Source organism: Pezoporus wallicus, unplaced genomic scaffold, assembly GCF_028554395.1.
Source record: "Pezoporus wallicus isolate ANWC-B61680 ecotype Strahan unplaced genomic scaffold, APGP_CSIRO_Pwel_v1 contig_11395, whole genome shotgun sequence".
In the NCBI taxonomy this organism is placed as follows: domain Eukaryota; kingdom Metazoa; phylum Chordata; class Aves; order Psittaciformes; family Psittacidae; genus Pezoporus; species Pezoporus wallicus.
The window spans coordinates 71,349-172,790 of NW_026636241.1; the positions used below are offsets into that span (position 1 = coordinate 71,349).

A 101,442-nucleotide genomic window follows, 5' to 3' on the forward strand; every position below is an offset into this window, starting at 1 on the left:
CTGAGGCCAACAGCCACGTCCCCGCTGAGTTTAACACCCGATAGATGGGAGATTGAGTAAACTTTCATTTTTTTTTTTTGGTCTAATACCCTCTTAGCATTTAAAAATAGAGCTGTTACTAAGCGATGGCAGTAAGTAGAAAGCAAAGCTATTGAGGATCGCTTCTGTGAACAGGTATTTTTCCCAGCCTAAGTACTGGAAACGTTGTGGGTTGCCAAACTATGAATCAGAGCCTCCCTCCCCAGCCTGCTTCCCTCCTGTATCCCCAGAACAATAGCAGCAGCCATCAGGAGCTGTTTGGTTCCACTCTGGCTTTGAGCATCTTGATTTGCAGGTCAGGTTTGCAGCCTTTCCACACGCCTTAACCTCTTGAAACAAAAAGGGGAAAAAGAAGCAGGATGATATCACCATGTAGTGATGTAACCGTGGTGGGACAGGAGCTGGAGAGACACCCATGGTCCTCAGGTTTGAAAGTGAGGTGCAAGCCTGAGCAGCCACCTCAGTGCAGCTACCGGCTGCTGCCCCAAGCATGTCCTGGCAGCCCCACCACATCACCTGGGACGGGATGGTGGCAGTTCGGAGCAGGGACATGATGCCAGCTTGGTGTTGGCAGTGCTGCAGGAATTTTACAGTCTGCACAGAAGCTATGGGTGGAGCAGAAGAGAATCCCAGTTGCCCAGGATGAGCTCACTGGGATGCAGGATGAGCTCATTGGGATGCAGGCTGAGTGTGCATGGGCAGGAGGACATGGATTGGTGTCAAGGCCAGTGACCAGTAGCAGGGAAGGGAGAGAAATCATGTCATGAGGTGCTTCTCACTCGCTGCCCTTTTTGTTCCTGCTTTAAGGAGATGAGAAGAGTGGGAACTTCCACCCAGAACAGGACATGACAAGAGGTGATCCAAGCACCCTTGCAGCATTTACTGTCCCACACAGGCCCCAAGCTAACTTCAGAATGAAAATGGCACTATTGTGTCCTTAAGAATGCTCATCACCTTGGGGTCACTTGCTCAAGGGATCATATTTGTTTCAGAACCATCTCTCTGAGAAGCTCAGCAGGCCTGGGTCCACCTTCTACCATGGCAGCTCCAGCCCTAGTAAGAACTGTGCTGCATCCAAAAGCAGTCGCTGTGATGCTTCACTTTGACTGGACATGGTCGGAGATGTGCTTCCTGAGGATAGATTCTGCTCTCAGCTTAAATCATGGACACCAATATTATCTTTACTGATCTCAGCAGGGCTCCTGCAGCTGAAAGCTCTAATTCAGGACACTACTTATGGGCTTATCTTCCCAATGTGGTGGAGATTACTCACTGCTGGCAGGCATTTGTGTTGGGCTCGGGTGGAGGGAAGCTCGAGATGCCCGTGGTCCCAGTCACCATTGCACCCACCCACCTCTGCCTGAGGTGTATGAAAACCACGTATGAAATCAGCCTAGATTTCCATCACTCAAATGGTGCCATTGAATAAGAAAAATAAGGATGAAAGGGAAAGATCTCCATAAGACAAGAGCTGGGGGAAAGGCCACAGGTGCTTGTGATGGAGGGAGCTTTGGGAACTCTGCCCCATCCCTGGCAGTGCTCAAGGCCAGGTTGGACACAGGGGCTTGGAGCAAGCTGCTCTAGTGGAAGGGGTCCCTGCCCGTGGCAGGGGTTGGAGCTGGAGGAGCTTTGAGGTCCCTTCCAACCACAGCGGGTACCTGCTCTGGAGAGGGATTATGAGCAAAGTGGCTGTGCCATGGGCTGGGACAGGCTCCTCCAGCCCCTGCTGCTGGGTGCCTGGTGTGTCCCTGTTCCCACTGCAGAGGAGCAGCGCCAGCGCCATTAAAAGCGTGTTGAAATGGACAAGTGTTAACAATTTATTTACAGTTATTTGATTTCTTACAGTGGGGGAAACTGTAAGATTCATTATTGCACACACTAATTGCTGTGGTTAAGTGTCAAACCTGCACCATGTAACGCTGTGTTTTCACATATTAAAGACATTAATTGCCAGGAAGCAGTTTGCCATGACTAATAAATTTGTTTTTTACAAAAAGAAGAAATCAATATTGAGTATTTTGAGGGAGGCTTAGGAGCTGAAGCAGCACAAAATATCTGAAGTCAATGTTTCCACACTGAGCTGTACTGGTTAAAGACCAAGGCTTAGCAATTGCATTATGGTTATCAAAAGCTGTTACTGGTCCTGCAATCGTGTTACTGTCTGGTTGCCACATCCAAATGAATACCATCGTAATGCCCAGTGCCCAGGAACACGGAGCTGGAGCTGCAGTGGGATGGATGCGGAACGTGGGATGCAGGATGCGGGATGGATGTGGGATGTGGGAGGGGCTGAGACCTGAACCCCTGCCCAGGCTCCGGTGCTGCAGCGCAGGGAGACAGGGACAGAGGCAGGCACAGAGCAGTGAGCTGGAGCGATGCCTTTGGCTCCTCTTTACTTCCCCTTTGCTTCTCTTTGCCTTTCAGCACGTAAAACAATTTAAATCAATGACTGTTAAACACAAAGCAAGAGGCAAGTGTGATTGCAGTGACAGAGAGTGAGGGAAAAGGCAAAAGCAGTTACTTCATAGAATCACAGAATCCCAGCCTGGTTTGGGTTGGAAGGGACCTTAAAGCTCCTCCTGTTCCATCCCCTGCCACGGGCAGGGACACCTTCCACTAGAGCAGCTTGTTCCAAGCCCCTGTGTCCAACCTGGCCTTGAACACTGCCAGGGATGGGGCAGCCACAGCTTCTCTGGGCACCCTGTGCCAGTGCCTCAGCACCCTCACAGGGAAGAGCTTCTGCCTAAGAGCTCAGCTCAGTCTCCCCTCTGGCAGGTTACTTACTTTGCTCCTTCATACAACCTACAGGTTCCCCTAGCTCTTGTCTCTTCATACTTTTCTTAGCAATGCATTCAAATAGCTTTGTTCTCGTATGGTGACCTGTCCGCTTTGGAATCTAATCACCTATTTCAAGCATCACTGTGGATTTCTAATGGCTCAAGTAAGAGTGGGCACACATGAGGATGCTTTTCCTCTCCAGCAACACAGAGGAGTGGGAGCTCTTTGCTTCTGACTGCTTTTCCAGCATTCCCTCTCCATGGGTCCAGAGCCAGCTGGGTATCCCAATGAAGCAGTCTGCAGCATCAAGCTCCCGGCCTAGGGGACATGCTCAGTTATGACCCAACCTTCTTGTGCAAATAGATGCTTAATGATCACCTCCACTGAAGGCTGCAGGATGTAAGCAGCGTTTCATACCCCATAAAATCAAAGTCTCCATTCATTTGATTGTATCATTTCTTATAAGCCATAAAGCCCTGCACTTGCTGCAGCCTCCTGCCTCGCTGCAGCCATACAGCCCATCCTCGGCCAGCCCTGCCACCTCCTGCTCTGAATGGGAGAACCCCAGTTCTACAACGGGTGGCATTTTAGGGCACTACAAACACATACATTTCCTGGGAAGTGACTGGGTTGAAGTCACTGAAGCACTGTTGGAAACTCAGGGCTGTAGATGGTAAAGAGGAGCATCAGCTAACAAAGGGATGTCAGCTGAGAATGTCTATTAAATATCACACACAGATCAGCACCAAAAGATGCTCAGGCTTGAAGGATTCTCATTGCACAACCAAAGAGGAATAACAATTTCTGTCTGAGGGCAGAGTTGCTCTCCCCATGCTCATTTCCCCTCCTTATTCATTTTTCTTTTCTAGACCCACTCTTTGCTAGTCAGATGGTGAAGGGCAGTCAGATAAATGTGAGAAAAAGAGCGTATTTGAAGTTAATCTTGTGCCTTGTCAACCTCTTTCATGATGATTAGGAAGGAGGTTTGGACGAGACGCAGAGTGAGCTGTGTCTGCAGCAGGAGAATGAAAATGATATTGTGGGTAGACTTCCCTTTCGATGCTGAGGAGAGGGTCGTTGGTCCTCCGGGAACAAGGTACTCACAGGTCCCTGCTCAAATTCAATCACACAGTTTCCTCTGCTTTATTTTCTGCTACTGATAAAGCTTTTATTCCAGATAAAAGTCTGGAATAGCAGAGTCCCGCACTTCCAGGTAACTCCCTCATCTTCCCTATGATATTCTTCCCTGTGAGAGTGCTGAGGCGCTGGCACAGGGTGCCCAGAGAAGCTGTGGCTGCCCCATCCCTGGCAGTGTTCAAGGCCAGGTTGGACACAGGGGCTTGGAGCAAGCTGCTCTAGTGGAAGGGGTCCCTGCCCGTGGCAGGGGTTGGAGCTGGAGGAGCTTTGAGGTCCCTTCAACCCAAAGCAATCTGTGATTCTATGCTTCTGTGATCCACAGCACCTGATGCTCTAATGCAGCTGCTGCAAGCTTTCATCAGACTTCTTTAATTTCATGGTTCTCAATATGTCTGTAAGAAGCCAAGAGCCAAGAGCAGGACTGGTAGAGATGTAGAATAAATGAAACTAAAAACAAGAATAAGAGAAATTGGAAATATATCTGTACTTTTCCTACCTGTATTCGATACAGGAGAAGCGGGGTTTAAATCCTTGTTAGCTGAGGTAGCTCTCCTGAATCCCTCATTGATTTATGGCAGCTGAGGCTTTTGCGCTGGTTCTTTATGACTAGTTTTAGGATAAAGTCTCTTCTCACAACAATCACTATCACAGCCAGAGTTAGAATAGGGGAGAAAATATCATCCAATACAATAACTGACATTTTCAATTAACTAAGACTTTGCAGAGGAAGAAAGCAGCTTAGAATTGATAGGTCTGCTAGAGAAAATGGGAAAACCACACAGCTTATGCTAGTGAAAAACTGAAATGCAGCTGCCGAAGCCCAGATATTCAAAGGACAAGTCATACATTAAAATTGTCCACAGGAATGATAGACTTCTCCAAACTCTGTGCTCTATTGTGTCAAAATAATCACGCACAGAAGTGGAACAGCAGTTTCCCCACCACATACAGCTCGTGGTAGGAAATGGTGCAGCTCAGCTGACCTTCATAGGTCTTTGGAAGCGAAGAACACCTCGATCTGCTCTCATTTGCAGCAGGCCTCAGTTCAACTGAGGTATTTGGATTTGCGACTGTAATGAGGTGACTTCAGGCACACATTGGGTGAGGCCGTGTGGCAGCCAATTGGAATGGCTTTACTGCTCTGGAAGAGCAGCCTGTGGCTTGCATTAGGTTACTGGACTATTAAATACAGTATAGGGAGCCAGGGAGTGGAGGTAAAGGGGTAAAGAAACATGGAGGGATGAGCAAATCATTCACCAATCAGATTCTTCCATCTCCTTTTTTTTTGCAAATCAGGGGATTTTGGGACATATAAGAAACCCCTGAATTCAACTTACGGGCTCCAAAAGTTGGACAGGATGAATTAACACTTTTCTGCCTCATTATGAAGTTCATCATTTGAGAAAAGGAAAGGGGCTGCAGACATGGCAGGGGGCATGGGGGTGACCTCTGTGAAAACCACATTGACGCTTGAGATGTGGTTGAGGGATGGATGCGAAGCCTTTGCCATCTCCAGCCCGAGGGCAGCACAGGAGTAGCTGACCAGGCACGGGAAGGGTCCGCTGCCTCACAGGGAGCCCCATGGGCCACCATCAGAAGCAGCATTCCCGGCTGGAGCCTGCCTGCCACGGCCTGTGTAAAGAGCAGGGTTGAAAGGAGGGGTGCCTTTAAAGCAGACCTATTTTCTGGAATAGCTGCGCTGTGATCTGCTCCCCGAGCAGCCCCTGTTTGATGAATTGCTCTTCAAGTAGAAAACGGAGCAATAAGAGAATTCAGAACTTCCATTAAAGTTTGCTGCCGGATACATAATTTAGCACAGGGGCTCGCAGGGCGCACACGTGCCCAGGGAGGATTTAAGGTGCCCCTGCAAAGCAGAGCTTCTTCCTCAAAGCAGGTTAAATTCAGCATAAAGCTGGCCCCAAAGTGCTGGGAGACCACGGAGTGTCCATCGGTCCCAGGGACCACTGATGTCCGCTGGCGACCACGCGTCCTCCTTTCATCCCAGCCCCATGAGGAGTTCACGCTTGTTCAGGCTTATGGATTTGATGTGAAACAGCTGAAAGGCAGCAAACCTACCACTGCTTTCTGAAGGCAGTTTAACAGCAGACAGCCTCTACACTGCCTGGGATAGGGAAGAGGAAACCTTGCTGCTTCAATAGAAATATCAAATAAATCTTCAAAACCAGTTGGATTTTTCCCAATGTTGTCTGATACGAGGCTAAAAAGTCAGCTGTATACAAGAAACCACATGCTGAAGAAATCATTAGTTGTTAGGAGACAAACACAGTTTAGTCTCTCTAAAGGGAATAGTAATGTTGGGATGTTGCCATGAAGGACAAGCCAGGGAAGTTCAATGCCCTGGTGCTAGGAGGTGCATCAGGCAAAGATATCAGACATTTAACTTAAAAGTAAGCAGAGTGCAATGCACTTCTTCTGTTGAAGAGCATCGTGCATCGTCACAAGAACCAAACCACCAGCAGCATGTTGTGACTGTGTTTATCTGTATGATAGAACCCCAACCTGGTTTGTGCTGGAAGGGACTCTAAGGCTCATCCAGCTCCAACCCCTGCCACAGGCAGGGACCCCTTCCACCAGAGCAGCTTGCTCCAAGCCCCTGTGTCCAACCTGGCCTTGAACACTGCCAGGGATGGGGCAGCCACAGCTTCTCTGGGCACCCTGTGCCAGTGCCTCAGCACCCTCACAGGGAAGAATTCCCCTTATTTTTCTGTGCAGGTCCATTGTTTCCCTTTGGGCCAAAGCAAAAGCTTCCTAATTTCCCACACAAATGACTAAAATAGGTCTTTCTCTCTGAATGCTCACAACTCCTTTATGTACAAAATAAACTGGCTTTTCATGGGAGGTCATTACTCCCTTAATGTTGCAAAATAAAGTGGTCAGTCTTAACAGTTGTTCACCTCCACCAAGTGCTCAGTTGTCCCCCTCCCCAGAGTGAGGGCATTGTATGTGCGGGCTGTCCTGAGGTGGGTTATGGCTTATCCCTGGGCAGAGCTTCTCCCGCTGTGTTAGCGCAGGCTGAGCACACAGGCAGCACATGGATGCAGTGGGGACCAGGGGCTGACGCATCACCAGCTCTCTGCCACACACGGAAGCTTGGCTGAATTGATTAAAAGCTGGGTGGACGCTGACTCCTTCCTCTCTGGCCTCCTCTTCCAGCAGTTTCCAGAGCGCAGCCCAATTAAGTGCTCCTGTGCTCAGATGCTGCTTTGATCCAAGTGCCTTTGCTGCATTTTTCATTGCCCTGACAAGCCTCCGGAGCTGCTCTCAGGGCTGGCTTGTGCAGACCTGCCTGCTCCCTGCCTGGATGAAGGCCCACGGGCAGCTCTCCCCATGGGCAGGAGGAGCGCTTTGGTGGCCTGGTGGGATCCCCACCTCCCTCGGCTCATCCCCATCCATCAAGGGTGCTGCTGCTGTTTCTCTTTATGAGGCTCCTGGTGCTTTGCTTCCCCTCAAAGGGGAGGCAGCTCTACATTATTCATAACTAACCTTTCTTGTCCATGCTCTAGGACAGACACAGCGAAAAGCTGAACTTAAAAATTTATTTTCTTCAGGAAAAAAATAGCAAGTGGATCTGAAAAGAGCCCATCTCCCGCATTAGCTGCTCCGTGTTCCCAACCCGGCACGGGGGATGCACTGCGCGCACATCCTAGCCAAGGGGGAGGACAAGGCCGGGGGTACAAAGAGTGTGAAGCCTCATTTTTCATCTCCTTTTGCATTTATGCAGTATTTTGGAGCACTGCAGCCTCTATAGGTAAGGGACAGAATCCCCCAGTGGTCCAGCAAAGCTGTCCCCATCCTGCCTTGGGAAGGAGGGAGACTCAAGCGTGGTCCCTTGGGGTGATGCTTCCATCAGGAGATGGTGCTTTCAGGAGGGTTGATCTGTGCTCACCTGTGGTGCCCATCTGTGGGACTCAGGGTTCACAGAGGAGGTCCTGGTGGCTCACAGCACATCCAAACACCAGGCTCTGGGTACATCCACCCATCAGGACACGTGGCTGATCTCTGAAGACCAAGCTCCTGCCAGGAGGTTGCGGGTACAAAGCTGCCTACACCTGCAGCAGAGGTTCTGCTTGCTGCCAATAGTTTTTAGTTGAATGGCACCGAGTTTTCCATCTCCTTCCTACCTCTCAGCTTTGCCTGTGCTCTCCCACCCTCCCCCTCCGTCAGCTGGGACTCTGTGCACAGAATAACCTTCCCCAGCAGTGAGGATGGGCTCCTAAACTGTCATTCCCCACCCCAGCCGTGACAGGTATCTCCAGCACAGTGCTGAGCACGGCAGGTACTGCTCACTCCTACGGCTTTCTCCAACACAGCTCATTCCACAAGACAAGTACAGGCTCGTACCCCCAGGCCAGGCAGCTGACGGGAGCCTTTGGACGCCTGAGATCATGCGTGTCCCATGGGGAGCTGCTGGTGCAGTCAGACACTTGTCTTGCCTGGAGGAGGTTGGCACTGTCGCTGTTGCAAGCAGATGTAAGATCTGGTGTCACCTGCAGCGAGAAGGCACAAGTCCTGTTAGCGCAGCGTGTTGTGTGAGCGGCCCTTACTGTCCTCGTCCTGCGAGCATCCCTACGGACAACACCTTCCCCTCAGGTGGGGGAACATCAAACGGCTGCTTGGAGAGGTGCAGCTCTAGGACCTCTCCTGATTGCACTGACTTTGGTGATTGTGTTTCTGGTCAGCCTTGGCAAGAGAAATGTCACCTGTAGCTCCAGAGCCATTCATGGATGCCTTCCAATGCATTTTTCCCCCTTAAGTTTCGACACGAAACACTTGTTCTTCACCTGCAAGTGACCAAGGGAGGGTCTCTCTCTCCCTCTCCACCCCTATGAGAAAAGGTCAAGAGGTTCCCCTGTTATAAATCTCAGCTTTCTTACACAAAGGGTAACCTAAAATCCAACTGCTGCCTGTAGAGGGAAAGAATGCCACCAGCACATACACAAGACACTAATTCTAGTGGCTCAGAATTTCTACTTGCCCCCTACTTTCCCATATGTGAGCACCTTTGGAAGAGCCCTGGTGCTCCTCAGCGTGGCTTCAGTCAGCTGGGGCGGATATAACCCCAGTGTTGGAAGCAGTGAAATAACATTCTCAGGAGGTGCTGGGAAGTGCCTTCTAGGCCTCGGACATGTAAGGAGCTGCTCTCTTTAAAAGCAAAAGCACGCAAATGATGAAGAAATAAAACTACTGTGAGAGTACAAGGAACAACACTGGGGTCTTGTTTGGCAGAGAAGCAGCCTGGAGGACCCTCCATGCACGCCCGACCAGAGTCATGCTCCTCTCCCCACTGAGGGAGCTCAGAGGTTTCTCTCTCAGTGACGAGTTTCCTGAAGCACCTTGTGAAATCCTGTTTGTTTTCAAGCTGGGCTCACACCAACTTCTTGTATTTCTGATCAAGGAAAAAAGAGCTTGACGATACCCAGCTTAGGCGTACCGGGACCCCAGTCTGTCCCAGCTCTGTGTTAGAGGTTCACAAGCTCTGAGTCTTTAAGCGAAAGCAGCCAAACCCAATTTCAAGGGAGTGGATGCAGTTCCTCTCCCCACTTCCTCAGCTCCTGTTGTGCCGCTTCCAGGCTCCCAACGGCCTCAGATCACCTGAAAATCAAAATGCTCCATCAAAACAGGGCAATCCCAAAACCCAGCCCCAAAACCTTGCACAGCAAAGGCCTTACATCAGTTTCTGCCTCTTGCACCCCACAGGTGGGGCTGGTCCCATCAGCAGAGCATCAGGGCGCAGCATTTGCAGACTGAATTCCTGCCAGCACCTCTCATGACTTGCTGGCCCCTTTGGGACAATTCTAGGGGGACAGAAAGGATCCAGCCCCTACCACCCTGCTCCTGCTCTCACGGTACCAAACCAGGGTGAGCAGTTGCTCCCTCACCCCATCCCTCAGAGCTGGTGCCCACTGATCACACCTCCATCCCCTCACATGCCCTGGCAAGAGCTGCAGCAAAACTAGGGGCTCCCCAAACCTTCTGCACCCTTCAAGGCAGCCCAGCACCAGGGTAGGCAGAAAGCACATCTCTTCCCTCTCAAGGAGAAGCACCATCCACATCCTCTTTTAACAGCAACTACCCGATGCCGGGCAGTGGAGCATCCTTTGGGCAGCAGCTCTCCCAGCACAGGGTCCAGCAATAGTGAGCAGCCTGGGTCTTGGGGAGCAGACACAGCCCCTGTTGCTGGCTGAAGCAGCCCCAGCCACAGGCCAACTCTTGCAGCCATCCAGAAGCGAGAGCAGCTTGAAAAGCTGCCTGGAAGTGCTTGTGGTTTCACTAAGGGCTGTGGAAGCCTGGCGCCGCATCTCCTGCCCTCCCTGGGGAGTGCATGACAGATTTTAACAGAAGCCAGCGTACAAAAAATAAGCAGACAACACCACTCCAGAGATCTCCAGTCTCCCTTCATTACAGTTATAAAGGTAAAACCAAGTAGACATCAAGCTCATGCTTGATTTACACAGAACATCAGAAGTGGAGAACAAAGGAAAATGCTCTCTTAGTTTCCTGTGTTTAGCCATTTATTGAGAGCTTTAGCACGTTCCTGTATTTGCTTTGCCTTTGTGCCAGTGGTGACACATTCCCTCTCCTCCAGGATTGCTGTTGCCCTATGGATATAAACACAAGGCTTTCAAGGAGTGTTTTGCCCCTCCCTGCAGCCCCTGGCTTTGGGCACAGTCTGGGACAAATGCAGGGCAACAGAAAGGACCCAGTTCCTGCACCCGTGGTACCAAATGAAGGTGAGGAGCTGCTCCACACCTCCACCAGTGCCCCATGCCCGGGTGCCCATCCCTCACCCCAAGGCACCCCTTGGGATACATTTGCCAAGGCTCAAGGAGGGATATCCCAGGGGCCATTGTGCCCATGTCCCAGCAGGATGGGGCTGGGGGTGTCCCAGTGCCACAGACTGGGATGCGCTGGGTTGCACTGTCCCAGTTGCGCTGTGAAATGCAGTAGCCATGGGAACGTGGTAGGTTTAGATGCTGGGTTTGCTTTATTACCACCCTGGTCCTGTGCTGCTGCTCCAGGAGCTGCTCTTCCCTGCTTCAAGCATCATGTCAGGGAGGGAGGATGCTGTAGCCCTGCAGGATGGACACATGGATGCAACAGGGTGGACAGCGAGACACGATGGAACGGACACACAAAGCCCAAATCCTCTGTCAGTGCACCCATTGTGTCTGCTGCCTGTAGCAACTTCAGCAACTCTTGGCATCCTACAACCTCCCAGCCTTTTCCAACAGGGAGGCAACGTCCTGAGGTCCCTCAGCTCTGGCAAAGGGAGGGATCCTGAGGGAATGGGAAGGACTGGCAGAGAGGAAAGCAGATAGACATGCACAAGACAAGGCTGAAAACAGCACCCATCAGCATCCCCTAGCAGAGCCTGAACCTCCGGGACATGCTGCTTTAATGGGGTTTGGGGTTTTAAAGGGGTCCAACGGCAGAAGTGTTAGCATGAAGACACAGTGAGAGTTGGGAAAAGCCACAGGGGGGGAAATGAAAAGCACAGGGAAAGCGAAAAAAGAGAAGTAGCTATGGAGATGTTGTGCAGCCTGGATGCCTTAGGGAATACAGGAGCTGATAACTGAGGTCTATATGGAAACTCTCTCAGGAGCTGGTTTATGATTTCTGGACTGTATCGCTCAATACAAGATGTCCTGGAGCTTTACCACTCCTAAACTCAGCCAAGCACAGATGAACTCTGCAAAGGGATCGGTTCTGAGCAGCCCCCAGTGTTCCATGGGCTGTGGCCTCGAAGGGACAGGGCTTTGGTCTTCCCAGAGACGCAGAAAAGCTCTTAGATAGGATGAGTCCTGCTGAGTCAAACCAAGCTGCACATGTCCTTAATTTGCTATTGTGATGAGCAAACTGGGTGCTGTTTCCCCCAGGACCATCTACCAGCTGGTGAATGCTTGTGCTCCACATTCAGAAAGCTCTGGGTGCAGAATTCATGTCCTGTGGAGAGAAGGCAACTTATGCACACCAAATGTGGATACTGCCTCAAAATCCAGCCCTTGACCTTGGCAGTGCTGAGAAATGAGAGGTGTGAGCTTAGCTACAAGGTGTAGCAAATGTATTCCTTAGAAACCTCACAACTGGAGAGATGACAGTGTCCTAAACTTGATTCCTTCCACGTTTCTGTGTAAGGAAACCATAGGAACTGATATCTAATTGCGTTTGAACCCCTTTGTTTTTTTCCTTTAAATCTTACTTGGTTCCCTCCTAGGTTGCAGAATGCAGCCACTGCCTTCTGGAGCAGAGTCAGACCTTCAGTGTTCCCAAAGAACAAAAAAGCCCTAAAGCAGAAGGATCCAGGACACATTTGCATGGAAGGGGAAGTGTTTCCAAAAGCACAGAAGTGCTTTTTACTCTCCTTTTTACATTGAGAGAGCAGGAGCTGTCCAATGGTCTGACCTGCAGATGATCTCTTTGGGTAGCTGAGGATCAGGAGGTCCACAACAGCAGCAGCACCGACTGCATGGAGCAGGGTGCGATTTCTGTTCTGGCTCTTTGAAACCCCCCCGTGTGTTTTGTGCCGCTGGTACTGAAGGAGCTGGCAGCAAAGCAGGTTGGTTAAAATGCAGCTCAGACCATCCTGCCTGACAACCGAGGGAGAAAAGTTAGGCTGGAAAACCTCCACAGCACTGAATCATTCGCCTCCCTGCGTCACAGAAGGGGCTCTCCTGCAGGAGACGTCTTTCCCTTAAATGAGCAGAGAACAAGCAGAAAAACCAGAGCTATCCCCTGTAATAAATATACCAACAGGAGAAAAGCACAAACTCCTCATTCTCCCCTTTACAGGTCCCTTAAAAGCCAGCAGCCACACAGGTTTCCTCCCATTTCAGAACGTGCTCAATGCTGAGAGAGGCCAAGGGCATGGGCTTGGATCCAAAGCCCTCAGAATGAATTGCAGCACCCATTTCCTTCAATAGGCCACGGGTGAGGTGCAGGGGAAGGTCAGTGGTGGGAAGAATCATGGAATCGTGGAGTACCAGCTTGGAAGGGACCTCAGGGATCATCTGGTCCAACCTTTTTAAAGCATGACCTAGACTGGGTATTCCAGTACCCTGTCCAGCCCAGTCTTAACAGTGCCCAGCACTGGGGAGTCATCACTTCCCTAGGGAGATTATTCCAGTGGGTGGTTTTTGCCATTGGGAAACATTTTTCTCTTGTGTCAAACTGGCATCTCCCCAGCAGTAACTTGTGCCCGTCACCCCTCATGTTTTCCATGTGACTCCTTGTCAAAAGGGAGTCTCCATCTTCGTTGTAGCCACCCTTTAGATACGGTGATAAAGGACACGGTGCGCACACAACTAGGGGTAAGAATGTGTCCCTTCCCTTGGTTATGTGGGTCTGCTCCAGCACAGGGGCCTCCTACTCCATCTCCCAGCAGTGAGCGCTCCCCACCAGTGGGCACCAGCCCTCCTTGGATCTCCTGCTGCTTCCTCGCCTTGCCTTTGCACCAGCCACTTGGCAGGCTCTGGCTGCCCTCAGTTTGCTGCTCACCACACTTAGTCTCTTGCATTACTATCATTATTATTATTACTATTACTGTTGTTGTTGCACTTTCACTCTAAGCCCTTTTTCCAGTCACTTACAGCTTCCCAACGTAATTATTTGGGGTCTGGAATGTCCACCTTTTCAGAGCTGAATATGTGACGGGTTTTGTGATTTCAGTTGGGTTGGTTTGTGTGCGAGCACTTAAAGAAAAGCCACGGATTGCCAACCAAACATACACAAACAAGGCTTTGGAGATGCTTTTCATGTTAAATTATATTTACCACTTTTACTTTACAGCCTGTCTGGTTTCATTCCAAATTCAACAGCGGTGCTGATGAAGCAGAAAGCCTTGAGAAAGGAGCAGTGGAAAATATACAAACTCTTGTTGTCTCTTCCTGTAATGAAGGAAGAATGAGGCCCCAGGGAATGTGGCCCAAGGACCCATCCACTACGATGTGCACCAGGGCTGCTTTGTAAGCCGAAGCCATTAAGGGCTGGGAATAGGATTAAGTACCTGGCCCTTGGCTCCATCACAATGTGAAGGGCTCAGTGTAAATCAATTATCTCATGCTGGCCTAAAAATAAGCATTCTAAATTATTCGGAGCACTGAAGAGGATTCTGCTTCCTCCTCACACTTAGTCATAAAATTCTTTAATCAATATTAATGTTATAAAAACCCCAGGCACGTTCCTGCCTTGTGCCGAGAAGCAGAGAGCATGGACCCATTCTGTAGGAGGATCGTGGCTCTTGGTACCTGCGGTGGCGAGGAGGACCTGCAGTGGTTTTCACTGCATTAGTTGCCATGGCAAGAGCTCCTTAGTTCTACTTCAGTTGCAGAGCAAGTTGTTTCTAAAGTTCTAAGCCCACATTAACTGTGGCCATACACTGCACGGTGCTGAGTCGTCCTCTTGACACGGAGCTGCTCTGCCTGCTGGCTCCTGAACTCCTGAGAGAGGAGAGAGAAGGCAGAGTGTTTGCTCCCAGGTTACCCCAGTTTGTGGAGAGTTTGTTGAGAGCCCTGGCAAAGTTTGGGGCTCCTTTCTGCAGCGCACGATGTGGTGGCTGGATGGTGCTGTGGAGGTGTTCAGTGCTGGAGCCCTCACTGCAAGAGAGACATTGAGGTGCTGGAGCGGGGCCAGAGAAGGGCAGCGGAGCTGGAGCAGGGCCTGGAGCCCAAGTGTGATGGGGAAGGGCTGAGGGAGCTGGGGGGCTCAGTGTGGAGAAGAGAAGGCTCAGGGGGGACCTGATGGCTCCCTACAAGTGCCTGAGAGGAGGATGGAGCCAGGAGGGGCTGGGCTCTGCTCCCAAGGAACAAGGGATGGGACAAGAGGAACCGGCCTCAAGCTGCCCCAGGGCAGGTTTAGATGGAGCTGAGGAACAATTCCTGCCCCAGAGGGTGCTCAGGCATTGGAACAGGCTGCCCAGGGCAGGCCTGCAGGCACTATCCCATCGAGTGCTCACACAGCGTGGAGGGGAGGCCTCAGTGCCATGGGGCAGTGGTGGCCTTGGCAGGGCTGGGAATGGTTGGACTGGGTGAGCTTGAAGGGCTTTTCCAACCTGGTTGGTTCTATGATTCCATGGATCTATGATTTTTAATGCATGCACGATATGCATGATAACCCGTCTGTATGTATATATATATATATATATATGTATACATAAATTCTTAATTTTGATTGTTTTCCAACTCTAAATAAAAAATTTTTACCAGCTCTACAATACTGATACATGAGTAATGCTTGAATACCCCCATAAATCAGTATTAATTATTCATTGAGAGGCTGTGCACTAAAAATCCCCATAATGGCCCAGGACTGAGCAGTGGTGCTGGATTTATGGTGTGATATCTGCCAATTAATTGGAAGATGCTTTCAATGCAGAAAAGCAAAGACTGTAGCACATTAATTTTTGATGGGGAAAAATTCCAGAGATCAATTTTACATTAATATTAAACTTGCTGTGAATAAACATTTCATTAAGATGAGACTTGATTTTTCACGTTAGCACATCTATTTACTTTTCTGCCACTCTATTATGACAAAAACATGAAAATCCATTCAGCAGAGAAGAGCACTTGACTTAGGACTTGTGACAAATGTATTTATTTCATATTCACAGTGCTAGATGTGGTGAGCACACAGATTCATAGAATCCCAGCCTGGGACCTTAAAGCTCCTCCAGCTCCAACCCCTGCCACGGGCAGGGACCCCTTCCACTAGAGCAGCTTGCTCCAAGCCCCTGTGTCCAACCTGGCCTTGAGCACTGCCAGGGATGGGGCAGCCAGAGCTTCTCTGGGCACCCTGTGCCAGCGCCTCAGCACCCTCACAGGGGGGAATTCTCGAATCCTACCTGTTATCCATCACCCCTCACATCCCAGAGCACATGGAAGCAGGCAGAGGAAAGGATGGAGGTCTCATCCCCACCAGGGCAGTGAGGCTGCCAGCTGCATGTGGCTTAGCCCTGGGCTCCCTTCTGCACCCCAAAAATCATTTGGGTTTCCAAAGGCAACATCCATGTGGCATGGACTTCTGCTGGACTGGGCAGGCTGATGCCAAGTGCTTGCTCTTGGGCTTCAGCTTGTATAGATTTTGACTGGGAAGCATTAATGGGAGAAAGGAAGCCGCAGCAGACAGCACATGTAGAAGTGCAGGCTCAGCATCAGCCCGTCTCGACTCCGAAATGCAAAAAAGAATCAAAACCACAACTTATTAGATGAGAGCAGCTTTGACTGGGGAAAAACGAGGACACTGGGAGCACATTCCCCATACCTATGTGTATTCCTCCTGTCTGGATATCCGCCACCCGGGGCCGCTGGGGATGGAGGTTCTCCCACCCCCTGTGATCTCTCAGAGATGCTTTTAGGCATCAGCCACGTAGAGGAAATATTCCTGCAGAAATCCACTTGGGCTGTTCATAACATTAGGTATGTATTCTCAGTTTTGCAACATCAAAGCCTCAGCCTCATGTTTTCACCTCTAGTTTCTGTATAAATATAGAAGCTGTTTTCCTCCACATTCTTTTCAGCTTAATTTAACTTTTATTGAATTGAGTGAGGAACCAGCTTTATTCCATCTAATAGGCAATGAAGATCATGGAATGAGTTCCAAGGGGCTTTCCAGATGGAGAGGGGGAAAATATACGTATTATAAAAAACTCCAGTTATGTGGTTTCCACAGTTTTAAAAATAAAGCCTGGCAAATATATTTAGTGCAAAGAAAAAAAGGAGGAAATTCAGATTATGTCAGAAAAATTATCACTAAAAGGAAAGACTAAAGGGTGAGATCCTGTATTTTTGCAGTGCCTGCATCCAAGAATCTGGGAATGATGTTCCGTTTCCCTATGCCAGGGCAAGGCAGGAAAACTGAGCTGTGGGCAGAGGATGGGCTGCTGGATGCCTTGGGGGCCCTTCCCTTTGAGAGCCCCTGAGATCACCTCAACTCCCCAGGGGTCCATCACCCCCCATTGAGATACACAGAGAAATACTTTCCTTTCATGGAATCATGCAGTCCTGGCCTGGTTTGGGTTGGAAGGGACCTTAAAGCTCCTCCAGTTCCAACCCCTGCCCCGGGCAGGGACCCCTTCCACTAGAGCAGCTTGCTCCAAGCCCCTGTGTCCAGCCTGGCCTTGAACACTGCCAGGGATGGGGCAGCCACAGCTCCTCTGGGCACCCTGTGCCAGCGCCTCAGCACCCTCACAGGGAAGAGCTTCTGCCTAAGAGCTCATCTCAGTCTCCCCTCTGGCAGCTTAAAGCCATTCCCCTTGGCCTGTCCCTACATCCCTTGTCCCAAGCCCCTCTCCAGCTTTCCTGCAGCCCCTTCAGGCACTGGAGCTGCTCTCAGGTCTCCCCTTCAGGAGCCTTCTCTTCTCCAGGCTGCCCCAGCCCAGCTCTCTCAGCCTGGCTCCAGAGCAGAGCTGCTCCAGCCCTCACAGCATCTCCATGGCCTCCTCTGGCCTCGCTCCAACAGCTCCACGTCCCTCTTGTGCTGCTGCCCCAGAGCTGGATCAGGGCTGCAGGGGGGTCTCCCCAGAGCGCAGCAGAGGGGCAGGATCCCCTCCCTGAGCTGCTGCTCACGCTCTGGGGGTGCAGCCCCGCACACGGGTGGCATTTTTCCCAGCTCATGTTTTGAAAGGATCCTGGGGAATCACTTCCCTGCGTTGCCAGCACTATTGTCATTATTTCCAGCTCATCTGCCGCTGGAAATCTGGAAACCTCGCTATTCCAGTCAACTTTGTGGGGGTAGAAAGCGCCTGCAAGGCGCTCTGAAAGCTATGAAGGTGCCGAGTGACATATTCCTTATGCCTAACGAAACCCTCGATAGCTCCGTTTTATGCAGCTTTCTGCATTTGAGCTGATTTGAGATTATTTAGCGGGATTTCCTTGGTTCCCTGTGCCTTTGTTTCAGAAGCAGGGTGTTAGGGGGCCCGGGGAGCCCGTGGCTCTGTGGGCAGCTCGCACCTCCTCACCTGGGCTTTTGATTAAGTGATGTCTTAACCCGCTTTGAAGAACTTCTACACATCAGAAGTTCAGCCAAACCTTCTGAACCACTCCACGGTCTCTCCATCCCTCTGCCCCCCTTGGTAGCACCTTGGTCACAGCAGACACTGCAGAAACACCCTGCCCTCAGCCCTGGGGCAGTGGCTCAGTGGCCTTTGCCCTGCTCCCTCATTCACGTGTTTCTATAGCTATACATAGCTCTGGAAAAGTATTCTTGAGCTCTAGAGTCTCCCACAGCAGTTTCTCTATTTCTGTCTGGAACATCACGGTTTGATCCAGGTCTCTGCTTTCTAGTTATTGCCATGAAGAGGTATTTTTCAACCCCTGCCATCACTGCTGCTCTTCCAAAGGATGGATTTTGTTCACTGGGTTCTTGTGCACTGTGGGTAAATAAGTATTGCTTATTTTGAACGTTTGATGTTATCTTTACATTCATTTTCAAGGCCAGATTGGACACAGGGGCTTGGAGCAAGCTCCTCTAGTGGAAGGTGTCCCTGCCTATGGCAGGGGTTGGAGCTGGAGGAGCTTTAAGGTCCCTTCCAACCCAACCGGCCCTATCCTATCCCATCCCACCCCATCTTATCCCTTCCCATCCTATCCTATCCTATCCCATCCCACCCCATCTTATCCTATCCTATCCTATCCTATCCTATCCTATCCTATCCTATCCTATCCCATCCCACCCCATCTTATCCTATCCTATCCTATCCTATCCTATCCCATCCCACCTCATCTTATCCCTTCCCATCCTATCCCATCCCACCCCATCTTATCCCATCCTATCCTATCCTATCCCATCCTATCCTACCCTATCCCATCTCACCCCACCCCATCTTATCCCATCCCATCCTATCCTATTCTATCCTATCCCATCCCACCCCACCCCATCTTATCCCATCCCATCCTATCCTATCCCATCCCACCCCATCTTATCCCATCCCACCCCATCTTATCCCATCCCATCCCATCCTATCCCATCCCACCCCACCCCATTTTATCCCATCCCATCCCATCCCATCCCATCCCATCCTATCCTATCCTACCCTACCCTACCTTATCCTATCCATTCCCATTTTGCACAAAGCAACTTGCTGTAGCAGGATATGATAGAATTGGGCTTGTTCAGCCTGGAGAAGAGAAGGCTCCAAGGAGATCTTGTTGCAGCCTTTCAGTGCTTAAAAGGGGCCTATGGGAAATATGGGGAGAAACCCTTTCAGCAGGGCCTGTTGTGACAGGACAAGGGGTGATGGGTTTAAGCTAAAAGAGGAAGATTCAGGCTGGATGTGAGGGAGAAATGCTTTACAATGAGGGTGGTAACACCCTGGCACAGGTTGCCTAGAGAGGTGCTGGATGCCTTGTCCTGAAGACATCCAAGACCAGGCTGGATGTGATTCTGAGCAACCTGGTCCAGTAGAAGGTGTCCCTGCTCATTACAGGGTTCCTTCCAGTCCTATTCCATGAATCTATGCAAGGCTAGTGATGGTTTCCCACTTTCGGGGTGTGCCCCAGCCACAGGCACTCCAGTTGGGCTGCAGAGGGAGGGATGCTGTGGATGTGACCACCCCACTTAGTGCCTGGCACCTGTAACCCCCAGTTTTGACAGGCCCCTGGCCATCAGCCCATGGGCTGCTGCTCCCTCTAAGTTTGTTTTATCTGTTGGAGGGGTGTGTGTGTTATCATTAGACGGGTCCTCCTACCTGCTAAAGCTGGTATTTAAGGCTATTTAGGCTTCACAAGTAATATTATTGCTCATCCATATTGTACCGACTCCTCCCACCTCGTGGAGTGTCTCCTTTATGGGCTTCAGCCCAGCAATTCAGTGTCTCACCCATCATCATGATTTAGACAAATTTCAGCTGCTGGGTGATCCATCTCCGCACTCTGACATGCTGCTGCTTATCTGGCCTGCCCTGGCAAAGGAGGGCAGCGGGAGCTCCGTTATCTTGTTATTTGGCTTTTCTATGCTAACAGATTCTCCCCTTCATTCCCGCCTCCCTCCCACCTTCTCATTCATCATTCTTGGTCAGCCTTCACCTGCAGCAACCTTCTGATTATCTATCAGCATCTCCTGCCCCCTCCTGCGCTTCTCTTTATTGCTTCATTATTTTGGAGATGTTTAATGGTGGTAGCCCTCGTCTCTAATTTTCCTATTACTATGCACAACAGCAGATACAGTTCATCCAAGAAATGCCAGGGGACAGAGTGGACACTAATTGCATCGTTTTGCTTGTGCTCCTGATTGCATCAGTTCAGTAAATCACAGCACTGGCTCCCCAGATGTTATAAAATGGGGGTGAGGAAGCCAGAGAAGAATAGGACTGAGGCTCAGTGGTGGCACTGACACCCATCTGTACCCCAGGCCACACATGGGTGCCCATTCCTGGTGTCCCCATCCCCATGTGCTTCAGACTACCCCAGGTTCCTGCCTGGCCGCAAGGCAGCAATGGCAATGGCAGGGCCAGGTGACCATGAGAGAAAGTATTCTGCTAAAGAGGGAATAAAAATGACCCCAAAATCACAACATTCAAGTGGCAGCCTGGATCCGTGTTACACGGGTGTGCTGTGGCCCTGCTGACACAGCTCCCAGCTGAGCTGACCTGCAGGTGGCTGTGCATAGAATCATAGACTAGTTAGGGATGGAAAGGACCTTAAGATCATCCAGTTCCAAACCCCCTGCCATGGGCAGGGACACCTCACACTAAACCAGGTCACCCAAGGCTCTGTGCAACCCAGCCTTGAACACCCCAAGGGATGGAGCATTCACAACCTCCCTGGGCAACCCATTCCAGTGCCTCACCACCCTTACAGTAAAGAACTTCTTCCTTAGATCCAATCTAAACTTCCCCGGTTTCAGTTTGAACCCGTTACCCCTTGTCCTGTCACTACAGTCCCTAATGAAGAGTCCCTCCCCAGCATCCCTATAGCCCCCCTTCAGATACAGGAATAATCATCTCCTTATCTCCAAAAGTGGTTTCTATGCCACGTTTCTACACCACCACCCCTGAAACATCTCCTCTTGTCCAGACAGAAGCTCGGTGGCTCTGGGCAGGGCCCTCAGGTCAGGTTACCCGTCTGCTTGAAAATCCTTTGGAAGAACAGGGTGCCCAGGGAAGCTGTGGCTGCCCCATCCCTGGCAGTGCTCAAGGCCAGGTTGGACACAGGGGCTTGGAGCAAGCTGCTCTAGTGGAAGGGGTCCCTGCCCGTGGCAGGGGCTGGAACTGGGTGAGCTTTAAGGTCCCTTCCAACCCAAACCAGTCTGGGATTCTGGGATCCCACGCTGAGTGCATCAACAGCTCTTTTCCCTAAGTGCAATCCACAACATGGCTCCTGGAGTCCCAAATATCACTGGACGTCTCCTACATCTCCCTCCATTATTCAAACTGCTGTAGCTGCAGTCATTTGGGTCCCACTGGTGGCTTTGGTCTGCTATGGCCGGATCTGGAAGGAGACACTGGTTGCCTCTGCCTGCCTCCTCCTGCCTTCACCAAGGCCCATGTGCCCTCCTGCCCAGGTACCTTTGGAGATGTCCCTTGGTGCCATCAGCCCTTCCCCTCCCCAGTGGCTAAATGCTGCAAACAGGGAGTTCCACCTGCCCTCACCCACCCCACAGCAGCAAGAGTGGTGCAGGGGGAGAAGGGAGAGGAGCTGCTGTAAAAAGCATCCATGGGGAAACTAAACAGTTTTGCTTATCTGCAGGATAAGGCTTTTTGCCATTGAAATTTCTTATCAGAACATGTTTTGCTGTAGCACACAAGTACCTCTCACACCAAGGATAAATATGGTGTTAAATGGGATGCTATGACCTACATTTTATGTATATTATGTCCCTTATGCTGATAATGAGCAGAGAAACCTTGATATGTTATCACTTACTGGGCAATATTTTTCCCTGCTTCCCTCCTTAGGATGTTATATAGCAGGTCTGGAGCAAGATGTATTTTCTTTAATTTATGAGAAATATTGAACTTCCTGCAAACTGCACTGTTTCAGGAACTACCAGGGAACACTCTCTGATATGAATCTTCCCCTTTTTGAGTTTGAAAGTGCTTATAAATTGGCAGGCAAAAACACAGATTGCAGAAAGAAGAGCAGCAGCCACATTGTCCTTCTTCAGCAGGTTTCTGTCCCAGCCCCAGGCAGCCCCAGGACTGAATGATTATTGATAGATTGTGATATATATTGTGCTTCTGGTCTCCTTCCAGCACTTGAATCGTTGTCCCTGGTACACAGATGAATGTGCCTGACACCAAGAGCTGCGCGGTGCCCCAGATGTTGGTGTCCATCTGCTTTCTAAGGGGTGGCAGTAGGACACTTGTCCTGTGTGTCCCCACACATGATCTTGGCCAGCCCAGCTGGTCACACACACCTTGATGCTCATGACTGCAAAGAAGGGGTGAGTGGGAGTGAGGGAGATCGGCTTTCCCTGCTCCGAGGTCTCACACTGCGTGTTGCCAGTCCAGGTGCAGCTTTAATCTGGCTTTTACTGAGTTGTGCTTTGTTACCTGCAGGCACCGGGGCTCCAGCTCCTCCTCAGACTGGAAAGAAGGTTCAACCTGCTCAGCTGCTCTGATTCCCAGGCCAAACCTTCATCGTGCAGAGCTCAACACCTTCTACAGCATCAAATACATCATGCTTCTTTCCTGGAAGCATGCAAGACGGATGAAGGGGACATGTGATGAATACATACAGCCCGTGAAAGAAGCTCCCACGAATGCAGCCCATGGAGCAATCGTGTATGCTTCAAGCTGCCGAAGCTTTACAAAGGAAGCCATGGTCAGTCCTCAAAAGCAGCAATCACTTATGATCCCACATCCAGATGAGGCCATGGAGATGCTGCGAGCATGGGGCTGGAGCAGCTCTGCTCTGAAGCCAGGCTGAGAGAGCTGGGCTGGATCAGCCTGGAGAAGAGAAGGCTCCCACAAGTGGGAGATCCTTATCAGATGCAATGGGCAGTGATGGTGGAGTACAGGCTTGGGAACAGAGGCTGGCTGGTGCCTGAGCATCCATCCTGCCAGTGGGAAAGGAGAAGAGCAGTGAGTCCTTCTGCACAGACAGCCTGCAGACAGCAAGAGGAACATGGCTGTGTCCCTTATTGTGTGCAAAGCGAGCTGTGTTAAAAGGAACCTCTTCAGAGTGTCTCTCCATAGACAACATGTATTTGGTCAAGATGGAGAGAGAAATTACCTGTGGACAGAGTTTTGTTGTGCAATAAACATTCCTGATGAACAACCTGTTTCCTATTGCTCTCTTACTGCTCCACCTCTGTTCCTTTCCTCAGACCTTACAAACTTGCCAAGCATACTCTTCATGGGCATTATTACAGACTCTGCTATGTCATTTTCCCTCTTTCATACAGAGAAATCACCATGACTGGCACTGAGTTTTCCCATTTTATCACCCATGGACCTTCCTTGCTTTTGTCTTGGGGCCATTCACTGTGGCGCATCCCAGGAAGGTTTTCACACTGGTACCCAGACTGGGCTTAGGAAACAACAATGCACTTCCCGGTCAACAGTCCATTATCCCCTGAGATTATGCCCACATTTCCCTGAGTAATGACCTGAACCCTTGGTGCTGCCCGGTTTCATTCCAGCTTAGCATTTAAACTAGTTCTATGTGACATAATCCATCACTGTTCTTGTGTCTCTTCAAACCCTGGGCACTTCTCTGTTTGACAGGCTCCTTGCAGCATGTGGCTCTTCTCGATGCAACTCCCCTTCCTTTTCTGCCTGCCTGTTTTAATATTTCTTATTCCTAGCTATGTCCACAGCACCATGTGCCTCCCAGAACTCCACCTGCTGCATGGTAGTTGCCATCAAGGTTGTTCTTTTGGATCCTGCCATGGTCTGTCCCCAGTGTTGCTGTCACAGCATGTGACAGGAGCTACCTGGGGCTCCATCAGCCCTCCAGGACATCAGAGATGCTCTTGGCTGGGGTTGTGACAGGTTCATTTTCCTCTCAGATCCTCAGGTCTCCTAGCCAGCTGGAGTGCAAAGCCTCTCAAATTCCCCTGGTGCCCTTGCACAGTTTGTTGCACCTGCAGGAATGAGTAGAAAACTCTACTCAACATCTCCCCTAAACCACCAAAGGTAAAACCTGGGACCTTTCTAGGTATTTCTGGGACAAGTTCCAGCATCAGATGATCGAGTGCAGCAGAAGTGGGTTTGTACAGTGCATATGGCTGTACCTGTCCATTCTCACTCCTGCACACTCAGTGCATAATTAATACCACTGGTGCCCCAAACATCAACTCCTTATTCATGTCTAGACAGACCAAACCTGACAGCTCAGCATGAAGATGTGACTGTCCTCACAAAATGCTCCTTTCTCTGCTGATCACTTGCCAGAGTCCCACAGATGTTGTCAGTGGAGAAGTTTTAAACCTACCACGTTACTGAAAGAGCAGCTCTGCTAAAGCAAAGCAATCTATTCCTCAGGGATAAGAAGCTCCTACATCTGGTGGAGCCCAACACTGCAGGCACGTTCTGTTCTAAGTATTCAGTGCCACGAAGAGCCTTTGCATTTGAATCAGAAACAACTGCAATCTGACCATCCTTCTTCCTCTTTCCCACTCTGCTCTTGATGAGGGAGCAGGGGAATATTGTCAATGGTTAAACCAGTATTCACATGCTGGAATGATGATATCTTTTCCCCACAAGACTGATTACATGAAGCCTATTATTCTCCCCACCACACCTCAGCCTGCTCAGATGAATGTTAATTAATGCGATGGGTTACGTAAAATGAGCAGTACACCTCAGAACAGCACCTTGGTGAGTACATTTATTTCCCTGACAAAAGGAAAAGAGAAAATACTTTGAAGAGTCAGAGCTGAGCCTAAGCAGGCAATTCACAGGAGCAGAATCTAGAGGTCCCTCCTGAAATGCCGGTGATTGCTACCCTGTCTCTAGCTCTTTGCATAAATGGCTCCACCATGAGATACCACATCATCTTCCACACTAAAAATAAAGATGTATGAACATGAGCTCCCTGAAGAGCCTGGAAAAGCCCAACAAGACTAGAACAGACACATAACCAAGCCCTGCAGTGACCAGTATTTACATGGGAGCTCTGAATCAGTGCAGGGCTGGTAGGGTAGACATGGACACCAAGGACAACAAAAAGCAGTGCTGTAGAAGGGGGATGGCTGGGTGCAGAGAGGTCACTAATGAAGCTCCTCAGAGACCTCAGTGTTTGGCTTCCATTTAACTCAGCATTGCATGTATGGCCCTGTCCCAGAAAGGAGAGCTTGCAATGGTTGAATGCTGGCAAACTGCATCCAATGCAAAGATGAACTGGGATGCCCTTAAGGACTGGGTAAAGCACACACTTCGGGATTGAAAGAGAAAACCACCAAAAGAAGTAGTTGTGCTGTAAGAGCTGGGTTTGGCATGTGGAAGGCAGGAGGGATGCCTCCCAGCTCCAAGATTCCCTGTGCTCTGGGACCAGAAGCAGCCACGTCCAGCCCACCCTCACCAGGGCCGGGCAGCAAGGACAAGGGTAATCCTTGCTCGTACATGCAGTACCAGGAGCAACCTTTTAAACTCATCATTGATAATATCACAATATCATTTATAACTGATCAGATCTTTGAGGACAAGAAGACGAAAGCTGGCTGCAATTGCTGGCTCCCCACTATGGATGGAGTGAGAAAACATCCCCTGCTCAGGGCAGGCTGTCACCCCAAGCCATCAAAGCTGCTTCCTTCTCCCCCTGCCCTTCTGCAGTGAGGCTGCTCTCGAAATACCCAAGGGTTTTTTTCTTAATTACAAGTAAGTTTTCTCTTTTTTAAATAAATAATTTACTACAATTTATAAAGAATAATTTCTTTAAAATCTTTTCAAGTCTCACATCTCTAATTATCTGTGGCCTGCTTAAACTCATCACTCCTTTGGGGTGTCGTGTGCCCTGGTTTGAGGACACTGAGCAGTCTCAACAGAACCCTTTGCTTATTACCTACCGAATGTATTCAGAATGCAGCATAGGTATAGGGTTGACTTTAATGTGTGGGGTTGTTGCTAGGGGTTTCTCTTCCTTTATGGAAGGACGTTTGAGTCACGATGAGGCTGGTTGTCCTCTGCAGCCCCTCTTTCCTGAGCTCACCCACGTTCTCATTGTACAGCAAGGCAGGCCCCGTCACAGCAGGCTCATTCTCAATAAAGCTCAGATGCTTCAAATGACTCTGAAGTGATGCAAAAACTGTTCAATGTTTATTAAAATTCCCCATCTCTTCCTGTCTCCTCCTCTTCTTGAACGTCTTCAGCATCTCTGACAAGGGTTTTTTCAAGCCTCGTCTCGATCATGGGCTTAATCCAAGAGCAAGAGATGAAAAGGAGATTTGGGTCAAGCCCTGCAAGTATTATGCTTATTCAATCAAAGCACAGAAATCAGCGTCGTGACACAGTTCAGCTAATTTGTCCCTAACCAAAGCAGGGGAGGTTTGCTGAAAATTAAGTATCAGATATATAAACCATATACAATCAATGCATAAAATAAACCTGAGATTCAAAGCCTCACTCAGCTTAATTGAACAAAGTCAAACAACAAATACAGCTGAAGTAATCTTTTCCATTTTACAGACAAGTCTCGAGTAGCAAAAGAAACTACATTTTCTGCATAAATTATTGGTCGTGAATTATTCACTCACTCTCATCTTGGATCCATTCCAGGGATTCGATTTAATTCTCCCTGATGTCAAAGAGCCTTTCCTTCCCCTGCCATGACAGCGGGATACGGCTCCCCCCATTAAAAAGCCTTGGGCAGAGCATTCAGGCCCACCTGGGTCAGGGCAGTCCCAAACACAAATACAGGGAGCCTGGATGGGGCAGCCCTGAGGAGAAGGACCTGGGGGTGCTGGGTGAGGAGCAGCTCCCCATGACCCGGCTTCAGTGTGAGCTTGAGCCCAGAACCCCCCCGTGTGCGGGGCTGCACCCCCAGAGCGTGAGCAGCAGCTCAGGGAGGGGATCCTGCCCCTCTGCTGTGCTCTGGGGAGACCCCCCTGCAGCCCTGATCCAGCTCTGGGGCAGCAGCACAAGAGGGACGTGGAGCTGTTGGAGCGAGGCCAGAGGAGGCCATGGAGATGCTGCGAGGGCTGGAGCAGCTCTGCTCTGGAGCCAGGCTGAGAGAGCTGGGCTGGGGCAGCCTGGAGAAGAGAAGGCTCCTGAAGGGGAGACCTGAGAGCAGCTCCAGTGCCTGAAGGGGCTGCAGGAAAGCTGGAGAGGGGCTTGGGACAAGGGATGTAGGGACAGGCCAAGGGGAATGGCTTTAACCTGCCAGAGGTTGAGAAGACTGAGCTGAGCTCTTAGGCAGAAGCTCTTCCTGTGAGGGTGCTGAGGCGCTGGCACAGGGTGCCCAGAGAAGCTGTGGCTGCCCCATCCCTGGCAGTGTTCAGGGCCTGAGCACCTCTGCAGTGGGCAGCTTCTTTCCATCCAGCTCCACTTGCCAATGTCACTGGTGTCTGACTCCGTAGCTGTGGTATCTCCAGAGCACAAGTGAGAAAGACAAGAGCATGAGGGACGGCTTTGCACTTAACTTATCATTCCCCGGTGGACATTTGACCCCATGACTGTGAGGACATGACTCTTGGCACTAGCTTTTGGGGCTGGTGGAAAGCAGATGAGACTCTGTTGTGGCTCACAGCTTACCAAGGGGTTGCATGTGCTGTCCTCAACGACAGAGTCTGTAAAGCCCCAGGGGAGGCTGGGGGTGGGAAGGTGGAAAGATGCAGCTTGCAGCTCCTCTGCCTCTGCACTTGTCATGGTGCATGAGTCACATCAGCCTCTTCTAGGGAGTAAGCTGAGTTTCTACTCAACTAGCTAGAAATAAATGACTTTTTAACTGCTGAGCTAAACAAATGCATGTGCAGTTATTTGGGGCAGATGTGGACCTGCAGGATTGCCCTGCAGATCTTGCTCTGGACCTAATGTACATCAAGAAATGACTCCAGAAACCAGAATTCTGACTTTCTGTCATTGTTTCCCGTTATGAAGAATTCAAACCACTTTAAAACTACTGGCAAGGAACTACTGAGACCCAGAACTCACCAGCAGCCACTCCGTGGTCAGACTGTTTGTTGAGAAGCTGCTCAAGTCCCTTGTGCACTGAGAGCTTCAGCATCCAGCCTGGAGAAGCACCGTGCCCATCAGACACCAGGTCAATCCATCCACTGGACATCAGCCTCACACACCACAGCCACCATCCCAACATGGGCTGACCTGCCAGTCCAATCCATCCACTGGACATCAGCCTCTCACACGCCACAGCCACCATCCCAACATGGGCTGACCTGCCAGTCCAGATCCAGCCGAGCCCAAGGTGATGGAGCTGGAGCTGCAGCTCGCCTTAAGTGGGTCCCAAAGATGCCCTTCATTCCCAGCCCAGGGCAGAGGAAGAACAGCCAGGCTGCCCATTCCCAAGCGCTGGTCCAGCCTTCACTGTGGTTTATTTTAAGGCACAGTTTCAACGTGAACCCTGCTGCTGGATTTGCACATTAAAATATAAACATCTTGCTGTGGAGGCCTCAAATAATTAAATAGATCTTAATGCGTGTTATTTATTAGCTAAGAGAGGGAGCACAGAGTCTTCCTCTTGCAACCCACCAGGTCAAATTCCATCTTTACATAGAAAGAAAAGGTTCCTTTAGTCCATTTTCCTGAGTAACAATCAATAACTCTATTATTATCTGGCCAAGGGGAAAGCAGACAAGAAGTCAGGCTTAGAAACATTGATGCCCTTGCTTCAAAATCAGGCAACTGCCAATTTAACCCCATGGAAATATTGATGCTTGCAAAAAAAAAAAAAAAAAAAAAAAAGCACATATTCATTCCATCTCATTTTGAGAAAATGTAATTACAGTGAGATGCTAATGGCAGGCTGCAGAGGGGAAAGCAGGCAGATGCTGTGCGCCGACCCACACAGCAGCCTCCAAAACAACAGCAAACGCCCAGAGTCGGGTGTTCAGGCTGCCCCGGGGAAGACAATTAAGTGCTGTCGTGTAGTGGCTGCGGCTTCTGCCTTAGCCTAATGCCTTAATCTGCTTTCCTGGAGCCCAGCTCCTAATTTTTAATTATGTCTCTGTTCTTTGCCCTGATTTTCTCTGCCCCATGGTCTCGCCCAAGAGCCTCTCCATTGGGATTGCCTGAGCTGGGCTTTCGGCAGGGCTGAGGCTCAGCAGGAGGGTCACAGAGGGCAGCAGCTCTCCTGCCATGGCAGACCCTTTAGCCGTGCTGTTCCTTGGCCTCCGTGGCTCAAACTCTCCTCCTCTTTACTGGTGGTGCAAATAAAAGCTGCTTCTCACATAAAACACTCAGGTCTCTCATACATGCTGCTTTCCATGGTTGTTCATGGCACCTCGACCACCTCAGCTGCGTGTCCACGCCTCAATATTGCTGCCTCCTCCATTCAGAACTGAATCTGCAATAAGAAAGAGCCACCTTAGCGCTCAAGCATTATATTGGCTCCAGTCCATTCCCAATACTGCTGTTCACAAGAGTAAAAGACAAATCCAAGCAAACAGATAAAGGAAGAAACCCAAAGAAGCAGCTCTCTGGACAGAAGGAATGATGCTCCAGTTCACCTGGGCTGATCCCACACAAAATGAGCTGCAGCCCCTGGACCCTGGGGCAATAGGGGACCTTCCACAGCTTCTCTATCAAGAACCTCATAAAACCAAAATACTCTGTGTGTTCCCTGATACGTTTGTTCAGGTAAGAAAGAGAAAATCAGAAAGACTCCCAGGCAGCAGGGCAAAAGGGCACTGCATCATGTATAACCATGTATTATATATAACAACCAGCATCACAGCATCATAGAATCATGGAATGGTTTGGGTTGGAAGGGAGCTTAAAGCTCCTCCAGCTCCAACACCTTCCACTGGAGCAGCTTGCTCCAAGCCCCTGTGTCCAACCTGGCCTTGAACACTGCCAGGGATGGGGCAGCCACAGCTTCTCTGGGCACCCTGTGCCAGCGCCTCAGCACCCTCATAGGAAAGAACTTCTTCCTTACATCCAACCTAAATCTCTCCTGTTTCAATTTGAACCCATGACCCCTTGTCCTGTCACTACAGTCCCTAATGAAGAGTCCCCCTCCAGCATCCTTGTAGCCCCCTTCAGACACTGGAAGCTGCTCTGAGGTCTCCACGCAGCTTCTCTTCTCCAGGCTGAACAGCTCCAACTTTCTCAGCCTGTCTTCATGTCATGCACAGCCCCACAGGCTCATGGCACAACACTCACAGCCCTGTGAGACATGGACTCACTGCTTACACAGGGTCATTTCAGCCCCAGCATGGTGCTGGCCACAGGGACTGACACTGCCAGCATCCCATGGGATACTTATCGACTATCTTCTCTATGGGGTTTTTGGGCTGCACACAGTTCCTGTTTTGATTTTTATTAATGACCAGAGACCAACACATGGACTATTTTTAGTGTACAGAATATACAGCATGTTTCCATCCCTCCACAGAGCAAATTTGATGATAAATTCACCAATTAAGTGGGAGCAACTCAATTGCCTTCGGTGGAGTTCCACTGACTTACCCCTGCTAAATCCATTAAGCAGGATTTGGATGACATTTACATAGACAGACTTTGGCCTCCCTCCCTTAATCTGAATATACAAGTAGTCCCAAGAAGCCAGTGGATCATTTTGGGTGGAAAATACTACTGGCTTTCTCTCGTGAGCAGGCACCTTACAAAGACCACTGCCATGGGGGAAGGTTGGAGTGGATCAGCCAGGTCTACAGATTGTTTAATAATATATACTTTGAGCTAATCTTGTTTTTTAAATACAAAAGAGAAGACTGGCTTGTTCAGCCTGGAGAAGAGAAGGCTCCTGAAGGGGAGACCTGAGAGCAGCTCCAGTGCCTGAAGGGGCTGCAGGAAAGCTGGAGAGGGGCTTGGGACAAGGGATGTAGGGACAGGCCAAGGGGAATGGCTTTAAGCTGCCAGAGGGGAGACTGAGATGAGCTCTTAGGCAGAAGCTCTTCCCTGTGAGGGTGCTGAGGCGCTGGCACAGGGTGCCCAGAGAAGCTGTGGCTGCCCCATCCCTGGCAGTGTTCAAGGCCAGGTTGGACACAGGGGCTTGGAGCAAGCTGCTCCAGTGGAAGGGGTCCCTGCCCGGGGCAGGGGTTGGGGCTGGAGGAGTTTTGAGGTCCCTTCCAACACAAACCAGGCTGGGATTCTGTGATTCCATGAGAAGCAGCAAACCCCACTGACCACGGGGATCTGCCGGTGCCCGAGCATCAGAAATCAGCACAATTCCAAGCAGGAGCAGGCACAGGTTTCCATAGGCTCCCTGCAGACACTGGCAGAGCCTAGAACTGCCCCAGCAGCGTGCCCCACAGCCCTGCTAGCTACTGACAACTTCACTGGTCTCTAACAGCATCTCGGATTTAGGGCAAGCAAACTACCTGAGCAATTAGCTGTGAACCCAGCACCCTTCCAGTGAAAACTCACATGGAAGAAATTCCGGTGTTATTAATAACTTTTTTAGCATATTGAAGTGGCAACCGTGGAGACGTGCTGTTACCACAGAAACTGGAGGCACTGGCAGGGGCTGGAGGTGGGATTCTCCCAGGCACAGGCACGACCTCAGGCAGCTCTGCTGAGAGACCTGAGATGAAGCGCTGGCCTAGCAGCAGCTTACCTTGACCTTTTGTATTTAGAAACACAAATAAACGATTGCCAGTCAGAATGGGGAGCTGAAGGAGGCAGAATTCAGTGCTACCTACAATGAAAAAAGCCTAAATGTTCTTAACTGTGTGTTTAAATACAGAGATTACAGCTTCCAGCATCCCTAGGCTGATAGCTGCGGGCTGCAGCTGGTGTCAGCAACAGCTACGGAGCTGCACAGAAATGTGCTGCTGGGGAAGCAAACCCAGGCCTGGCCTTGTGGTCAGAGGGATGAGAAGGATGGGGTGCAGGACCCCCATTCCTGGGGAGCCAAAGGGGCATGATCCAGCCCCTTCCATGTCTCTTACTGCCATTTCTATACATATCAAGCAGTCCTTCAGATCTATGACATGAAGCATAACAAAGTTGTCCCGTTTCTTCTGTAGCATTGAGTCTCATTCTGCTTTTCCTCATGCAGCTGCACAGTTCCCAGTGGACTGGATTCAAGCAGCCCTCAGTCTCTGCAGTCTGCAAGTACTCCAGAAGGAAGGGCAAGGCTGTCACCTCCAGCTTGAACCATGACACATGCCGATGGAGTGAACATGCAGTGTACCAGGCAGAATCAGCAGGTACCTTTGTCTGCTTGCGAGCAGAAGCATCTCGCTAATTCCATTTTTCATGCATGAGCGTTTCTGTGCTTCACGCTTACTTCTCTGTGTATGTATAAACCCTGTGAAGATGAGGAGCAGCAGCTCCTGGGGGTGGGAAGGGGCAGATGGAGATCTGCAACTCTAAGGGAATGCCTGGCTGACATCCTTCCTCCAGACACCTCCCTCCCAGCAGCACTGGAGTTTGGGGAACTGCACAAACCTGCACGGAGGAGCTCTCCTCCCCAGAAGAAGATGCTGCTGGGGTCCCCAAAGTGAGAGGACGATGTCCCCACAGGAGCCTGGCACTGCTGGGCTGGGGCCTGTCCTCACCCAGCAGTGAGACAGCGACGGCCACTGCAGGGGAAAGATACAATCATAAAAGCACAGAATGGTTTGGGGTGGAAAGGACCTTAAAGATCATCTAAATTCTTCCCTGTGTGGCTGCCCCATCCCTGGCAGAGTTCAAGGCCAGGTTGGACACAGGGGCTTGGAGCAAGCTGCTCTAGTGGAAGGGGTCCCTGCCCATGGCAGGGGTTGGAGCTGGAGGAGCTTTAAGGTTCCTTCCAACCCAAAACACTCTGGGATTCTACGATCTAGTTCCAACCCCCTGCCATGGCCAGGGACACCACCAATGGGAGTGAAACCCTTACAAAGACAGAAGAATCAGCCCTTGGGCACCGATTTATTCTAGAGGTGCACTTCTGGAGCCTCCTGACACACTGAAACAGAGCCCAGGAAATCATCAGCAATATTGCTAATCACTTCCCCTGGGTGCTCACTTGTGTTTAGAGCAAAGACAATCTCATTTTCAGTGCTCAGCCCTGGCCACGCTTGTCACCATTTTTGGTTTCTACATGGTTCTCATCTCTGCTGTTTCCAGACTGCACATGGGAGGATGGACAGAGGGAGCTGCTGCTCTCCCCAGATTCTGCTGGGGGAGCCTCGCTGCTGCAGCGGGACACAGAGAGAGAGAGGCAGTGGCAGGACCAGGCTGCTGCCCTCCATCCCCTCCCAAACAGCATCATTCACTCAGCACGTGTATACGGAGGGAAGAACATGAAATATTGATTTCCAGTCACAGATCTTCCACGCTCCTGGAATACTAAGTTTTATTCACAGCTTTGGAACCTACAAGCCTCTGGTTTATAACCTACAGTCCAAGGGGCTTATTCTATAGTAATTGCAGGCTAAGAGACAACAGAAGATGAATTTAAGACCCAACGATGGCTGAAGCACTTCAGGACAAGAGTCAGTTGAATCCTGCAGGTCCTGGGAAACAGTGGCTTCCAAGGGAAGATGCTGATGCATTCCCAATGCATCCCTGAAGCAATGCAGGCGTCACCTGTGCACCCACCACCCGCCTCAGCTGGGGTAGGGGGGTTCAGACTGACCCCATCCAAGCCAGGGACCTCATCCTGTACCATTGCTTCCCGCAGCACCCACACCAGCACCGACCTCAGGCACCACTGCCACGTGAGCCATAGAGAGCTGCTGACACGATAACTGCTCCTCAGCAATGTAATTGCACAAAGTAAGTTTCATCAGGGCACTGGGGTGAGAAGTGGATTTTTAGATGCATAGATTTTGATAACAGGGACTGCTGAGCTTAACCAAAGCTCCAAACCCTGCCCAGCACCATCGGTACATGTTCACGTGTTCAACTTGTAGAACCCCAGCCTGGTTTGTGCTGGAAGGGACCTTAAAGCCCATCCAGCTCCAACCCCTGCCACAGGCAGGGACCCCTTCCCCTAGAGCAGCTTGCTCCAAACCCCTGTGTCCAACCTGGCCTTGAGCACTGCCAGGGATGGGGCAGCCACAGCTTCTCTGGGCACCCTGTGCCAGCGCCTCAGCACCCTCACAGGGAAGAGCTTCTGCCTAAGTTCTAAGTCTCTCCTGTGTTTCTACCTCCATTGCTGGCCACAGGACTGCAGGGGGAAGGGGGAGGGGGTGTCTCCCCATAGCATAGTAACAAGGGAGAATTCCCTTGGTTGATGCAATATTTGGAACCTCACGTACTCCTGGTTTGCATCACATGAATTTAACCCCTCATGAAAAGAGGCAGAGAAGAGGAAAGGCAGCTCAGGAGCTGACTATTCAAATAGCAAGAGATGCAAGAACTATGACTAGTAAAGCCCAAGGAATGATAATTCACTTTCTAAAAGGGATTCCAGTCATCACTCATGTTGAGAAGAGAGAGGACAAATGATCCTGATCCACATCTACAGAGCAAAACTCTTCCCACATGCTGCTGCACCAGCACTGAGGTGTAAATGAGCATCCTCCCAGCCTGACTCTGCAATCCCTCCTCCCTCCCACGTTTCCCACCGCATCCCTGAGCCAGGCTCCCAGTGCTTTCTGTGGCAATAATGACTTCCTTAGCAGAGGGGTGTCATCCCTGTGATTGTTGGAGTCAATTCCAAGCAGAATTTCTTCAATGGAGGAGGAAGCTTCTGCAATGCGGGTAAGGCACGCCAAGCACGGGCAGCCCACTGGGACGCAGCCTGTTGTGCAGCAGCATATGCTCCTCTGCCTGTATTATATTAGTAAAATTAACAAAGTCAAATTCATTTAAGAGAACTATTCAAACTACTGGTGCTTTGAAGCAAGGCTCTGGCTGCACTCAGCTTCTCTCATCACAGCAGTAACACACAAAGCCTCTCTGCTCGCAGCACCGCGGCACTGGGGCATCTGGTGGAGCAAAAGTACCCTCAGCCCGGGAATACTCCCAGGGAAAAATAGTTTTGGGCAATAAAATGCTGGTAAATCTGTATTGGGCTCCCCAGGGTGGCTGTGATGGACAGGGCAGGACTGCAATGGGCCAACCTCTCCATCCCAGTTTCCCACTGGAAAAGGTGGCTTTGCTGCTGTCACTGACTGGTTCTGTGGGGTAGCTTTTAAAGCTTTTGAAATCTTGTATTTCAAATCCAGACAGAAATACTCAGCAGCTCCTATATGCCAGGTGTAAAGGATGTTTGTTGTACATTTCTCACCTGTATGAAGGCCAGAACCTCTATGACATGCTTTTAAGAGTAGATAATAAGCCACCCTGGGGGAGGGAAGGACTCCAAACAAATCCCTGCAAATTCTCCAAGAGGCTGAACTGGGGAGGGAAGCTCCAGTGCTCAGGACAGTGGTAAGAGTTTGCATTTTAAGCTCGTCTCCAACATAGACCAGCACAAGAGCAGGACCAGATCACATCATCTCTCCATGACTGTCAAACAGGGGATTCATGCCCTCATGCTGACCACAGCACCACAGGGACAGGCTTCTCTCCATATAGGTATTTATGCTTTAAACTCATTCTCATTCATGTTTTCAGGGCAAGACATCAGGAAGAAGCTCTTCCCTGTGAGGGTGCTGAGGCGCTGGCACAGGGTGCCCAGAGGAGCTGTGGCTGCCCCATCCCTGGCAGTGTTCAAGGCCAGGTTGGACACAGGGGCTTGGAGCAAGCTGCTCTGGTGGAAGGTGTCCCTGCCCATGGCAGGGGTTGGAGCTGGATGGGCTTTAAGGTCCCTTCCAACCCAAACCAGTCTGGGATTCTCTGAATGTGATGCTTTGCTCATACTGAACAACTTACCTGGGCTGGTCTGTGAGCCTGGGGCAGCTCACACACCCCCAGCCCTGTGCTGCTGCCCTGGCAAACCATTCCTGATGCGAAGGGAAAAGCTGGTGCAAAAGCAGCTCTGGGAACTGCTGGGGAGCATCCTCAGCAGCTCTCTGCCAGCCCAGGCCCCCGCAGAGGTACGAGTTAATATTTCATGTATCTTTTTCTTACAGCAGGATGAACCTTTCTTTGCAAAGTTGGCGCCAATCACGTTAATTAAACTTGAGGAGTTCATTAGGTAAATGGTGATTGCACTAACATACTTTAATGAAGTGATGAAACGCAAAAACTGACTTCAGGAAAAACACATCTCCCCTTCCCAGCTCACCTTCACGCAGCTGTGTCAGGACTAATGGGAGAAAGCTGCAGTTCTGCAATGCCACCTTCCCAGAGCAACTGCTCATGACTACACCGTGGTCTCTTTCCTTCCCAAGTCGTGTGCTTTACTTGCATGCTCTCTTTGAGGGGCTGCTCTCCAGATTGCTCTCTGCCCGGCACTGCCAGCACCAGGGGCTGGGCACGCAGCAGATGCACTTACCCACGTTGACCAGTACCTGCTACCTGCAATGGGCAGATGCTCACTCAGCAATAACAAGCCCCAGCCCTCCTCCTGGCAGCACCACTGTTGTGCTGGCACCAGAACAGCTTTGGTTTTACACTGCTTCTTTAAAAGAGAGCAGTAAATGAGCAGTGGAAAAGGATACCTGGTTCCAGACACGGCCGCAGCAGGAATCACCTGCCGGTGCACAAGCTCTGCCATGGTTTCCTTCGGAGACAAGCACGTTTTCCTCCTGGAAGCCCCACAGCTGTGGTGAAGATGTTTATTTGTGCTGCAGTGGCACTACAAACCTCAGCCATGTACTGGGATCCAATTATGTCAAGTACTTGCTGATTTAAGGACGCGTTATGGAGTGGGAGAGAGCAGATGGCTGCGGAACTGCTGTGCTCTTCGCTGAAGATCATGTTCTTGGGATTGATGCTGGGTTGAGTTGGGGAATGAAAGGGTTTTGATTCCTCCTGCACGTCAGGCAGGTGCCTCCCTCCTGCCTCCCCTAGGGAACGGCCTGGAAAGCCTCTTGGTGCTGGCTCTTAGTTAGCAAACGGGGATGTAGCCAGCAGCTAACAGACTTCCTTCTTTCTTTACAGCCATCTCATGCAGTTGGAAATGGAAGGACAGTGGCTGGAAAAGTCCATAGAGACTTAAAGAGAATTGACTCCTAAGGGGGTGTTTCAGGAAAGGAACTTTGAAAAGAACTGAGCAAAATCTCAGCTTGTGGCTGGTTCTAAGCTTGCTTTTGTTTGCTTGCTTCTGAGAAAGCTGCACTCCTGGCATGTTCTGCATTGCGTGTCCTAGTGAACACCCACAGCTCCTGCCTTCAGAGAGAAATGCATTGTCAGTGCAAAGACATTGACAGCTGAACTAAGGACAACAGGCTTCCCCACAGCTCTGCTGCTGCTGCCTCCAGGTACCCCTGTGCTCGGCAGCTCAAGCTGGCATGGTTCATGTTGCAGCTGCCCAGAGTGGGCAATGCCCCACTGGCCAGGATGGAGCAGCTCTCCTATGAGGAAAGGCTGAGAGAGCTGGGCTGGGGCAGCCTGGAGAAGAGAAGGCTCCTGAAGGGGAGACCTGAGAGCAGCTCCAGTGCCTGAAGGGGCTGCAGGAAAGCTGGAGAGGGGCTTGGGACAAGGGATGTAGGGACAGGCCAAGGGGAATGGCTTTAAGCTGCCAGAGGGGAGACTGAGATGAGCTCTTAGGCAGAAGCTCTTCCCTGGGAGGGTGCTGAGGCGCTGGCACAGGGTGCCCAGAGAAGCTGTGGCTGCCCCATCCCTGGCAGTGTTCTGGATGAGCTTTAAGGTCCCTTCCAACCCAAACCAGGCTGGAATTTGCTGATTCTATGTTCAGACCTCAGAAAGCATTAGGAAGATCCACCTTGCTTTCAGCAATTATTTGCCAGTTCAGCACTGAGGCTCTCCACTGTGAGCACATCTCTCCTTCAGCATTTAATGAGAATTCAAAGCTCTAAAAGCTGCTGGAAAATAAGTATTAATGACTGTCTCCTTTTTGGTTCACACATCCTCACGAAGGCATAAACCCGGGGTTTATAGCTGACCTATGTAATTTTTCCCATTGTAAGCCACTCTACACTCAGGGTTAATTAACTTACAAACGGTGGCATCCCATAACCAGTGCTCTGCTACCAAGTGCAGGTAAGGCTGCAAGCACTTACCTGCTCAGGTTGTCATCCATGAAGATGATTTCTTGGTGAGTTCAGTCAAAATCTAGTTCTGGCAAAAAACCCTATTGGATTATTTTAACCTCTCATGCATAGCTGTCACTTGCTGCCGCCACACCTGTGCAGAACTTTTCATCCAATCCATGTAATAGTTGTGTCGAGGATGAGCTGAATTTCCTGTGATGCAATGGATGCTTTTCCAATCTAAGTGAAACGCGTGGGGTGGAAGCACTCGTGATTGTGGTGAAGTCCTCACGAGGAGCTATGAGGAGCCTGCGCTTCATCCTAGTGCAGATCTCTTTGCATAGCGAAGGGTTGAGTAGAAATAAAAGGATAAGCAAAAGCAATTTCCAAGTCAGTCTCAGTTACCTGGCCCTGTGTAACTGTGACTGAGCAACTCACTGAATTCAAAACCCCTCATAAGGTGAAGCACAGTGATTCCTGGTCAGAGGCATCACCTGGACCGCACCACTATGGAGACAGCTTCCCAGCAGAGCTGGTGGGCACAGTCCTGTTTGAAAGGCACTTGGAGTCACTGGATGAGATAGAAACCACTGTGTACTATACATACCACATAAAACATATGTGTTGCCTCTTCAGAACAAACACTGCCACGGTAGCACCATTGTCACCAGCTTTGAACAGAGTCATGGCAAACACATGGAAGCTGATGTTCCTGACTGGAGTGCCACTCTCCACAAGCCCATGCCCACCACTGGTGTCACCAGACATGGTGGTGCCCCAGCTGCTCCTTCCAGGAGCTGGCACAGAGCTGTGGGACCCAGGGGTGGCCAAAGCAGTTTGCTTGGTCAGGACACCTCAGTGGGGATCAGAGATAGAATCACAGAATCATGGAATGGGCTGGGCTGGAAAGGACCTTAAAATCATCCACTGCTAACCTGCTGCCATGGGCAGGGACCCCTTCCACTAGAGCAGCTTGCTCCAAGCCCCTGTGTCCAACCTGGCCTTGGACACTGCGAGGGATGGGGCAGCCACATCTACCACTATTCCTCAATACAACGCCTGCTTCATACAGTGTTGGAGCCTGCAGCCAGCCCCAGCCCCAGCCCCATGGGGAACAGGGCCTCACCGAGGGATAGGGACACACTGCCCTGCTGCTCCCAAGGGAGAGAAGGAAAGAGGGAAAGCTCCTCTGGGCACAGCACCTACCAGCTCCTGCATTAAAAGTCAAGCAGGTTGGTACAACCTATCTGTGCGTCAGTTACAGGAAGCTTTGGGTTTCGCCTCAGTTCTCCCCCTAAGTGCAGCTGGAGCCCACAGGGGATGGGGGAGCAGGCGGGAGCAGTCATGGTCAGTAAAGACAGCACAAAGACAACTTGCAGGAGGTGATTCTCCCCTTCACCCTCCTCAAAGCCGGCTCCTGTGAAGCCCCAGGAAGCACATGTCTCAGCCTGCTCCTGGGGGACTTGTGGCTATTCTTAGCTGAGCGGAAGGAACAGCACTGTCACAGTGAGGAATAAAGGAGCTATAAAGGGATCTGTGCCTGACTTCACTCACAGCTTCACTAACAAGTCCATAGCAACCTTACTGAAGTATTTGTTTTCCTTCTCTGATGGTTGGTGTCTGACTTGCAAAAGCAGCAGGTCAATAATAAAAAGAATCAAAGCAAATTAAACTTAATCAAATCTCTGGAATCCACACCAGGGGTATTTCAGTGAAGGGGGATGAAATCCCTACCTTATGGATTCTGAAGATTTGACATCCTATAGCAAATCTGGACTTGCAAAGTCATTTCTTTGCTTCCCAGAGAAGCAGCATCACACACATGAGGACAGGGGACCACTGGGGCCACCGGCTGCATCCCTCTGCCTTCACACAGGATGCACACCTCTGCCCTGATGCACTGGCCCAAAGCTTTTTGTTTATACATCCCAGGCTGATGCTTCCTGGTGTTTGCAACCAAACACAGAGCAAAGACCCCTTGGTGTTCCCAAGAGCCATGTCCTGCACCCCAGCACTCCCTGCCTTGTACCAAAGCTGGACATAAAGCTCCTCAAAGCTTTGCAGGAGCAGGATGCCTCCCACCATGGGCAGATGCTTGCAGCCAGCCTGGGATAGTGGATGTGTAGGAAGCCATAAGTAAACACGTGTTGTTCCATCACCAATAGCTGTTACATCCCACCAGCATCTCCAAGCAGAACAGCAGAAGGTGCTTGGGGTGTCAGTTTTCATCCATTTATCAGTGCTACAGCCCGGTCAATAGCTGCTATAGCTCAAGCCATCCTTCCACAGGAGATCATTAAACGTGTCTATTGATTTCCTCAACGTTTTCAGCAATATTTAACTCTTTCTCTAACCAGGGGATGGATGTCTCTGGCCACCAGCACCTCACACAATGCATTGCAGAAGCACACTGCAGGCTTGGAGCAGGGGAGAGCAGGAGCAGCCTGGGGAAGCAGCAGCACTAACCTGGGCAGCTGCCTGCCTGTGCTGAGCACCACTAACAGAGATGGGCCAGAGGGAGCTGCTCTTAATGGCAACAAGCACTGACTCCACCAACACTGAACCGCAGGCATGTCCCAACCCTCCCTGGGGCAGCCTTAGTTGATCCCCTCCAAAGCACAAGCCCCATCTCTGCTCCAGGTCCTGCTCCCAAATTTCCATCAGTTTCATTTTCCAGTCCCAAACGACGGTGCCAACATGTGCACTTGTCCTCCTGGACACACTTTTGGTGCATAAAGCTGCCAAACCAGCAGCTCATACAGACATCCCTGCATTAACCCAAGCCATCCGCCACCTCTCAGAAAGGGACACTCAATTCTGCAGTGTGTGGCTTCCATAGCCCATCCGTGAGGGGCCATGGGTCACAGATCAGGCCCAATGCAGCGCTCAGAAGGGTGGGTCAAGGAAACCTCTAAGGTTTACAAGGGGAATTTTGGGTCAGATTCTGCTCGAATGAATCACAGAATCCCAGACTGGTTTAGGGTGGAAGGGACCTTAAAGCTCCTCCAGTTCCAACCCCCTGCCATGGGCAGGGACACCTTCCACTAGAGCAGCTTGCTGCAAGCAGTTGGATGACCTGGTAGAGTAACAACTCTTTATCTTTCAAAAGACAGTGATATATTTGATATGTTCCAAGTCAAACACATCCCAAACCCATGGAGCTGCACGGGGATTTGTCTTCAATAAGCACCATCACAACTGAGTTCCTGCAATCCTGCAAAATGACCTCAGCTGGGGCTCATGTGAGCCTACTTGGGATAGTGTGTGGTGGCAGCACACAGATGGATGTGGTCCTACCAGCAGTGGTTCAGGGGGGCTGTGGCAGCACACACAGCAGCACACAGGGCAGAGCTCGCAGCAGTGCAGCTCCAGAGAACTGTACATGCAGGTCACAAGCACACCCCTGTCACAGGGAGATGATGGCAGGTTCAGTCATTAAACACTGCTGCCTGCATGCCTGTGACACCTTGAGCTGAAGGATCAATGATGGGTGCGCGTGGGAGGAACCTGCTCCAGCAACCTGCTTTAGATGAGCTCTTAGGCAGAAGCTCTTCCCTGTGAGGGTGCTGAGGCGCTGGCACAGGGTGCCCAGAGAAGCTGTGGCTGCCCCATCCCTGGCAGTGTTCAAGGCCAGGTTGGACACAGGGGCTTGGAGCAAGCTGCTCTAGTGGAAGGGGTCCCTGCCTGTGGCAGGGGTTGGAGCTGGAGGAGCTTTGAGGTCCCTTCAACCCAAACCAGGCTGGGGTTCTGTGACTCTGTGACATCCACCAGCTGTCCAGGCCTGCCCAAGCACACCGCAGCCATCCCCAACATGAGGAAACGCCTTGGCACCAAAACCTGCCCGAAGCACAAAGCATCCTGCGGTGGGACAGCCTCATCTCCTGCCAGCTCACCCTGCAAGTCGGAGTCCTGACTGAATGAAGAGCAGCGGCTGCTCCTCTACACCCATAGCGTTGTGTGAACTTTAAAACCACGGAAATTCGGTGACTGGGCTGAACTTTAACTGGCAGAAACACAACAGTGCATGGGGCTGGGTGAGCCCGGCAGCAGAGCTCTCAGAGCTGTGTGCGAGACCAGGAGCAGCGTGCTGGACCAGCCCCTGCTCCCGTTGCAGATGTCAAGGGGCACTGTGCAGACACAGTCCTGACCTGCAGACCCACGAGGTCACGCAGCTCCACAGCCCTGACAGCCCCACCGGCTGGTGCCGTTATCCAGCCCTTCCCAGCGTCTCCTGGAAGTTCATAGGATGCTGCCACTCAATAGCAGCCTTCCAGTATCTGAAGGGGGCCTATAGGGATGCTGGGGAGGGACTCTTCATTAGGGACTGCAGTGACAGGATGAGGGGTAACGGGTTCAAACTGAAACAGGGGAAGTTTAGATTGGATCTAAGGAAGAAGTTCTTTCCTGTGAGGGTGGTGAGGCACTGGAATGGGTTGCCCAGGGAGGTTGTGAATGCTCCATCCCTGGCAGTGTTCAAGGCCAGGTTGGACAGAGCCTTGGGTGACCTGGTTTAGTGTGAGGTGTCCCTGCCCATGGCAGGGGGGTTGGAACTGGATGATCTTAAGGTCCTTTCCAACCCAACTATTCTATGATTCTATGATCCATCACCTCCAAAACCTCACCTGAGCTGCCTCCCCATGCAGCTGCACCACCCCAGGCCTCTTCCTGATCCCGTGGGGTTTGCACCAAGGATATTTTTGGCTTATTGGCTTTTCCCTGCTTCCTCCCACAAAGCCCTCACCATTCACAGCTCGGCTGTGAGCAAATCACAGTCTCCATTTAAGCACTTGAAGCCATCAGCTGCCTCATCCCCCTAAACCACAACATCCTCTTGGTTTAGCTTTCATTTTCCTATCTTGTTACCTCCACAGGCTCCTGCCTCCTCCTGAGGAGGAGATCACCCAAATCTTCCCCACTGCTCATCCAGCACCAGCAGCCTGCTCCAGAGCAGAGGAACACAAAATCCAGTCCAACTATTAATAAACTCACAAAACCATCACCATGAGCAGCAGCTAAAAATACTGCTTAAACAGAGCTGGATAGAGTGAGATTAATTAATGCCCACGGATCCATTCTTAACTCATTTTCACCCTGATTTTGAAACAGAGGAACTGAAGGGCTGGAGCAGCTCTGCTCTGGAGCCAGGCTGAGAGAGCTGGGCTGGGGCAGCCTGGAGAAGAGAAGGCTCCTGAAGGGGAGACCTGAGAGCAGCTCCAGTGCCTGAAGGGGCTGCAGGAAAGCTGGAGAGGGGCTTGGGACAAGGGATGTAGGGACAGGCCAAGGGGAATGGCTTTAACCTGCCAGAGGAGAGACTGAGATGAGCTCTTAGGCAGAAGCTCTTCCCTGTGAGGGTGCTGAGGCGCTGGCACAGGGTGCCCAGAGAAGCTGTGGCTGCCCCATCCCTGGCAGTGTTCAAGGCCAGGTTGGACACAGGGCTTGGAGCAAGCTGCTCTAGTGGAAGGGGTCCCTGCCTGTGGCAGGGGTTGGAACTGGATGGGCTTTAAGGTCCCTTCAACACAAACCAGGCTGGGATTCCCTGATTCTATGAAACAGGGATATTTAACGTGCAATGGAGCAGAGCCAGGATTCCCTGTGGATTGTTCTGCAGGACACGTGCAGTGCTTCATGGTGGCAGAGCCCGTGGATGGGGCCAGGACAGCTTTAGCCCCTTGATGGGATGAGTTTGTTCAGTTTATCCGAGCAGTGAAGCAATGCATGGGACCTGCAATCCTTCATCCTCTGACAGCTCTCACTTACTGTTAAGATAACTGAATGGGGTTTTATCTTTTACCTGATGAGGTCAAATTGAGCTCCCGAACTCTTCACTGCTGATTAAGGTGATTCTCTTTCCAGATTTCCCATCTTTATTTTCGACAGCAAAACTAAGTCCTTGGCCACCTCCTCAGCACAGTGTTCACTGCAAACACAGACAGGATGAGACACTGGAGACAAAATCACACCTGTGGCAGCACCAGCCTGATTCCCCAGCACTGGGGCAGCGCTGCTCGCCCTGCCTGTACTTTCCACTGTCTGCAGGAATGGCCTTGATGTGCTCCAACACGTGGGACCACGCTGTCATCTGGAGGCTCTTTGCCCTCTGATTTCTGACTCAGGAGCTCCTCCTTGGAACTCACATTGCCTCAGCAGGTTGTGGATAATGTGCTCCGAGGGCAGCAGCTGCCCCGGGTCCTCACTGTCCATCTTAGTCATAGACATCATTTGTTAGTCTAATGTGCGTAATTAATATGCAGGAAATGACTGGAAAAATAATTCTCATGAATAACAACAGAAAAAAGGCAAAATGACAAAGTATCAGCTTATACATCAAGTAGTTATTTAAACGCTGCACTTGCTGTGTCAGCTGAGATGATGGTGCTTTCCACCCAGCAGGTAAGCGGTAACCATAACTTGTATCAGGAGGTAAAACTAGGGGCTGAGCTCAGTTTGTGATTAAATAACGAACACTTGAGCCTAGTAAAGGCTGGGTTTAGGCAGAACATCGCTCCTAACTCACACCACAGAGCCCATCTCAACCCAATGCTATGAGGCAGCAACACAAGCCCCCAGCAGCCAGCAGGTCCTCAGCTCCCAAACCCTTAAACATCCACGAGAAGGCCTAGATCAGCAAAGGCTCTTGGCTAGATATACTCTGCGAAGGTTGCTTATGAGCTTTTCATTTCCCACAGGGCTTTTGAGCTCTTAGTGGAGTCCACAACAATACAAAGGGAACCCGAGCGTGCTAGGGTCAGCCCAGGGCACCAGTGGGTCCCTCAGGGGCAGCTTCCAGCCCAAGCTGAGTGCAATGACGAGGCTGAGCATCTGGAATGCATTCAGACAGTGAATGGATGGGAAAAGAGGTTTAGGAATTCCCACCTAGCAGAATTTGCAGCAAAACAATACAAAAGCTTCTCCTGAAAGCAGAGCTGCGGATGGAGGACAGAGAGATGAACACCACAGACTTCCAGGCACAAGTGCTCGGTGAGATGTGTCCGTGATGCACCTACCAAGGAACCCCCTGCTCCCCAACCTCCTCACCCCTTGCTTTCAGGGCCAGGTTGGACACAGGGGCTTGGAGCAAGCTGCTCTAGTGGAAGGTGTCCCTGCCCATGGCAGGGGTTGGAACCGGATGAGCTTTAAGCTCCCTTCAACCCAAACCATTCCATGATTCTGTGATTCTTTAAGGGAGGCACAAAGTGGTTCCGGTAAAATGAGCCATAGGAATCTGCAGCCGTAAGTTGAAATAAAGCCAAACCAAATACTGGGGATAATGAACAAGCTGCCTTTATCATTTCCTACCTCTCACATTTCATTCATACCCTCTCATGTTGGTGACAGCTCAGCTGATAACAGCCACTTCTAAAGGAGGAAAAATAGGGCACACTTGAAAACGTGTTAGTTAATAGCAATTTCAACGCGGTTTTGCTCCTAGTGCAAATGTAATTTAATACTTTCAAAACTGTGTTAACTGGTCATGAGTGACTCTGGGGAAGAGCTCGCACTTTAAATGTAACCTCTTTTCCCAGTCTAGACACGCCAGCTGTGTCCTGCCTTTGGTTCTTTGTGCAGTTGTTTTATGCCATTCACACAACGTAATGATGCAGTCCAGCACTTGTGACAGGCTGCAATGTGTGAGATCAGTGACGTTTTGGGGCTCTTCACATGATTTAGAGGTATTAGCAAGGGCCTGTTCAGTGATTTACTCTCAGCCAACCTGCTGCTACAAGGCTGGGCTCTGCAGCCCCAGAGATCTGGTTTTCAGGGAAAAGGCCGATTTCCCCACTGCCAGCTGTGGGGCGGCCCCACAGCAGCCCCCAGTACAAAGGGAATCAAACCAAAAGTCATGTTCTCGGTATGCAAAACCCTTGAACTTCTTCGTGCAGAAACGTGAAGGAGAAGAGGAACCATTCTCAAACACGGAGCTGGTTTTGAATACTCCAAATGGCTTTTCCCAGACTCCAGTGATAGACCAGAGCTGCCATGAAGCTGCATTGAGTTCGATAAAATCCCAAAACACCCAGAATAGAAGAAATGAAGACAGCCTAAAAGTTATGGTATGGAAAACAAGGATATTTCCATGTTCCCAGTGCCAGGTTTCCGTGCTTTCCTAACATTTTATTAAGGCAGGTCAAACTTATAATGGAAACCCATTGTTTTCTAGAAAAAATAAATCTTTCAATATATTGCTGTTGTATAGGGCTTATCCCAGAGCCTGACCTTATCTGGGGAGCTCAGTGACTTCCCTGGTGTGCCTCCAGCCCCACTGCAGCATTCAGGGATGCTTTTGCTGCACCTCACACGGTTGTGAAGTTACGCAGACACCAGAAAGGATAAAACACTTTAAGACCACTTCAGGTTTATCTGCTAAAAGCACACGGCCATATTTCAGTGCAGTATAAGCAGGCAGACACATTCTGCCCAAATAAAACTCATATTTAATTACAGATGCTGAAGATCGTAAAGGAACCAGGATCCAGCTCAAGCCCTTAACACGCCTCTCCCGCTTTGCAGTGCAGCAGGTTGGGACCTCATTTTCCTCTGTCTGTGATTACAAATAAATCCCCTTTTAAAAGACTGCCAGATCTGGTTTTGTTCTTATTTTTTAATCATCCTTCTAATCTCCCCAAGTACCTTGGAGCCTCTTTGGTGCAGAGCTGTGAGCCAGGAAGGGAGGAGGAGACCACAAAAGCCATGGATGGGCACAGCACAGCGCGTGATACAGCAGCTTAGTGCACAAAGGAGAAGCGCAGCCCCAGCTGCAATCTGGGTGCTGGTGTAAAGAGCAGATTTGCAGCACTGCATCTGGATAGTTGTGTAAAGGGCAGATCCCATGGATACAGATAACAGCAGCCCTGAGGAGAAGGACTTGGGTGTTGGGTGAGGAGAAGCTCCCCATGACCTGGCTTCAGTGGGCGCTTGAGCCCAGAACCCCCCCGTGTGCTGGGCTGCACCCCCAGAGCGTGAGCAGCAGCTCAGGGAGGGGATCCTGCCCCTCTGCTGCGCTCTGGGGAGACCTGAGAGCAGCTCCAGTGCCTGAAGGGGCTGCAGGAAAGCTGGAGAGGGGCTTGGGACAAGGGATGTAGGGACAGGCCAAGGGGAATGGCTTTAACCTGCCAGAGGGGAGACTGAGATGAGCTCTTAGGCAGAAGCTCTTCCCTGTGAGGGTGCTGAGGCGCTGGCACAGGGTGCCCAGAGAAGCTGTGGCTGCCCCATCCCTGGCAGTGTTCAAGGCCAGGTTGGACACAGGGGCTTGGAGCAAGCTGCTCTAATGGAAGGGGTCCCTGCCCATGGCAGGGGTTGGAGCTGGAGGAGCTTTAAGGTCCCTTCAACACAAACCCTTCCAGGATTCTATGATTCTGTGAAATGATATTTAGTGACAGACCAAGAAATTGATGTAGTTGAACATCTGAGATGAGACCAAACCAGTCTTATCTGTACAACCTCCCTTCTGCTTCTCAAAGCTCTGGGATGGCTCCATGAGAGAAAGGGGAGAACGCCTTAGGAAAGCAGAGGTGATATTTCTCTTATGCAGGCAGGCTCAGGCCCAGCAATTGAACTCCTACTAAATATAAGCACTTACTAAGTTTAAGCGCAGAAGGACTCTCAGCAGCAAGTCTCTCACCCCGCACTGAGCTGTATTTTTGCAGATTCATGGATAAAAAGCTTAACTGCTGACAAATGAATAACCCCCCTCACGCAGAATCCCAAACCAAACCCTAGGGTGACTTTTCTTCTTACTCCAGTAAGAAATGACAACGACAAGCACCACTTCCTCCTGCCGGGTGCCAAGCAGGGCGTCTTCTGAGCAGAGCCAAGCGGGAGAGCTGCAAAACACAACCAGGGGCAGGGACTGAGAGCCCTCGACCCGCTGGGACAAACATCTCATCCCGCTGCAGTCACTTGCAGCGGCACCGGGCCATGCACAGCTCTGCGTTCAGGTCCCCACTGCTGCGAGGCAGATGTTACAGGGGCTGCTCAAGGAAGGAAACCAAATTGACCAGCAAACCCCATAGCAGGAGGGACATGTCGGCTGGGATTCCCAGCGCTGCCCGTGGAAGAGCAGTGAGCTTGTCCTCTGTATTCCTGCAGCATTAATATTTCAGGAGTACATGGATCCGGTACAGTGGCTCCCAGGATGCTGTCAGATTCTCTTTACTTGGAGTTTCTGAGAATAAAATCCTGTTTGCTTATAAATTTGTGATGTGATGGAATTCTCACTGTGCTGAGAAGAGGCAGAGAGCACAGCACAGCACTGTGCCTTGATGGAGCAGCGGGTCCAAGCGCAGCATCCCGGGAAAGCCACGTCAGACTTCATCATCCGCACTGCTCCTGGTTTTATTTCCCTTAGTGGTGAAGTACAGATGGATTATATATGTATTTCCTCATAAACCAGAACTGCTGAACACCAAGAACATGCGAAAGTCAGCAAATACAACAGCTTATGCTTCTCTAAGGGCTGCATTTTCTAAGAGGTCAGAGCCAGATCCTAAATCTGCGCTAGGAATTACCCCAACTTGAAGTATTAAAAGTAAACAGGGACAACAGAATGTGCACGCTCAGGTGAAACCAGGCTGTGCATTGAAAACGTGCTCTGCATCCATCAGTGTCAGCTACTGGAAGGGAAAACAACCCCTCCTGCACAGACCTGCTGCAGAATAAAGCCCAGGCGTGGATAATTGCTGCAGGGAGACAGGAGCCCACGTACTGTTATTTTTATGAAGCTGCAGGGGAAATGAAAGCCTTTGTGCAGCTGGAAGGAGTCTAAAATACAGGTGACACTTCTCTTTGGTCTAAAGCTGCAATCAAAATGCTCTCCATCAGCATGGAACGCCACTGGCTGGTGCTTCCAGGGACTCCTCCATGCAGGCAGCTTGGAGATGCTCTGCAGAGTGAGCCTCATCTCTGAAAGGGGGTAACCTAAAAATTGCTGGACTTATTATGTGCATCCTTTTCAACACCCTTTGCAAAAGCCAGATGTCAGAGCATAGCTAGGACACAAGAACTATTACGTTGACATTAGACAGAGAATAGGGGGCAATCCGGGTATCCAAAAAGCACGTGAATGGAGCACACTGTGAGAGCCATCTTCTCCAGCTGCCATGTGCAGATGGGACATGTGGTTTGTAGCAGCACTGGTAACGCTAGAAGGATGATGGGCTCAGCAGCTTGCAGGCAAAGGAACGCTTTTCACCACGGAGATGTGAGTGTGAGCAGGGCTGAGGCTGCTGGGCTGCAGTTGGGCTGGAAAAGCCTTCAAGGAGCAGGCTGGAAAGCACTGAAGGAAGAGGGGACGAGGAATAACACACTCACAGAGCAGAGGCTGTGTGCAGAAGACCAAGATGGTCAGGTTTTTCATACCCTAAGATAAGACCCTGAAAGAGCTGGGAAAGCACCTTGCAATTAGGAACTGCATCTTACACACATCTCAATCACAGTCTCTTGTTTCCAGGCTGTTAATAACAAAACAGGTGAAATTAGATGAAATTCAGTCCTGTCAGTGTAAAATAACACATGTGGAAGAAAGCTCCTGAAGAGGAGCTGAAGATGATGATCGGTGCTACCACATGCAGGAAGAATAGGACTAGGGACTGAAGGAGCAGTTCTACAAAGGGGGAAACAACACAGTGAAACCCATGCCACAACTGGGGATGTGGCTGATGAAGCTGTGGCTGCCCCATCCCTGGCAATGCTCAAGGCCAGGTTGGACACAGGGGCTTGGAGCAAGCTGCTCCAGTGGAAGGGGTCCCTGCCTGTGGCAGAGGTTGGAACTGGAGGAGCTTTAAGGTCCCTTCAACACAAAGCAGCCTGGGATTCTGTGACAAACTGGGATAACCACTTCACCTGCTTCCTCCTGAGCCAGTCATGAGGTGTTTCAAAGGAAACATGAGCCAATCTCCTACATCCTGAGCCTTAGCAAGAGGTAAAAGCTTCAAGCTGTGTACCTCGGAGTTCCAAATCAGGGATGGAATTGTGCCCCACAGCAGATCTGCAGCACACTCAGAGGGCAAAAAAAGGCATTCAAATACTTCACACACTCACATGTGACATTCTGCAACTGCAACCATGTTCTAATCATGAAATGGAATAGTTCATCAAAGAGTCAAGAGTTCCCTCCCTCTCCTTGCCAGGAGACAGCAGTAATTTTTCCATAGAAAAATCAGCTTGTGACTAAGGTGATAAGAGGCATCTTTTTCTCTTTTAAACAACCAGCCATCCCGCACCAGTACAACCGCCCTTTGCCTGCCACAGCGAGAGGAAACAGAGGAAAATGGACTTTTACTGGAGATAGAATAAAACAATGGAGAGGCCAAAGACAGAAGGTGGACAGTGATGGCCAGAGCTGCTGCTCTCCCAGCTCCACTAAAGCCTCACAGAGCAGCAGACCCAGGAGCAAAATCCAGCAATTCAGGACTCTGTAGCAAACCTTGTCTTTGCAGAGGGAGGAGGATGCTCGCAATCCATCCTCCTTGCACCTCATAAACGGTCTAGTGCATGACACGTATGTAACTTAGGGAAGATATGCACTGGGCAGAGCTGCAGAACAGGGCTGGGATGTGCAGAGTCCAGGCAAGAGCTGCCAGACTGGAGCAGGGAGCAGTTATCCCACAAGGATTCAGTTTTCTGGGACAACTTCCACATTTCATTGCTGTTAGCACAGAGCAATTACACCTGAGAAGTGGTTTTTCCTCATCTTCCTCCCTCCTCAAGGCTGTTATCAGCCACTGCGGCTCAATCACAGGACGGTGAAACCCAGGCAGGAGTTTTGCCGAGGTTCTTAGGAGGATGACGTTACCAGCCCTGTGGTGGGGCAGGCAGGTACCTGCACCAGAGGTGCCCAAAGTCACTGCCCAGGGATGCGTTTCCCTCCCCTATATTGTTCCACAGCTCAAAGCCTGGTTTTGAAGGGAATAGGTTTATTCTAAATTCCTCATTGCCTTTAGGCAATCTGTAAAGACCTTAAGCATGTTTTTCAGCAAGCCCAGGCCAAATATGGGCTATCACAATGCCACAAGGCTCCATGATGAGCCGGCAGCTGCTTCTGCACCAAAATGCCTCCGAGCATTAAATCCTGGAACCCCAGCCTGGTTTGTGCTGGAAGGGACCTTAAAGCTCCTCCAGCTCCAACCCCTGCCACGGGCAGGGACCCCTTCCACTGGAGCAGCTTGCTCCAAGCCCCTGTGTCCAACCTGGCCTTGAACACTGCCAGGGATGGGGCAGCCACAGCTTCTCTGGGCACCCTGTGCCAGCGCCTCAGCACCCTCACAGGAAGAGCTTCTGCCTAAGAGCTCAGCTCAGTCTCCCCAGTTTGAGCTGTATAAATATCACATGATGAAACAGCAGCTGCCTGAAGGTGGGGCTGAAGGTGACTGATACCTGTGGGGTGATGGATCAAGAGGTAGTGGCTCTTTTTTCCAGAGGCTAATTATATACAAAAAGGCATTTAGTTACCAATGCTGCTTTTCTTCTCCAGCATTTCCTATGCACCAGCTCTCTGCAGGTGGACACATGAGGAGAGACAACTGTCCAACAGCCTCCACTCCAAATATTTGGGGAAGGTGGATCACAGCAGGGGCCACAGGGCCCCAGACACATCCCATACGGTGGACTTGGACCAGCAGCTCCCTTTTGCATCACATCCAGAGCATGGTCTCTGCCATCCATCCTGCTGACAGTTGCCTCGTCACTTCAGATTAACAAAGTCATCAGCTCCATTTAGAAAGCAATCAAGAACGTCTCATTTTAATGAGACATTGGTTTGTTACCGTTGAGCTGAACAAGGTTGCTTCTTCCTAGAGATGTTTCTATTGAACTGAACTGCAGTTCCATGTCCCCAGGCAGCAGCCAGTGCTGTAAACCGCTCCCCCTGCAGCTGATACCCCACCAGCTGGTTAAGCAGTGCCATGAGCTGAATTTCATTACAGCACTGAGCACTCCTCAAGCAGAGCAGCAGGGCTGTGTTTCATGACAGATGAGCCACCTCTTGCCCATTACCAGCTGTTGAGGGGCTCCCCCAGCTCCTGGACACAAACCCCTGGCAGAAGGTGCCAGCCCAGCCTAGCAGCATCACCACGACCCCTCTTCTGCTGTCTCGAAGTACACCAAGCACTGAATTTGAATGTGTGCATTTGATTCTGTAAATACTTAAATACCTAAACCTGTCCAGTTTGTTACTGGGCATATGTAAGTTAGAGACCTAAAGAAAACACTGGTGGAAACAGATAAAATACAGTGGAACATACGGAAGTTGCATGCACTGGTACCGAGCACTGCATTGAGCTGCCTCGTGCCATTACCAGGTTCTATTTAAAAGCTTCTAGATGAGCAGCTTTGCTTAAAGCTGTCTATTACCTTCTCTGGCTCGTGAGGGATGGGGGAGAGGAACCAAAACATCCCCAGCCTCCTGAAAACACTCAGCTGAGCGACACCAAAGAGGAGGGCTGGTGGGGAATTCATCTGAGGCTGTGCCTGGTGCATGGGGAGCACAGGGAGAGCTCTGTGACCTGGGACACCAGCCTGCCCCTGCAGCCCTTGGTTCTCCATGCCCAGCTGAGCAGCACTGCATTGGGTAATGCTGTTGAAAGCTTTGAAGTTGTGTGCTTCAAAGATAGATCACAGAGAAATAGCATCCTTCTCCATCTGGTCCCACGAGCATAGTGTCCACCCGTCACACATTCCTGGGGGGGTCCAAAGGTGTTGGAGGCCTGGTTACCCAATGGCACTGCTCACAGGCAGGGTTCAGGCACTCATCAACAGCCTCCATCATAAACTCGTTTCCAGGTTCATTTCCCTCATGTTTCTGGAAGCAGAAAGGATGTCCTCTCACAGGAGGGGATAACTTCAGCACCACTGTTAGGTTACCTACCCAAGCTCTGGGCTGCTACAGATGAGGAATTGCTGGGCTGTTCGTGCTCAGCAGCATTCATTAGTTCTTAATGCACATGCAGTGACAAAGGAAGCAGGGGAGGCTGATGGATTAATGGGAATAATGGAATTTCTCCTCTCTGCACAAGGTTGAGAGAAACCCATTGCATGTGCCTGCCCAGGCCTCTGCAGAAAGCTCCCCCGACCATGGACCCCATCACAGGGATCCCCTGTCCCCGCTGCCCAAATTCAGCCAAACCCAAGGAGCCCCCAAGGCTGTGCTCCTGCTGCTCTCCCCTTCTTGCTCCCTACAAAGGGCTTCCAAAGCATTCCATTTTTCCTGTTGCTAAACTGGTTTCACTACCGGGGTGTTCATACGCTACCTGAAAGCCCCTCCTGCAGCTGCATAGGGCTGAATCCAAATGCTCTGAACCCCTGGTAGAGGAAAGCCAGGTGAGGAGGAGTGTTACTTAGGGTGACATTCTGGTTATTCAAACTTGCAGCGCCTGGAGCCCAACCAGGCATTGCATTCCCTGTAGGAATTGCACAGCCAGGGAATCCATTTGCTCCAGGCTGGATGGGGCACACAGGGCTCAGCCAGCCCCTCCTGCCTTCCACAGGAATAGAGCCCTGGATCACCCAAATTCCTCCTGCCAGGGGCTGCAGGGAGGGAGGGAGCCCAGCTGGGAGCAGGGGGGTGTATAGGAGTGTACCAAACTACAGTTAGTGTGCAACAACTGTACCTACCCCATGCACAGAGCCCCAGATGCGGCAGGCATCTTTAAACAGATCACTACTGGTGAGGAAAAGAGAGCATGAGATGCTCCAGTGTCTCTTTCCCCCAGGTCATCTTCTCTCAGGCGCATGCAGTTAATATTTAAAGGATTCTCTCCAAATCTGTACTGAGCTGTTTGAGATGCTCTTTCTTTTGCCCATAATACAGGACTATTTCTGGCCACCAGCGCTGTGAGGCAGCCAAGAGCACTAATCCAAATCACCACCATACCTTCCAAATGCAAACCCATCATCAATATTTGCTGTTTATTTACACAGAATCATTCGCTCCTTTGATTTGGCAATTCCAAGCTTGGCGAAGCTCTTCCCACCTTCCACACGATGGCTACAGCATCTAGACTGCAGCTGGGAGGGCACCAGGGCAGTGGTACAAGTACTGAGGTGCAGCTGAAATAGTCATGTTAGGGCAGAGTTAGGCATCTCCCTTTTTTTCTAGGGAAGTGGAGCTTTTCCCTGTCTCCTTGGACACCAATGGAGTTAAGTCTTATGGAATTTAGTCTGATAAGGAAGGGCTGAGGGACCTGGGGGGTTCAGTGTGGAGAAGAGAAGGCTCAGGGGGGACCTGATGGCTGCCTACAAGTGCCTGACAGGAGGATGGAGCCAGGAGGGGCTGGGCTCTGCTCCCAAAGAACAAGGGATGGGACAAGAGGAACCGGCCTCAAGCTGCCCCAGGGCAGGTTTAGATGGAGCTGAGGAACAATTCCTGCCCCAGAGGGTGCTCAGGCATTGGAACAGGCTGCCCAGGGCAGGGCTGCAGTCACCGTCCCTGCGAGTGCTCACACAGCGTGGAGGGGAGGCCTCAGTGCCATGGGGCAGTGGTGGCCCTGGCAGGGCTGGGAATGGTTGGACTGGGTGAGCTTGAAGGGCTTTTCCAACCTGGCTGATTCCAAGATTAACAGCCCTGAGCACATGCTGCTCTGAAACTCAGGTCTCCCTGGATTTTACCCATGGGCTGTCCTGCTCATGGTAGTACACAGGCTCCCTGGGGGCTGAGCAGCTCAAAGTGCTACCTCCATCTGCAGCCACGGGGTCTTACACCGTGTGGTAACTCTGCAGCTTAAGGCAAAGTTTGGCAGGCACCACATCACCTCCTGGGGGGACACTGTCTGCTCCCTAATGCGTGAACAGCAAAGCTTCCCCATGCTCCCAGCTATATCTAATGGCACAGTGTAGACAGAGATTCCAATCTGGACTCGAGCCTCTGATCTCACTGCGGTCCAGACTGGATCACAGCTATCTTACCAAGCATTTCAGAGCATGAGGATAGGCATGGGCAGCAGGACACCGTGCACCTTGGGTGAGCCAAGTGTCTTTAATCTTCAGCTTATGCCAAAAGCGATCTGCAGAGCAAGGTGGGAAGGAGCTTGTGGGTTTCTTTCATCACTGGCAGAGAAATCAAAGCCAACACAGGGCCGTGAGCCATGCTTGGGTTTAGGCAGAGTCCTCAGGACCCACCACGTTTGCTCTCACTGTGTAACCTGTGTTTGTGCTGGTGATCAGGAAAAGGCTCTGCCCCCAAAACATGCATCGTCTCCAAGAAGGAGAGATCTCCCCAGACCCACACCCAGACACAGCTCCATGCCACAGGACAAAGCATCGTGCAGAGAGCAGATGGGGCACAAACTGAGGCAGAAGGCAATGTGATGGGAGCAACAGAGAAGCCCTAGCACGGGGTTAACCAGGAATCAGCAGAGGATTCCACATGGGTCAACTCATTAACGGCTCTCAAAAGTTAGGAAAATGATGAAATTGCACATTTCACACCACATGTCACAGGTTTATCACTGTGCCAACCTGTCCGCCCCCAGGCATCCACGAGTATTGTCGCTCTCCCTCCTGGGACGCCAGCACTGGCGTGGCCCTGAGGAGACAGGGAGCTGGGCTGAGGATACCAGAACATGCTCCCCCTCCAACCTGACCTTTATTTCCCAGCTCTGCTCCAGTGATAACCAGCAGTGGTGTGGCAGTGGGGGCATTTGGGTCATAATGGCCACATCCCACTCAATTCTGGGGAGACAGATAACAATGCGATAGCCAAGGGCTAATCCTAACCTGACCTCTATACAGTAAATAATGACATGTACCTCACCATTGAATCTTGTCAAATCACTGTCCCATTTACTACCAGACTTTGTTAAATCACAGCTTTATACCAGTAAACACCATCTGCCCAGAGAAGCTGTGGCTGCCCCATCCCTGGCAGTGCTCAAGGCCAGGTTGGACACAGGGGCTTGGAGCAAGCTGCTCCAGTGGAAGGGGTCCCTGCCCGTGGCAGGGGTTGGAGCTGGAGGAGCTTTGAGGTCCCTTCCAACACAAACCAGGCTGGGGTTCTATAAAACATATTTCTACTTCTCTTAGAAGCTAAGTGTGTCACTGCATCCGTGACTGGTTCAGAGGAGGCTGAAAGCAGCAGTGGACTGAGACACAATGTGAATGAGCCCAGAGCCTATAGAACATAGCACAGCCTCAGCCACGGAAGGGCAGTACTGGCTTTGCTTGGCATCAATCATTACAGAAATAGCAAAGGAGGCTGCTCAGAACTGGGAGAAAAAGGCAACAAGGTGATAAAAACCGTTAGCACCATGTACATGTGATGTTTCTGGAGCTGAGCAATCCAAAACGTTTTCCTCTGAGCAGCCCGAGGTCCCTGCAGCAGCTGTGGGGCAGCAGAGGCAGGAGCACACTGCAGCCTGGGGGCTCTTCTCCCCTTGTTCATCTTGCCCTGATTGAAAGGAGAAGTCTCCCCTATGACAATGCACTGAAGCTCATACTAGTTAAGATCAAGGAGGTCTTCAGGAGCAAATCTGGGCCGTTACCTGCTAGAAAACGGGTCTGTGGCTGCCCTCTTGGCCATGACACATCACTGCTTCCCAGGCATCCGCATCGCTTCTTTTCACAAGGAAAACTGCCACTTTTAGCTGCACAGGGATAAATCCGGGTGTAAGTTTTGACCTTGCTCGCTGCCAAAAAGAGTCTCTGGGGGCTGTGCTACAGGGATAACACTGAGGCTGTTATCCCGGATTGACTCTGCTGTTCCACCAGGAATAGATTCTGGACCTGTATCTGCAAACTGAACTCCGTGCTGGGGCTTCCCTGCGCGTGCAACAGAGCTGTCACTTCTGCTGCGTCCTGCCACCAATCTGCCTGGTGAAGAGGTGGAAGTGGGAAGAAGAGACCTTGGTTTATCATGGCCAGGTTAAGATGCAGCGAGTGAGCTGCTAGGAAAATACACTTTGCCTTGCGGAGCGGTCAGGTTGGATGTGGAAGCGACTGGCTGAAGAGCTGCAGGACCCTGAGCTACCACCTTTCCCACAGCTTCAGTCAGGCTGCAGTTTGCATTTCCTGCTATTTATGGACTTTTGACCTGTGCTACTCAGAGGAAAGGGCTCCATCTGCTCCATGTGGGCCTCCCGGGGGTCCTGCAGGGTCAGCTCCCCGCTTCACCGCTCCCACAGCACACAGGGTGGGGGGCTCACTGGAGCCACTGGTGTGCACGGGGCAGCTGGCAATGTTCAAGCATCTTCAGATGTGGATCTGCTTCCGGTGTGGGTCTTGCTGCAGCTCAGGCTTTGGGACATGGCGACACGCTGACAGATCTATGGCTGTCCTCTGTATTGACTTCAAGCCAGCAGCCCCAGCCTCCTCCATGCAGCAGACCAGGCAATCCAAGCACCCTTTATGGCATCCAGTCCAACCATTGCTCAGTCCGAGGCCCATTCCATACCCAACAAGATACACCTGCTGTCATTGATACCCATTGTCCCAAGAAATGACACCTCCTCATCCCCTCCATCCCCTGTGCCAGGGGCGGGCACCTCGCCCCTCCCTGGCTTCACCCAAGCACCCCACACACCCCTTCTGCCCTGCATCCCCTCCATGGATGTGAGGATGAGGTTCATGAGCGCCCAAGGGACCAAGGCCCTACCGCCATGCGATGCATTACAATCAGTGTATCAAAGAGAATAAAGCACAGACCTTTAAGAGCAAAGTCTTGAAGCTCTCTACAGGGGAGTTTTCAAAGGGAAGCAGCTTGCTTTCATATTTCTTTTACATAGAAGGTTTTACAGATTTTTGCCATGTTCAAAACAAAATGTTGGCTCAGATTTTAGATCAACTTCCCTTTGGAAAGCGCTAGAAAAAACCCGAGATGCTCCAGCTGCAGCTCCTGGGAGCAGGGGTGCGATCTCTCCCAGCCAGGATGCCTCCAGGAAAGGTGCTGAGGGAGCAGAGATGGACCCTTCAGTGCTGGCTGAGCCAGAAGATATCTTTTTCACTGAAGAATCCCCCCAGTGCCCCACCTGGAGAAGGAGACCTGGGCCACCCTGCGGTACTGCAGTGACCACACTGGGTACAACTGTGTCTTTGTGCCACTTACACCCCCCAAAATGGGTCAGCACCACTGTGGGCGATGCTACATCCAGTCTCCTTAAACACACCCTGGACAACCAACCTGCAGCTGACCCTGGGGCTGAGCATCGGTTGGACTTGAAGATCTGAAAGGTTTTTTCCAACCTACTTGGTTCTATGATTCTGTGGTGCAGGCCTTCACATCCCAGCTCAGCATCTGGAACATGGGAAGAATCAATTCCCCTGCAGCCAGGGCTGATGTGCAGTCGCAGGCTGCATGTGAGCCCCAGCACAGCACCGAACACCCAGGAGCTGCAGCGAGACTGGCTGCAAGGGGTCCTCATGAAGCACAGCACCAGCACTATCATACTGCAGGCTTACAGCAACAGCTTGCCCTCATTCGGCTTCCAGTGCAAAATGATTCTAATGGGAATGGAAAGTACTCAGCACATTCCCTACATAAATCCCAGCCTGGTTTGCACCAAAAGCAGCACCAAAGCAGGAGGATGAGTACAGGTCTGGAGGGCTGAGGAAAGGCAGCTCCAGCTCCTCCCATGCAGCCAGCACCCGTTTACAGCTGGTGCTAAACATCTCCAATCAAAATAGTTCCGAATTGTCTTAAAAGGTTACAAATACTAGAGCACAAAATTGGGACTTTTCCTGAATAAATGGGTCGCTATGGAGACGGGGCAGAAAAGTACCAGAGACTGCTGGGCTGCTCTGCACTTAATCCGTTTGCAGGAGAAGCGATTAATAAGGAACACCAGAGTCTCCCTCCTTGGGATCCGGGACATCCCAGTCTCTGAGGCATACCTGGGATATGGCACAACTCCCTCTCCCCCATACACACACTGAAGTGCCCCACAGCCATGGGTGACAAGACAGACGTGCATCCTCGACGCAGGATGCCCACTGCATCTTGGAATTATGGCTCATGTAAAAACGACTGGATGTGTGCCACATGCTCTTCCCATTAATGTGACACACTCGCCTCTCCACGGATTAAATTGCATTCCTGGAAAGCAGATACCTGGTGTCAAAGCAATGCCAGGAGAGGAAATATGACTGCTGGCTGGTTGCTGGCTGGGAGCTTGGAGGCAGCACCCAGGCACAGCAGGACAGCAACACCTTCACCTGCCATCCCTTTCCAGCCTGGGTGCTCCTGTGTCCAGCTCCCTGCTGGAGCCAGGCTGCACCTCCCCTGTGTCTGGTGGGAGAGCCATTGCTTCTTCCTTCTCTGTCACCCCAGGTCAAGACATTTCAGACAATTCTATCTGCCTTCATCCTCCAGAGCCTGTACATCTCACAGGGAAACGCGAAGAAAGGGTTTGAGGAAGCGTCCATTGACACCTGAGCGCTTCATGCAAGATTTAAACCCTTCATGAAGAGATCTAAGAAAAATTAATTTATGTCAGTAGAATTGCATGTGCTATTGCTTTGGCTCTGCCCAGAGCTCCCAGCTGGAACCGGCTCTGTCGTGTGCCCAGCACGGCAAACAGGCACTGCAGGAAGTTTCAAAGGGAATCACAGAATCCCAGCCTGGTTTGGGTTGAAGGGACCTTAAAGCTCACCCAGTTAAAACCCCCTGCCACGGGCAGGGACCCCTTCCACTAGAGCAGCTTGCTCCAAGCCCCTGTGTCCAACCTGGCCTTGAACACTGCCAGGGATGGGGCAGCCACAGCTTCTCTGGGCACCCTGTGCCAGCGCCTCAGCACCCTCCCAGGGAAGAGCTTCTGCCTAAGAGCTCAGCTCAGTCTCCCCTCTGGCAGGTTAAAGCCATTCCCCTTGGCCTGTCCCTACAGGCCCTTGTCCCAAGCCCCTCTCCAGCTTTCTTAGTCTCTTCAGGTATTGGAAGACTGTTACAAAGGATCCAGAGAGCTTTCACTTGCCTTGGATTGCTTTTCCTGGTGCTCCCTAGCTGTTTTGATGGTTTGGAGCTTTAATCCCCACCTATGCCCTGTGAGATGAAGGGCACGCAGCCAGCAGGGCAAGGCCACAGGCAAGGAAGGGATGTGAAAAGCCCATTTACATGAAGCCAAGCAGAAGCAGTCTTAAGGACAGGTGATTATAATCCCTCAGCACTTTCAAGGGTACATCTTTCAAACACTGCACAGGGAAAGGCTTTTTCTTTCTCTTTCTTTCCCCCAGCCTCTGCCCTGGGGACGAGCTCTTGGCAAGCACGAGGTCCAAGCTCAGCCCTGGCCGAAGGAATGCTGCAATGCACAAAGTCCACCTGAGGTGCAACAGGGAGCAGACGGCCCCAGCAACACGTGTGGGCATCCTGCAACATCCCACCAGCTCACCTGGACCTGCTCAGGAGGGTTTTCACTATCTCACAGGGATGTGGACGCTGTTCTGTGACCCAGCTCAGAGTTGGGCAGCTCATTCTCCAGAACTGACCATATTTACCATTGCCTTTCTAGCCACGCTCTGCTAAACACAGAAGGGGCAGGCACAAGGGCTCATCCCTCTTCAAGGTCACTGAGGGGGAGTCACAAAGGCACTGAAAGCCCTTCGTGGACAGAAAGTACCGTGAGGAAACATCTTGCATGCACACCCCCATGTGTCTGCTAAACAGCTAGCAAATTGCTGTCTCATACATTACACCTTGATGTAATTCTGCTTCATTCTATTTTATTGACAAATCCTTTTCCTAATTTATCACAGCAACGCTATAGAGAACAGCCCACGCTGAGGTGAGCACTGCCACCACCAAAGGCACCGGGTGAGTGTGTGTACACACACCGAGTAAAAGCCCACACGTACAAGATTCTTAATGAAATATGGTTTGTCAAAGCAAGTGAAAATATGAAGTTACCTTTGGTTTCCTTTCCCCAGTGCTACTGAGTCATGTGCATTCAGATCAATGAGAATAAGAGATGAAGGAGCTGTGCCTCGCTGTGTTGCGCCTCGGCCGAGATGGAGCAGCTAGTGGGGAAGAAGACACAGAGCATTATTTATGGCACATCCTCAGCACTACTTCAGTGATTAAATAATTAGGGAGAGAGATTAAAAATTACCCTAAACGAGCTGAATTTTAAGGGCTCCCTCCTCCCTACCTGTGCTGGCTGCTGAGATCTGAAATCATGCATTTTTATAGCAGCTGGCACATAAGATACGACAGCAGGATAAATACGTACATTTGCAATAGGACCAGAAACAAAACCCATCCCGTGTGTCTCTGGGTGACTTGGAGGGGTTGGGTCTGCTGCCTGCTCCGGGACCAGGAGATGGATGTGGAACAGGACAGCACAGGCAGACTGGAATGCCTGCTCAGAGGCGCTGCACTCAGGGCTTCAGAGTCCCAGCAGGGCTCTGGAGGAACAGGCCCAGCTCACAGGGGAGCAGTGACAGGGTGCCCTTCCCTGAGCAGATCTGGGTGTCCCCACATGGGTGCTCTGCTCCTGAATGCAGGAACAGCCAACCTGCAGTAGGAACAGGGAACTAAAAGGATGCTCTTGATGAGCCCAAACACTGTCAGACTGCCGGCATCCCATCTCCTCTGTACATGGAGACTGTGGGGAAGATGGAGACGGTGGGAAGGGACAGGGTGTGCTGGAAGCAATTTGAGCAGAGAGGTTGTGACTGGTGCCTGATCCACTGCCCACCAGGACCTCCATTCAAATTCAGCTCCTGGAAGAGTGGGGTGAGGAGCTGCCACCTTCCAGAGCCCCACGAGCAGCCCCTGTGCAGGGACCACTAGCCTCTGAAGACGTGTGCCCCAGCAGATGATAGCAAAGGGGTCAGTTATTAAAAGGTTAGTACAGCAATACCCTTAAACAGGGAAGAAAACTTCCTAATGCAAACATTACCCTATGCCTGGAAGAAAAATGAAAAATAAGGGGTTACTGTCTTCTTCCTACTCTTTTCCTTCCTATTTTAGCATTATATTTCAAGCTCTTAAGAAGTGGCGAATGCTCCATCCCCAGCAGTGTTCAAGGCCAGGTTGGACACAGGGGTTTGGAGCAAGCTGCTCTAGTGGAAGGGGTCCCTGCCCATGGCAGGGGGTGGAGCTGGAGGAGCTTTAAGGTCTCTCCCGACCCAAACTATTCTGAGAGTCTGTGACAACTGGGAACCTGGAGAGAGGCACCCCCGAGGTCAGCAATGCTGAGGCTGTGAGCTGTGAGCTGTGAGCTCCAGCCAGCCCCACACCGACCTTCCCAACCGGCCAGAAGCACAGACACATCAGAGGTGCCCACTGCTGTGTGCATACACAGAGCACAGAGACAGCAGCCTAAGACTGACAAAACCCCAAAGTTCTCACTCTTTCCCCTGCAAAGGAGATGAAGAAGTATTAGTTAGACAAAGCACTCAATGTCTAGATAGAAGACTGGTGGTCCCTTATCAAAGTGGGACCCCTACCTCTGTATCCATGCTACACCTCCTGGGCATGGCAGGAATGACAATCAAGTCCGTGTTTCCCTTCCCAACAGGGTATGATGTCCTGACACAGAACATGAGAAAAACTTGATGGGTAGAGTGCAGATGGGCATGAACCAGAGGCAGATAAAGCCAATAAGACACGGTTACATGTCTGTGGCCCTGTGAGCAAGCCCAGGTAGGTGGGCCAGCGCTGGGTCACGCCAAAAGGAGAAGTGCTTCCCTCCTTGCATCCTCTCTTCACCTTTCTGTACGTGCACAGATTTTTCCCACTTTGGGTCCTGTTGGTTTGTGTTCCCACTCGTTTCAGCTGCCAGAAGCGCTGAGCTGCTTTGGCACATGGGTGTTTAAAGTGAATGCCTTTTGTCCCTCTGCTCGAACACATCCACCCCGCGCTGAGGCTGATAAAGGCAGCAGCAATTTCCTGCTAAGTGGCTAATCCAGGGCAAATCATAATGATTCATCAGAGGAACGAGTGGCTGTGGCTGGCAGAGGAGCTGCTCTCCACATCCAACCCGGCATTTTCACGCAGCAAACTCCCCTTTTCTGAATACCTTTTGGTACTTTAATATTCCACAGATTTTTTTAAACACCAGCAAAGCCAAAAATCTGGAACATCTCACAGCGAGCCACAAACTTCCTGAGAAAATCGCACATTTTGCCTCAGCCCCTGGTGAGAAAGGGCCTGTAGGGAGGTTCTGGGCTGCCAGGGCATATGTAGTTTGCAAGTTATTAATAATTAATACATAATTCCTAGTAGAGACCTTCTGAAGCAGCGCTGGATTGTGCAGAGCCTCCCCAGAACAGAGCCGCGCTGCGCAGCCCGGAGCACGGCTGTGCACTGGGTATGGTACAAAGTGACACTTCCATCCGCTCCCCCTACATGAGGCCTTTCAGACCTCCGCCAAATACCTTTGGTTTTTGGCAGTTGGGCAGCATTTTGCCACAATATTTTTATACAGGGCTCCATCTGCGGACTGCAAAAGCAACTCGAGGAACACCAGACTTAAATGGGGGCACAAGAACAGCTTGCTCACACATACACAGACCAAGCAGGCTGGGAGAACAAAGAGCGTTTGGGTATTGACTCAAAGTCAAATCAGAAAGGGAATTTAGGAACTGATTTTTCAGCTAGCTGGAGTCACTGATACTCAGATGGGGTGAGGAGAAGCTCCCCATGACCCGGCTTCAGTGTGCCCTTCAGCCCAGAACCCCCCCGTGTGCGGGGCTGCACCCCCAGAGCGTGAGCAGCAGCTCAGGGAGGGGATCCTGCCCCTCTGCTGTGCTCTGGGGAGACCCCCCCTGCAGCCCTGATCCAGCTCTGGGGCAGCAGCACAAGAGGGACGTGGAGCTGTTGGAGCGAGGCCAGAGGAGGCCATGGAGATGCTGCGAGGGCTGGAGCAGCTCTGCTCTGGAGCCAGGCTGAGAGAGCTGGGCTGGGGCAGCCTGGAGAAGAGAAGGCTCCTGAAGGGGAGACCTGAGAGCAGCTCCAGTGCCTGAAGGGGCTGCAGGAAAGCTGGAGAGGGGCTTGGGACAAGGGATGTAGGGACAGGCCAAGGGGAATGGCTTTAAGCTGCCAGAAGGGGAGACTGAGCTGAGCTCTTAGGCAGAAGCTCTTCCAGCCCAAACCTGAGTTTATGATACCTGGCAGGAACCAGAACCTTTCCATCCCTGATGGATGCAGCTGCCTGCAGTGAAAGCCTCTGCCAAAAAGGTGTGAGTTGCTCAGCTGCTCACTTCACTGCTAGAGTGACAAGGCACATCAGCAGGAAGGGCAAGAAACTGACTGCAGTAAATCCCCACATTGCATTCCAAGTCTTGGGACATAAAACAGGAAAAAACTCACTACTACCTGAGAATACTGACGTAAAACTGGAAAAGACAACCAGTGCCTGCGAATTAGACAAACTGAACTGTAGCAGCAAGCACACGGTAGAAATCCATACCCCACATAACTCCTAGAAGGAGCTGAAGAGCTACTTCACCAAAGGCAGGTCTTTCAGCAGAGGAGCTGCTGGGGTGATGGGTGTCTGCACCAGGAGGCACTGAGCACCCATCAGAAAAGACAGAGACATTCAGTGCAGCACCAGTTAAACTGGGGAGACCCTTTCGTGTCTCTGGAGGACATGGTGGCCAGGCCAGTGCTACCAGGGCTAAGGAAGGAGGAAAGAAAATCTGTAGACCCCAAATAATCCATCTCACAGGCTTAGAGCTGCCACTCTGTAAACCCTGCACTGGCCAGGTCCTGTGCGGCTCCTCAGCAGCACTGACCTCCAGAGCTTCAGCTGCAGGTTCAACCTCTAATCAGTACCTTCCACTCACTGCCACTCGTCTCAAGACACAGTTTTGTCATTACTTTTTAAACCTGAAACGTGTCCCTGTGTCTCCTCACATCCACAACATCATCTCAGGATGAGAAACAATAAAGCTGGAGGCAGAATAATAAACTCTGATTCCCCAGGAGCTGTCTGGAGCTTCCCAAGCCCCCAGCAGGAACTCTGAGCCTTTCCCCACGCTCCACCTCTCACACCACCAGGTTGTCTATTTGCAGCTCTCGCTCACAGACACGCATCAGACCAGGCTGTCAGCTTGGCTCACAGGAAGATCTTTGAGACAAAAAAACCCTGCAACTGATGCTACCAAAGAGCTGAGTGCCAGTGATGGGTAGTGGGGATGGGTGGCATAAGACAGGCTGCTGTGGGGAGAGCATCAGGCAGCACCAAGCAAAGGTGTGCTCTGAAACCCCCAAACCCCCCATTTTTCATGCAAAGCATAAGCCTGAGGCAGCTTTATTCTTATTTCATCAAAGATAAATACAGCTGCTCACAGTGCTTGGATTTATTGTGTGCGCTTCAGGTCCCAAGCATTCCCACACAGAAGCAGAGCAGCATCCTTACTACAAGATAAACCTGGATTTCTGATGCAGTGGCATCTGCTCTGCAATAGCTTTAAATTAAGTGGTTGCCATGGGAACAGATGCTCCCACACTGCTGGGTCTGCCTCATGCTGCCACTCTGCTCACAGCCCAGGTGGGTTTCAGGTTAACCCCCTACCACTACTTCATCTTGACTAACAGAGCTGGACTGAAGCACCAAACCTCCAGCTCGAGCCTAGGATTGACTGGGTGCTGCTTGCTGCTGAGCTGCTCTGGGGTAGGGGTTAGGCTTGATGATCTTAAAGGTCTTCTCCAACCTGGTTGATTCTGTGACTCATTTTAGAACAAGTGTTTCTGGATTCAGGCTATTTTTGGTACCCCAAGCTCCTCCTCGATGCACTGCCAAAGCATGCTGAGGACCTGGAGAACACCTTGCTCAAGTGCCACTGCATTTTGTTCCTGTGTTGTCAAAGCACCCGGAGCAGGTCTTACAGGCCTGTGCTGTCCACAGGCACTTACCCAGGACCTGAGGAGTGATGCTGTCCCACAGGTGATGGTTTGCGCTGTTTTGATCCACCCAGCATCCTGGTCCTTGTGTGGGGGCTGATTTCAACATAAAATCACAGAATAGTTAGGGTTGGAAAGGACCTTAAGATCATCCAGGTCCAACCCCCCTGCCATGGGCAGGGACACCTCACACTAAACCAGGTCACCCAAGGCTCTGTCCAACCTGGCCTTGAACACTGCCAGGAATGGAGCATTCACAACCTCCCTGGGCAACCCATTCCAGTGCCTCACCACCCTCACAGGAAAGAATTTCCTCCTTAGATCCAATCTAAACTTCCCCTGTTTCAGTTTTAACCCGTTACCCCTTGTCCTGTCACTCCAGTCCCTAATGAAGAGTCCCTCCCTAGCATCCCTATAGGCCCCCTTCAGATACTGGAAGGCTGCTCTGAGGTCTCCACACAGCTTCTCTTCTCCAGGCTGAACAGCCCCAACTTCCTCAGCCTGTCTTCATACAGGAGGTGCTCCAGCCCCTGAGCATCCTCGTGGCCTCCTCTGGACTTGTTCCAACAGTTCCATGTCCTTTTATGTTGAGGACACCAGAACTGCACACAATGCTCCAGGTGAGGTCTCACAAGAGCAGAGCAGAGGGGCAGGATCACCTCCTTTACCCTGCTGGTCACACTCCTTTGGATGCAGCCCAGGATACGGTTGCTTTCTGGGCTGCAAGCGCACACTGAAGCCGGCTCATGTTCATTTTCTCATCGACCAACACCTCCAAGTCCTTCTCCTTGTCCTGCTCTGAATCTCTTCTCTGCCCAACCTGTAGCTGTGCCTGGGATTGCTCTGACCCAGGTGTAGGACCTTGCACTTGGCATGGTTAAACTTCATGAGGTTGGCATCAGCCCACCTCACAAGCATGTCTGAACACATCACATCTGAACAGCATCACTGCAGTGTCTGCAAACCGTTTGTGGTGTTTGGCATTTGAAATTTAAAATGCTTTCCCAGACTCTTCTCCAGAGAAACATCCGCTCCTGCCGAAGGGAAAGGGAAAATCCAGTTTCTTCTCAAATAAAACACTAAGGATCTGTCAGCAAGGAGGTGTGAAATGGCCCCTGTCATGCCACCTGGCAGAGCAGCCCACCAGACACAGCAGGGCAGCGGTCACTGCTGCGTGGATGTCACCCATGGCAGCACCAGGTCCAGAGGGGAGGAGAGCCCCAGGTGCCCCCAGCCAGCCAAAGGGGCAAAAGCTGCTCTCGGTTAACCCCAGTGAGGAAGGCTCAGCACACACTTTCCAGCTGCATTTTCCCCAACATCTGACCTCAAAACACTCTCCCAGTTCTGGTTTTGCTGAGGTGTCATCATTAAGACCATGCCTTTGTTAACGTAAGCCAAAGAAAACTCCCAAAGCTACTTTTCAGAGGATGTTCTGGCTCTCCAAGGCGCACACACTATACTACAACACATACAATGTCACTGCTAGGATTTCACCCAATTGCACTAACCAGGCAAGGAAAAGCTTCCCCAGAGAGTCACAGGTTATCCTGGGCAGCGACATTGCAAACTTCCACTGCAGAAGCAGCCAGTATAGTTCATGTTATATGTGTCTGAAGAAAGAGACTACATTCTGTATCCTCTAGGGGTTGCTTCACAATATCAGCAGCAGTTCCCACATCTCAAGGTTTCACCAAACCCACCTTTTCCAGGGAAGGCACCAGACACTTCCAGTCATTTCTGGAGAGAACACATATATGGGGCACTTCTGATTCATAAGTAGTTACCCTGCAAGTACAAGTGGAGTAAGCACCTCTTAACAATTGCTACCTAACTGCTCTTTCCATAAGCTTTTGGTGATGGTGATGCTGGTGGCCAGGCTGACAGAGGACCAGAGAGAGCCATGCTCCTCAAGGCACAAAAGGAGATAGGAAACAAAACACACCAGGCAGACATAAGCCTGCTTACTCCAGCATGGCTGGAACTGGACATCTTAAAGGATGCTGAGAGCTCAAAGAAAAGCAGGTTCACTGCTGCTGGACCAGGCTGGTGGCGGAACTCCTCCTGAGAGCACAGTACATACAATGGCAGGAGAGCACCACTAAAAGCAGGGAGGGAAAACCAACCTATTATCACTCCTTTGCACTTCTTTCTGTTAAAGAGGAGATTCTTTCCTGGGTTGATCGATTCCCAAGACTTTTCTCAGCAGCAATCCTAAGGGCAGAGCTCAGCACCCAGCTCCCCAGCCCAACTCCAGGCCGAGCTCTGCAGCACTGCCTCAAATAACCTGACAGTCATATTGCTACAAACGTGAAACCACGGACACTTGGGCAAGGGATAATTTCAGTTGGGAAGAAAAATGCTGCTCAAAGTTATGAAGTTTATGAATAAGCTTCATCCTTATTTGAACAGGTTTTGTCACACACATTATTCACACACAGCAGCACCAAAACACAGCAGAAAGGGAAGGCCAAGAACGCAGCCAATGCAGCTTGTGCAAAGCACTGTACAATTAGAAGTTAACACCAAACCTGAGCACAAAACCAGGATCTATTAATAGGCTTCTTAAGTTTTCATAGAGGAAGATGAACTCTTCCTATAGCAAACTCCTTAGTATGCAAAAATGTCCTTGCCTTCACAGCACCCTCTAGTACACCCATCAAGATGTCTCTATCAATGGCACAAGGCACTCTAGCTTGTCACCAACTCCTGCACCACTCCCCACCTCTGCTTTTCCAACATCCATCTGCTCCAACATCTTGACCTTCCTTTTATCACCCAAGCCCCACAACCTACACAACACTTCTTGTGGTGTGCCCTCTTCTTGGGGGATCACCCTCTTCCATTGTGAGCCTCGCTGTGCCGCTGAGCAGCTTCACAGCAGCAGCTCTGGATACTGCCGGCAGTGAGTTACCCACAGCACTGTGCACAGCTGGAGATGAGTGCAGGTGTTGGTCCATGAGACCTGGCTTCAATGTGCCCTTGAACCCAGAACCCCCCCGTGTGCGGGGCTGCACCCCCAGAGCGTGAGCAGCAGCTCAGGGAGGGGATCCTGCCCCTCTGCTGTGCGCTGGGGAGACCCCCCCTGCAGCCCTGATCCAGCTCTGGGACAGCAGCACAAGAGGGACGTGGAGCTGTTGGAGCGAGGCCAGAGGAGGCCATGGAGATGCTGCGAGGGCTGGAGCAGCTCTGCTCTGGAGCCAGGCTGAGAGAGCTGGGCTGGGGCAGCCTGGAGAAGAGAAGGCTCCTGAAGGGGAGACCTGAGAGCAGCTCCAGTGCCTGAAGGGGCTGCAGGAAAGCTGGAGAGGGGCTTGGGACAAGGGATGTAGGGACAGGCCAAGGGGAATGGCTTTAAGCTGCCCGAGGTTGAGGAGACTGAGCTGAGCTCTTAGGCAGAAGCTCTTCCCTGTGAGGGTGCTGAGGCGCTGGCACAGGGTGCCCAGAGAAGCTGTGGCTGCCCCATCCCTGGCAGTGTTCAAGGCCAGGTTGGACACAGGGGCTTGGAGCAAGCTGCTCTAGTGGAAGGGGTCCCTGCCTGTGGCAGGGGCTGGAACTGGAGGAGCTTTAGGGTCCCTTCAGCCTAAACGAGGTTGCAATTCTATGCACAAATTCTATGATTCTATGACACAGCAGCACAAACCCCACAGGCTGAGACATTTGCTGAACCAAAAACATTTAAAAGACAAGTAAAGAGTTGAGGGCTACTTCTAAGGAGCATTTAGTACAAGATGGCCTTGTGGGAGGTACTGGTGTCAAGATATGAGCTGCTTCTCTCCAACAAACCCATACCTAACATGGGCACATCTCCGGTGGCTTCTGAACCAACAGGAAGAAAGGAGGAGAACTTCAGAAAACTTATTTTATTTGAAGGATAACTGTTGCTGACCAACCAAAGGCAGAGCTGCGCTGAAGCTGTGAGGCTTGCTTGGTACCTCCCATCCCTGTGTGCACAGGTAAATTTTAGCTGACTTATTTCAAGGAGAAGTCTTCAGCAGTGAAGCTTTCCATGGGCTGCAATCCTGGAAGCTGTAGGAAAGCCAGGGCAGGAACAAAACTTGAATGAGAAGCCTTCAAATGTAGCAACAAAAAGGAGAAGCAGAAAAGCAATGATTACATGGTTAATCAGGAAAATAAAAGCCTCATTTAAAAACAGTGCCATCCTGTAAGGAAAGGAATGATGGAAAATAGACGTTATATGAATTGCAGAGAGCATTCTCCTGCCAGAAAGGGAAAATCCAAATCCATTTTCCAGAGAAACAGCGCTACTCAGGGCTTTACGGATCTTCAAAGCACCACACCAGGAGAAGTTTAGCTTCACACTTTGTTCTTCAGTTTAGCTCATTTTAAAGCCCTGTGTGTGGCAGAGCTCTTCCCAGAGCCAGCCTTGCTCCAGCTCTTTGTTTCCTGTAATTTCCCATCACACGTGTTTCACTCAGCCCCACGATGAGTCTGAAACGCCTGGGCTGATGCCAATGTGGGCTCTCCCAGGCTGCTGCCAGGGAGGAAGCATGGACACAGCATCCTAAAATGAGAGATCAACCACCTGTACACTGCTGGTCCTACTGGTGCATCTACAGACAGGTATGTCTCTAGAGATCAAAAGATGTCCCAAACCATAATCCATAGCCATCAAGACAGGTAGCGACCAACAGGCTTTCCAACAAGGCATCTCAAGCTGTTTCTGTAGGCACCTCAGGAAAAACCATAGGTCAAAGACAAGCATTTGCTGTGACAAGTTCTTCTGCACCTCCTGTGGCTGAATGGGATCGTAGCATGAGCACACGCTGCAGTTCCATGGGGCTGCTCTGAGGCACCACAGGTTTCAGTGACCAGCCGGTAAGTCAGCTCAACTGAGCTGCGGTGATTAAGCACATTGTAGTACCAGCCTCATTTATACTAACAAACATACTACTCCACTTCATCCATAGTTACACTTCTACCCTGCTCATTTAATAATGATAATCCTGATTAGCTATGAAATCCAGCTCTTGCACTTTAAGCAAGTTCAAACTTGATAGATTCAATTTTTTATATATATATACAGATTCATATATTTTGTTTTAACTACCCTGAATCGAGGGAGAAGTTCATGGACATTTTCATGCAAAAAAAAAAAAAAAAAAAATCAAGATTTAGCACCTCATCCAGCTGGTAAAACAAACCAGCACCTGCATTCAAGGAATACAGATCAACCTCACAACGAGAACACCCACAGGTTTAGTGTATCTGGCCAGCACAGTCATGACTGCCTGCTTCTGCTTACCCTGAGCCAGGGATGACCACTGGGCAGAGGCAGCTTATATGGTGACTTCAATTCACCTCCTTTTCCCCTGAACACAGCATTTCTCATAGGCTCAGCCTACTTCCAGCCAGAAGCTCTTCCCTTGGCCTGTTCTCTGCCCCTGGGTTTTCCTTTTAACTTTCTCCTATCCTGCAGGTTTGGGGGGGGGTAAATGATTAGTTTCCCTTTCCAGACCTACACACACAATGCAGTTATCAGCTAAACCCTCCTGCCCAGTTCTTCTGTAAGGAGCCGATTTTCCTCCAGGACAGCACTGGGGTGAAGGTTGTTGCAAAGCCAGCAAGCCATCAATGGGTGAGCTCCCCCTCTGAGCCCAGGACAGCCTCATATAACACCCTATACCCCAGTCACACCCAGGAGAAGGCAGCACTGTGGATAACACGCTTTGATTTAAGCACGTCGTCAGCTGAGATGGGAGTTTAATTACATCTCTCTACATGTTACACCACTGCACACACACAAACACTCCCATGGAAGTTTACTGGGATTAGGCATGGGAACAGCAGCAGCTTTTTCCTTGGAGCTTCATGCTCTCCAGACCAGCCCTGCCTTCACCCTGGGAGGGCTTTGCAGGGAAGCAAGAGCCAAACACCAAAGGCATGAAGCAGTTCTGCTGTGAATCTCCATGTGCACGGTGAAGTATTTTTCCTTTAATTAGATATGTACAGCTCTGAGGGCACTGGGGGATCATTATGATCCCCGCTACAACCCCAGGAAACAAAGCTTGCAGTTCCACACTTGCATCTGAATAACATGAAGAGAGCAGCTTACAAAACAGCAATTTGCCTCAACGCAATTCATACAGCCTCTGTCGTGATACATGGAGTAAATGGGCCATTAAAGCCAGAAGGGATATTGGTATTCCTAAATTGCTCCAATTTCAGAGGCTCCAGAGCTCCATGGAAATGCCACGGTGTACAAGTATCCAGGCGATGGCTTTTCAGCCCACAAATATTTAAAGGCCGCTTCAAAGGGGTGCTGCTGATGTCCGAGATGTACCCAGGGAACAAAGCAGACACCAAGCTGCAGCCAGCGGAGAAGCAGAATCACCGAAACCTGGAGGAGACAGAAACGGGCCCTTCCAGAGGAGCTCGGGTGCCCACCAGTGCCTAAACGGAGCTCGGGGGAAGAGAAGCTCCCTCCGGAGAGCAGCCCTCTAAGCACAGGGTGTCTGCGCAGGCAGCGGCATCCCCCGAGGGTGCTCTGCTGAAGGGTTGCGCTGGCTGAGCCCTGCTGCCTCAAACAGTGCTGGAATCCTCCAGGGCGGCCCTCAAACCGTGCGGTTGCTTCCTCGGAAGGCAGCATCGGGAAGAAGGGGAGTTGTTAAGGCTGTCGCTATGAGAACCTCCGCTGTTGTGCTGCTCCCATTGCTAAGCAACGCTGCCTCAGGCCCAGCCGCGCCGAGCTGCAGGCGCTGGTACCTACCGCCCGTTCCCATTCCCGTGCTGCAGCCCTGGGATGCTGCCGTTCCACCCCAGCTTCTCCTTCGCCGCCCTCTGACACACCAGCTTGCTGGAGACCTCCTTCAGGGGGAGCTGGTGCCCTTCTTGCACTTCTGGCTTCTTTGGGGATAGGGAGGTTTGGTGGTGAAGCTGGATCCATGTGCTGCCCCACAACCCAGCCCCTAAGTGGCTGTGCTGGTTGGTTCAAGGCCAGGGGAGCACAGGAACAAGCAGGGAAAGGCTGGGATTGTCCAAATCCAGGAATGCCAAATGCTCTGCAGCACAGCCCCGGGCTCAAGGAAATCCACAGGTAAGAGATAGAGCAATCACCTGGCACATCAGACACCAGCCAGGCCCTATCAGCTGCTCCATACTCATTCCAGAGAGCTCAAATGTTACTTCAGTACACCCAGTACCGGTAACTGGATGTGGGGAGCACTTTGATGCTGCTCCCCCTTCACCTGCTTTTATCTGGATCTGTTCTGAAACTCCCTTTTGATGCCGAACCTGTAACCAGCCCATTTCACTCTGGGTGACCCCAGTCCACTCATCCAAATGCTTTACAGCTTCATTTTACTCTGTGGCACAAGTGTTCAAGTGGCTTATGGCTGCACCCGCTACATTAAATGTGGCTATAGAAAATGGGCAACACTAATAGCTCCAGTAGCACCTCCCAGCATCACCAAGCGGGGCTTCTCCTGGTGACTGTATGGTTTATATGGCAGCAGGTCTGCCCTGATTCCGGAAACAGCCTCCAGCGTCATTCTGGCTCTTGCTTTTTGCCTCTATCATGCTGGGAGCCCCATTACATTTCCTGTCATAGAATTGTTTCAGTTGGAAGAGACCTTTAAGTTCACCCAGTCCAACCATTCCCCAGCCCTGCCAAGGCCACCACTGCCCCATGGCACTGAGGCCTCCCCTCCACGCTGTGTGAACACTCGCAGGGACGGTGCCTGCAGCCCTGCCCTGGGCAGCCTGTTCCAATGCCTGAGCACCCTCTGGGGCAGGAATTGTTCCTCAGCTCCATCTAAACCTGCCCTGGGGCAGCTTGAGGCTGGTTCCTCTTGTCCCATCCCTTGTTCTTGGGAGCAGAGCCCAGCCCCTCCTGGCTCCATCCTCCTCTCAGGCACTTGTAGGGAGCCATCAGGTCCCCCCTGAGCCTTCTCTTCTCCACACTGAACCCCCCAGCTCCCTCAGCCCTTCCCCATCACACTCAGACTCGTGGCCCTGCTCCAGCTCCGCTGCCCTTCTCTGGCCCCACTCCAGCACCTCAATGTCTCTCTCATAGTGATATCTACCTTATTTTTACTATTTTCTTCTGATGGAGTCACACACCAAAGTTGGATCTTCATGGAATTCTTATCTTCTCCAAGCACACTTTTATTTCTCTGAAAAGCCATTTTGTGCAGGGCTCCACCTGACTCAGCAGGGCTGCTCCCTGCACACATCCAAAGCGCTGCCTGCTGACATCAGGGACAAAAATAAGTTTTTCCTGAGCTTTATTTCCACAAAGCCTGCGGTTTCCACATAGCTGAGACTGAAAGGAGGTTTGCTCTCCCCCAGAGGTCACCACTAAGCCACTGCTACTGAAATGAAGAGGTGGCACAGCTTTTACTGATGGCTGCAGCTTGCTCTGAGAGCCCAGGCTGCTTTTCTATGGATAGCAGCTACAGAACCACTCACACCGAAAGCCACTGACACACCACCTCAAGCCTCAGCCCAGCACTATTGCAAGGCAATTTGTGAGACCAGAACTGCACTTCAGAGCTGTCTGCCCTATCAGGCACTGCTCACGCTCACTGCTGGCCAACACCGCAGCCAGAAGTCATCTCTTTTTCTCCTTAGGCTCTTGTTCTTCCAGTGCATTGATAAGGTTAACACTGTTCCCACTTCCTTCCTTAAATTCTCTCTAATAGAAGTGTCACATCATCCAGGCACCTCATACCTGAGTCGCGGTAAGTGTACAACAAGGTTTCATACCCAGCCTCTCCACGCAGACTTTAGAAACCAATTTGGTTCACACCACCCACAGGCTTACACGCTTGCAGCAACGTGGTGCTGGACTCAATCACACAAAACACAGAGTGAAGGATGGGACAGGAGACCACATGGGGTGTCCCTGAGCAGCCTTTCTGCACAGGAACTGCAGGAAATGTTTCACTGCAGCACAGGGTAGGGGTCAACACAGAATCCCAGCCTGGTTTGTGTTGGAAGGGTCCTTAAAGCTCCTCCAGCTCCAACCCCTGCCACGGGCAGGGACCCCTTCCACTAGAGCAGCTTGCTCCAAGCCCCTGTGTCCAACCTGCCCTTGAACACTGCCAGGGATGGGGCAGCCACAGCTTCTCTGGGCACCCTGTGCCAGCGCCTCAGCACCCTCACGGGGAAGAGCTTCTGCCTAAGAGCTCATCTCAGTCTCCCCTTTGCCTGTCTCCAAAGGGATAGTTGACTCAGATCTGCAAGGGACCTGTGCCTCTAAAAATGCAGAGAAACCTGAAATGCTACAGAAGAGCCTCATGTTCCTCCCTAGCAAGAACAGCGAGAAAACATTCCCTGCGCAGGACATGTAGCAAGTATTTACCCTAGGGATTCCTCAGTCAAGAGAGGTCAGTGAATGCAGCGGGTATTGGTGGAAGTTACAGAAAGCTCTATGGAAACAACAAAGAACTCATCTGGTACAGGCAGCAAGATGACAACGGAACTTTGCTCTACCTGCTCTCAGCCTCCCGGGCTGGTGAAGCACCTCTCCATGGAGCTCAGGGACTGCCTTTGTTTTCCAACGCAAGGATCACTGTGGTCATCGCCTGACCAGCACGTACTAACAGTCCAGGATGTCCTGGAAAGTCTGCTTCACACATCACAACAGCACCAGGTCTACACCAGCACCAGCCTGTGCGAGAGAAAAACCCAACTGGAAAGAGCAGGCCAGGAGATGGCACTGGGCTGCCCTATTTTAATGCTGTATTTGAGACCTCTCTCTAAAATCTAGGGCTATGCCACGATACATGAGGCATCCCCATATGCAACCTACCACCGGCAGTATTACTGACCCAGAACAGTGCTCGGATTACCTATAAAACTACAAAAAAAACATAATCTTCCAATTCTAATACATTTATAAGAGATGCAACTAACCCTCCAGTGCTCCCACACACAAGTATGCCCATTCAAATAATACAGTTTTGCAATTCAAAAAGCATTTCTTCCCAAAATTCACTCTGGGTACATGGAGTATTAACTATAAAACATAATGGCCATATCTGTACAACACTGCATACTTTTAGTGGGTAATCATAGCCCATTTTGAATTAGATCAGTTACACACATTAAGTTTGCATAGTTTATCAACACATGTAAATGCAGCAGCAAAATTAAACAACAAACTTGGTTGAGAATCATCATAAGCAAACTGTGGAGAGGCTTCTGCCTCCTTTCTGCAGGCCTGCAGATAGCTTCTCATACTTGAATGGCAAATGAAGAGCATAACCTTGTTCCAGGAGGCTCCTTCTCCTCCAGGTTTTAAATAGACTGTCACAGATGCAGACCTGCAGCTCCTCCTGCATATCAATGTGCAGCTCGGGCTGCACCACCTCATGGGCTCAAAAGAGACTCAGGACTCAGCAACTTCCCATGAAAACTAAAAGCAGCTTTAGGAGTGTCACAGCTGACCCAAATTTACCCATACCCATAAACTCTGTGCTCATTCTCTGTTCTGTTTCAGAACTCAGGAACTCTCTGGTTCTTAATTCCTGGGCCCATGCTGATCCCAGGAGGAGGCAGCTGTACAGCAGAGCAATAGCCTGTCAGTAGCACTCCTGCTTTCACAGCCTGACCGTTTGCCTTGATACAACTGCTTGGAGTCTGATGGGAGGGAGACAACCCTCCTCTGGGTAGTTACAACTCGGTCTCTTTTCTAAAGATTTCCTTTAATCATGATTTTTCTCTGACAAATAACTAAATAATACCACCCGTGTCACAGACAGCACCCAGCCCAGCCTCCGGAGCACATATGGGGACATCCCACCTGCTAGGGATGCACCAGAAGCAAAGTCCAGCACCCAAACTACAACTGCAGCAGTGCCAGCAAGGGAGGAAACTCAGCGTTTGCAAACCCACATGGGAATCAGAGAGACCCCCCCAGCATGCAGGTTCATCTGGTTCAGGCACCCACCACCCATCCCACCCGAGCCAGGCTTTCAGGTGCACACCAGGGTCCTGAACTAAGGCCAGGGATGTTGTTGTCACTTCTCTTTTAGTGTTAAGGAACAACAGCTTGATATATTTGCACTACGGTCAATGATTCCTTATTATCTGTATCTTGAAGAAACGAAACCTAACTTTCTGTTCTAAGGAAATGCTACAGCACTGCAAGTCTCCATTAAATGTATCCCTGAAAATATCACAGAATCCTCGAATAACCATTCCAACCATGGGATGCAAGAGACCTCAAAGCTCCTCCAGCTCCAACCCCTGCCACAGGCAGGGACACCTTCCACCAGAGCAGCTTGCTCCAAGCCCCTGTGTCCAACCTGGCCTTGAGCACTGCCAGGGATGGGGCAGCCGCAGCTGCTCTGGGCACCCTGTGCCAGCACCTCAGCACCCTCACAGGGAAGAGCTTCTGCCTAAGAGCTCAGCTCAGTCTCCCCTCTGGCAGCTTAAAGCCATTCATTCCCCTTGTCCTGTCCCTACAGGCCCTTGTCCCAAGCCCCTCTCCAGCTTTCCTGCAGCCCCTTCAGGCACTGGAGCTGCTCTCAGGTCTCCCCTTCAGGAGCCTTCTCTTCTCCAGGCTGCCCCAGCCCAGCTCTCTCAGCCTGTAGAAAATACACACTGCTCATCTCAGCAGTATGTCACGTCAAGTTTTAAACCTACAATTCCTCCTCTCCCTGGAAGCCCCTCAGCTGTGAGGAAACACTAAACCAGCAGACACTGCACTGTGCTGATCAACTCCGAAACCAGCTTTACCAGTCAATGCAGAAGGACAGGATCCACCTGCTAGTCCCCACCAGCCAGCTGAGTCTTTGGGATCTGTGCCTCGGGAGACAAGCAAGAGCAGAGGCATAACCCAAAGCAGCAGCTCCACCCTTCACAATCCACCCAGTCCTGGTCAGCACAAGGCAGCCCTCATGCCCTGTCAGCTCATCCCCTTTGGGGGCACTGCACAGAGTCTCTCCAGAGAAAGGATGGGGCTCTCCAGAGATGCTCGATACGGCAGAAGCATGTAATTTTAATTGAGAGTTTGACATCCTGGGTAACTGACTGCCCACACGCCTGCCTAACACACTGCAGCCAGACCAGCTGAAGAGAGAAAACTCACCAAAAGCAATAAACCCAGCTGCTTTTAGATCCAGCCACAGAAGAGCTTCAGCTACAAAGCTGGACAGGAAGCACAGGTTGTAGCTGCTTCCTACTTGTGGCTTCTCTCATCAGCGAGGTGGCCTTTTCCAGTCACATATCACAGAATGAAGAGATGTGCAGAACACAAGAGCTGCCTGGCAGGGGATGCTGAGGGTTTGCTTAGCCCAGTACCTCAGCAGCACGTGCGCTGCGTAAAACACAGCGCTGACACCCTGCAGTGAAACTGTGGCAGCTCAAACACCCCTTTGGTTTCTCTCCTCGTAGCTGCTGGGCTCTCAAACAAGGAGTTAAAGCAGCAGGTTAGGTCATGGTGATTCTCACTGAAACCACCAGGGGATAAATCCATCCCTTCTTGTTCAGGAGGTGCGAGAGCCATGCACTGAACAGGATTTTGCAAGCTTCGCTGCTGTCTCAAGGTTGCAGTTTGGAATCTGAAGTCCAAGGAGCTCAAACGTAGCAGAACTAATTTGGTGCCATAAGTTTCCTCTGTCCATGCATGAGAACAACCCAAGAGTGCTGCAGGAGGAGTGTGCTTTCCTTCTGCACAGAGGAACCCTCCGGGCAGAGAGCACCGCGGCTGCAGTGGGGCTCTGCCTAAGGAGCTCTCCTGCTGTTCCACGGTGCTGGCAGCCCCCATAGAGGTAAAGCCAAGCAGGGTGGAAGGGTTAGGTCCTGCTAAAGCACATGATGAAAGAGCTTGCTCTTGGTGGGGCTGGAGACAGGCCTGGACTGCAGGGCTGCTTTGCCAGGAGGCTGCAGGTTTGGATGCAGGAATTCAGGGCAGGAGCTCCCCAAATAAGTGTTCAGAGAGGATGGAATCTAACCCCAGAGGGAAAACAGGCACAACAGATCAGCCCCAAATCAAGGAGGATGAGAGAGAAGGAAGGCAGGCAGATACATCAGAGAATTTCACTTGAAAGCTCAATTAAAATAGTCTTGATATTCCATTTCCCTCAATTCAATCTATGAGGTGGGCTGAGCTCCTTAGGCCAACAGATCCTCATGTGGCCTCTTCTCCATTTAATCTGAATTATCACCTGTATCATGTTTACCCCTTAATATACAGCCTTAATGCATGATGTTTCAGGTTCACAATACTGAATAGAACATAAAAGAGGACAGAGAACAGTGGCCTGCACGTGCAAGCAAAACCAAGCCCTAGATGAACAGGAAGAAGAAATCCACGGTCTTTAAATATACTCTCTTTATTCAAATTAAGTATTATGAAGTGATCTTAAACTTCCAAGTTAGACTCAAATGACCTATAAATATGGAACTAACACACCTCATTAAGAGCTAGGATGGCCTGTTTATGGCAGTGAAGATATAACCCAACAGAAATACAGGATGCAAGAGGTCCAGAGGGGCTGCAAACAGACACAGGATCCGGCTGCTCCATCCGAGCACCCTCAGCACTGCAGAAGCCCAGGGAGGAACCTTTGGGCTTCCACAGGTTGTGATTCTCACTGAGCAGCATTACTGAGCACAAGGGAGATGTTACACCGCTTGCTTCAGCATATTGCAAGCATCTTTACAGATGTATCAGCTTACTGCAAGATGGTTTTTAAATCTATTCCCAAATCTCATGATGAACAAGAGCTGGAAACCTCCAAAACCAACAGGTACAGCCCCAGGCTATGCTTTACAAAAGGTACAAAGGGAAGGAGAACCACTGCTACCCATCCCAAAAGCCCAGAGAGCAGCAGCAGCCCTCCTCTGCTTGAGTCACTCTCCACCAAGGGCCCTGCACTGAAACCCCATCAGAGGGAGCATCAGCATGACCCATCAGAGTTAACTACTTACAGAGAAGTTAGAGGCAAGCCTATGTTCAGAACTGCTGCAAGGCCATTAGACAAGCTAAACCCTTCAGATTCTGTTCAGCATAAATGCACGGAGATGCAATTCACTCCCAACCCCACAACAGATGCAGGCAAGGTACACTTAAACTTCATCGCAGTGAACAGGAGATGCTAGAGGTAAGATGTGTAAAGGTTAAACAAAGGCTTCCCTGTTCCAACCCAGTTACTAAGTCACTGAGGGTTTTCAATGATGATAATATTGAGTACATAGCAGGAAGGTCCAGAAAGATGCACAGACCCAGAGACTGGTTTGGGTTGGAAGAGACCTTAAAGCTCCTCCAGCCCCAACCCCTGCCACGGGCAGGGACCCCTTCCACTAGAGCAGCTTGCTCCAAGCCCCTGTGTCCAACCTGGCCTTGAGCACTGCCAGGGATGGGGCAGCCACAGCTTCTGTGGGCTTGATGCAGTACGAAAAGACAAGAACTGGGAGGGAACAGCCAACACTGCCACAAGCAAAGGCTTTCAGAAGAGTTTTCTCAGGAGGTTGGGGTGTCACCAAGTGCTCCCTGCACCCACACTCCTCTTACAACACTGCAAGGCCACTTGGATGTACTTATAGCCTGCACTCAAACCACACCTGAAGGGCTTTGCTTTTCCAGCTAGGAAGGACATCTGGGCCCAAAACTGTATTGAATTTGGCAGAACCATGCTGCTTTTGCCCAGGCAGGAGCTCTCAGGGCTGCAGGAGTCACCCAGTGCTGAGCAGCAGCCAGCAGGCACAAAGCAACGCAAGTGCCAGGTACCCATACACGTCCCTCCCTGCCACCTCCTCTGCTCCATAGGAGCCTCATGCAGCTCCTTGCTTCCCAAGAGAAAAGGCCATGATGAGCACAACATTCCACCCCCCTTCCTTTTTCACATCTCCTAGGAGAAGAGGCAAAGGGAAATAATGGAAAACTCAGTGCCACATACTTGCTGAGCTCACTGTGTTGTAGTGAGCCCTGGAAATAGCTGCCTTGGCCAGGAACCTAAAACACTGGATTATCTCCAATAAAGTCCAGTAATAGCGATATTCCCTCCTGAAGCCAGCACCAGCCCCAGATACGTGCAGCGACACAGAGAAGCCTCTCTTTCCAGCAAGTACAGCTCCAAAGCAGCTCCAAGGCCTCTTTTCAGTTCAGACTGCACTGTAAGACAGCAATGCTGCTTTGATGTTAGATGGCTTGGAAAGCTCACCCGAGAGCATGGCAGCTCCAGCAAGGAAACGGGGGTCAGTTGTAGCTTTTGTAGAAGCTGAAGGCAGAAAGAGCCCACCAAGGAGCTGTGGTAGGCAGTCGGGTGGCCTTTGGCTGTGACCCAGAGCTTCTCCCTGACAAGGGAGAAAATGGAGATGGATGGAACAAAGGAAAGCAGAAAAAGAGCACAAAAAGGGAATGAATGGTCGGAATTCAGAGAGTGTTTGGGTTAAAGGAGGTCACATATCAGGAGCACTCCCCTGGCCCAGCACTGCTTTCAGGAAGTTCAAGCTCTACAAAAAGCCAGTGGACACCTGATTTTGCCTTCAGAGTGGATTATTTGGGGAAAACAACATCAAAACCACACAGATGTCATCTTACAGCTAAGCCGGAGTACGCCGCTTCATATTTAAAGTCCTTTATCAATCAGTGGCCTCAGCATAGCAACCAAATTCACTGTAATCCTCATCTGTATGGTCTTTCCAGCTCCACTGTGGCCTGTGTGAAGTTGGCAAAGGCAGCTGTCTCCTCGCAGAGCCAAGCTCCCTCTGTGCACTCTGAAGCCCTGGCCAAAAGCGCTGAGCTGCAGCAGGAGCCAAAGAAAGAGGTTTGCCCTTAGCAGAAAAAGATGGCGAAATTAAAGTCTCCATGAAGACAGCTGGACGCTGGGAACAGAGGATCAAAAAACCAGTAGACCTTGTGCTTTGACTTGGAATAACTAGGGAAACGCCCAGCTCGGATCACACAGAGAAAGACAACAACATGCAAATCCTAGCATCGAAACACAGAATGGCTAGAGGTGGAAAGGACCTTAAGATCATCCAGTTCCAACCTTCTAAATATTCAGATCACCATCACCTCAGAAGGATAAAATTTGTGCGCCAATAGGCATGAAAATTCATTTTGCTTCATTGGTAAAGTGCTTTCTAGACCCTATCTGAAGAAATAATCAAGAGATACAATAACAGGAAAAAAAAACCTGCAGCTGTAGAATTATAGAATCATAAAAAAAACCATGGAATGCAACCTGGTGAGTCACTGATAACGTGATAATCCTGCTCCCTCGCCACTGGTGCCGTGGCACTGCTGGAATGAGGAAACACCTCTTGGAGAGAGAAGCAGGGCGAATGTACTCACCATCCTGCAGGCTCCTATCCTGTGAAAGGATACTGCAGACCAGCATGAGCAGAAACAAGCAGCTCTCAGGCAACACCTTTGGCTGTGATCCAGCTTAATCCCGATGCTCCGGATCACTCCTCAGGCAGTTCAGCAAGCAAGCTCCATGGCACAACCAAGGAACCATAGAGCAATCCAGGACTAGAGCAAGAACCAGCAGCCTCCTCCCCAGTCAGGGCAGTTACATCCTGTGTGCCCATAGCTTGGAATTCAGGATCTGGCAGTCATTTTCCCTAGGGAGGATGAAGCAAGGGCACAGACTTCTGTGCTGTGGAGGCAAGTGAATGCAGAGGCTGGGAATCCAGAGCACTGTTCTGGATCTCTGTGCTGTCACCAGCAAAATTCATCCAGTGGATGCTGGAAGTTCACAACCAGCTGCCACATTAACATATGGCTGAAGGCTTAAAAGGGCTTAAGGGTGAAATATCTTATTAGCAACACCAGGAAAAGTCTTCCGCAGATAACTGCTGAGAAGTGGTTTTGGGGAAGTTCCCCATAAATAAGCTTCCAGTTGCCATTTTTCAGCAGTGCTGCCAGTCTCACGCAGTGTGTCAGTGATTGCCTTATTTGTCTTTCGGAGGCTTTTGAGGTTTGTTTTGGTTTAGTAGTGAGACACAATGGGAAATACCTCCTTGCAGGATTACATTCCCTATCCTAATGATCAAGTATTTTCACTAAAGCAAGGAAAAGGGAACATTCTATTAGTCCTATTCAAGACCATTCCTTTAGTTATTGATGTAAATAACTACTTCTATTTCTGTATCACTAGAAGGATATAGACAGAGATGGATAAATCATCTAATAAGATTTTGCTTGGGAGTAAATCCAGCAGAAGGTAACCTGGACAACAAAAGAGAAGCTGATTTTTCCACTGAAAAACAGTTACTTGATTTTACGTGCTTCCTTCTCCCATATATTCCCTGTGAAGGTGGCAAAGCACTGCCACAGGGTGCCCGGAGAAGCTGTGGCTGTCCCATCACTCGTAGGGCTTAAGGTCAGGTTGGACAGGGCTTGGAGCAAGCTGCTCTAGTGGAAGGGGCTGGATGAGCCTTAAGGCCCCTTCCAAGCCAAACCAGGCTGACTCTGTGATACACAGACAAGGGCTGCAATGGTCCAACACAACTGGCAGCAATCAGCAGTGCAACACCCCACGCTGCACAACCCGTGTCAGGCAAAGCCTGTTCATTAGGTGGTGACTAATGTTAGGGGGGCCTCATTGGGAAGCAGCAGGATTATTGATCCGTGTCAGCAAAGGGTGGTCAGGCAGTGGAACACACTGCCAGGGAAGTGATGGAGTCACAGTCCCTGAGGGTATTTAATGTGGCACCTGGGGACATGGTGTAGTGGTGGCTTTGGCAGTGCTGGGTTAACAGTTGGGCTTTATGTTCTTAAAGGCCTTTTCCCACCTAAAGAACTCTGTGATTCCAATCTCTCCCTCATTACATGGCCTAGCTCAAGGGAGCTGGCAGAACCCCTGTTTTGAGATATTTAGAAGTTAAATAAGCAACAGACTATTATTCTCAGTTTTCCTATCATTTACCATTATAATACCCACTTTCAGGGCCCTTTGCTCATGTTGAAATGTATCAGTCCTGGGAAAACAACCTTGGACTGACGGTATTCCCATGCAAGCTGAAGCTGTCCTTTCCAGTACGCAGCAGCTGGTAGCAAGGAAAGTTACTCAGATTTGTATGGCTTTCCCTGAAGGCCTTCCAGCAACAATGTGAACAAGAAACCCACATCATGTTATAAAGAACAGATGAAAGGAAAACCAAGAGCCTGGCAGGGTCTTTCATCTCCAGGACTTAAAAATGCATCTGTAGGACAAATACTTGTGATTCCTCCTGAAGCTACACCAGCCTCAGCAGCAGCTCTGGGCTCTAAACCAGAGCAGCAGAGACCTGGCAGGACCGTGGGCTGGAGTCTGAAGGATGCTGCATCCCTTTTGAAGCTTTATAGGGAAAGTTTTCTTCAGAGAAGTTTAAGTCGGGACAGGATTTCTTTTCCAGAGAGAAGGTAGCAGCTCTGGTGTAACTAACTCCAGCTAACCCGGATTTATCCCAGATACACCAGCACCTTGTGCTGCCTGCACAAAACGAGTGGCAAAGTAACAAGTGGAAGGAGTCAGAGAAGAGTCATAGAATGGTTTATGTTGGAAGGGACCTTAAAGCTCCTCCAGCTCCAACCCCTGCCATGGGCAGGGACCCCTTCCACTGGAGCAGCTTGCTCCAAGTCCCTGTGCCCAACCTGGCCTTGAACACTGCTGGGGATGGAAGAGGCAGAAGCCTGACTGGAGCCATTCCGTGCCCCTGGCTCCAGCCTCAGCTCTGGGGGCATCACCCCTGGCAGCTCACACCATGCTTGCATTTGAACACAGTTTCCCCATGGGCATAGCTGACAGCTCACCAGAGACCCACATCAGAGTCCAGCCCACACTTACAAGATGCTACCACCAAGCACAACATCCCCAGTGCCCTCACAGAAGTTATTGGGCATTTTCAGTGTCGGGAAATGGTTTTCACCTTTTAAGCACAGGCTCAGCACAGCCCAGGTGTGCTGGAGAGGATTGTGCTGTATGGGGTGAGCACTGGTGCTCATGGAGGGGACACCACTTCCATCCAAACCCCCTCTGTGACATGTATCCCTTTCAACAGACACTGAGGCCAGTTGTATCTGGCATCTCAGAGCCATGGATCAATTCTTCTCTGCTTGATGCCACTCCCTTTCCTTTTGGGCTTCATCTGGCACACAGATACACACCTTGAGCCTGGACCTGCATTCAGCATTCACAATATCTGCATCATTAACATAAAAGCACCACTTCCACATTCATGCTCCCAGTCCCACCATAAACAGGCTTTTCTTGCAAATAAAGTCCTTGCCAAGTAGTATCCTGTCTGGCTGTGCTCTGTTTAACTGAATCATTTGCTAGGACTGAATGACTACAGCCTGTATTAAATGCTGAGGTTATCAAACAGGCACTTGTACGAATTCCTGCTGTGTGGCTCCCGGGTCTGTGTGGGCTGGCTGCTCTCCTGGAGTGCTGCAGCACCATGGAAACATTGGGTGGGAGATGTCTGCTCCTCACTGCATGAATGGCTGACAGATAGCAGCCCATCCCATGGAATTAAGCCCTGCTGGCTGATGAATTCTGATGAGCTGCTGCACTGTTTCTGTTGGGTTAATGTCTGGCATTAGCCAATGTCTGGGTTAGACTCGACAATGTCCTTGTCTGTTATCACTTTGGAAAGCTTTAGTGTCAGGAGGTATGGATCTGTAGGACAGGTAGTAGGTAATACCCCAATTTTAACAGAGGTGAAACCCTTTCAACTCAAGGGAGAATTTCGGTTAAGAAAGGGAAGAATTCAAATCCCTGGAGTGATCAAAAGCACTAATGACATCATTCTTTTCCTTTTAAATTTGTATTTTTATGGCAAGGCTAGTTCCCTAAACCCTTTGCTTTTAGAATTGTCAAGGAAATAGAGCTTAAGCATTCTTATTCAACACTATCATCAGGAAATACAGGTAGTTACAAACCAATTCTTCATATGCCTCAAGTGAGGGTTGTTCAGTATCTTGCAGGACAGAGCCCTGGAGCTCCCCGAGCAGCAGCTTTGGGAGGTGCCTTTCCTGAAGCCTGGTTTGTGCTGCACGATTCACCCCACTGACAGTGTTCAGGAGGTTGGTTGATCTTTGCAGATATGCTTTCTCTGCCCATAGGAGTTTGTGACACCTTCTCTGCATGCCTTACTGTGCTGCAGGGTACTGCTGGATGTCCCATGTACATTGCTCAGCACCCTGTGACCGTTTGACAGGTAACAAATTGGAGTCACTACCCCTAAAAATACAAATGAGAGACAAATGCATTCTGTAAATGGGATGAGACATATCATACCAAAGCACAGCATCAATCCCTTTCAGATCTAATGTTCACTTGCAGTTGAACAGATGAGCTTTACAGTGCACTGGAATGCTGATGGCACAGGGACATTGAGTTTCCCAAAGTTCCTTCCACTCACTAACACAGCAGCATCTTCCTGGAGTGTGTACGCCTCAGCTTCTCACTGCTGCCTTTGGGACTGGTTCAGCCTGCTCTTGACACTGGCTGGACTGGTGTTTATCTGAATGTGAACAAGGAACAACTGGGCTTGAACTGGATTTAATTCATAGACTTGTAGAAGATCAAGTTGGAAGAGACCTCAAGGATCATCTGGTCCAACCTTTCAAGGCAAAGCACAACCTAGACTTGATGTGCCAGCACCCTGCGCAGCTGAATTTTCACAGAAATCATAGAACCATAGAACCACAGACTGGTTTGTGTTGGAAGGGACCTGAAAGCTCCTCCACTTCCAGCCCCCACCACGGGCAGGGACACCTTCCATTAGAGCAACTTGCTCCAAGCCCTGTTCAACCTGGCACGTTCTAACCACCAAATTCTATTCCTTAAAACATCAGAAATCATATAATGAATTTCACTAAATCATAGAATCACAGAATAGTTAGGGTTGGAGAGGACCTGAAGATCATCCAGTTCCAGCCCCCTGCCATGGGCAGGGCACCTCACACTAAACACTAAATCAGAAAGGTTTTGCCAGTTTATAAGAGCAGAGCACCAAGTGTGGCATCAAAGCTGAAGCCGACTCTCAGCCTCACATTAAATACCAGTCTAAATCCAAACTCGGGATCTATTATGTAGCCAGATAATGTTTTAAGGATCCACTGTTCCTCAAAAGTTTTCTTGGCACTTTAAGCACAGCAAGCTCTAAAGCATTATAAAGTGCTTTCCTGGTTTTAATTGGAACACATATGGAGGAACTGAACTCTGTCTGCAGGTGACAGACGGAGAGTCTGGAAGGTTTCTATCCAACCTGCCTGTATGAGAGCAGGGAAACAAGAGCCCACATGAGAAGGGGGGAGATTGCTTGGTCGTTGCGCCCACCCCCTTCATGATTTCTGCCAGAATGCTCCAGGCATCCTTAGATAAGCAAATAAATGGTGTTCATGTCATTTATCATTGTCATTAATATAACATGCCAATGGAAGCTTCCAGTAAGCCTTTTTGGTTTTGCTTTTCTAAAATGAGACAGACTTGAGCCAAATGCCAGATTTCTAACAAGGCATTTCTGAACACCTGCACAATTCCAGGTCTGTATCTGGGCTGGGACCGAATTTTGTCTCTGTGCCCTTTTTAGATATGCACAGGAAAGCTTGGATCTACTCAGTGTCACAAACTTCCAGTGTTCAAAATCCAGGTTTGAGCTATACACCCTGCACTCATCTCTGCTACCAGAGAGGGACAGAACCTACAAAGCCTTTAGGAAAAGAACTACTGTAGCTCCATTCCTTCCCTATTCCCTATTTCACCAGGCAGTTCCCTACAGATCAGAGCAGGAATAGTGCCTACCCCTTCATCTGAAGGAAGCAGGACACTGTCCTACAGATGCTGCTGACTCCACTAACAGCCCATTGCTTACTTGCTTAATATTCCCCTTTCTGTGCACAAAGCACAAGGGTATTACTAAACCTCACTTAGACAGGAATGCAGTGCTGCTGGATCCTCAGAGTCTTGCTTTCAGAGAGCCAAAGGAAACGGACCTATATTTTCTCCCACAGGTGCTCCATACCAACATGTACAAGCATCTCCTGCAGCTACACTTGCAGAGCTCACACAGAGCCTACAAACAGCACAGGCTCCCTCACTCTGGGGCACATAAGTACCAGCAACACAGCCCAGCTGCCCATTGACCATCACTGTCCAGCCCTGCAAGAGCTGTGTGTGCTCCTGCTGCTGGGAATGCTGGAGATCACCCTCCCCACCTCTGGCTCTGTGTGCTTGCCTTGGAAAATAACACCACAATTACATCTGGAAAACCATCTGAACTCAGTAAAGCGAGAGCTAAACACAGCCATGATCATTTCATAATACATCTGCTTATTCTCTACACTTGTTAAGAGAATGACACCCTTATCTAGATTTGAAACCTCCATAAACTCCCTTTCAAATGTTCATCTACTGAAGGAAGAGTTTGGTTTCCCACGAGACCTACGGTCCAAACAGAAAAGCCTTTTATCAGCCAAGCAGGTTTATCACTAAACTGCAGTCCTTCCCCCCATGTTTACCAGGCTGTAGGTAAACACGTTTGGGCATTGTCACTCATGTGGAGAAGCCTCCCCGTAAGAAGAGTTGCCCATTGTCTTAACAGTTCACCTATACATACACATATATATGAGGATGGAAGAGCCGTGATCTAGCAGCTTCAGAAGCTGAACTGCCCAACGGCAGCACTGCTTAGAAGAAATGTTCCAAATGCTGCCCAGAGTTTAACCCACACTGAAATCAGGAGTAGCTGTGCAGCTCTGGGCTCTGAAAGGGCAGGATTAACGTAAATACTGCACGGCTTTGCCTGAGCTCCAGTCGGAAAGCGTTTAACGCCGCAGCTTCCTCCAGCCTGAATCCAGGTTACAGATTTAAGGAGCATTTCTGACAGCTCCAGTGCACTCCTCCCCATTAACAGCAACGTGAATGCCCTGCAAAGAATAATTAATATTAATGAAAGAAATTACTGCACAAATGGAGAACCCAAGCCCTTGGGGTGAAAAGCAGAGCTCAGATGGTGACTGGGGATGTCTGTGGACATCTGCGACAAGTAGTTGAGTAAAAAATGCACACATGAAGCTGAAAAATATACGTAGCTGGTACTGCAAAAGCATGACTCCTTCAGATGGCTCCTTGACTATAGAAATGTGGGCAGCTTGGCACATTTCCATCAGCATCATTCAAATGTAAAGCAAAAAGCAAATACATTTTCAGTCTATTACTACACTTCTGGCTTCGCTGAATCTACGTACATAGAGCCAGTCTAACATTAGAGCTGTTGGAAGCGCGTTATCGGGGGGGGGGAGATTTGGCTCAAAGGAGCAGACACCAAACTGATGATGGGTGGATGGGGCTGGTTGTATTTCCTGGTACTGGGATTGCTCACCACTGCAGACTGGCGGTTTCATCAGAAAGCATTTGGAGTTTCATTACTGCTCCCATTCTGCTTGAGGTAGAAAAGAGATCGCCTGCAATGGTTAAATACAAGCCCAGAGGGAAAGCCTCACTTTCCTAAAGCAGCATTTAACCTGGAGCTCAGGCACTCACAGGAGAGAGAGGAGAGCTCCTAGGTGGACCAAGGGCATGACCTCCATCTACCAGAATCTCCATGCTACTAACTGTTCTGGACAGGATGTTTTACTGCTCATAAATATTCACCAGGCCAGAAACAGAAGCTGAGAAGAAACCAGGGCATGAATATCTCCAACTGGCTGGAAAAAGAGACTGGAACAACTTTGAAGGAAAGTTGCACTCGGGGCATATTCCTAAAATGAGATGAGCCAGGCTTCTGAGATGGACACAAAGGCTTGTATTGATTAAGATACACCATCAAATGAGGTCCAACAGGAGACTACTACAAGTTCCCTGCTGCCCTCTGGAGCAGCTCCCAGCTCCATCATGTTGATCTCTGCTTCTGCTTCCATCCCTCCTAAGCTCTCTAGTTATTCTACTTTTCATATGCCAGTTACTTACACAGGTAGGGCCAAGCTCTTCACCTCCTCAACTGCCCCAAAAGCACTAAACCTTCACGTTCTGAGGCTCTTAGCTCAGTTAATCGTAGAATCATAGAATAGTTAGGGATGGAAAGGACCTTAAGATCATCCAGTTCCAACCCCCTGCCATGGGCAGGGACACCTCACACTAAACCAGGTCACCCAAGGCTCTGTCCAACCTGGCCTTGAACACTGCCAGGGATGGAGCATTCACAACCTCCCTGGGCAACCCATTCCAGTGCCTCACCACCCTCACAGGAAAGAACTTCTTCCTTAGATCCAATCTAAACTTCCCCTGTTTCAGTTTTAACCCATTACCCCTTGTCCTGTCCCTACAGTCCCTAATGAAGAGTCCCTCCCCAGCATCCCTATAGCCCCCTTCAGATACTGGAAGGCTGCTATGAGGTCTCCACAGAGCTTCTCTTCTCCAGGCTGAACAGCCCCAACTTCCTCAGCCTGTCTTCATACAGGAGGTGCTCCAGCCCCTGAGCATCCTCGTGGCCTCCCCTGGACTTGTTCCAACAGTTCCATGTTGAGGACACCAGAACTGCACACAATGCTCCAGGTGAGGTCTCACAAGAGCAGAGCAGAGGGGCAGGATCACCTCCTTTACCCTGCTGGTCACGCTGCTTTGGATGCAGCCCAGGATACGGTTGCTTTCTGGGCTGTGAGCGCACACTGAAGCCGGCTCATGTTCATTTTCTCATCGACCAACACCCCCAAGTCCTTCTCCTTGGGCTGCTCTGAATCTCTTCTCTACCCAACCTGTAGCTGTGCCTGGGATTGCTCCGACCCAGGTGTAGGACCTTGCACTTGGCATGGTTAAACCCCATGAGGTTGGCATCAGCCCACCTCACAAGCGTGTCGAGGTCCCTCTGGATGGCATTCCTGCACTCCAGGGTATCAACCGAACCACACAGCTTGGTGTCATCGGCAAACTTGCTGAGGGCGCGCTCAATCCCACTGTCCATGGCAGCGACAAAGATGTTGAACAAGACCGGTCCCGACACCGATCCCTGGGGGACGCCACTCGTTGCTGGTCTCCAGCCGGACACTGAGCCATTGACCACAACTCTTTGTGTGCGGCCATCCAGCCAGTTCTTTATCCACCGAGTGGTCCATCCATCAAATTGATGTCTCTCCAATGTAGAGACAAGGATGTCGTGTGGGACAGTGTCAAATGCTTTGCACAAGTCCAGGTAGATGCCATCAACTGCTCTACCCCTGTCCGTCAGTTCTGTAGCCCCATCATAGAAGGCCACCAAATTGGTCAGGCAGGATTTCCCCTTAGTGAAGCCATGCTGGCTGTCACCAAGCACCTTGTTGATTTTCATGTGTCTTAGCATGCCTTCCAGGAGAATCTGCTCCAAGATGTTGCCAGGCACAGAGGTGAGACTGACTGCTCTGTAATTCCCCAGGTCATCCATTTTCCCCTTCTTGAAAATGGGGGTTATATTTCCTTTTTCCAGTCATTGGGAACCTCACCTGAAGTTCTTTCAGTCTGGCTGAGCAGTTCTTTCAGTCTGTCAGAATCTGCTCTGCTGAAATAGAGGACTTAAATTTAGCCTTCTATTTAAACAAAATAACCTACTATTGCATGAAGGTCATTTTTAACAACAAGCTCCAACAATTTTAGAATAGCATCTCCTTTTTTGAGTTGGTGAATATTTATGCTAAAACACTGTTGGCTAGAAACTGAGTAGTTGTAATGTGATAAAGGGCTGATAATAGTGTACAGTGACCTAGAAATAAAGTAAGACTGGCATTTTTGTCCATAGCTTACAAGCAAATTAAGAACAGAAATGTAAAACAGTTTAACTCCATACCATTAACTCAAGCCCTACTCATAGTAAACTACACTGTAGCACTGCTATGAGCCTGCAGCAAGCATGTGAGACTTGCACTGACGGAATGCTCCTGGAAAAGTACTGTCAGTGCCAGAGCCTGCACAGCAAGGGCAGTGCTGCTCCTGACCCCACAGAGGGAATGCTCACAGAAATCCCTTCTTCTTTGAATGTATATTGCAGTGAACTTTCGTATCAGTGCAGCAGGGTGCACATGGCAAGCAGCAGCGCAAGTGCACAGTGCTTTATTTAGCTTTACAAGAACCAGCACATATGCTCTGGAGCTCAGAGCCATTAAGCAATGTAATTAAAGTGCAAGTAAGGAGCTCCTTGTGGCAGTGAGGTTTGGGTCACCTCCTCTTCCCTGCCCCAACAGCAGCCCTCCCTGTGCCAGAAGCATGGCTATGCTGTGTCAGCTGTGGGGACATTCACCAAGCCTCTCACTTGCTCAATGCATTAATCCTGTCCTTGTTTGCATGGCCAAGTTGTTCCTTCCACCTCCCCCCAGGGGGTTGCTGAGAGACTGTTGTTTCTAATCAAATCATGGTGATTTTCAAGTGCTTCCCTCTCTAGTTAGAATATCTCTTTTCTCTGCATTTGCCCTCCACGCAAATACTTGCATAAATAAGGTCTACCTGCTAGAAACTTCCTGCATACACAGCACCTATGGGTCAGGAAGAATCACAGTATCAGGGACACCTCATAGGGGAAGGAGATGGACAGAGCTGGCTGCTATGGAATAGGAAGCCTGTATTGTCCCTTCTGTCAGCACTGCCAGCCCAGGCAGCCACTTGCACAGATGCTCTGGGACTCCCTCCACATGGTCCCCACCTGCCTGGCTGCTCCTTCTGCTTGCCAGGAGGCTCCATAAACAGGAGGGGACAGGAGCAACACAAGGGCTTTCACTGTGGCTCCGGCTTCCATTGCCTTCTCCTTTTGCCCAGGGAGGTACTCTGTTTCCAAGCAGCACAAAACCAGAGGACTGTTTCAAGGTCAGTTTTGCAGGGTTCAAGAGAAACCCAAATAGAAGTGGCACCTGCCTTCACCACTAAGCTACAGCACACGAGAAGCTTTCAGAGCAAGACTAACAAGAGAGAGAGGAGCAAAAGCCACATCACTTTTACAGTTCTTTTCCTTTGACTAGAATAAAGGTTCTTCTTTAATTTGGATTCCTACTTGAGCTCCTGCTCCAAATCCCAGCCTGTGAACACAGACAGCTCAGGACTTGTGGATTTCAAGGACTTCTCAGTCACTTCTTTTTCTCTTCATCATCCTTGGCTATTTCCCAGACATTCAGGAAAGCTTTCATACCCTCACTGGGCCTGCAGGATAATTTGCCCAAGGAAATGGGGACCGTATCAGCCTACTTGAGGAATTCAGGGACCACACACACACACACCAGCCACTACCACCTCTGTCTGCTGCTGAGCATCACTGCATGATTCATTCTCCCTGAGCAAGACAGTTACAAGGCTGCCAAGCAAGATAGCTTTGCAGATTTCAACCTGTGACAACATGAATTGGAACTAACACATCCCCAACAAGATGATGCCTAAACCACCCCATTACAAGCAAAAACTTTACTGCCATAAAACGATGCCTAATGACTCAAAGCGTTAAGTTCTCTTTGAAAAAAAAAAGGCTCATCTTTCTTCCTATGGGGACAAAGCAGCAAATGCAGCAAAAATACTTACACTGTGATGCCAGCAACACCGACAGGGAAGCTGGCAAAACCAACCCTGCTACTGTACAACAGGATATTGATGACATCGTACTGCTACAGCCTGACGGGGAAAGTAACATGAGAATTGCATCAGCGCTTATTAAAACCGACCCTTGGCCGCGAAGTCGCGTTTCACACATAAAGCAGTTTTCACTGCTCCAGCTGGCCTTGGGAGCAGCTCTTGAGGATCAGGAAGGGGCAACACCGTCACCGTGTGGCCGAAAGCAGCCATGTCACAAGAACGCGATACACCGAGTCCTGCCTGCCATCCCGAAAAGCAACTGCTTGCTGCATTTCCTTCCTTCATCACTCAGACACTCCGCAGGATGCTGAATTCACGTGAAGAAAGCACGGATTCATATGGGTACCTACGGACTTCTGCTATTTCCCCCCTGTGCAGTACATGGCATCATACATTAAACTCTATAAAATCCATACATGGATTATAGAATCACAGAATCCCAGCCTGGTTTGGGTTGGAAGGGACCTTAAAGCTCATCCAGTTCCAACCCCTGCCACAGGCAGGGACACCTTCCACTAGAGCAGCTTGCTCCAAGCCCCTGTGTCCAACCTGGCCTTGAGCACTGCCAGGGATGGGGCAGCCACAGCTTCTCTGGGCACCCTGTGCCAGCGCCTCAGCACCCTCACAGGGAAGAGCTTCTGCCTAAGAGCTCATCTCAGTCTCCCCTCGGGCAGGTTAAAGACATTCCCCTTGGCCTGGCCCTAGAGACCCTTGTCCAAAGCCCCTCTCCAGGCTTCTTCTAGATTACACTGCAGTTATCCCCAATCCTCCCCATGTTTTTCAGGTATTAACAAGACTACAGCTACCATACAAAGGTGTGCTGGGGGGGGATGAGAACAGGGAATGTGCACTGACAAACACCAGTGGAGTGACAAGGTTGGGTCAGAAACAGATTGTGGCCCTACAGTTCACCACTTGGCTTGGCACTGATAATGTTCTTCCAAGCAGCCAGGTAGAAACAGGCTGTTTTCAAAGCTTTGCTTCAAATCACAACAAAACGTCTTTACAGCTCACACCCAGGTAATATGCCAAGCAATAGGAAATGAGCTCTTCTTGCTGCAGCAGTCCCTGGGTCAGCTTCTAAGCAGCTCCATGTACACCAAGGAGCAAGAGGAGTGCACCTTCTGCAACAAAGATGGTCCTCTCTGCCTGGGCATGTCTCCTCTCCAGGCAGAGCTCACAGGAAGCGGCAGCATGCAGTCCTCCAAGCCTTCACATAAAACCATAGAGTTAGGGTTGGAAGGGAGCTTAAGATCATCTAGTTCCAACATGCTGGAATTTTCCTGACCAGGTAAATCATTGAAGTCATCCCAGGCCCAGCAAGTGGTTATTCACCAGTGTGAAACAGCCTGAAGTGGCTGGATGCAGGAGACTAACCAGACAGGAACTCCTAGTGACTTCCTATCTTGTGCCTAAACTTCCCAAACATCCCTGAAGGGATTTGTAGTATTTGAAAACACTATGGACGGTTCCCAAGAACAGTTTGGGTTTTCCTCATTTGTTCTCCTGTTGCTTTACTCAGGCTGCCTGGATCTTCAGGGTCTTTTTACTGGGTCAAGAGATGAGTTATCCAGATTTTCAGTTGAAGCAGTGCAGCCCCAGATGATGGAAGCAGCAGTAAGAGCCTTAAGACTGTGAGCATGCAAAAGGTGCTGACTTTGTGCTGGAGCCCTTTAGACACTACAGAAGGTCTAGGAAAAGCCTGAAAGAAATCTGTGTAAATGTTTAGTTGCATTTCCTAGTGATGAAGACAGTTTCTTCCTTGGCTCCTGCCAACACCACCTTTTCCCAATGTTGTTTAACATGCCTGAGAGCTAGCACCTTCCACACAAGGCACATCTGCATTTCAGAGACTGGCAGAGAGAAGCACCAAGAATCGCCCAGATGAATGCCTGTAAACATCTACAATATTCATGTTTCCCAGTGCTTCCAAATTGCTTTCATTGTAGCGACAATGAAAACTCTAGTCTGAGCACTCTCTCCTTTGCATACAGGTACCTGCCTTTCCCTAACAGCCAGGAGTTGTGACTACACATGGGGAGACAACCATACTCCATGTGTCACCCCATCCTTCGGTATCCTGAGCGACTGGCCTCCAAACCACTGCAGTATGAAGCATTTTAAAGTGTACTTTGTGAGAATGTGTGACCGAATGAATGATTTAGTAACAAAGTGTTTGGAGTGAAGCAGTTGAGTAAAGCTGCAGAGGGCATGAGCAATGGGGCTGGATTTGAGCAGCAGCTGCTCCACATTTGTAGCATAATAGATCTGATGAACATATTTGTGAGGAAAACTGGGCACAGCTGGGATGCAGCTCAAACGAGAAACAGCAAATTGGGAGCAACTGCATCGAAGGGTTGGTTTTCAGACCAGCTCCACTAAAGCTGTGTGTAATTGTGTTTGGGGGTTTTAATGTAATAGTTTGGCAGACAAGGGAAGCAGGGAGAAAATGCCTGTGTCTGAAGTAATCACTATGTAAAGGTCTGTAGCAGAGTCAGAAAATCAGTGTTCTTTTAGAGTACAGAAGTAATTCAATTGAGTTCAATAAAAACTATATGAACAGACATATTGAAGAGAAATTCTGTGCTTTTCCAGAGAAACACCACACATTAAAGCTCATGGCATACTAAGTACAGATATTAAATCATCAGGGCAAACTTTCAGCTGCTGTTACACCCAAAAGGAACCTACAGTTTGCACCTTGCCTTCTAAAAGTCATCTCAGAAGTGGATGCTGCACAGCACAGGAGTCAAGATTTGCACAAAGCTGTTGGAAAAGCACATACCAATGGATTACTGGAGATTCAGTGCCATAAAAACATAACTGTGCCACAGTTATCAGTAAACTGCATACAACTGAAATTATATTTCTGAAAGATATGAGGTGAAATAATATTGTTTCATCAGCTTGGGAGATTCCTCAGCTTAGTTCCACTAAGCAAAGCCAAAACCAAATCATACAGGCACACCTATGTTGGATCAATAGAGATAAGAGTCCTTGCAGGATGGAAACAGCCCTGATCACTGCTTCCTAGTGTAACTCATTAATTACGGATAGCCACATTCCTGAGGCCATCTCCCACCAGTACCAGGAGGCTGCCTCATGAGCAGCCCCCACACTGTACTGATGAATGGGGACAGCCCATTCTGGGTGCAGGACTCTGCACTGCTCCTTTCCTTTCTCCACTGTATAATGAGCTACAATCCTCTAGTCACCCTTACTCCCTTCCAGACCAGAAAAAAACTGATTGAAACCCCATGTAGTTAGCTATTTTCCCCCTATTTTGATCTATTTTCTTTTACTGAGAAAGTAAAAGGATGTCCAGCCTCCCCAGACAAAGCTGTTGGATAATTTGGGACATCACCAGTTCCTTATTTCACCACGTATTTCCAAAGAGCTAATAGATTGGCATAAGCAAGAACAGCAAAAAGCACTGACATTCCATCAAACATTCAAATACAGGGGTGAGGGTGGTTATTATTATAGCTGTAACCAAAATGATTTGGGAAATGCTTTTCAGAGAGGAGATGAATATCCAGAGGAACTTCCTCCTCTCTGGAGAGAAGAGTCCCTCCAGGTAGATCTGTGCTCTGATGAGGGAGCTGGATCCCTCAGCAAGTAAACATGTTTTACCAACACCATGGAGTGAGTAAGCAGCTTCCATGTTCCTCCTGTGCACCCAAGCTAGCAAGAAGTGAACACACCTGAATCCCTTCACTAAACTATACTTAATATCCACTATTTAATTAAGTCTTAAGCTAAATGACTTGGGGGAGAAAGAGCACAAGTTAATTAAGAGATCACCCTGGAGGATATAAAACCCCTTTGACAGAATCATACATAATATATGAAAGGCAAAGCAAAAGGGCTCTAATTTCAGATTGGCTCCAGAATACCTCAAGCCTTACGCTGTCTGTATTGATTAAGTGTGTTTGAAGTCAGGACATCTCATGCCTCCACATACAAAGGCTTTATTTACAACTACAGCTTTAGATACATAGTGCCAACACTTAACAGACTCAGGTAGAGCAGGTGAAATGGATACTGCTATGTCATTTTTAGATGCAGTACCTTTGAACCCTATTAAAAATAAAATAGGCTTTCATTAAAGCTGCAGCCTTCATCTAAGACGGTTGCAAGCACTAGTTGTTAATTATAGATTAAACATTGCCACAAGACTTTGTACTTGAAGCTAACCCACATCAACTGAGCTCCAAGCTCAGCATTTGAGAATTCAAAGATCACACAGCTTCACGCACATTCAAATTGTTTGCACGTACTTGGATTCTCTTGCAAAGAGGCTCTTTGTGCACATCACCCTATAGTAGCATCACGCTCATCTTACAACTACTCCTGCTAGATCTGCTTACACTGCTACACACAATCCTCTCATCCACTTAAAATTATTTCCTTTAGAGCAATTAGTAATAATAGATAGATGTTAAATGATTATTTCTACACTAACATTGTTTCAAACATGCCTTCTAAATATTTTTATTCAGCCCAAAGAGTTGCTTACATTCCAAGAGCTATTTATATTCCTGAAGCAATAATATAAATACCAATTCAACTGCTACAAGGTTAAGGGATTGTGTATCTTAAAAACCATAATATTATTAAAGACTTCAAGGGTTTTGTCATGATTGCTACAAAGCACCAGCACATTCCCACAAGCCACTGCAGAAGAGCTACTAAGAAGCTTGCGCTGGAGAAACAGGATTAAGACCAATGATGAAAACTGAGCAACATTTTCCTACCTGATGTCACAACAGCTTGGAATCTCAGGGTTTACAGTCAGGCAGACTAACAGGACAGCTCTCTCAGGAAATCCTCCAAGCAGGGCTATAGGCAGAGGAATGCTTTATAGACTGTGCTTTGTTTCTGTTAACCAGCACAGGGCTGAGGAGTGACCCCCACCCCTCCTCAGGTGGGATCCAACAGCAGGATGAGGATGAAGGGCAGAGTCTGAGCAGCTCATGAGGCTCTTGTTAGTTCATTAGGAAGGGAGGAGGTAGGGGGCTAGCCCAGTGCACTGAATGACATGAACCTTGAGTGAAAAGAAGGTGCATGGTGTTTCTCTGTATCCGTAAGGTGCAAGTTGAGCAGGCTGCTGCTACCACCCTCGTTCAGAGAAAAAAGAACAGGGTGCTCAGGTTGCTTGAGTTTAGGGAATGAAAGCACACAGAATTCCTCAACATTTGCAGGAGAGAGGAAAATGCTTGAGGATCCTGAGTTACTGAGGAGTAGAGCAGGAGAGCTCCAGTAACCATTCAGGGCTGAGCAGCTGCAGGATTTACCCTACTCACTTGGTTCATTCTTTTCTATGCTCAAGCCTCCTCTCTAAGTGGTTTTATGTACAAGTGACTGACTCTACATGAGGTAAAGTGCAACAAGAGTAGAAAAAGATATGGTTCCAAACTGAGATCCTTCTTCTTTCTCAAATTCTGACACACACATGTCCATGATAAAGTAAAATTTATCATTTCCTCCCAGTGCCTAAAGGGGCCAACAAGAAACCGGGAAAGGGTTTTTTGGCAAGGGCCTGTAGTGATGGGACAGAGGGGAGATGGAGATGAGCTCTTAGGTAGAAGCTCTTCCCTGTGAGGGTGCTGAGGCACTGGCACAGGGTGCCCAGAGAAGCTGTGGCTGCCCCATCCCTGGCAGTGTTCAAGGCCAGGTTGGACACAGGGGCTTGGAGCAAGCTGCTCTGGTGGAAGGGGTCCCTGCCCGTGGCAGGGGTTGGGACTGGATGAGCTTTAGGGTCCCTTCCAACACAAACCAGGCTGGGATTCTACGATAACCTTCTCAGGCACTCTCCTCTATTCTTAATTCCCATGGCAATCCTTCCGAAAAGGGTCTGCACTGTCACTGTAAAAGCACTGTCATTCCATCTCCAGAAAGCAGCAGGTCAGCTCAAGTGTTGCTATCTGAAAGCTGGTAAATTCCACTGAGCTGCTTTTCTAAGGAAAAAAAAAGACAGAGGAAACTCAATAATATTGTAATGAAATGATGGCAATCGCTGCAGTTTGTCTTCAATGTGGATTTCCCCCAGGCACATCCTGCCTGCATTAGATTTTTGTCTATAATATGTTGCTCTTACAGAGTCTGTTACTACACATGGAAAAAAATTCCAGCCCTCACTGTTTAATATCCTTGAAGAATCATGTTCTTGGGGGCAAAACAATGCTTAAATGCTTCATCCAGAAATGTAAACAGCTGAGTTCTTACCTCAATGACACAGTGAGAACTCTGTTAAGGACTCAGTTTTTCAACCTTTACACATTTTTATGCTTCTTGTTTATCTTACTAAATACCTGGCAAGTTGTTCCACCTGCCGTAAGTGTAGAAGCCATCCCTCTTATAGCAAAATTTATAGAGATGTGCATGAAAGAAGAGGAGCAGCGTATTAACAAAGCATGCTCTGGTATCTTCACAGCACTCATTGACACTGTGCAGGGCCACGCTCTTGGGTTTCCTGCTGACTGGGATGTGTAGGCAAATATATGTTGTAAATGTGTTGGTATTCCTTAATGACAAATGCAGAAAGCTCATGTTATCACAGGCAGTCTCCATAATCTGTTCCCTTATGTTTCTATTGGAACTTAAGGGCAAGAATGTTAATTCAGCTGCACTAAACATCAGATCACTTAGCACTTCTAATAGGCTTTATTCCTGTGTCTCAAACCAGTTAAACAGAGACCTACAGCATATGCAGCGCATCCTTCCTCTTCTGTTTAGTAACAGTGAAAAACAATCCGGAGCGGCAGCCATAAGCTTGTGTTTTAAATGAACTCAGTCTCTATTTATTTTACCTTCTACTCTTAGTAGTAGTAGTAGACACCAACATCAAACAATTATAAATGGGAAAGCAGAAAATAAAACTTTACTCTTCCCATGATATTCCTTCACATGTTTTGCAGAACTCTGGATGTGAAGAGTTACCAATGCCTTCCTATAGCTAACGTGGGCTGGTATTTGTATAGATAGCTGGTATTCTCTCATGAGAATAAAGGGGAGAAAACCACTGAAAGATAAGAAAATCTCATTGTAAAGCCATAAAACTGGCTCTAAGAATATTTTTAGTGACCTGAAGGTATTCTCCAATTACTTTAAAAGACTTCTTGTATTTCCAGTTGATTGCATCTATTCACGACTGTGCAGTGGTAACAGTATAGAACACCTGCCTCCGTACAGTACTTTTTCTCTAAGTAGGAAAAACTACAAGCAAGAATAGACTTGGAATTGAATTGTAAAAGCAGAACAAACTACTTTTGTCCCCTGGGAAATGAATTAAAGTACTTTTAAGCTACAAGAGTGTAACACTGCTTACACTAGTGCAAAGAAGATGGACTGCAATAGCTCCCGGACTATTGCAATTGTCACTTCTACTGTGTTTGCCAGACATGCCCCTAAAATCTCTTTACTTGATCTAAGATATGAAGTTTTACAAAATGTATTAGATCATTTCCAGGCAGGAGGTTAAATGCAATTCAAGGACTTTTCTAGTTACTGCAACCATCATTGAATAACCTGAGAGAAGGTATGGGAAGTGATCCATAGCAAAGCAGTTGGAGTCATCACTTTCTACAGGCTTTACTGATGGAGATTTCCCTAAGATAATCAGTAAATTGATTTATACTCTTGAGCAGGTTTAGAGCCTGGGTCATTGGGAAAATCAATACCACTTTCAGGCTTGGCAACCACTCGCCAGGCAGCTTTGTTAGAAAGGAAAACAGGAGGTGAGTTATTGAAATATATAAGTGATGAAGAGCAGCTCTAAAGTTTTTGAAACTAGAGGGAGAATACACATCTTTCTTCTCCTCATTGGATGCAAAACGTAAGTAAAGTAACACAGCTTCACTGAATTCTGACTTGTTTACTGACTCCTAAGTCAACAACTCCTGGCTTACCAGCAGGTGCTACAGCTCACAGATCTGACAGCAGTTACTCAAAGCCAGCTTTGCGTGGCTCCTGCAATTAGTTTCTTAAGCCATCATCATCATCTTCTTCATCATCATGGCTTGACTTCACGAACGAAGATTTGGGAAGGGCTTTACCCACACTTACTACAAGCGCGCTGATGACTAAAAAGGCCAATGTGAGACAGGCAAATCCAGCTGGAAAAAGCACAGCGAAAGCGCTCCTTGGGTGGTATAGGCAGGGCACGATTCTTTC

General features: G+C 49.9%; 1 long non-coding RNA gene across 2 annotated transcripts; it reads right to left on the minus strand.

The window, feature by feature from the left end:
- Positions 1–25,836: 25,836 nt before the first annotated feature.
- LOC130593793 (uncharacterized) lies at positions 25,837–98,111 on the minus strand. 2 transcript variants are annotated; one of them, XR_008970873.1, is made up of 4 exons: positions 98,025–98,111; positions 60,842–60,951; positions 29,281–29,366; positions 25,837–26,266 (listed from the first exon to the last, which is right to left on the minus strand). It is a non-coding gene; the product is annotated as an uncharacterized LOC130593793 (long non-coding RNA). The 2 variants fall into 2 exon arrangements; XR_008970872.1 differs by having other exon boundaries at positions 29,281–29,372.
- Positions 98,112–101,442: the final 3,331 nt, after the last annotated feature.